This window comes from Anoplolepis gracilipes, chromosome 17 (assembly GCF_047496725.1).
Source record: "Anoplolepis gracilipes chromosome 17, ASM4749672v1, whole genome shotgun sequence".
In the NCBI taxonomy this organism is placed as follows: domain Eukaryota; kingdom Metazoa; phylum Arthropoda; class Insecta; order Hymenoptera; family Formicidae; genus Anoplolepis; species Anoplolepis gracilipes.
In genome coordinates, this window is record NC_132986.1 from 4,433,584 (window position 1) to 4,577,762 (window position 144,179).

The following is a 144,179-nucleotide window of genomic DNA, read 5'->3' on the forward strand; positions in this document are numbered from 1 at the left end:
GGGGGTCCTACCCACGTCCAAAAACAGATGTTTATCTTTGTGATTGATTTATAGCCGGGGGAGGAGGGGTACTTTAGAAGCCATAAAACTGTTTTTTTCTAATTTTTATGACTATTTTATGGTCATTTAATGTTTTTTCTAATTTTTATGACTATTTTATGGTCATTTTATCAGGATTTTAAATGCCGGCGCTTAAAATCCTAATGATAAAATCGCCCATAAAACGGGGGTAAGACATCTTCCTTATTTTTTTTTTAGGGAAGAATTTGCAACTGCGCCAACGTTAAGTGCCGGCGGTTGGCAGCTTTGTACCCTCGCGGAAAATCTTATCTTTGTGATTGATTTATAGCCGAGGGCACTTTAGAAGCCATAAAACTGTTTTTTTTTGTCCTAATTTTTGACTATTTTATGGTTATTTTATCATTAGGATTTTAAGCGCCGGCGTTCGACAGCTTTGTACCCTCGCGAAAAATCGCCCATAAAACGGGGGTGAGACATCTTCCTTACTTCTTCGCCTCGCGCTATCTCTTTCTTTCCTAGCGCTTACTCTCTCGCTCTTCTTTGCCTTGCGCTATCTCTTTCTTTCCTAGCGTTTACTCTCTCGCTCTCCTTCGCTTCGCGCTATCTCTTTTTTTCCTAGCGCTTACTCTCTCGCTCTCCTTCGCCTCGCGCTATCTCTTTCTTTCCTAGCGCTTACTCTCTCGCGGTCCCTAGCTTCGCATTCTCCCTTCCCAGCATGACGTCATCCCCCGCAACGAGCTACGTATGAGAACTGGGACTGTTTACGGGTGGGAGGAAGCACGGATGGGAAATGCGTGCAAATAAATTATATCATGATTTAAATTTAAAAAACTTTATTCTTCTCTTTTACATTTTTTTTATTATTATTACATATTGTGACTAAAAACTAAAGCTGCCAATTCGCAATCAACGAGTTGATGTTTATTGAAGGCGTCGCTGGCGCGTATTACATTTGATATTTCTTTATTATCCGTTACAGTGGACGCGATATTGGAGAATTGTGTAAACTTAGTATCGACTGTCTCGGTGATTCTAACCAATCGATCAAAGGTTACATCAATGCATTGATCGAGATCAAACATACGGTGTAACGTCGATTCAAGCATCATCATGCGTACGTTTAAAGATTCGAGACTTATAAGTTTAGTATCGTTAATCGTATGAACTCGCACTGTTAGCGGTCCAACACTTATAGGTATCTTTAGAGTCCTTTCGCAGTAAATTGTGAATATTGCAACGTTGTTCGTAGAGTCCCTTCCACGTTTCGAGAGATAATATCAGTTCCTTTCCTTGATGATCTCCTATGACAATTTCCACGTAACTCGGTGGACCCACGTTGATACCAATTTCAAGGAATTTGAATTCCGTGGCTGTCAATGCGTATCGTCTACCTAGTATACGAATCGTACGACGCTTCAACGAAATGCTGTAGAAAAATAAAAAAAATAAAATTAGTTTAAAAAACAATTTGTGAAAAAAAAAGAAAGAAGTTAAACAAAAACTTACTTGTTACATTTGTTCTCAAACGATGGAGTTTCATAACGACTCGGTACGTAATTATTCATCCTTCTGTTGGAACCGCCTTCTTTCGACGTAGTACATATTTCCAGATTTCAAAAGTGGACCACTTTTACGAACGGTTAACGCAACACTGATCATATGAAGAATCAAATATACGTGACATCCCTTTTTTAAAGTAGTGGGGGGGGGGGGGAGATTAGTGGTAAATGTGGTGGGAGATTCTAGAATATTTTAGTGCTCTGAAATTTTTAGGAGAAGGGACAGACGATACTCGGATAAAAAAGAATTCTTAAACGACTCGTGAGGGAGGGAGGAAATGAGGAGGGAGAATAAGAGATAAAACATATTAATGTTTAAATATTTTATTTTTCCAAATCTTGCAATTCTTTCTGGCGTTGCAACCACCAGTTAAATATTTTGAATATATTTTGTAATGCGCAATTCTTAACATGTTTTCCACATCGCATAGTATTTTAACATCTGGATTATTTAGAGATTCAATATCGTCGTAATCAGCATCCAAGGTCTCGATGATTAAATTTTCTCTCTCATCGTCGCCGAGCATATTAGCTAGCCATTCTCGTTTCTGGTATCCTTTAACCTATACAATACACTGCATTTCATCATCTTCTTTTTCAACTACAGCTGTTGTAATCAATCGTTTCGCCATGCTGTACGCAACGATTCCATCCTCCCATTGTAGTCCATGATGATTCGCCATCCAACCATGAAGCTTGACACTTTTTGGATTTTGTAACGAGATGCCATGGTATAGGACTCCGAAAAATGTAATATGCGAGAACAGTTCCTCTTCGCACCGACACCTCCTTTGCGATGAATTTATTCGAAATGATAAATCCTTGCAGATCGACAAACGTTGGTACAGACATGACGAGATCTCTCTTCGTTAATTAAGAAGAAGAATGACAACCATCTCATAACACTTGGATTTATATCCTGCGTCCTCTCTAAATTATTGCCGCAAACACTTAGGTAATTTTACGTACAACGTTGGTCAACGGGTTGTACTGGATCACGCGATCGTGTATGATGAGATAGTACGCAGTCGTATTATTAGACACATTCTCCTTACACCCAAATTCCAATCGCACATCCACGGTTGCACTCTTGACCGATTCGTTTTGTCGAGAACAATCGATGATCACAAACGGACCGTAATGTAGAAACAGTGAGACGGTGAGACTCGGTTCGAGGTACTCGTATCCGTAATAGTTTTTGCAAAAACGCACGTACGTGTCGTACAGAATCGACCATCTGTTTTTATCGAAATCCAGATTCATGTCGTCGTACGGATAACATTCCGAGTTCAGATAGAGTTTCACGTTTGTTAATTTACAGTCGTCGAATTTACTCGTATCCTCGGACATAACATTCTTCCGACCTGTCTGCAAAGCAAAGATAACGTATCGAGGTTTCTCCAGCTGAGTCGCGGTCTTAATGGCCCACGAATGCTTGGTTGTACGCTGCAACAGCAGAAACTCGTACAGATCCCACGAGCGAAAACCCATGCTGAGGTAGCGTCCGCTTTCCAGAGCGCGCAGCATAGACAGCTTTTTAATTTCACTCAACAACACATGTGGCATTCGCCATTGTATCTTGAATATGTTGATCATAGGCTCCAGCGTCGAAGCTCCAAACAGACAATTGTTGTCATTGCGCGATCGTATTAAGATCAACTCGTGACGAGCGTTAATTACTATGCGTCTATAATCCTCGCAAAATCCCAATAACATGTAGAGCGGTACGCAAAAATTAAAGTGTCCATCCACAATAGTTGGCTCACTCCAGCCAGCATTTCTCATAATCACGCTTCTATCGGATGATATTGTTACATAGTTTTTAAGCATACTTGTTATTCCCACGTTTCTATTCCGATCAATCTCCACACCATCGAGTTTGTATCGAATCTCAAACATGAATGCAACGCAATTATTTTGCAGTACCACATCGGATCCGGCAGTTGGCTTCTTTATCTTCAATTCTCCCTCGATGTATAAAAAACTCTCATACGGCAATGTATACAGATCCTGTTGTTATATGGGTATTCTTATCTCATCACTGTGTCCGAACGTTGTGTTGGCGAATGGGTTGTAGGAGTGAGTCTCAATCTTGACGATGCGATCGTCAAAGATTAGCTCGTCCGCGATGTTGAGAATGTCAGTCATCGTTCAAATGTTTTGCACCGCGAATCCCAAAGATTGTAAAAACGCAACGTTTGATGCGTTCAATTTCTTTTTCTTAGTGCCGGATGATTGGATATTAGCAAACGTCGATGTTGTCGCTGGCGTCGTAAAGATTGTGTTGTCTCTCACGTCTTTCGATCCGTTCAACACGAGCATCACACGCTAATTTTGCCGCCGCCGTATATGCAATCTAATGGTGATCTCTTCTCCTCGAAAATCGAGTAATCGTCCTTCCTGGTCGACAACGCGTAACGTTAAATCCGTAATGTACTGCACGATGATCGGTAGGTAAATGATGTGCGCCGGTGTTTCCGATATCTTATATCCTGGTGGTACCCTTGGTGAAAATTCGTGTATTATATGAACGAGTTTGCCGTTGTTGTACGCACCCGCAGTCACATTACATTCGACACGGATAATGTTCACGTTGATAATGTTAATCGGCACGTCCGACTCGTACCATTTTCGCGGCTGCAGTATATGGTTCGAGAATCCTAGCAGCGATCCAATGTTGTTAGGCTTGCTAAAATTTATTCTGTAGGCGCATTTGATCTCGCTCCTCATCGTATTGTAATTAGCGCGGAGCACTATAGGCCATTCTCCAGCCTCAAAGTCATCGTCGTCGTCAGTGTGTTTTTTATCACCATCACGAACTGTGTGTTGCAAACGTTTTCGTGAAATTGTATGTTTCAAAAATTCATGTATTGCTTGCAGCTCGTACGATCCCTCGGGAATCGTAATTTCCGCATCGTCTTTGCCAAAGTAAAATTTATTATTCGAGGAATTCACGTTCGATATCGTGTGATAACTCTCGAAATCCGCTAGACCGAGCTCGTATTCACCGTCGCTTAAATCTACGTTGGGAAAGTAGTTTGCCGCGAGAACGCTGCTCTTTCCAGCCAGCGTGAATGTCATAGACATGTTGACCAAACTGTTTAACGAATACTAAGTTAAATAGCGCAATGTATGTCTTTAAATTCGCGTGCATCGACCATTCGGAGAAACTGCAAGCACAATTGTCCGCAGATGCTTTGATTATAAGTTTGATAGGATGTGTGATTATATTCTATTTTTGTCACATTTAAATATCGCACCAATTCATTCGACGGCCGAAGATTGCCAAAACTGTCAAAATATATAGCGCGATTCGCCCTCTTTGCATACGCTACCCAGTGAGTACCCGAGCCTTTAGCGTTATCCAAATTTATGATGCCGCTCTCGTTTCGATATATACTACCGATCGGTAATGAATCACGGATAAAAACACCTCTAAAATACGGAATGTGCATACGTTTTGCTAGTTGCAGCAATTGTATGTTGGTAGTTACGCCCTCTGGCATTTTTAGCGTCTCTTTGACGTTTTTTTTTCTTTCTCATTCAGACTCCTCGTCCGTATTTGTATGGCGCGAGTTACAATCCGCGACCTTCCATGGCGCGATTGTGACGTAGCATCTCTTGAAACTGACGTTGTGTAGCTTTTCCATCGCTCACCATCTTTGCTACACCAGCCGCTCCACCAATCAGAGATCCGAGAACGCCCAACACTGGTAGAATTGGTAATACACCCCCGCGTTTTGCTACCGGAAGTATTCGTTTTTTCACCTTCTTTTTCTTCGTTTTCGTCTTTAAACCCATACCGAACTTCGTCTTGGTTTTCATCGCTGTCCAGACAGCTGTGGCTGCGGCTCTCTCACCGAGAGACGAATCTTTTGCAGTGATGCGAGTTTGCGCTTTCTTGGCGAGTATCCTATCCGCCGCGAGTCTTTCGGCAAGATCATTACTCCGAAAGTACGCTATATCGTGTTCACGACACGCCGCGTCCAATGGGTTGATACCTCGATCACCTCTAGCCAATCGTTTTTCTAGCCGCGTGCTCGGACCGCAAAACTGATATCCAGGAATATGCAATTCGATAGGAAGCGCGTTTATCGCACGATTTAATAGACCTCTGCCTATTTGCGGTGACATTCACGACAAGTTTATCGCACGATTTAATAGACCTCTACCTATTTGCGTTGACATTCGCGACAATCTTTTATCAGCGGCGGTAGACCGTCAATGTGCGTTTGTTGCCACGGTCGATTGTAATGTTCGAAACAGCGACGATAGGTCTGAACCTCCGAATCCGCTTTTATGTATTCCGGAAATTTGTCCCACACGTAGTGGACGTGATTTGCCACACATTCACAATAAAACTGCTTTAGATACAAACTGTAGCTGTTCAGTACTCAAATCGAGAATTTCGTAAGGACTTGATAGCAGGACAAACATTTTTTCATTACTGAGCACTTTGTAGTTCCGCGCAGCTATAAATAGACAGGCGTGCGATCCGAATCGGAAGTGGGAAAATGAAATTCGTGCGACAACCTTTCGCGATACGCGTGACAAATTACGACGCCAGATTACGCTCGATGGGGGACAACGCGGAGATGCGTAGACACGGTACGATGCTGCCGAATACTATACGCGCAATCGTTTGCGGCCCCTCGAATTGCGGTAAAACTAACGTGTTGATTAGTTTAATAGAAAGCCCGCACGGCGTCCGCTTTGAAAATGTGTACGTGTATTCAAAGTCACTGCAACAGCCAAAATATCGATATCTGGAGAATTTGTTAACGTCGATCGATGAAATCGGCTATTTTACATTCTCCAATAACAGTGACGTCATTCCACCAAGCGAAGCACGTCCAAACTCGATTTTCGTTTTCGATGACGTGGCGTGCGACAAAAAAATACGATAAGAGAATATTTTTCAATGGGACGCTCGAACGTCGACTGCTTCTATCTCTGCCAGACATACGCGAGAATATCGAAACATCTTTTACGCGACAACGCGAACCTACTAATCTTGTTTAAACAGGATGGCACCAACTTGAAACACGTGTACAACGATCACGTGAATATCGACATGTCATACGAGGATTTCAGTGAGTTATGTCGTACTTGTTGGCAGCAAAGTATGGATTTCTCGTGATCGACAAGGATAGCTTGCTTACAAACGGGCGATACAGAAACGGATTTAACGTGTTTGCGATACCACAAAACGATTAGTCGTTGCCTACATTCTGTCGTGAGGGATGAAACGCGAGCGTTCAACACTCTCTACCGATATGGCTGGGAGCGATAATATTCGCGAGCGTGAAAAGATGGCGAAGGAGATTGCGAAAACGAGCGAATCGATCCGCAAGAAACATCGCGCTTTGAAGACCGGTAACATCGATGACGATATCGCGGTCAAGACCCATTTTAAACCTATTATCGAGCCGCTGCAAAAGATTGTCGACAACTCGATCGCGGTGAAAAATAAGTCGGAGAGTAGCGCAAAGATTAAAATCTTACCCATCAAGCGATACAAGGAGGATGAGAAGGAAGAAGATAAAGATGAGGAGCTAGAGGAAGAGGAAGAAGAACAGGAAAAGGAAGAGGAAGAGGAAGATGCGACACCGAAAAAAGGAAACAATCGGACATTTTACTGTATGAACCGTCGATAGCCTCTACGCCGTTAGCCGCACCAACAAGCGTAAACAAAGATGATTTCGAAACCTCGGGCAACATGCTCGAATCATCGTTTGTCCCAAACAAGTTACAAACGCCGGAAGGTCAAGAAACGGTGCGGGAGTACTTTGGACCACTTGGGCAAAAGTACATAGGCGCTTTGCTCGGTGGCGACAGAAATCACGAGATTGATCATGTGTATAGAGTCTATTTTGACAGAAAGAATGAAATGCGACTCGGCAACAAACGATTCAACATCAACAAAGATGACTCTATTATCATAGACAACGTGCGGTACATTGGAACGCCAGGATTGTACGAGTTGATCTTCAAGAGAATTCCCGATGACGAACTTTACACGAGGGGGAACGATTTGGAAAAATACAAGAGCATATTATTGGTGACGAATGCGCATAGACGCGATTATGATGCGCAGGGCCATTTGAAGGGTAACAGGGGGTACAAGTACAAACATATAATTGCACCGTTGATGTCACTCGAATCGAAAAATACAAAATCTGGAGGGGGGATATCTATGCCTCGCGCTATGACGCTAACCAACAATATGATTGATTACGTGCACTGGGACAATCCCAACGAGCTAGTGGATCGGCTACAATTGCTCAACGCTTCGCGCCAAGCTGGTTACAACGCTCACGACGAGATCCAGTCGATCATCGAGGAACTTCGCGAAGCAGGAATTATTATAAATTAAATGATGTCTCGACAAAACTAATCAGTCGATCAGCGTTGCGTGACACTTTACGAAGCATCAGAAAAAAATTCCTATCAACAAATTTGGATTATTCGATCCAAGATATGATGCAACCGGCACAAACGGTTCTTGGGATAGGATTGGTAAAAAGTTATGTGCACGAAAACGCTTTGTGTCGCGTCATTACAGACTTCGATGCAAGGTCGCGTAAGATTCGCCGTATAGCGCAACCAGAGGCTGACACTGATGCCGTCAACAAACTGTACGTGGAATCCTGCGTTAAAAGATTAATGAATCGACAGAAAGAATTAGACGGGAAGCTGACTTCGCTTGAGAAGGACGTGCGAGCAATACAGATTGTGCTAAAAGAACTTCAACGCTCGACTAACGCTAACTCAGAAACAGCTATCAACCTGAATGAGCATCAGTAAACGGATTAGGAGCGGCTATCAAACGCTTATCGAACAGCTACGAAGGATTATCGAACGGCTGCGAATAATTATCGAACAACTACGAAGAATTATTGAACTGCTATCTAACTACAATGAGTGGCAGTGGCAGTGAACGATCTAGCAGCTTCGAACGAGGCTATCAGCATCTCAAGCAGGGCTGCGAACGAGGCTACGAACACGTTCTTAACGGCTACACTCAAGGTTACAAACAACTCAAGAACTCCGATGATCGGTCAAAAGACGTCTGTGAACGAGGCTACGAACGGGTCAAAAGCGGCTACAAACGAGTCAAAAACGACTGCGAAAAAGGCTGCGAACGGGTCAAGAACGATTTTCGAATGAGTGAAGGACGACGGTGAACAACGCAAGAAAGGTCAAGAACAGGTCAAGAGCAGGTTAAGAACTGGTCAAGAACAGGTCAAGAACAGGTTAGAACAGCTCAAGAGCAGGCTAGAACAGGTCAAGAACAGGCTAGAACAGGTCAAGAACAAGTTAGAACAGGTTAGAACAGGTCAAGAACAGGGTAGAACAGGTCAAGAACAAGCTGGAGCTCGGTGGTATCTGGCATGGCGAGCGGACGTGTCTGAGGTCGCTCCGCCAAGACGAATAAAAACGGGTGGTTTGAAACGTGTTTTTGAAGTTAAACGGTGATTCGAGTGATTCGCGGCGTCGAATACTCTTGATTCATATACTTTTTGTTAATGTGGACTTTGTTAATTACTGATAATTAACTGGAAAAGCGTTTTAGTCATGGCATGACGTCACGTCCACGCTGGCGACGTTTAAGAGTGAAGTGGGCTTATTTCGACCTTTCAGGCCGTGAAATCAGTTTCGCGATTAACAGAGAATTGTTATAAACCGAGATGGTGCGGTCTAGTGTGCGGAAAATGTCGCCTTTGCGTGTTTTTTACCGTAAGAAGTTTCAGTCGCGTACGTGGAGGGCGGATGACGTGACGGCCACGTCGGCCTCGCACAACAGTAAAGTGTCATTTCGGACGTTAATGATAGTTAAACCTGTGAGCTACTGAAACTAGTGAGAACAGTGTGTATCAAAAGTGGGTGGTGGCGCGTTTTCCGTCATCGAAGCGCTTAATTATTGCCGAAAACAGCATAAATCGGTTGTATACGTGACCCGATGACGTCACGGTGACGTGTCTCCCGCGCTCGGTGTGCCCGGGAAACCGCGCTAACAGAAGCGGAAAGTGACAGTGAATTGTGCAACAAATATAGATGATAATAATTCTTTATTATGACAGGACGTTTAATTTATATTTATTAGTGGTAAAAAACTTGGCCGGTTAACATACTGGTCTAAGTGCAGGTACAGTGAAGTGCAAGTACAATAGGTGTTAACAAAAGTGTGAGGTGTGATATGCCATACACTGGTTAAAACAATGGAGATGATGACAGTTCACTAATAATTCTTAATACTGTCCTTCACTGACAAACCATTGACATACATTTTACAACATAAAATTACAGTGAATGTGGTGCAGTGTAACACATAGTAGTGTAAATCTACACGAACACGTATGGCAACAGAGTATAGAAACAGTTGGTAGGTGTGCACCTGACTCAACTTTTACAAATACAAGTTGGTAATAAGGAAGGAGCACGTGGTGACACAGACGATACATTAAAATGGCGACAACAGACGGAAAATGATAGTATGACAAGTGGACTCCACAGGGATTAAAAAGGAATATACTTGTTGATATTATTTTCGGATGTAGTGTTTTACTAAGATACAATACGAAACGAGGACAATGTTTTTTACAGAGGTGTGTGGGTGCATGAAACAGTGGTTAGAATGCTTATTGTGGAACCGCTGTGCAATGGCCCATGTAAAATCATTTTGGTTAATTTAGCAGGGATTAATAAACTAGACTTAAATATACTTTTATTTTACAAAAAGAGTGTACGTTTCTTAAAAATAGAGGCGCAAGTCTCTTCTTTAATCGGATGATCCCTCTGCTTTGATGATGACAGTAACCTAAATTAATAAAAGGGTTGGGTTATTAAATCTGTCATAATCTGTTGAACTTTTGAGTGTCTCATACCTTTCTGATAATGTTGTCTGGATGCTGACATCCGCATTCTTTCAGTCCGAAGTTAATAGTAACCCTGCAAGAGGAAAAAATTGGATGTTTACAGAGGTTAATTCTAGATCGGCGAAAAACGACCGACCGTGAGGGACGGCACAATCGTAATCATCGGAGGGACCCACCTCTGGATAATCGTACGGGTCCGGTCTCGGCTGTTTTATTCCAGGAAATGGTACGTGGATCCGGTGTGCGTGCGGAGACTTCCTCAACGATTGATGTCCTGGTTCATCGCAATGATCTCTTCCTAAGAACATCCCCTTCTTCTGCTGGCTTCGGGAGTTGTTGTACCTGAAAATAAAAGAAAAAGAAACATTAAATGAATGCGAAACTATAATAGACGCTTATATCTAATTGATAATTAAATTAGTTATAACTTACCTTAGTTTAGTTGAGTGAAATAAGATCAACTTGATTGTTCGATATTCTCTCTGTTATAGGAACAGGCATACAAATCTGCAACAATAACAAGGTGTTAATTAATGAACATTTTATTTTAAAACAGACGCTACGCGGAATGTCTACTTAACTTAGCTTATATCCAGACGAGGAACTTTATATCGCGTTGATGGCCAGGGGTTGTCTGAAAATAATGTTTCTATTTTATAAATAACTTATTAATAGAGATATATAGACGTTTTTGGATAATCTTAAACAGTAAAATAAATAGTGGTAATGCATCATACATACTGCATTGAGAGGTTATAAAATCTGTCAGCCAGCGAAAATGACATGCGGCCCTGGCGGATGACTTTCTGCTGGCATTCGGTGACCACTGAAATAAACAATAGTATTATTACAGTTAGAACAGATATTTTTCTGAATAGTTAATTAGAATATTAATATTAATTTAAAACAGACATTACGGTTAACATTAACTTATCTTGTTTGTTGAAGACTCTCATACTCTGTAGAGTTGACAGTTGTAGGTTCTGAGGAAGGTTTCCTAACACTGGCTATGTTGTACGGAAACCCTTTCCCGTAGAATTCAGTGAGATGTATGATTCATATAATTTAATCTGAAATAGAAAGAGGGGAATTATGCATGGATTGAGTGGTGTACAAACTATCAGTGACTGTTAATTATAGAAATGTATAATACTAGACTCACCCTTGCGTGGTTGAACCTCTGAATATCAATTGTGGTCGTTAATAACGATATCGAGATGTTATTTCCTGATTTGCGGCCTAACAGTATTAAAGATCTGTAAATAGAAGTACAACATTAACCTAGTGTAATAGCTATTAATATAGAAGCTAATTAAAATTGTGATTATTCGGCGTTGTCGATGAGATTATTGTTCTCTCCGTCGCCGGATTGATGTGACAGCGATGGGTTAGAACGGCGCAGTATCCTGTCAACTGGGCGTGTTCTGCATATATTATTGACGATAGCGGTGATGTATGATAGACGCACTGAGTTGTGAACCTGAAAACAGACGAATATTTGTGTTACTTACGTTGTTACATGATGTCTATAAGGATGCAGCTTCTAATAAAATTGAATACCTCTGCAACACGTAGATGTTAAAACTGTTGCTGACAGTACAATGACACTGTCAATGCATCTCCCTCGATGCATTTGAGGCAATCCCAGCGTCTCAACAGTAATAACTATAAGTTATCTGTAAGCGATAATTACACAGTGGACTGATGTAACCGTCAAGAACAACATGATCGAGTAATTAATTATCGATAACACACTATTTGTATACTGCCTCCTCGTTCGTCCCGGAGGACGGGTAGTCGCGTCCGCGATCATTTAAACACATATTTGAAGATTATTTACACCGAAAATCGCTATAAAATATATTCATTAGGACACGTGCGAAACGCGGAGTTGACGCGGCAGCCATTTTAGGTGACTGGTATAGTCGCGCGAGGAAATAAGCTCGCATGTACAGTCGCCTCAGCAAGTTTGCGTAAGCGTTGGATATAGTGGATTTTCATGAGACATAGAATACGAACATAGAGTACGTACAATGTGTTCGAAAATAACTAGGGATAAGAGTTAGTGTTTTCGTGAATATCTTGTGATCTTGGGGTCGGATCGTGAAACTAACGACAGGGTGGTGTTCACCAATGAACGTAGACCTAAAAATAAGGGGGCACTAGTGCAAATTTTGGGCGCTGCGCACTGGCACAGCGAGTGAAATTTTGGATGCGCGTTTGGATTTTTGGGACGTATTATACCCCCCCTTATATCATATCGGGGTCAAAAATCTGTTTTAGATGCGTAGTAATTTTTAGGTTATCGGAGGACGTGCGCGTCGATATATTCGCGTTTTGGTGCTCTCTTAGATAAAAGTGACATATTCAGATCATCATTTTTCGAAAAACAGACTGAAATTATGCGCAGTAGGTACACGTGACGTTGGAAGTTACGCGTTGGTTGCGAGGGGAACTGTGCGGTTCCTTTATCTCTCCACGTGGTGAATAGCGAGTCTCGAATCCCGCTAATGGTAGATTTCTTTGTGCGCATGCGCAATATAAGGGCCGTAACTATACGGCCTAGAATAGTCGTTTATACAAACTTAGAGCTCAATATAGACAATTTACTTACCTGTAAGTATAATGGCGAAGGTAATGCATAAAGAAGTGCTTACCTACTATGCAGAAGATATCGCCTCTAGCGATGAAGAAACTGAGGTGTTATGCGAGAATGAGACCGAAAAAGGTGAGTTGGTCTCAAACTTGACAAAAACAGTAGGAGTCTTAAGACAGTGACATTCGAGAGACTCGGTGATTATCATTATGACGTCCTAACAAACACCGGCAGGAACTGGATAGAAGAGGTTTACGACTTTGTGGTGAGTCGCAAGGATATAGGCTCCAAGACCAAAGGAGGATGTTCGCCAGGTGTTACGGAGCAATCAATATGTTTAGTACACTTGGAAAAATGCACGAAGAAAAAGAAAAAAGCCTTACTATCAGAGAAAAGAAGCGCAGAGCCCAACTCGAGAAGATATCTCAGAAGATAGAGATACTGTGCAAGGAAAACAGGGATCTGAACGAAAAGATACGCAGTTTAGAAGAACTTAAGACAGCCAATGCCGCCGGATGCAATAACGAAGACGTTGTACTGAGCATTAGGAGCGGAGTGGCTGAGCTTACCGGATATATTAAGATCATAATGGAAGAACAGAAGTATGCAAGAACTAAGCATGAGGAAGAGATCAAATCTTTGAAGAATGAGACTGAAGGCCTGAAGGATGTTGTTACGAGTCTCCAACGAGAACCCTCAAAAAGAGCAGCGACTCCTGCTAACGAGGAGGACCCTGAAAAAAGGGAACAGGATCTGGATTCCGGTATTGTACTGAACTCGACCCAACAGCTCCTTGGAAACAAGGAAGATGGAAATGGGATTAATCTAGAGGAAGAAAAGGAAAGGATGGAAGAGAAATGGACTAAGAGGACTATCAAGGTGACACCGAAAAGAGTACTAGAAAGGAAGGAATCTTTAGGAAGAAAGAAAGCTTTAGCTAGCTCTCAAGGAAGCGAACCTCAGAAAAAGATCGATCACGAGAAATTGTCACAACGCAACAGGAAGGTAAGCTTAGCTAGTAAGGCTGCAGTACTTATCAGGGTCGACACGAGTAAGATGTCATACGCCGAGGCAATGCGTAACGCACGCAAGGATCCAAAGATCCAGGAACTTGGACTAGAGAAGACCAACGCCAGGAATACAGCTAGCGGAGCATTTATTATTGAGGTTCTTGGCACAGACAACAAGAACAAGGCGGACTGTCTTAAATAGGAGATAAAGCGCGTTCTTGGAGAGGCTGCGGTGATCACCAGACCACAGATCGGTGCGGAACTGCTGATTTTGGGCCTCGACATAGCCACTAGTGCTGCCGATGTCGCATCAGCATTGGCAGACAGTGGAGAGTGCTCAAAGGAAGACTTAAGAATCAGTGGTGTAAGGCAAGTAAGAGGTGGCAAATTTGTGGCATACGCGAGCTGCCCGTATGATATAGGAGATAGGTTAGTTAGGATAGGCAAAATCAAGATAGGTTGCGAACGTCGAACTCGTCGAGTGGCCTATACAATGTTATAGATGCTGGCAATTCGGCCATATAGGTAGCGGGTGCAGGGCACCGATTGATCGAGCTGGCTGTTGCTACAAATGTGGTGAAGCCAGCCATGTAGCTAGAATGTGCGACAGAGAAATCAGTTGTACACTGTGTAAAGAGAAAGGTCTACCTAGCAAACACAGGATGGCAGGTCTTAATTGCGCCGTAAGACAGTCGTACAAAGAAGCAGCTATCGCGAATAGCTCCGTAAACAGTAGTTAAGTGCAAACAGTAGTTATGCTCTATTAAGAGTAACTTAGAGTAATTAGTGTAACTTAGAAGTAAAATAATAAGTAAGCTAAGCTAGTTTTAAATTTAACTCTAGTTATAGTATAGGATAGAGGATAGACCTTACTAGCTGCAATTCGCTGTAGTAGTTAAGATTCTTCAACAGGAAAAGGCGGGACGAAGAACCTTTTGGATCTATGCCCTGCCTTACAACTAGAGGACTCGATGATCATCCTTATCGCTCATATGAGTCCAAACACGGATGGATCGGATTGAAAAGGACCTCCATGCCAACCCAGGTCCCCTACTCGTCACCCCCGGTCCCCGAGGGAGTGTCTTCCGGTCAGGATACAGAAGAGTACAACTGAGGACCACTAACACCGTGATGGCTGCACAAGCCTAGCTTCCGTCCGGGTCGCAGAAGACAGCTCATGCGTACCCGTGGTCCGGACACATGGAGAAGACAGCACGACTTACCTGCAGTGGGCGGGTCTCAACACCCGCCCACGAGGGGGAGAGTTTAGTTGGTAGGACCGGCCGGGCGCTCGCGCTGACGGGCCGGGTGAGTCCAACACTACCCCCGGGAGGACCCGGGGGTGTGCCTAAATGCATTCTCTCCTCCCACTGCCTGGTAAAAAAAAAAGGTCAAGAACAGGCTAGAATAAGTCCAGAACAGGTCAGAACAGGTTAGAACAGGTTAGAACAAGTCAAGAACGGCTATTAAAGAATAATAAAATGAGTGAAAAAAAGCGAACAACAAACGGTCATCGAGAAAAACCGACAAAGCAAAGAATCAACATAGTTTGGAGAGACGGCAGTTGGTGAACAAACTGCACGCGCCGGCGAGAAAAAATTTTCCCCGAAGACACGTCATAGTGCGGGGATACGATGATCTGTGGCAAGCCGACATCGTTGAGATGCGTCCGTATTCTCGTTTCAACAAAGGTTAGCACTACATACTCACCGTCATCGATGTGGTGAGCAAGTATGCATGGGCTGTACCACTCAAGAGTAAAGGTGGAAGCGAGACGGCTGATGCAATCGCCAAAATAATTCGAGATAGCAAGAGATGCCCGAAAAATATGCAAACTGATAACGGGAAGGAGTTTTACAATACCGATGTGCAACGGCTTATACAGAAACATAACATTAATCACTATTCCACATATTCAGTATTGAAGGCGTCTGTCATCGAGCGATTCAATCGCACGCTGAAGAACGACATGTGAAAGATGTTTACGCTGAACGGAACTTACAAGTAGATCGACGCGCTATCCCGACTCATTGCAGAATATAACACGCGAAAACATCGCACTATTAATATTAGACCTATCGATGTTACTCCTACGATCGCTGATAGACTTTTAAATACGGTATACAACAGTATAAAAATTGCTGCTCCTGCAAAATTTAAAGTAGGTGACCTGGTACGCGTTAGTAAATACAAAAAACTTTTCGAAAAGGGTTACACACCAAATTGGACAACCGAGTTGTTTAAGATTATTAAAGTGCAACATACTAATCTCGTAACATATCTACTCGAGGATTATCGCAAAAAATCTATCGCTGGAGCGTTTTACGAGCACGAGTTGCATCGCGCGAATTATCCAGATGTGTATCTCGTGGAGAAAGTACTGCGCAGGAGGAGTGATGAGGTTTACGTGAAATGGCTGGGATTTGATAGTTCACACAATTCTTGGGTACATAAAGATCATGTAATTTAATTTTATAAGAAAATACAATGTATTCAATATAAAAATATATGAAATATTTGAAATATACAAAATCTTTATTAATACATCCTTTCCAATAGTCATTACAATATATAAAATATGAAATATGTATACAAGAAAAAAAAATCACACACATTATATTTTATAAAGGTATCTTATAATGTCCCCACGGTAACGTATCAGTAGTTGTAGGTATAATATACCGCTTGTCGTCGTACGGACTTAGAGCAATTTTTGTTTCGCGAATGGTATATACCTCGTGCAATTTTGATCTTATACACGATTGACTACGCGTTGGTTTGTAGAAATTGGTTTGTAGAATTTCACCTCGAGTTTACGTAATTCTACAGCGATTAGATTTTCCGAAAAAATGCTTTTACTATGAAAATTTGGTTTTGCAATCAATGTCTCTGCGCCATATCTTCCGTTCCATTTTGTTAAAAGTTTAACATCTACGCGATTGCGCACATTTTCTATCGTTTTGCCAACACGGCATTATTCATTAGTTTGTACAAATTTTTTTCAAAATCATTTTTTGCCAGTGTTCTAAATTTTGTGTTGAGTTCTATATAAGTACGGAGCCACGCAGATTGAGTGAATTGTAATATACGATGAATTTTTGCAACACGAAGACCATGACGTGAACATTGCTACAGGTTGTGATAGTGTATCACGTAACGCTTCTTATCATATAAGGTTGCGAGAAGTTTGTCCTCGCACTTGCCGGGTGGTTTGTCGCGTGTCGGACAAAACGGTAAGCCAGTGTGCGAATCGTGAAGATGCTGCGGATACTCGAGGTCGACTTCGAGAATGTAGTCTGTAGACGAATCGAGCGCGATCGATGATACATCAAAATTGGAAACATTATCGACCCACTGAAAATCGGCATAGGGCAATGGTTGACACATTGCCCATCCGTATAAATTATTAACATCGAAATACATCAAGTACGTTGATGGTTTCGATGAGTCATACGATTGTATGTACTTGTTATTAGCACGCGCGTACCTGTTGGAACATTGACTCAGACCACCGCGTATACCTCGTTCGATAAACATAACCATGTCAATGTCTGTCAGTAATTCAAATATAATTTTCGTATGCTTTAACATGGCGTCCCACGTGTAGCCGGGAAGAGTATAGTAATACGCGGGGTCGAGCTCATAACTCTTGATACAACTCTCGCGGAAATTTTCAAAAATGTCGGCTAATAACAAGACATCGATTTTTAAATACAGATCGCTATATTCACCTAGCGTTTGAATGGAGAATCGCTTCCACACAGTCTCAGCGTGCGCGTAATCGCTCTCGGATACTGTGTTACCAGTCAAGGAGCTGTAAAATGATTCTCGCGATGGTAAACACGCATCTTGCAATTTATCTACGCAGTCAATGTGCTCGTACGGGAAGACACCTTTTCTTGTTAATAAATTGAAATCTTTGGATAAATTTTTATATTCCAATTGTAAAATTTTGAGTTTATCCTTGCTCAGAAAAGACGCCAATTTGTCGAGACTTGTGAGAAATTTATATGAATCTATGAAACGTAATTTAATGTGCTTTCCCGGTTTGTCTTTCGTATCTTTAACATGTTTTGTAAATGAAATATATTTTTCTTTTATTATCGGAAGTAAATCGATTTCCCCTTTGAACGCTGTAGCTATTTCCTCAATTATAAAGTGAGAATCATAACCAGATAAATTGTGAAATACTATTGGAATGCAAAAAGATTCTTTGTAATTTAGATTGCAATTTGAATGTGCGGGATCTCTGTACCGCCCGGTCAAATGACAATGATCACGTACGCGCGTATCATCTTCTACGAATGGTTTCTCACATATATGACACTGAGTAGCACTTCGAAATTCTTTCCACTCATTTTGCGTTAAATTTACCATGGGGACATTGGTTGTTAAAATATTTTCTACACGTTGCGCCAAATTTTTAAGTTCATCGGCGAACCATGCAACGCAATTGGCTTCGCGACGAGAATGATACGCGGATAACGAATTATTGTACGAGCAATGTACATAATAAGCGATACTAAATACTTGGTGATGTTGATAAAAATTTTATTCTTCTTTTTTCACCAAAATGCACTCCAGGTCGGCGTACACGACAAAAGGTAGTCGCTCCTTCCTGTTGTAGTTGGTGAATGCGAGCCATTTGTCCTTATCGCTCGGTAACCGGATAGCGCAATCGTTCATCTTTCCACAGTCTACTGTATGCGACTGTAGTTTCTCGTCCGAATGAAAATAGTGCATGCATCTGTAAAATAAAAGTTACAATTTGTTATCCCTGTTTTAAATATTTTTTAGACGGTTTTATTAAATATACATACCGATCGCAGATATATTTTTTACTCTTGTGTTTGCTGAGTTGCATACTAACAAGTCTGGATAAATTCTTGACCCACGCGAAATATCCGATATCTCGCGCATCTTGCATGTAGAGCAAGTTGACGTGCTTGTCCCTCTTTTGCTCCGTAAGGCGTAACGGGGTAATGTTTTCATTTTCGATGGTATACACATTGATTGAAATGTCATTATAAATTTCAAACTTTTTAATTTGATTAAGAGTGACTGGAAACTCAATATCTTGGAGATTCAGTACTGTTGTATAATGCGGATACGATGATTGTCGGTCTGTGTGTCTTTCAGCTGGATACAGAGCAGCCACTACCGCCCACGCAAAACATACATTGTCTTTAGATTGCACATTAACCACTGCTCGTTTCAATATTATCTTTCGCAATAATTGCACGCAACATCCGGCACGCATAGAATTATATTTATTTACATTTACAGTCAAATTTAGTATACGTGATAATGCCTATCCGCTTTCGCGTTCCTGAAATTCTTCGAGCGATGCAAGGGTGGGCTCGACGACTCGCCGCTCATACCACTCGCGTAAATCGGATGTATGTAAGAGTTCACAGTTTCTTGTATTGATTGATTTATTGGCATGCTTATCGCCCGCCACAAACTCGCCGTTAAACACTGTATTCACTTTCACACTGTTGTGTTTTTACATAACGTCTCGCACGTGCTCGAGCATAATGTCACTCGCATCTTCCAAAAATTGACGAGGTTCGATGTGATTATAATTTATAACCGCACCTGTCAAGATGAGGCTCTCAAACGCCGTATCAATCTCTCACCATATGAGTCTTTTCACGTTATTTTCACTACTATAATCACCACCACTGGGTATAAACTATCTCTACAATCGAGTTTTTGCACTCTCGAGTCGCGCAATTCTTGTCACCAAAGATTGTCTATTTCCGATTGAGAGTCGCGGACGCTTGGCTGCGTTCTTCAAGCTCTTCGATAAACTCCTCGCAATGCTGCAGCCATCCAAAATATTCACCCAATGTGGTGACTTGGTGGGAACGCTCCAACAAGTCACGTTCTTTCTGCTCCACGTTTTTCATTTTTTTTTTATTTTGTTTTTTTTTCTTTATTTTTGTATGCAAACATAACACATATTACGCGACATTATTATATGTAATAAAATTTGACAGTTGCTGCACCATCGCATATCCACCTCATCGGGTGATGTAACTTTATATCTCCGTATTTCGTACATTACTCCGATGTCATCTCGAAAGGTGTCCATACACGAAGCACAGAGAGCTAGAGCACTACCCGTGGAATAATAAAAGTGTATGGCGTAAATCTTACGTTGATTTTGCGCACGGACTTGTTCACTTTCTACTACGTTGTCGCCAAAATCAGTATCACTGCAATCACTAATATAATTACTATCCGACAACGCATGCTCTTCGTCTGACGACTCGTCTATTATCGCTTCGAAATTAATATTTTCCATTTATTCACTATTGTGTCACTAACAATTCAAATAATTGACAGTAACCACTCAACTTTTTTTTCCACAGCTTCCTCTATGCGCTTTCAAATCGTACTATGATTTGACGAGGCTCTCATCCTTCTTATATTTCGCCTAATGCTGTCTTAACACATCCTACCGAATGTCAACGCTTTTGTACCTATAAAAACGACCCGACCTGTTCGTCACAGTGTCAACCAAAAATTTCTATTCTTTTCCTACGACATCCTAATCATAAAATGTTCGAGCAGCCGAACGTTGGCGCAATTGCAAATTCTTCCTTAAAAAAAAAATAAGGAAGATGTCTTACCCCCGTTTTATGGGCGATTTTCCGCGAGGGTACAAAGCTGTCGAACGCCAGCGCTTAAAATTCTAATGATAAAATAACCATAAAATAGTCATAAAAATTAGGAAAAGAAAACAGTTTTATGGCTTTTAAAGTGCCCTCGGCTATAAATCAATCACAAAGATAAGATTTTCCGCGAGGGTACAAAGCTACCAACCGCCGGCACTTAACAGCCAAACGTTGGCGCAGTTGCAAATTCTTCCCTAAAAAAAAATAAGGAAGAAGTCTCACCCCCGTTTTATGGGCAATTTTATCATTAAGATTTTAAGCGCCGGCGTTTAAAATCCTGATAAAATGACCATAAAATAGTCATAAAAATTAGAAAAAACGTAAAATGACCATAAAATAGTCATAAAAATTAGAAAAAACATAAAATGACCATAAAATAGTCATAAAAAAATGAGAAAAAACATAAAATGACCATAAAATAGTCATAAAAATTAGAAAAAAACCAGTTTTATGGCTTCTAAAGTACCCCCTCCCCCCCTATAAATCAATCACAAAGATAAACATCTGTTTTTGGACGTGGGTAGGACCCCCCTCTCCCCAACCCTCCCTGGGTTAGAATCCCCATAGCCCCCCTACTGCATTCAGCTAAAAGATTTATCATTTCTCGATATATACTTTGAAATAACATTTTTAGAAATAATCTCGCTTTACCTCAATCAAATTGTATATGAGATAGTAACAAAACGAAAATTATAATCATTATCCCTGGAATATTTTTTTCAATTATTTATTTTGTAAAAACTTCTTGAGTAATTTTGTTTTTATAAAAAAATTTTAAATATAAACGTTACATATTTATACATTTAAAACTATTGTCGATTTCTTTCACCCACTCCTCTTTCTCATTTTACATATAAGTAGTTCCGTTACTTTTATTGTTGAAAGAGGATATTCCGTAACCTCTTTCAACAATAGGCACACATCGTAATATACGCCACTGATAATACTATTTCTTTCGTTGCATCATACTGTCGCGTTTGACAGAACCTGTACGTTCCTGTTTTATTATCCTTTTTTTTTTCATGATCAGACGTTGACGGCTTCATAGGCATAACGCTATACACGCTCGCTTACTATGTGACGTCATTTGTTTTGACGGGCCATACCTGCCCCACGTACAGAACGCCAAAGCGCTTTTTCGTCCCACCACCGTCACCGTAACTGACATCGCCCCAAGAGCCATACCTCCCCCGCTTGCAGAACGTCAAAGCGCTTTTTCGCCCCCCCCCCCCCACCAGCGCAGTAATCGATATCGGCCCCGTGCGCCATACCTGCCCCACTACGTAACATAAATGCCTTATCTAACCTTTACTCTAGTAAGTTCTTATTTAGCCCAGCACACCAGGACCAGGATCAGCAATACGGAGGACCCAGGTTCAAGTCCTAAAAAAATCAGAAAATTTTTCCAAAAAATAAATTTCTCTTACTTGACCACGAGCCTGACCCTTCCCTCTCCAACTATCACTTTTTTTCTGTTAGACCCGGTGGTGGTGGGGGAAACACCAGACACCCCCCTCTGCGCCCGATAGCACGGTGGTGGGGGGTTTGTTTTGACGGACCATACCTGCCTCATTACTACTCTTATGAAAAATCTGTGTCAGAAATTGTACTTGCAGATGACGTATTCTTCACTGTATCATCCAGGACGTTGTACATTTTATTAGTACTCAACTTAGAATTAAATTTCTACAAATATTATTTAAATTTAATGATTAGTCTAAATTTTATTTGAATTTCATTAGTAAGTGAAAATATAATCTATTTTATTTTACTTACCTGTGCTGATAAATCTGTGTTGTAAATTCTTGTAGATGTTGATGTTCTTTTTATTGTATCATCTGCTTTGTGTATTTTATTCAGAGCCAACATAGAAGTACATTTACCTACAATATTATTTGAATTTATTATAATTATTAAGTCCCAATATTTATTTTATATTCATTATATCTCTATTATTCGTATTAAAAACATTAGTTATTAATTAATATATAAAATGCAGTATATACTCTTATATATACTCTTTTCATTTGCACAAAATTAGATAGATATTCTTCTGGCCCTTGCATATAATTCTCTTTATATAATTCTCCATACTGTGTATTGTGACAGAATCCTCTGTTTGCAATTTATTAATAGGCGTAGACTTTATTTGCTTTACCCTATTAAAATTTCCTCCTTCAGTCATGTCGATTAAGCCAGCGGTTTCTGGATTTATAATTTCTAATAAGTTTTCCTCCAATTCTGTCATTCTTATAACTTTTGGTGGTCCTCCACTAGTACCACCAGCGTAACTTTTTTTTCTGCACACTTCTTTAATACATTTGCCTTCCAATTTCTCCATGTCTGCATTTATGTAAAATATACATATATTATTTCTTAACAATTATAGTAGTGTGATTAAATATTGTTATACTTATCATTTGTTATACTTAATAATTTCTTTTATAAATACCTTTTGCCATTCTTTGGATTGTTTCTGAGGTGCAAATCCCACAGAAGTTAATGATGTAGTAATAGTAGCCCACATATCATCCTGTATAAATAAAATTAATTTTCTTATTATTATCTACATTGTTATATAATTTTTTATTATAAATATAATATTACGATACTGTCAACAATAATTTTAATGTGTATAATTATAGATAATAAATATATACGTACTAATATCTTTTTATTGCCACTATTATAACGTAAGTGGCCTCTTGCAAAGTCTTCATTCTCTTTCATATAATTTAATAAATTTTTCTTTTGTTTTTCTATAATATTCATGTTGTCTATTTTTCTAACAATAAATTTAAATGATAAATTTTTGCACTTTAACCTTATTTTGTTACGGCCTATATGGAATCGTAAGTAGATCTGTGAAAATATTATTACCGAAAATGCCTAGTTTTTTCACATTTTTACTCAACAGTTCCGTAATTGAGTGACTAAAGTCACGTGAAATGATAATGTGAAAAATGAATAAACCACCCAAAAACCATAATAGACCCCCATAATAGAGCATCGATTGTGTATCGCGAAACCTAGTGAAAATAATAAAAGTGAGCTCTCACTTGATTGGATAATTTTCATCATAGTGAAAATGCAATATTTCTCAGGTGAGATTGTTCGATAATAAATTCCATGACAAAAGGTGTCAAAAGTGAACAAGAGTGTGTCGAAATTGATCGAAATACATATTTTACTTAAAGTTTTCGATTTTCAAGCATCAACATAGATTATATTTTCATGTTATTTATAGATGAAAACGATGAAAATGATAATAATAAAATAAGAAAAAAGAATTTAAATTTATTAAGAAGGAGATTAAGAGATACTCAAGACCCGTTTGATATTGCGGATAATAAATTTATGAAATTATATAGGTAATACAAGTATAATAATTTATAAAATCAAATTTGTATATGTTTAATTTGTGCAATATAGATACATATAAATATATATAAATATTTATATTTATATATATTGCACAAATTAAATTTATATATTTATATAAATGGAATTTGTATATTAGGTTACCTAAAATAGCGATTCAACAGCTAATAGAAGAAGCAACAGTTTTTATGCCAATTCCAAAAAAATTAACTGCAATTCCACATTTACAAGTGATGGATTGGGCTTATTAAATTTTTCGATTGTTTAATACGTTAGCTTTTTATTATATCGAGAATCACAGCATGAGCATAAACTAAAAAACGAACTTTATACATAGATATATCGCCGTAGTCGCGTACTGCATAAAGCGCCACTTAAGTACCCGCGAAACAATATGAATTCGAACTATAATAAGTGCTGCTTTCAACACCCCTCCTTGCTTAAAATAGTTTAAATCAACAAATTCTGATCCAACTTATTAATTTCAAAAAACGTTTCTTAGCCAGCAGTTTAGTTAACAGGTCAGCTAACATTTCATCTGAAAGACAGTATCGCATTTCTATTATTCTTTTCTCTCGTAAATCTCGTATGTGATGATAGGAGACATCTATGTGTTTTGTACGAGCTCCATTTTTATCTGATTCGATCAGATGAATGCATCCTTGATTGTCTTTATTGATGATTATTGGGTCTTGTACTGGAAGATTCATATCCTTCAATAGCTGTCGGCACCAAAGCAATTCTTTGCTTGCATGTGATGCCGCAATGTATTCGGCCTCTGACGATGACATGGCCACTGATGTTTGCTTTCTACTTGACCATGTTACAGTTCTGTTTCCCAAACGAAACACATAACCACTTGTAGATTTTCTATCATTTTTATCCTGCCTAGTCTGAGTCCACAAAATATTTTAGTTCCAATTTGTCGGTTGAAAACAGTCGTAATTTCTTGTCTATTGTAGATGCAAGATATCGTATTACTCTTTTGACTGCTTTCCATTCTCGTTCTGTAGACTCTTCCACATAACGGCATAAGTTTCCTACAGCCATAGCGATCTGGTCTAGATACCATGGCAATGTACAACAAAGATCCAATAGCTTGTCTGTATTGAATATTGTTCGGTAGTTTTGGACTACTATCTTTGTCTGCTTTCAAAAAACCTGCTTCCATTGGTGTTGCCACTGGTCTTGGTTCCAGCAAACCATATTCCTTTAAAATTTTAGTGATTTTCATCTTCTGGTTAATTAAAATTGACCTGTCTTCTTCTCGCTCTATTTGCATGCTGAGATAATATTTAACGTTTCCTAAATCTTTAATTTTAAAATATTTTTGAAGATCTTTACCTATTTCTTTTGTTAATTCCGTAGATGTTCCAACTACTAATATATCGTCGACGTAAAGTAAGACATAAGTCGTAATACCATTTTTCTCCTTTCTAGTATATAGACATTGATCAGCACTTCCTTGTGTAAAACCTATCTGTGTAAGTGCTTCGGTAGCTTTCTTATTCCACGCTCGTGCTGATTGCTTGAGACCATAAATACTCTTGTGTAACTTCAACACTTTAGATTCATTTCCGTGTTTCTGGAAACCTGGTGATTGTTCCAAGAAAATTTCCTCTTCAAGCTCACCGTTTAGGTACGCACTTTTTACATTTAAATGGCATACATGTAATCCTCTGTTAGCTGCTATAGCTAATAAAATGCGAATTGTTTCATGTTTTACTACAGGTGCAAAGGTTTCATCATAGTCTTTTCCATGACATTGTGAGAAGCCTCTTGCTACTAGTCGAGCTTTGTAATTTTGAACTCGTCCTTCCTCATCTAGCTTGCATTTAAAAACCCACTTGCAGGTAATAGCTCTTTTGTCAGGTGGAAGATCAATCAGCTCCTATACTTGGTGTTCATTTAAAGACTTTATTTCTTCCTCTGCCGCGGTGATCCATCGTTGTCTTTCTTGTAATGGTAATTCCAGCATTTCTGTCCACGAGGTAGGCTCCTTAATTGTGATTGTCTGTACTTTATATGTTAATCTATTAGGAGGTATGCCCTTATTTTCCCGTTGAGATACACGTCTTGTCGGTCCTTCCGGTGTATTCTGTGGTGGTGTTGCATATTCTTGGTCCGAAGTTTATACATCTAATTCCTCTTCTAATCTTGATGCATCTTCATCAACTGGATCTGATATTTCAACAATGAGAGTCTCTGCTTCCTGTTTATTCGTTTTCCTCGGTAACCTCCAATAAAATGACTGGTTTCACATTCTATTATTCTCACAGAACGGCTAATCCAGACTCGATCTGTATCAGGGTTAAGAATTCGATATCCTTTTGTATGTCTGTCGTATCCGATCAACACTCCTTCTGCCTTGTCATCACATTTCTTTCGTTTCTGTTTAGGAACGAGTGAATAAACCTTTGATCCGAAGATTTTAATATGACTAATGTCCGGCTTCTTTCCAGTAAATAATTCAATTGGAGTCTTATTAACACTGCGACCGATCATCCAATTCTGTAGATACGTTGCAGTTAATATAGCTTCTCCCCAGAAACGGTTATCTAAACCCGCATCTAATAGCATACATTTTGCGGATTCAGTTAAAAATCTGTTTTTTCGTTCTGCTACACCGTTTTGCTGCGGAGTGTATACTACAGTTAGTTGGTGCTGTCCTTCTTTCCGTAGAAAATTTGACATCTCTGATGATATATATTCCTTGCCATTATCTGTACGTAAAATCATGGGTTTCCTGTCGAATCTTATTAACATTGAAGCGATATATTCCTTTATAGCATTAGGAACTTCGTCTTTTGACTTTAATAGACGCACAATTGTAAATCGAGAGTAATCATCATTGGGAGTTAAAAAATATCAATTACCACTCGGAGTAGTCTGCACGGTCCACACAGGTTGGAATGGATTAATCTTATTGGCTCCTTTTCTCTATGCTTACTTTCTAGAAATTTCATTTGTGTTAGTTTACCTTTAATGCAGTGTTCGCAGGCTATCTCATCTGAACAATTAGTTATTTTAATTCTTGTAGCCAATTTTTCTTTTACCAATCGCTTTATTACATCTGGATCTCTATGTCCGAGTCGCCGATGCCAAAGACGAATACATTTGGCTGCAGTCGCTAATCTAGTTGAATCTCCTGTTTCCGCTGTTTTTATCTTGAACAAACTTCCATCTAACTCGGCTTTCCCGACAATCTGTTGTCCTTTGTAAATAATACAGTTATTTTCCTGGAATACTACTCGGCATTTATTTTCAGTTATTTTTTTGTACTGACAACAATCCACCATCAAGCTGTGGAACATAAAGCACATCTTTGAGTTCTATTATTTGAATGTTATTGTCTGCGATTTTACAAACTAAATGACCGTTTCCGATTCCAGCTGCTTTGACTGTAGAACCATCAGCAAGAAATACTGTAGTGACCGTGTCTTGTAATTCTGAGAAAAAGGTTGATTCATTAGTCATGTGACTCGTAGTTCCCGAGTCAATGTACCATTTTCCTGTGCGAATTGCTCTCGCCTCTTCACATACGCTGAATGTGACATAATCATTTTGAACACCAAGTTTTGCTGTCGCTAAAACTTTTCTAGATTCGGTGTTTGTACTTTTCTGCTGTGATTTCTTGTAAAAACGACAATCTACTTTAATATGCCCTAGCTTATTACAAAAGAAACATGTCCGAATCTCTTTAATATCCTTGTTAACATTTCATTTTCCTTTTTCAATTTTAGAGTTAGAATAATTGTTGTTACCTTTCCTTTTTGGAATTACGACTGCTGACTGAAGAGCTACTTCTAGATCTTTCTCGTCTGTCTCCATGTTCTCGGTGCGCCTCTGATATTCGTCCAACATTTTTCCGGTTACATATTCGACTATTAGATCTGTTTCTTGCCTTCCCTCAAGTGCAGTTACAAGGCCTGAGTAGGATTCTGGAAGACTTACTAGCAAAACTGCGACTACTTCCTCATCTTCAAGAGGTATTCCGGATCCTTGTAGCAAACCAACTACTTCCATAATTGCATCAATATGTTTGGACATAGGTCCACTACGATAATGTATGCTATACAAATTCCTGCGTAAGTATAACCTACTACCAAAAGTTGAACGCTCATACCTTCTTGATAGTGTCTGCCACACACTAAAAGCATCGTCTAAATGTGCGAAATGTATCAATTGATTGTCTTCCACACTCAGTGTTATATATGCCATAGCCTTATTATTGCGCTTTGTTTACGCATCGTTAACCACAGGTTTAGGGTTCACTTACAACTTCCCATAAGTCATCACGTATTAATATCGCACGTATCTTGATTTTTCAGAAAACATAATTTCCTCCATTCAACAACAGAATGTTTAATTTGAGGTTATTGTGTGCCATCCTTTATAACGGTTAACTCGACGCTGCTGTTCTTTGATATTGCGTACTCTCTGTGATTGACTTTTTGTCTTCTATACCACAATTGTATATTTAGCAGACTGGACCCATAACCTGATGGATTGAGCTTATTAAATTGCTCGATTGTTTAATACGTTGGCTTTTTATTATATCGAGAATCACAGCATGAGCATAAACTAAAAAACGAACTTTATACATAGATATATTGCCGTAGTCGCGTACTGCATGAAGCGCCACTTAAGTGCCCGCGAAACAATATGAATTCGAACTATAATAAGTGCTGCTTCCAACAACAAGTAAGTATAGTTACAAGTATAGTACAATATTTTCTTATTTTTTTATACTTTAATATGGCTTTTTTATAATTCCAGATATTTGCAACACTTCATTTTCTCGCATCTGGTTCTTATTAGCGAAAAGTAGGACAGGATTTTTTATCATGTATGAGTCAAACATCCATTTTCGTTGCTATTTATGCTACAATAGAGGCATTAAATGTCTTAATAGGACGATGGATTCAATTTCCAATATCGGATATAAAAAAACAACAAATAAAACAAGAGTAAATAGCTTAAAGATTAAGAGAGAGAAAGCACATATACAGCATAAATAAAAAATAAATAATGCATAATAGTAAATATTAATAAATGAGGTTCCCCGATTCTTTTATGTATATATATTTTTATAATCTATATAAAATTTAACATTAGATTTTTTGAAAAACCTGGATTTCCTGGAGTTATTGGTGCTATTGATGGGAGTCACATAGCTATTTTTCCACCCCAAAATGAAAGAAAACATTTATTTATTAATAGAAAATTATATCATTCTTTAAATACAATGATTGTACGTATAAATAAAATAATATTATAATTTATAATAAACATGTAATGATATGTAACATGTACAATTAAAATAACTTTATGATATTAATTTTGTAATTAGAAAGAAAATCAAGCGTTATATTTTTATGTTTCTTCATATAATGGTGAAATATTGACAGTAAATGCACTGTACGGAGGAAGGACACATGATTCTAGAGTTTTTCGTTCTTCAAGTTTTTTTCATCATTTAGAAAGACAACAGGAAGCAGGTGAAAAGAGTTCTTGGCTTATAGGTAGTATTATTTATTTGATATTTCAGCTATTTATTAGTTTTTAATACAGATAATTGATATGGTAATTTTTACTTTTACTTTTGTTTAGTTTTATATACAGTATAGAATATATTTTAACATGTTTTTTAGAAGATTCAGCTTATCCACTTCTGCCATTTTTATTAAAACCAATTATGAATGCACCTGAAGGGTCACCAGAAGCTAAATACACACAACATTTTGTTAAAACACGATCTGCAGTAGAAAGGTGTATTGGAGCTTTAAAAGAATGCTGGCGATGTTTGAGAAAAGAACGAGTATTGCATCATCAGCCATAATTTGCACTAAACTGTTTAGTTCATAGATTTGCTTTGACAAGACGTGTTTCGTCACTAGTTGGTTTGTCTTCTTAGTTTTTTAACCATATAATATATAAAAATACATTCCATGTGTAAAACACATTGTTATTCATCTTTGCCTCATTTTCATGTACGTATTAATTTATTTTCTTCGGTCGATTTGGTCGCGTTTATCTTCTGTGCGTGATTGACATTGTGATTATTTTGTTATTGATTATACAGTGACACTTGAAAAGGACCACAACCAAATGGTCGAAACGTTGTACTAATAAAGAAGTTACTGGCTAGTTTGGTCGTTGAATTATACTATCTACTATTTGGAATCACTAGCGATTTTAATCTACTAATCTTCTTAGTTTTTTAACCATATAATATATAAAAATACATTCCATGTGTAAAACACATTGTTATTCATCTTTGCCTCATTTTCATGTACGTATTAATTTATGTACTAATAAAGAAGTTACTGGCTAGTTTGGTCGTTGAATTATATTATCTACTAAAATAAGATAGTTTACTAAGTCTATTTAGAATTACCTTCAAATTTTAGATATTGTTCAACAAAGTGTTCTCTCCAACATGATAGTTCATTGTTAATATTTTGTAATTGTTGCAGAATTTTCTTATAAATAGTTAATTTTTCTTTTGTTAACTTTAATTTTTTTTCTTTTAGTGTCAATATTTTTTGATTAATGTTCTCAGAGTTGAACGATTTCTTCTCCAATAAATCAATGGCAGTTGCCATAAGTCATGGTCTTTTTATATCTAAATCACACACATTTATAAAAATATCATATTAATGAAAAATATTAAATAGTATAATCTATTTTACATACATAATAATTTACGTATCTTCTGAATTTTGTGCACTTGTGCGTTTCTTTATATTATCTTTAGAAGTAGTTGATGACTCTTTTTCTTCCTATTAATTAAAATCGACAAAATAATATTACAAATCTGTCATGATTATAAAACAGCATTATACATTTAATATGCATATATCTAAAATTTTATACATACAAAAACATTTTTTTTATTTTCAATTATGTGTATATCCTGATTTCTTAATGATGAAGAAAAATATTTATCTTTTCTTATATCTTGATCCGGTTGCCTTTGTTGTTTTATAGATGTTAAAATGGAATCGACTGGATTCTAATATATATATATATATATATATATATATATATATATATGTATAAGTAGAAAAAATATGTATGAAATATATTAATTTATATATTTATAAAATAGAAAAAACATACTATATGTGTATATATATATATATGCAGGGTGTTTCATTTTAATCTCCCTAGGCAACTATTTCGGAAAATAATGAAAATTCGAAAAAATGTTTCAGACAAAAGTTATATCAGATTGTATTCAAATAAAAGTTGTATGATTTCTAGAGGGACATAAGATGGTACCATTAGTTTGACCTTGAAGGTCACGTAAAGCCCATTTTAAATTTCTTAAATGGAACACTCTATATATTTTTGTATATTCTTGTAGCTTATCTCGAGAGCTTTCCAAAACACTATAATAAAATGTTTTTTTATTAAATACTTTTCGAGTTATAAGGCTTCAAAGTTGTAATATTTTGACATAAAATACGATTGATTATCTTACCCTAATACTTTTATGCACAGAATAATAAGACAAATCAATTGGCGTAATTAAAACACGTAATTATCTATCATTATCATCTAAAGAATACCGCCTCGCGATACGTAAAGATAAGCCGCCGCGCGGCACCAACGTTTGAAGCAAATAGAAAACAAAATTCAACGTTCAATTTTTCGATTTATTCGTTACTCCACATTAGTAGTTGCTCAGTCTCCTACGTGTACGCAAGAAATATTGTCGTAAGAAATTATACGAAAATGAGTTATACTGCCGTGGAATATACGGATATGATTATCACATACGGAATGGCCGGGAAAAATGCACGTGCCGCGGCGCGTTTGTACGCGGAGCAATTTCCCGAGCGTGAACGACATCCCAATCACTTAGTGATTTTAAGGTGTATACAACGCGCACGAGAAACGGGAGTTTTGGTAGCAAATCGCCAAACTGTTGGTGCACCAATGCAGTATGGTGTAAATGATGAGGAGAGGGTTCTCGGAGCAGTGGAGGATAATTCTCAGATTAGTGTGCGCTGTTTGGCTAGGATGCTTGGTCTCTCGCGAAACATAGTGCATCGTATCTTGCGCCAAAATGGATTACATTCATTTCATTTTCAACGATTACAGCAACTTTTGCCGAGAAACCAAGAACCACGCATCTATTTTTGTGAAGGTATTTTTATTTATTTATTTAATGTATTTTCCTGTTATTTTTAATAAATATTAATAGTCGGCGAAACATGCACAGGATTTCTTGCACAATGTCGGCGGGATGATTCTTTTCCCGACCGCATTCTATGGACCGATGAGGCCACCTTTACGCCTAACGGTATTTTTAATAGACGTAATTTTTTATTATGGGCGGAAGAAAATCCGCACGCCATTCGAGAACACGCTTTTCAGTATCGTTGGGCAATTAATGTATGGGCAGGAATAACGGCGAACGAAATCGTAAGTAATAAATTTACAGAGTAATCTAAAAAAATTTTTTCTTGCAGCTTCATTAAATTATTTATTTCGGCAATTTTCAAATTGGTCTGGGCCCTACTTTCTACCGCCTTGTTTAAATGGAGAAGCATATACAAATATCCTCCAAAATCAATTGCCTATACTTTTGGAAAATATTCCCTTCCGCGCAAGAGCGCAACTAATTTTCCAGCGCGACGGGGCACCTGCACATTATTCACGACAGGCACGCGAATTTTTAAACGCGCATTATCCGGACAGGTGGATGAGTCAAGGTGGCCCAATCATCTGGTCGCCGCGATCACCAGATCTAAATGTATTAGATTATTTTGTATGGGGATATATCAAAGATTTGGTCGAACACCGGCGTACAGAAGCGGAAATGCGAGAAGCAATTCTCGCAGCTTTTAATACCATCACGCCGGATATGGCGTATCGCGCGACGCGTAATATTATTCGAAGGGCCGAACTCTGTGTACGAGAACGAGGAAGACACTTCGAACAATTTTAGCTTTAAATAATGAGTGGATTAGACCTATTGGGGATACCACTATAAAAAAATGCGCCTTGCTATCTACCGCAAGGTGATGAGGAAACGATAGCACATTTTTTATGTTGCGTGCGTGCGTACGAGAGAGAGAGGGGAAGAGAGAGAGAGAGAGAGAGAGAGAGAGAGAGAGAAAGAGAGAGAAAAAATAATTTATCGATGCAAGACTTCAGCGTTAGACTCTGAGCACAATAGAGAAAACTAGGAATAAATGTTAAATATTATAATTAAGAATTATTTTATAATAATAATTGGAAAGACTCTGATATACAAATACAAATTCGGGTATAAAGGGCTTTCAAACTTTTATTAACAGCCTTTCATATTTCGAATTTGTATTTGTATAACAAAGTCTTTTCGATTTTATTATTTTAAAATAATTTCTATTGCTCTAATATTCATTATTTCATTATTTAATATTTATTATTTATTTATTTCTAACATTTTTACACGCTCGTACATACTGACAACTGAAAAAGTCAGACGCCATTAAACGAAGCGCGTACTATGTGTGTGACTCTTCAGATTGTCAATGCAGAGCGTTCTGCCTCCCGTTTCGCCGGCGCGCCTAGTATCGAGTAACAGTGGAAGACTTCTTCGTGCCCGCTTCGCTGGCACGCTCTTACCGGACGCCGATTGGCTGATCTCTTATAATTAATATCTTATTAACTATTGCGAAAATTGCAAAATGGCATAAAACTTTTCTACTCAGTTTAACCTACTCTACCTGCACGTAACGGGTGGTTCGCGAATTATGGGACACACTGTATATATATATATATATATATATATATATATATATATATATATATATATATATATATATATATGTATATATACAAGGTGTCCCCGAATTGGCGGATCAACTCTCGTGGGTAGATAGAGCGTGTTAAACTGAAGAAAAAAATCTTATATCATTTTGCTAAATTCGCAATAATTAATGAGATATAAATTAATAAAAATCGGCCAATCCGTGCCACTATAAGCGCGCGGCGCAAAGAAACCTCCCAATTGTTACTTGATACTAGGCAAAACATAAACGCAGAGCGATGTACGTGTCTCTTTTAGTACGCTCTTTGTATATCCTTTGTACGTCCTTTGTAGAGCGCTCCGCCTGCTGTCTCGTCGCGAGCCTAGTATCAAGTAACAAGTAAGAGCCTTCTTCGCGCCGCGCGCTTATCCTAGCACGTATTGGCCGATCTTTATTAATTTATATCTCATTAATTATTGCGAATTTAGCAAAATGATATAAAATTTTTCTTTTTAGTTTAACACGCTCAATCTACCCACGAGAGTTAATCCGTCAATTTGGGGACACCCTGTATATGTATATATATATGTATATATATATGTATATATATATCTGTATATACAGGGTGAACCATTTTAATCCATCCAGTCGAATATCTCGAAAACCAAGCTCGTAAAGAAAACACATAATTATGTTTAAGTAAAAATGTGTAATTGTTAGTTGCAAATTCAGATTTTTACTTTAACATAATTATGTGTTTTAATTATACCAATTGATTCGTCTCGTTATTCTGTGCATAAAAGTATTAGAGTAAGATAAAAAATGAATATTTTATGAGATATCTTGTATTTTATGTCAAAATATTGCAACTTTGAAGCCTTATAACTCAAAAAATACTTAATGAAAAATACTTTGCAATAAGTGCTTTGGAAAGCTCTCGAGATGAGCTACAAGAATATACAAAAATATATAGGGTATTCCATTTAAAAAACTTGAAATGACCTTCACGTGACCTTCAAATGACATTTCAAGGTCAAACCAATGGTACCATCTTATGGCCCCCTCGAAACCATACAACTCTTGTTTGAAACATTTTTCTCTCCCGGGCTTGGTTTTCGAGATATTCGACTGGATGGATTAAAATGGTCTACCCTGTATATATATATATATATATATATATATATATATATATATATATATATATACAGGGTGTCCCAGAACCTTCCGTCCGTAAAATGACGTACTCCTGACACAATTCTAAGACAATTTTTCCTTCACTAAAATTTGATTTAAAGCGTAGTTTTTGAGTTATAAGCGAAAATAGTTAGCAAATCACTCGTCGAGTACAGAAGGCAGACAGGTGCGGCGCGGCGCACCGCGAGCGCGGGCGCAGTTGACCGTCCGACGAGTGATTACCGCCGCATGAGTCAAAATCGCTATCTATTTTATCTTATAACACAAAATTATGCTTTAAAAAAATTTTGGTAAAGAAGAAAATGTCGTATAATTACGTCAGGAATAAGTGTTCCTTAAAATAACGTCGGACGCTGCGATCAGCTGATTGCTACACGCTATGTGTCTGTCAGCTGAGCTGGAAAATCAATATATCGATCGGTCTGAAGTCGTCGACGACAATGTCGATGACAATCGAAGCAGCGTCGCCGTCGCAGAGACGGTTATTTCTCTCTCTCTCTCTCTCTCTCTCTCTCTCTCTCTCTCTCTCTCTCTCTCTCTCTCTCTCTCTCTCTCTCTCTCTCTCTCTCTCTCTCTCTCCTCTCTCTCTCTCTCTCTCTCTCTTTCTCTCTCGTTCTCTCTCTCTCTCACTCACTCACTCACTCTGTCCCTTTCTTTTACACACACACTCAGCCATACACACATCGCGTGTAGCAATCAGTTGATCCCAGCGTCCGACGTTATTTTAAAGAACACTTATTCCTGACGTAATTATGAGACATTTTCTTCTTTACCAAAATTTTATTTAAAGCATAATTTTATGTTATAAGATAAAATAGTTTTAGCGACTTATGCGGCGGTAATCAACCTGTCGGACGAGTGATTACCGCCGCATAAGTCGCTAAAAATATTTTAAAAATTATTTTATCTTATAACATAAAATTATGGCTGAGTGTGTGCGTAAAAGAAAAGGACACAGTGAGAGAGTGAGTGTGAGAGAGAGAGAGAGAGAGAGAGAGAGAGAGAGAAAGAAAGAGAGAGAGAGACGTCTCCGCGACGGCGCCGCGACGCTCCTTCGATTGTCATCGACTGCTCCTTCGATTGTCATCCACATTGTTGTCGACGATCTCAGACCGATCGATATATTGATTTTCCGGCTCAAGTGAGAGAGTCAATCAATATTTTTAAAAAACGCGTGCTACATACGTTTTTAAAATTATTGCATTTATGATGCGAGGGAAAAAATTTGGGAAAATTTATTTTTATTTTGCTCACAATAAAATGTTTCAACGTAAAAATATTTAATGGAGAGAGTCATCCGTGCTTTGGAGGATGCTCCCGAAACGAGTATTCGAGTAGTTGCACGAGAACAAGATTTATCTCGTACAACCGTACAACGAATATTGAAAGAAGAAAAGTTGCACGCGTTTCATTATACACGCGTGCAACATTTATGACCAGCAGATTACCCTGCAAGACGAACGTTTTGCGAAAATTTTTTGCGAAACGTTGATCAAGATCCCACATATTCCTCTCGTGTGATATTCAGCGATGAATCGCTATTCACACAAGAAGGAATTTTTAATGTGCATAATATGCACTATTGGAGCAAAGAAAATCCCAGAGTCACGCGACTTCGAAATTTCCAAACTCATTGGAAGATTAATGTGTGGGCTGGAATAATGGGTACTGAAATACTTGGTCCAGTTTTTCTTCCAGATATTTTAACTGGAAGAACCTACGTAGATTTTTTAACAAAAAATCTACCACATTTTTTAGAAGATGTGCCATTATTTGAAAGAAACGATATTGTCTTTCAATAAGACGGTGCTGGGCCACACAACGCCAAGATCGTTATCAATTATTTGAACGAGAATTTTCCCGGAAGCTGGATGGGTCGGTACGGCCCGATACGTTGGCCCGCAAGATCTCCGGATCTCAACCCTCTCGATTTTTTTATGGGGATACTGCAAGGAAGTAATTTATAAAACGCTTCCCGAAGATATAGAAGATCTGGAGACAAAATTACGATTTGCTATTTGGAATATCGACGAAGAAATAATGGAGAACGTCGAAAGAAATTTATTAAAACGCATGCGAGCTTGCGTTAGGATGAACGGCGGGCATTTCGAGCATCTGCTCTAAAAATTTTTTTTAATCAATCCGCTCTTTTCAGAGCGACCAAACATTTTTACGTTGAAACATCTTATTGTGAGCAAAATAAAAATAAATTTTCCCAAATTTTTTTCCTCGCATCATAAATGCAATAGTTTCAAAAACGTATGTAGCACGCGTTTTTTAAAAATATTGATTGACTCTCTCACTTGAGCCAGAAAATCAATATATCGATCGGTCTGAGATCGTCGACCACAATGTGGATGACAATCGAAGGAGCGTCGCGGCGCCGTCGCGGAGACTGTTATCTCTCTCTCTTTCTCTCTCTCTCACTCACTTACTCACTCACTCACTCTGTCCCTTTCTTTTACGCACACACTCAGCCATACACACATTGCGTGTAGCAATCAGCTGATCGCAGCGTCCGACGTTATTTTAAGGAACACTTATTCCTGACGTAATTATACGACATTTTCTTCTTTACCAAAATTTTTTTAAAGCATAATTTTGTGTTATAAGATAAAATAGATAGCGATTTTGACTCATGCGGCGGTAATCACTCGTCGGACGGTCAACTGCGCCCGCGCTCGCGGTGCGCCGCGCCGCACCTGTCTGCCTTCTGTACTCGACGAGTGATTTGCTAACTATTTTCGCTTATAACTCAAAAACTACACTTTAAATCAAATTTTAGTGAAGGAAAAATTGTCTTAGAATTGTGTCAGGAGTACGTCATTTTACGGACGGAAGGTTCTGGGACACCCTGTATATATATATATATATATATATATATATATATATATATATATATACAGGGTAGACCATTTTAATCCATCCAGTCGAATATCTCGAAAACCAAGCCCGGGAGAGAAAAATGTTTCAAACAAGAGTTGTATGGTTTCGAGGGGGCCATAAGATGGTACCATTGGTTTGACCTTGAAATGTTATTTGAAGGTCACGTGAAGGTCACTTCAAGTTTTTTAAATGGAATACCCTATATATTTTTACATATTCTTGTAGCTCATCTCGAGAGCTTTCCAAAACACTTATTGCAAAGTATTTTTCATTAAGTATTTTTTGAGTTATAAGGCTTCAAAGTTGCAGTATTTTGACATAAAATACAAGATATCTCATAAAATATTCATTTTTTTATCTTACTCTAATACTTTTATGCACAGAATAACGAGACGAATCAATTGGTATAATTAAAACACATAATTATGTTAAAGTAAAAATCTGAATTTGCAACTAACAGTTACACATTTTTACTTTAACATAATTATGTGTTTTCTTTACACCAATTAATTCGTCTCATTATTCTGTGCATAAAAGTGTTAGAGTAAGATAATCAAAAAATGAATATTTTACGAGATATCTTGTATTTTATTTAAAAATACCGCAACTTTGAAGTCTTATAACTCAAAAAATACTTAATGAAAAATACTTTATCATAAGTGTTTTGGAAAGCTTTCGAGATGAGCTACAACTATATGTAAAAATATATAGGGTGTTCCATTTAAAAAACTTGAAGTGACCTTCACGTAACCTTTAAATGACTTTTCAAGGTCAAACTAATGGTACCATCTTATGGCCCTCTCGAAACCATACAACTTTTGTCTGAAATATTTTTCTCTCCGGGGCTTGGTTTTCGAGATATTCGACTAGATGTATTAAAATGATCCATCCTGTATATATAGTATATATATAATAATAGTATAGTATACAGGGTGTCCATGACCACCCGTATCAGCTGAATATTTCGAAAACAAAGCGCGATAGACAAAAATGTTTCAGACAAAAGTTGTAGGGTTTCGAGTAATGCAGTACATAGCAATATCAGTATGACCTTGAAGAGCGTTGTCAAGGTCATGTAAAAATAACAATAAAATTTTTAAATGGAAAGTACTATTTTTTATTGCATATTCTTGTAGCTTATCTCGAGAGCTTTCCAAAACACTAAGTCAAATATTTTTTGATTAAGTACTTTTTGAGTTATGAGGCTTGAAAGTCACACCGCGCGGCATTAGTGTCGGCGGCGCGGCATGACATTACAAGGTACACGACACACTGCGTGTGTGTGCGCGCATGTGTGCGTGTGTGCATGTGTGTAGGTGCGGATTGTGTAAGTGTGAGTGTAGTGGATGTACATATGTGTGAATATGGGTGGGTAATAATATCCTCTTACCGACAATATTCGCTCAGAAAGATAAAAACTAATTTTTTTCAAGGGGGTGTTTCAATCCCTTAATGGCCGTATGAGCACGTATAAAAAAATACGTATCTCTTATTTTGACCGAAACTACAAAATATTCAAAGCTCATTAAAATCGGAAATTTACAGTTGGAGAAGTTCCCTTGTTAGTCTCTCGCCAAGATCCGTCGGTCGTAACGGCCGCGATCTTTATACAGATTAAAAAAGGGCGCACCGCGCCTCCGCTTTTGCCCGGCCGGTGTTCGCCGGGTAGCGGACTTCCGACGTGTTGGACGGTCGGGTTTGAGGAGGCTGGAGTAACGGGATTGCCTCGTTATAGTATCTTGAATTTCACCTTAGGTATTCCTGATAAACCACGGGAGTATCCTGTTTGGACACGGAACGATTGGACACCAAACGATTGGACACCGCACGATTGGACACACACTTTGCATGATTGGACACCGCACGATTGGACACGCATTCTGCACGATTGGACACGCATTCTGCACGATTGGACACCTCACTTCGCATGTACATTGCAAGACAAAGCAAAGTTCACATGGGCTTGCAACTTTCCACGCGAAGCGAGGTGGACGGGATGGGTGCAGGAGAGGGAGGGCCGGAGGCCGGGAACCCCTGAAAACCGTGGGAGTGTAAAAACTCCCACGGGCCAGTAGGCGGCTGAAGACCAGTGCCGGGGATGCTCATCCCTCAGCCCGAGTCATATGCCACCTCCCCCGGGGAACTTGGGGCCCGGTCGTTGGGCTGTTGCCGGTCATTCGGGACACCCCGCGGCCAGTGAGGATATACCCTAAGTGGCGGAGCCGCAGCGGGCAGTGGGATCATTTTATTAATGGATCCTAATAATATAATATGAAGACAAGCTCTTAAATTAAAAAAATATAAAAATGATACAAATTAATGGCTAATAAGAGCAAATCGCTGTTCTTGGAACGCAAATATATTTATTATTATAGTTATAAAATTATAAATGAAAGGAAATGAACGTTTCGATCTACTTTAAAACCTTCTTCAGCGCTAATTACATTCATAATAAACGGTTTATGTTGTAATCGAAAATATTTGTTTACATAATTTTATGTTTATTAACATTACGTGTCTGATTCAAATTTCGTAAAAACGTTAGTCAAATTATCGGTCAAATACAAAAAGTCATTACGGTACGGTGTTAAATTTAGCATCATCTTAATAATAAAAAAAACATGATTCGGTTAGCGTTGCGATTGACGTTGATGAGTTTCTCCTTTGGTTGGTAAGCCAAGGGGAGACAAAGGATTCATGGTCAATTTATAACACCGATTGACATCTACGTTAAAATGTACAAAAAACACCGACTGATTATCCACGAAACAAACTCAATATCGATATACGGTTGAGTATTGATAACGATTAAAAATTATGATGATATAACTTACGGGTTTGCTCCTTTACGTCATAGATTTTGTGGACGATGTGATATTACGAAGCTTCTTGTTCAAATACATTTTTAACTCTGTCATGTAGCTTAGAGAGGCCCCTTTTTGACATTAGAGATGTTTATATTTTAGGTAGAGTGTCAATCATGTTTATGTACATAGAATTTAGGCATTCTGTATCCGTTTGCAAATTTAGACTATTTACCTGTCTTTTGATAAAAATCATTTCAGAGATCAAGCGTTTATAGTAAAACCTTTCTTTATCTATAATTTTGACCTCTTCCCAATCAAGTTATGATTGCACTCTACTATGTGGTTAGAAATGACTGAATTATTTTTGTTATTTTTTGTGTTTGATTTGTGTTCCCCTATTCTGGTTTTTAATTTTCTGCCTGTCTGTCCTACATAAGAAACTGTGCAATTATTACAGTTGATTTTATAAACAATATTGGATTGTAGAGATAGTGGTATCGGATTTTTATGCGCCTTTATGAATTTATTTAATTTATTCATGCTAAAGTAAGATAGTGTGACGTCGACATTTTTAATGACCTCATTAAATTGTTCTGCAATTTTAGAGACGTATGGAATCAAAAAGTAGGATGTGCTGTTATTGTCGCCTGTCTTTTTTTATTTTCCCTTAATTTGTCCTTTTTTATTAGTGTTTTGAGTCTATTATTGATGGTGTTAAAAATGAATTCAAGAGGGTAATTGTTATTCAGAAGTATATTGATCGTTTGTGTGATATTGTGGGTGTGAAAGGTAGGATGTGATAAGAAAAAAATCCTGTCAATGAGGCCAATGATCGTTCCTCTCTTCTGGCACAACGGGTGCTGAAAGAAAAAATTCAGATATCTGCCTGAGAATGTAGGCTTACGGTATAGATCAAATAAAATGTGATTCTTTTCTATGGTCAAGGAAACATCTAAGAAATTAATTTTGTTGCTGGTGCTAACTTTAACCGTAAACTGTAACCTCTCATGCACTGAATTAAAGCAATCCAACATTATATCGATCATGGAGAGAGGAATTGCCACTAAAATATCACCAATATATCTGTAGTATAAGTTAGTGGTGAAATTCAAATTTTTTAAGGCCGTTTCTTCTAGCTCCTGCAATACTATGTCCTCTATAAGTGGAGATAACGGTGAGCCCATAGGTGTCCCGAATGTTTGTTTGTAAATGACGTTGTTAAACGTAAAACAAAGTTGAATTCAAAATCAATCTGATCGCAATTAAAAGTTCATCTGTAGGAATATCACAGTTGTCAGTGATATAAGACAGTTTTTTTGCGATACTATTAATTGCAGCTTCTAAGGAGATGTTGGTAAACAACGAAATGACATCAAAAGAGACCAAAGTAAATCCATCAGAAATCTTATAGTTCGATAATTTATCAACCAATTCAAAGCTGTTACTAATGTGACTACGTGCAGGAGGGAAATTTTTGTGCATGATTTCATGTAGAAAGGAAGCTAATCTGTATGTTGGACTGTTTATTGATGACACTATAATTCTAAACGGAACATTGTTTTTGTGCACTTTGGGGAGTCCATATGCTCTAGGAATAATTCCATCACTTATGTATAATGATCTATAATTGGCATAAGAAATGTAATTCTTGTTCTTCCACCTTTTTGAGCAAGTTGTGGACATCGCTCGTCACTTTATTAGTAGGATCTTTTTTAACAACTAAGTACGTTTTTTTGTCATTCAGGGTTTCTTCTACTTTGCACAGGTATTGAGTTTTGTCTAATGCTACTGTTATATTCCCTTTGTCTGCAGGTGTGAGTATAAGGTCGCTGTTGTGTTTTAGGAACTTTTTGGTTTTTTGAAAGAGTGAATTTAATTCAGAATTGATTGGGTTATTTGGAATTTGTAGTTGGAAAGACTGTAACTACTCTTCCGGATCTCTCTCTAATTGCCAATCGTTCGTCAATAGGTATTTTTAGTAAATTTATCTCGATGTTTTTTATATATTCAACTGTCAATTTATCAATATTGGATGTGCATAAACTAAAATTATCTCCTAATTGCAAAAAACTAGTTATATTGTCTGGAATATCTATTGAGGATAAATTAATAAACCATTTGTCTTTAATTTGAGTTAAAGATTGTATGAAGTCACTAAACATAGTGGGTGAGACTTTAATTTCTATAGATTTATTTTTATTTTTATTTGTGTGTGTACTATTTTCATGACCTAGAGAAAATATTGTGTCAATTTGTGTGTTATTATTCGAAGGATGATAATACTGAATTTGTTTTAAATTTCTTAATCTTAAAAGATATTGTTTCCTTTTTAGAAAATTGAATTTTTTATCCAATCTGTTGAATTCTTTTTTGTAAAAGAATTGTAGAGAATTATGTTGTTTATGGAAGAAAGAATTGCAAACGGATACTGGAATCCAATTATATATCTCACGATAGAGAGTAAAAGTTTTTGTTTGTGAGAGCCTTATGGAGTGATAGGCTTCGCTAATTTCAATACAAATAAATTTGACTACGTGTGGGAGCAGGCGACAAGGGTAGAGAGTGAGAGGGCTCTCCCAAGAGAGCTAGAAGGGGTAGCAGACCTAGAGAGGGAGAGCTTGATAAACAAGACTCTTCCGAAGGTCACATGCGTGATGGCTTTGGAACGCCACGATTTTGTGAAGGTGAAGAGGAAGCCATGTCTAGCCTCTAGGAAGAAGAGGTCTCCTGCTATTAAAACCAGCAAGGAAGACCTCCTCTCTTCTCCCTCCAAAGGGAGGAGGTTTGGGTGAGAAGTGGACTCTTGCGGAGCCTCAGCCCTCCACTTCTGGAGGGTGTGCCTGGGGTAAGGAGCTCAAGTGACCAGCGTAGACTTTTGGCCTTTTCTATTAGAACCTTTGGCAAGCCACGGTTTTCCCGTATGGTACCACAGACTAATGTTTTTTTTTTAGTAATATTTCAGCTGTAAAAACGCTGTTATAATAGTTATCTTGGTATATATGATGCCAATAACCAAGACAGTATGGCTCCAACACAGACAATATGGTTTCTTACAGCTTCTTTCTTTCTCCCGAATAGACTTCGAAGTTGCATATGTACCCACTTTCACTTTCACAAAGCATTCTGACTAAAATTCCATATTTTGTTATTTTTGCCGGGTTATACGTCCTGAAGCTGATACGTCCTCTGTATAGTATCATTGCTTCGTCTAGAGCTAATTCCTGTTTGGGTATGTATAGGGATTGAAATTTTGGAATAATATAATCCAAAAGCGGTCTAATTTTGCAAAGCCTGTCTCCAGTAGATGTATTTTGTCTATTATCATTCAGATGGAAAAATGTAAGAATTTGGTTAAATCTCATTCTGGACATAGTTTTAGAAAATATTGGTGCTTCAACCAAAGGGTCCGTTCACCAATAATCTCTCCAATGTAATTTTTTGGTTTGGCCCATCAATATCAGTAATCCAAGAAACTTTTTTATGTTGTTAGTGGTAACTTCCGTCCATGTAACGTTTTAGCAGAATTTTTATGCAATTCTTTCATTTGAAAGTGGTACAAATTGGTTTGCGTAATAAATAAATCAAAAACTACTATCAAAAAGTAAAGCCGTTACCTCACTGATACTCGGCGCACCAAATTCAACAGTTACACCAGGAATATTTAAATAATCCTCCAAGGTTGGTGTTATATCATTTTTGTTCCACTCTTCTTCCAAATCATTGTCACTATCAGATTCTATTATATTTCTTTTTTGCCGTTTTGGTGCTTTAAAAAAAGATTCATAACTGTCTTCTGATAAAGTATCATTTTCCAAATCACTACAATTTATTTCAAAATCACTCGGACAATCAGATAAAACATCCGTGTATAATTCATTAAAGGATTCTTCACCGTTACGTTCCGTCATGGTTGACGTTTTTTTTTATACCAAAAGGGACACAACTTGACAGGTTTTGTTAGCGAAAGACACAGGTTGTGGTATGCTGAACAACAATTACACTCTATGCTCTCCGAGAACGCACTGACCCAACGACGCTGATGCGAAAAAAAAGCGTATCGATCACGAGTTTACTCGTGGCCGGTCAGCAACGTTTGGGCATGAAGACACGAGTTAGGTTAATTCGTGACCGGTCAACAATGTGTTAAGGGAGACTGAGGACGCCATTGACACGATTGTGAAAGTGGCAAAAACCTTAAAAAATCTGAAAGGCACGTACATTACACATCTCCACAAGTCGGCTGCGAAGATTGCTGTGGCCATGAGAGGACTGAGAGCCCTCTCGGCTTCCAAAGAGATCAAAGAGCTCGAAAGAGAAAATAGGCTCTCAGGGACAAAATTGGCATCTTGGAGGAACAACAGGTTGCCAATCAAAGAGAACTGGAGAAGTTGATACGGGAGGTCAGGGCGATAAAGCACCGCTCGCAGTTCGACTCTGCCTCTATCTTTGAACGCGAAACAACAGGCAACTATAGGGGTGGACCCTCCGCCCCCTCCGTAAATGAGGAGAATGAGAGGAGAAGGACCCCGGCTCTCGTGAGATCAAAAAGAGAAGAAAAACCCGCAAGAATAGAAAGGCCGCCCCGAAGACGGAATTGGCTCCTCATTTCACTCCTCTCCCCCCAGATGAGGATGATTTCGAGATGGAGGTAGACCCTGTGACGATACCAAACCCTGAGAACAGCAAGAGAGAACCCCCGACAGCTGGTACTCCGCTGGATGCCTAGAATGCAACAGGGGCGTCGCTGATGGAGAGTTTCATGGCGAGTATGCTCCGACAGGTGGGCGACATGCTGACGGCTAGGTTCGCCGCCATCGAGGGTCGCCTTCTGCCGGAGAAGACATTTAGGCTGCCTCTGAGCTCTGCGCGCCCTCCGTCGAGGCCAAGGCGGTGGAATAGGCCCCGAAGGAGGTCAAAGGGGCTACAAAAAAGAAGGGAAAGGGTGTGGTCACAGCCCAGCCACAAAACCCTCTAAAGGGCCTATAACACTCAAACCCCAAAGGTAGTCGGGGGGAAGAGGAAGAGGTCGGCCGCCCCTGTTCACCAAGTATCTTCTTGTGGGGAGACATGGAGTCAGCTGGTGGGAAAGGGTAGGTAGGAAGGCTAAGAGGGGAAGGAAACAAAACCCTCCTTCCCTGAACCGCAAGGGCAGTGCAAGCTCGGTTGGCGGGTTTAGAGAAGTGCTGGGCGACCTTTGAGGCTCACCTGCAGGACAGGTGGATCGTGTATCGAGGGCGGTACGGCGCTATGGGAAGGAGGGAGACCTGAAGAGGGGTTCCACAGGGGTCGGTCCTAGGACCCCTCTTGTGGAACCTTGGATACAACTGAGTGTTGCGAGGCACCCTCCTCTCGGGCGTGGCCGTGATGTACTACGCTGACGACACCATAGTCATGACCTGGGAGGACGATTGAGGGAGCGCCATCGCGCTTATAGAGGTGGCAGTGGCACATGTGGTCGGCATGATCAGGGCTCTGGTTCTGAAAGTGGCCCTTAACAAAACCGAGACTGTATAGTTTCCTCGGCCTCGGTTAAGGGGCCGAAGGACAGAGCCCTGAATATCGAGGGCGTCAAAGTCGGGATACAGATGAAATATCTGGGTCTCGTTCTCGACAGTCGTTGAGACTTCGGGCCGCATTTCGACCGGCTGGCCCCCCGAATTCAAATGGCATCGGCCTGCCTCGGCAGGTTGATGCCGAACCTCGGGGGCCCAGGGAAGGAACACGTCATCTCTACATGGGGGTAGTCCAATTTATTGCCCTGTACGGTGCCCCCACATGGCACGAACGTATAGGGATTCGCCGCAACCGCAAAATCTTGCGGGATGTGCAGCGGAGGATGTTATCAGGGGGTACCGGACTATTTCCTAAGAGGCGTGCAGTGTCGGGAAGCCTCCCCTGGGAGATGGCGGCGGGCATATACACCGAGATGTATAACATCAAGGTGGCCCGTCGCCAACAAGCCTTAAAGGAGGGGAGATTTGAACCCCTGGCACTATTTAGAAAGATCGAAGCGCGGCAGCGAGTCCTACTCCGGCAGCGCAACATGGTAGAATGGCAGGAGGCCCTTGCGGATGCAAGGAAAGCCTTACGCGCTGTCGGAGCTGTCCGCCCACTGTTTTTGGAGTGGGTGGGTAGACGACATGGCGCCCTTAGTTATAGATTGGTGCAGGTACTCACAAGCCACGGCTGTTTTGGTGAGTACCTGCACCGAATCGGGAGGGAGCCGACCACAATGTGCCACCATTGTAGCGCCCCGTCAGACACGGCGGAGCAAACGCTGGCCGAGTGCCCTGCGTGGTTGGAGAGCCGTCGTGTCCTGCGGGGCGCCATAGGCAGAGAGGTTTTCCTGTCCAACATTATCGAGACAATGTTGAACGGGGAACAATAATGGGAAGCGGTGGTCTCCTTCTGCGAAGACGTTATGTCCCAGAAGGAGGCCGCTGAAAGGGAGAGGGAGGAGGACGCAAGTGCCCCTCCCTCTCGGAGAAGGAGGGTTGGCGTGGCGAGAAAGACGCACGCCCGACTCGACCCTTAGCCACTCTAGGTCGTCCCTTCTCCAGGGTCGTAGGAATGCGAGTACAGGAGACACTCACACCCCATTGCACCGCGGCTCGTGCGATTTTAGCAGCGATGCGTGGTGGTCCCGCATCGCTGCTACATGTACATAAAAAACAGAAGGGAGTTCTCCCTCCCCCCTCCACCCATGCTCGCATAAGAGCTGGGAATGGGGGGACGGGGGACTCTGGTGGGGGCAGGTTCTGGTAGAAAGCGAAGCCAGAGCCTGCCCACTTAACCGCTCTGGAGGATCACCAAGGGGTTTTAGTCGGTGCGAGTCCGACATAACTCCCCTCTTTCCCCGAGGAGGGGGGTATGCATAAGGCATTTCTCCTTGTAAAAAAAAAGTTACGCCGGTGCCCCCTCGTGGTGTACCATCATGACGTGATGAGGGGACTATGGTCTTCGGTCGTCCCGGATAATACCCATGGGTGACACCCGTTTGGACACGGAACGATTGAACACCACACGATTGGACACTGCAAGATTGGACACCGCACAATTGGACACCGTACATGGAAACTTTATCTTGATATATATTTTCAATAGGAAGGGAGGACAGTAGCGATAAATGCTACAGGTGCGGCCTCCCCGGACATAAGACCGCCCAATGTGAGGCGCCCCTCAGCTGTCAGCTGTGTGAAGCCAAGGGCTGAGAAACGGGACACAGGCTTGGTGGCCCGTCATGTCCCTTCTCGCTTGTATTCAAGGGAAGCTTATTCTACTTCTCGCCCAACCGACCTCCGAATTTGAGAGGTTGCTGGGCGACATTTCTAACACTATCCACCCAGAAATGGATCGCCCAGTAATTGTCGCCGGAGACCTCAATGCAAAGTCCAGCACTTGGAGTTCCCCGGTGACTGAAGAGAGAAGTACGACCTTGGTTGAGAGGGCCGATGAATTAGGCCTAGTAGTACTCAACCAGAGTCGTGAATTCACATGCGTGCGGCCCAACGGCGCGTCCGTAATCGATATTACCCTGGGAAGCGCCGCGGCCGCACGCATAGTGAGTGAGTGGAGGGTCGTGGTGGAGGCGGAGACGCTTGCGGATTACCAGTACATCAGATTCAACGTCTCCGACCCCACCACGGCTATATTAGTTAGAGGACGTACCACCAAGGCGAGCAATTCCACTAAACCGCCTCGGTGGTCAAGAAGGAAGTTAAACAGCGACTACCTAATGGCAGCCGCCGTCGCAAAGGCCTAGAGCGGCAAACTGTCCAGGCCTTGGGAAAACGTGGACGTGGGGGCGATGGAGCTCCGGAGGATCGTCACGGAGATTTGTGATGTGGCGATGCCCCAGGGCAAAGTCGTCCGCGCAAAAAGGACGACATATTGGTGGAGCCAAGAGCTAGCCGGGCTGAGAAATCAATGCAACGCAGCCCGGCGACGCTATACCAGGTGTCGCCGAAGAAGAGAGCCCAAGGCGACGGCGGCACCGCTGAGGGAGGAGTACAAGACCTTGAAGACCTCCCTCCAGCTGCCCATTCACAAGGCCACGGCCTGGGACGAGTTAATGGATTGATCAAGATCCGTGAGGGCGTCCCTATAAAATTATCAGAAAGAAATTAACCAGAGGGAGCCCCCCCCCACAATTGAGCGTCTCCAGTCCCAGCTCCTAACCCGGGTGGTCGACAAACTTTCCTAGGGAAAATCCCATTGAGTTGCCGTTTCGACCACCCGTGTTGGCGCCAGCCTCGTGGTCCGACGATTTCGAAGTGACCACGGAGGAACTCGGCGGGAAGATAAAGAGGCTCCGGGCCAAAAACACTGCTCCGGAGCCTGATGGAATCCCCGTCAAGGCCCTGGCCTTGGCCTCGGTAGTCTTGGGGGAAAGCGTCCGGTCCCTATTTAACCAATGCCTGAGGACCGGACGCTTTTCTAAAATTTGGAAGTAAGCAGACTGGTGCTTATCCCCAAGGAGGGTAAACCGGAGGACTCTCCTTCGGCGTGTCGCTCTATATGCCTCCTCGATGAGGTGGGCAAATTATTCGAAAGAATATCAGCTGCCCGCCTCAGGAGGCATCTAGCTCAAGTAAGCCCCGATTTAGCGGAAAGCCAATTCGGATTCTGCGAGGGACGCTCGACGATTGATGCCATCAAGCATGTGAGATCCCTCGGAAGAGGCAGTGTCCCAGGGGAAGGAGGCAGTTGCGGTATCGATTGATATCGGGAACGCCTTTAACTCCCTTCCGTGGGAATGCATAAGAAGGGCTCAGGAGTATCACAGAGTCCCCAATTATATAAAGGAAGTTATTGGGAGCTTGAGCCAAAAATTTATAACATACTCGGAGCGATACGGCGAGGTGAATCGTAAAGAAACCCGCAGCAGGGGAGTTCCACAGGGGTCGGTCCTAGGACCACTCCTGTGGAACCTGGGGTATAATTGGGTCCTCTGTGGTGCCCTCCTCCCGGGCCTCTCACTGTTACGCTGATAACACGCTAGTGGTGGCCCGGGCAAGAGGATGGGATGAGGTGATCCGCCTGGCCGAAGTGGGAACGGCACTGGTTACATCGCGTCCGTGCACTGGGTCTCAGGATAGTCCCTCAAAAAACCGAAGCCATTTGGTTTTCCGGACCTCGGTCGAAGGGTCCACAGGTGGCCCAGATGCACCTGGGGGATACGGTTATCCCGATCGGGTCTCAGATAAAATACCTGGGACTTGTTCTGGACAGCAAGTGGAGCTTCACGCCGCACTTTAAGTTGATGGCCCCCCGGATTCGGGCAATTATGAACAGTCGAGACTTATGCCGAATCTGGGGGGTCTCGGGGATAGCGCGCGCCGCCTCTACATGAAGGTAGCGCGGTTTATAGCCATGTATGGAGCCCTCGCATGGTATGACCGCGTCAGCAACAGTCGCGTGCCTCTAAAAATCTTAGAGGCCACGCAAAGAAGACTGACGCTACGGGTCATGCGGGGATACCGCACCGTCTCTTTTCGGGGCAGTGTGCGCGGTGTCCCGGAGTTTTCCGTGAATCTTCTCCGCGGCCATATTTACTGATTTATATCAATATAGGGTGGTTCTGCGGGGGGACGATCCAGACGATAAAGATGGCCCCCGGACATCAATCCCAGCGGGAAGACTGCGGCGTGTGCTCCACGCCCAGAGGACCCGGCTCCGACAGCAAAAAATCATCGAATGGAAAAAAAGCCTGGCTGAAGTTAGAGACGGGCTCTACACTATCGGGGCACTGCGCCCAGTTTTAAAGGAATGGGGCGCAGACACGGGTCCCTGAGGTATAGACTCGTGCAGATGCTCACCGGGCACGGATGCTTCAGTGAGTATCTGCACCGCATCCAGAAGGAAGAGGATGCGCGGTGTCACCACTGCGATTGTACGACGGACACGCCACATCACACCCTAGTGGCGTGTCCGGCGTGAGACGAGGCCAGGCGGACGCTCAAACACGTTGTCGGGGAAGATGTCTCCCTCCCAGCATTGGTGAAAGCCATGCTGGAGGGGGAGACAGAATGGCAGGCGGCTGTCTCCTTCTGCGAACATGTTATGCTGCGGAAGGAGGCAGCCGAAAGACAGCGGGAAGAGCACGCAAGTGCCCCTGAAAATGTCCGTGGACGCCCAATGTCGCCCGCGCGTTGGGAGTCCTCTCTCCTTCAACCACTCAGCGGGGACGAGTCCCGGTCGAATGGGTGAGTGCCACATACCCTCTGGGAGTCCCCGCTCCTAGGCGGATGCGTAATGCATTTCCCAACGTTAAAAAAAAAGGTCGGTGCCTTCTCAGATTGTAGTCCGGTTGTTGTCTCGGAGCGGGTCCCATACCGAGTGTTCGGGAAGTTCCTGGTTGTCTTCTCCGTTGTAGTGGCTGTGCTTGGTCACCACGTCCTTTATTTCTTTTGCTTTACTTGTGCTGGCGTCCACCGCTGCCACCAATTAATGTTGTGCCCATGCCGTGAGGATAGGGTCTTCTGGGATGTTCGCCCAAAGAGTTAGAACTCAGGCAGCAAATGAACGCACTCCATATTTACAGTAAAAGAATATATTTCGGTCGTACTATTACACTTATCTTACACTATTTTATTTTGCGTGTTTCGGTCGTCTGTTGACGAACCGTGTCGATAGACGGATTACTTCTTGTGGGCGATCGCGAGGGTTCTCGCGATCGATTTATATATCGCTTTAATTTTGAGGAAAGAAGGATGAGGTTTTTCGGACCGGAGCGCGGTACGTGCTCCGTGCTCTGATTTCGTAATGCTTATTCAGCTTGACCGTCACTTGCTTTCCTTTGGTCACGTCTTATTTCTCTTTCTTAATCTTCCTATTTAATTCTTATTTAATTTTCCTTGCTTATTTCTTTTTAATGTTTTTTATTATTTGCTTTGCTTGCTTTATTTTAGTTTTTTATTCTTTTCTTTTTTCAGATAGTATGTCGGGTTACGACAATAAGGAGCAAAAATATAATTCCATTATAATGAATATTACATATATAGATAATATTAAAGATTACCTTAGCCCATTCCTTAGCAGTCTTGCATGGTCCGCATCCTGCAGTATTTAATACTGAAGATAATTTCTCCCAAAGTTCATCCTGAAATATTTATAAACAATCTGCATAATATATATATATATATATATATATATATATACGAAAAATCGTAAGTACATAAATATTGATTATTTCTTCCATATTAATTACATATTCCTTTTTGGGTTCTCTATAAATATTATTTTCTTGCAGAGTAGAAAATAATATTTATAGAGAACCCAAAAAGGAATATGTAATTAACATGGAAGAAATAATCAATATTTATGTACTTACGATTTTTCGTTTATTTTCATTATGATAGCGTAAACGTCCTCTTCCGAAATCAGGATATTTTTGCATGAAAGCAATTTATATTTAATATTTCTTTTTATTTCTCTGTTACGTTTATGTTTGACTAATAAACTTTTATAAAAGTGAAGAAGTTATGTTTCTTTATTTTCACATGCGTAATATTTCACTATTTCACATTTCGTTCCCGTGAGCATAGGAATATCGCATTTTCACTTTGACGATAGCCAATCGCGCGTATTTTTTTCATGTGAGATGAAACTACGAAAGGTGAGGAAAGTCGACAAAGATACACAATCGATGCCCAGGGGGTCGATTCTGTAACTTAAGTGAGATCGCTCACTTATCGCATTTTCATCTCACGTAAAGTTCGCGCGATTCTGTAACGTCGTGGTGAAAATACGAAATCACTAGATTAACTAAGATCACCAAAGGATGGTGAAAAGTATTTTGTGAAGGACTGTACGTGAAATAACGTGAAAAATAATAATTGGTGATTAACCTATAATACTAATATCATATATATGTAATTACATATATGACTATTGTGAGTTTTTGAGTTTTTTTAATAAAAATGAACGTAACTGAGAAACAGAAACAAGTTCTGATAAATTTTATGCGTTCCCATCCGGATTTCGGAAGAGGAAGATTAAGATATTATATAATAGCGAAAATAAAAAAACCTGGTAAGTGATTTTTATAAACGCTAAATAATAAAAATAATAAATTTAAAATAAATGAATATGAATGAATATATTTTAGGACGGGTTATGGGAAGAAATAACAGCAAAATTAAATTCAACGAGCTGTTGACCACAAAAGTTGCCGAAAAAATGAGCAAAAGTAAAAAAATATGAATTTTTATTTAGTGTTGTAAATGATGCAGTTTTACATAATATTATCTTATTTTACATAATTCCATAGTGTTGTCATTATTTTTTTATTACAGACATGGCGTGACTGGAAATCAAATTTGTTAATAAGGGTGGCTATGTACAAAAGTTATGCAGGAAGTACTGGTGGAGGACCACAAAAAATTTTGGATGTAAGCCCCTCCGAAAAAGATTTATTAGAATTTTTTACCTCTGATGCTAGTGGAATGTCTGGCATTCCTGAAGGATGAGCTATTGGTGATTCGCCTTCACAAGATTATTTAATTTTAACGAATTTGCTATCCCGAAAAAATTTTGTCTTCCATTTTTCATCAAATTCTGCTTCAACTTAATCTTCAGCTGCTGAAAAGACTTCAACATTAGAACAGAATTTACAGGTAACTCCCCGCTGGCAAAGAATCAAGAAATTGTCTTTGCAAAGTTTGCAAACCAGCTCCCAGAGAGTGCAAGATTTCTCAAGGGAGATCAATTTTGAGGTTGACATTGCTTTACAAGGGAACGTCCCAGTTGTGCACAATGTAAATTAAACACTGCCAATCAGATTGTTTACTTAGGTAAAACCAGAATAGATTTGACTAATCTGATTGGTGGTGTCCGATTTATACTGTGTGCAACTAGGACCGTCCCGCTTTATATAGAGTTATAATAGAATTTTAAAATTATTAATATTATTAATATAAATTTCAGAAATATTCCCTCGATAGCGAAATAATAACTTCTCCTTCAAGAATGTCAGTTAATTCTGACAGATAGTAGATATTCTACAGCGAAATAATAACTCCTCCTTCAAGAATGTTAGTTAACTCACTGACAGATAGTAGATATTCTAAATCATCTTCGTATGTAATAAATGATAACATGGAGAATTTTTCAATAAATGTAAGTGATGATACATAATGTTTCTTTTTACGATTTATTTCTTGCAAAGTAGTACAAAAAAGAGATTTTGTTCTGTTTCAGATATCCTCCATTGTACTTACATTTTTAGAAAATGTACAAGATACAGAAAATGTACAAGATGTAGAAAATGTACAAAATACATTAAATGGACAAGAAGATACAGAAAATGTACAAAATACAGAAAATGTACATTGCAACTACTCTACACAAAATAAAAGATATTTTGATATCGAAAGTAAAGCCCCTAAAATTAATTACAACTCATCCCTGTGTGATATGAAAATATATATTTTATTGTATTATTTAGATCTTTTAATATCTATTAAATAAACATAAAGAAAGAAACTGATATTATTAATATTACATTTTTCCAGATACAAATTAAAATAAAAAAAAACCAACGTTAAGAATTTATTCGAACAGCACACTTTTGATTATAACAATATTCAAGAGCAAATGCTGCAAATAAAAAAGATAAATTAATTTTAGTCACAGAAAAATTCGAATTTAAAAAAAAAGGTAAACAATAAAAAATCGAGTTCTTGACAGCATTAATAGAGAAGGTGGATAACTTAACATATATTGTGCAATCGATTGCTCCACAATATTTAGAATAATTAAAATAAAGTAAAATAAATTTGTAAAATAAACTGTATTTCTTATGAAAATATAATATATGCCTTTTGAAAAATTATCTTTTCTCACACTATTATTTACACATCAGTATTTAGAAATATCATTAAAAATTATGCATATGAAAAAATATAAATATAAAAAATACAAATTCATGTATATGATATACACATTACATTATTATATGTTAATACATTAAATTTGCAAAAATATAATAAATATAAAAAATAGAAGAAATAGAATAAATATAAAAAAATATAATAACGTCACAATATCGAGGTTAATTACTAAAATACCACTAGATTATTCGATTTCGAATTTGTTCTCCACATTCTTCCATTCAATATTTTCATATGGCATCGGTGATCCAAGATTTAGTTCATCCAGATAAATTTCATTATTAGGAATCCTCCATGTAATTGCCATGTTATGTAGCAAGCGTTGACGATAAGAGCTATATGAGAAAGTAGCAACTTTAAATTTATATTCAAAATAATAATGTTAATTATTATTTTGAATATAAATTTAAAGTTATTATATTATTTTGAATTTAAATTTAAGAATTATAACTTAATTTAAAAAAAAACTTAATTTAAAAAAAAACTTGGAAAAAAATGATAAAAGAAAGTTATGAAGAAAATTAAATAATATAATTATATGAAAGAAATTAAAAAGTGAAATTACCAGCAAATTCTGGACGATAATGTAAAGCTCGTTCTTTCCGTAAGCAACGCCAATGACCTTTTAAAATGCCGAAACATCGCTCTATCGCCACACGAGTCCGGACATGATGGTCTATGTACCTTACATCTGGAGTTCCTTCCTCTTGATTTAATTTTGGCGTCATTAAGAAAGGTAGAAAAGAATATGAATCACCTAAAACATCATTAATTTTTAATTAATATTGTCAACTCCTTTGTTTGATAGATGCAGAATTTTAAAACATTATCACTACTATTACAACAGGGGGCCTATTCTCGAAATTCTATGAAAAATTTTTGTAGGCAAAAGTGACGTTGCGCGATCCTCGATTAGTGTATACTTTTAGATCTAAAAATATGCACCAATCAAAGATCACACTGCGTTACTTTCGCATACGAAAATTTTTTGTATGATTTCGAGAATAGGCCCCCCTATTCATGTACATACCATTTTCTTTACTTTGCTCTAATTTATTTTTTTATAATTTATGCAAAACTATATTGAATTTCAAACTATTAATACACACAAAAATTCATCACCAAATCACGATCACTCTCTACGGTTTCTCTCCACTCTTTTTCTCCTCTTTCTTATCTCTTAGTTTTTCTCTCTCGGATCTCACCATTCGTCACAAATATTTTTATCGGACTAACTCCTATGAGAGAGTTCACTTTTTCACTACGGTGAAAGTTACAGAATCGCGCGTACTGCTCACCTTTAGCATTTTCACCATGTTTCAGTTACAAAATCGACCCTCTGAATCGACTTCCAGAGGGTCAATTATATATTTTGAAATCTAATGAAAATGACAAAAGTGAGCATTTACTTGATTGCATAAAGTTCACTATAGTGAAAATGTGAAATATTTCACGTGAAATTATTCGACAAGAAATTTTATGTCGAACTATCTGTTGTATCACACAATGTCTCTAAATGAAAGGTTAATTTGCTTATTTATAACGGTGTTCGGAAAGTAAGAGAGAGTGTACTTGTCCAACTCTTAAAAATGGAATATCTTATTTTATTAAATAATAATGAAGAAGAAAATGTAGAAAAGAGAAGACGACAAAATTTAAATATTATAAGACGAAATTTACGAGATAGTCAAAACCCATTTGATGTAGAGGAAAATACATTTAAAAAATTATACAGGTAAGTATATATACTTTTTAAGTGTAATATTATATAATTAGTTAATAAATATTTATATATTTAATATAGTTAATGTAATATTCCAATTAGCAAACAATGTTTTAAAAAAACGTTTAAAAGTTTTTTGAAAATTATTTTCAAAAATATTTTAAAGATAATGAGTTAAATAATGGGTTGTCCTTTTCTTATTCATTAAAAAAACGTTTATTTTAATTTGTACGTACGAATAATTTGTTATAGTCTCAAAGGCTATACATTATAAATATAAACAGGGTGTTTCATTTTAAGTGATATGGTCGATTATCTTGCGAATTGATGATTTTATTGAAAAATGTTTTAGACAAAAGTGCATGGGTTGAAGGGGGACACATGATGGAAATGTGGACTTGACCTTGAGTGACCTTGTCAAAATTAAGTCAAGGTCATTAATGTTTTTTTAAATGAAAAGCTCTATTTTTATTACAGATTCTTGTAGCTTATCTTGACAGCTTTCCGAAACACTATAATAAAATATTTTTTCAGTCAATACTTTTCGAGTTATAAAACTTCAAAGTTGCAGTATTTTAATATAAAATACAAGATATCTCGTAAAATATTCATTTTTCGATTATTTTACCCTAATACTTTAATGCACAGAATAATGAGACGAATCAATTGGTGTAAAAAAAAAACACATAGTTATCTTTAAGAAAAAATCTGAATTTGCAACTAGCAGTTATACATTTTTACTTTAACATAATTATGTGTTTTAATTATACCAATTGATTCGTCTCATTATTCTGTGCATAAAAGTATTAGAGTAAGATAATCAAAAAATGAATATTTTATGAGATATCTTGTATTTTATGTCAAAATACTGCAACTTTGAAGCCTTATAACTCAAAAAATGCTTAATGAAAAATACTTTGCCATAAGTGTTTTGGAAAGCTCTTGAGATGAGCTACAAGAATATGTAAAAATATATAGGGTATTCCATTTAAAAAACTTGAAGTGACCTTCACGTGACCTTCAAATGACTTTTCAAGGTCAAACTAATGGTACCATCTTATGGCCCCCTCGAAACCATACAACTCTTGTTTGAAACATTTTTCTCTCCCGGGCTTGGTTTTCGAGATATTCGACTGGATGGATTAAAATGGTCCACCCTGTATATATATATATATATATATATATATATATATATATATATATATATATATATATTGCAAAAAGATCTTAATATTAGTAACGAATAATGTAAGGAACAAGCAGATTTTATTTCAAGTTATTACGACTAACACCGACTAAAAAACCGACTCACAAATAAGAAGAGAAGAAAAATCTGTCCGACAAAAATTGTACTCCGAATATTACATGAAATTATAAGACGCTCTTAAGACGAGCGAGAACGCTTGTCTTATCAACCAACGGCCGAATCGTCTATAAACAAAATTGGAGAGCCGCATACCGGACCATCAGAACAAACGGTATGGCATGAAAGAGAAAGATAGCGACAGCATTTCGTAGGCAAAAATCCCCGCCTCATTAGGCAAAGAAAGGGCAGTCTCCATCCGACCGTCAACTAATTAACACTTACTAATTTCACTGCATTTGTTACATTACTCGAGTATCTCGTATTCGTTAGTTTAGTGCGCACCTTTTTATAGATATACTCCTGTATTTTTATAATCAATACATGGCAATTTGACATACCATAATAAGGGAGGAGATCTTTATTTTACCAAGACACCCGTCTTCTATATATATATATATGTACGACGTATATAATTTCATCTACTAACCCAGAGGACATTGTGGGCTTCGTCGCCAGAGAATTTGAAGATACGAAATAGTTGTATTTTATCAAAAGGTTGGGTGAGTAGTAAATTGTTAAATTCATAAGAATTATCGCGATAGATCACTAACTCCTGGATCTCAGTAAACCCGGTGAACGTAGGGTGACAAAAAACCAGGAAAAGTTATAAATCTATATGTGTTACGCATCAGAAACTCTCTTTGTTTTATCATAGAACCTCTCATAACCGTTATTAATATACGAATTTAGATATAATGATCCAATATAAGTATAAATAATAAAGCATAAATAATATGTATTAGTAGAGTACTAAGAGTATCTAGAATAAGTCTTATTTTGATTTCTCATTTCTCGATTTTTGATTTGTAGAGAATTTTACAGATTTCTGCTTTTAAATTTTATCACCAGACGTAACAGTCGAACTTCGACGGGATAGCGTCTTCATTTAAGGGGATCCTAAACAGACGGTCGAACTCCGATGGAATAGCGCCCTCATTTCGACGGAATTAAAATTGTCGATAATATCGATAATTTTAATTACGCCATTATCGACATATGTATTATTTTTATAGATGTCATAAAGAACAATTTCTCATTGTGTTCAAAAAATATATATGTCAATGTGAACAGTTCAAATTATGTAAAAAAGTCAGACTCATATTTATATTTTACTATCGATGCTTACATACGCTTACGCTTATGTTGAAATCAGACAACATAGTGTATTTTTTACTGATACATCATTTCATACGCATATGTAAACGTATGTAAGTATCGATAATAGTAAAATATAAATATGAGTCTGACTTTTTTACATAATTTGAACTGTTCACATTGACATATATATTTTTATACATTTAGGCGCAAATAACATTTAGTTATTTCTGATGTACATATATGACTAAATTATTTATGCATATATATATATATGTGTGTAATATGCTATGCATATATATATATATGCATAGTATATTACATACACATACGTGCATACATATACGCATATTTTTGTCTCTCTCTGTATATATATATATATATATATATATATATATATATATACAAAGGGAAAGACAAAAATATATATGTATATGTGTATGCACGTATGTGTGTCTAACATACCATGCATATGTATATACATACATGCATAAATAATTTATATATATTTATACAAGGTGTCCAAGAGCACTTGTACCATAAAATGATGTTATTGGTTTGATCTTGAATAGTCGTTTGACTATTCAAGATCAAGTCGGTTACTATCATAAATGGAACTCTCTAATATTCTATTGCAGCTTACCTCAAGCTTTTCAAAACACTATGATACAATATGAATAAATAATAAATATAAATATGAATAAATATGTAATATGATATAATATTTGATTATATTTTTTGTTTAACATTTTTCGGTAAAATGTATTTATATTTGAGGTCGTTATTTCAAATGAGACATCATGAGACTGTATATACAGGGCGCGTTCGGGGAGACACTATTAGCGCTAACAGTGTCATTCTATCTTTGTTACTCATTAAAAGTTGAACAAAGATAGAACGACGCTGTTAGCGTAGCGTCTCCACGAACGCGCCTACAGTGATGTGTGTGTGTTTGTTTATATACGGAATTTTTTTAAAGGGAGAAAGGTGATATAAAATAACAAAATGCCACTTCTACATTTATTAACTGCTTTCATAATTTTACACCTTTTAGTGTAAAGCTTTCTCACCACGACAAGGTACTTGTAAATCGAGAAAGTTTAATTAGAAATATAATCGTAATTACAATTTCTAAATATTATCCAATTTATGTCACGTTTGGTGTCGTTTTAATCGTAAAAATTTCGTTAATTGATTAAAATTATTTTCAAGCTGATAAAATGCGGAATAAGAAATTTTATTTTTTATAATAAGATAATATGTGATGCGAAAAACAATTGATAAAGGAGTCCTCGCGAGCGGAACTTCGTTAGCTATCTCGCTTGCTCCTCGTCCGTCCTTTTATTAAATAAAATGTTAGATTTTTATTTCGCATTTTATCGGCTTGAAAATAATAAACGACCCCAAATAAAATGTTTAAATTAAATACAATATAATTAATATAATTAATATAATATTAATTAATATAATATAATACTAAATAAATATAATATAATAAAATGTTCATATTTGTAGAGACAAGGAAAGATCGCTGATGCCGTAGAGAGAGCGAGGACGGAGGAGCAAGCGAGATAGCTAACGAAGTCCCGCTCGCGAGGACTCCTTTATCAATTGGTTTTCGCATCACATATTACCTTATTATAAAAAATAAAATTTCTTATTCCGCATTTTATCAGCTTGAAAATAATTTTAATCAATTAACAAAATTTTTACGATTAAAACGACACCAAAATAAAGATATTTTGTATTTGCTACAACTCTCAAGCTTTATTACTCAACAAGTTATTAACAAAAATACTTTATCATAGTGTTTTGAAAAACTTTTGAAGTAAGCTGCAATAGAATATTAGAGAGTTTCATTTATTTGATAGTGACCTTCAAACGACTATTCAAGATCAAACTAATGGTATCATTCTGTGGCCTCCTTCGAACCGAATAACTTTTGTTTAAAACATTTTTCTGTAAAATATATTTTTTACTAATATTTGAGGTCAATATTTCAAATGAGACATCCTTTATATGTATATGTATACAGTGATATGTATGTTTATATGTGCGTGCGTGCGTGCGTGCGTGAGTGCGTGCGTGTGTGTGTGTGTTCATATATTTTAAAGATAGAAGCAGAATTTTTTTCAAAGCGAGAAGGGTGACATAAAATGACATAAAATATTACTTCCACATTTATTTAAAACTGCTTTCATAATTTTACACCTTTTAGTATAAAGCTTTCTCACCACAACAAGGTAGATGTAAATCGAGAAAGTTTTTTGGGTTTTATTGTTATCCAGGAAGGAGGCAAGTAATTCCATTGCTGCTCCACCCTGCAAACACCCAATATTTGCGATATTCATGGAATTATACAATATTTGTATATTGAAAATATGGACAACAGAAGGCCTCTTCATCGCGTACATTCCCATAACAACGCAATCACAATATATGTATTTTTTTCGTCTCCGACTAATTGCAAGTGAGTCATTTGCATTGAGACGTCTTTTTCCAAAGATATTCATTAGAATTTTTACCATTTTGGAAAAGCCGACAGTTCATTTTCTATTATAATGTTTAGAAAATGTTGCCTCATATATTCAACCCGATTAAAATATTTCTCATTACAAGGATTTCCTCCTAAAGCTATAGTTGTAGCAAAAGCTGCAGCATAAATTCCACAACATGTACCATCAAGTTGTGTTTAAACCTTTTCAAATATTATATTACTTGCACTTATTTGTGGATAACGACGATGAATGTAATTTTTTTTTTTAGGTACCAATTTATCGTATGTACAACCGGGTAGACTGTCGTACACTCGAAGCTTGGTACCGTCAAAAAATATACATCGCCAGTGATCACTTCGGTTTCCCCCAATAATTTGTAAGTTTTTGTCGCTACCACTTGCTTCAATTAAGTGAAGATATTCCAAATATAACACACTTTGTGTTTCGAAACAAGACTTATTTCTTACGACGTGAAAATCGATCCAATGATTCGTCGTTTATTTTGCTATGTATAGGTAATACATTATCCTTTACTAAATTAAAAGGAGCAATCGCTTTGTCTAGAAATTCTTTTTGTTTTGCCATATCGTCTGCAGTTAGTTCTTCATTTTTCGAATCACTCACAACAATGAAATCGTCATCTTGCTTTTCACTCAGAGTAATAGCAGCAATATCAGTTATTGTTGCTTCCAATGGCAAAACGTTCGGTTTGAATCTTTTGCTCTTTTCTGGGCCATTTTCGTTTTCGATTATATTTCGTCTACTTGTTCGACTAAATTTTTTTTGTGCTGCTGCTTCTTTAGCTTCTATAATATATCTTGGATTTCTAATAGGCATATGCCTTTTATGACGACTGTCCAAGATTTCTGGAAGCATGCATTCATTATAGAAGCGTGTTAGGAAAGGAAGCATTTGATATCTCCAAAAAATATTGTCTACATCAATACGCAATATTTTCATGCTTTTTGGAGTCCAAATGACAAAAATGCAATATTCTCGTCGTGTTATATTCAACTGACCCTGAATTTGATAATAATATTGGTGATTTCGATTCATATTGTGTGGATCTTTTTTATCAAAAATAATTTGTAAAGAAGACAATGTCTCAATGGCTTTTTCTGCTGTTAAATTTTCAGCCAACAGAGGACATTTGATTTCCACTAAACCATTTTCATTGATAAATCCGTCAGGAGAAGCACCCAAAAATGGATTTTCAGTATCGATGAATAATCCTGAAGGTTTCACTTCTTTGTTTAATTTTTTGGCTAGTTCTTTCCTCGCTATTTTTTCATTGTCACGACCATATTTTACAGCTGCATTATCAGTGAACGAAGGATATAAAATGAATTTTACCGTTGATGCGCAAGACGTTGTTGGTCTCATGCGACATACGGTTCCAAAATTGGATGCCGTCAACATTTCTCGTCTTAGTGAACCATAATTCTGATTCATTTTGATTTCTTGTTCCGAATTCGATTTGTTGCCAGTTTTTCGTATTTCCGAACAATTTTTCTAAATGGTTTTGTCGAAGTTGTTCGAATACCTCAGATGGAAGATCTGGTTTTTGCGATTGCGGACCATAATGAAGATCTGCTCCTGGCTCTGTTTTGAATTTTTTTTTGTCTTCCTTGTTCCTTTCGAGATTCTCTGGTTTTTACAACTTTTATTTGTCGTCTTTTTTCAAGATTCTCGACAATAGGTGGAACAACTTTACACATGTTTTCATGCAATTGTGTAAGGACTTGTGTATTATATTGCACAACTGCTCCCGCAACTCTAGCATCATAAGAGCCTCGTTTGCCAAAATTAATACGCTTTCCACCAATTTCTTTGCAGATTATCGAATTGAATGATTTTGCAGGATTATTGGTGAAATGCAACAACAAGCTATCGGAATAATCGCTTATGTGTGATAGCACTTTCTATTTTTTGATATAGACCGTATAATTTCAGAGATGGCACATAATTTTTTTTCGTTTCATCTTCACTCTCTTTACATATACGACCGCGTGCTTCGCATCGCTTATGTTCGCCAAAAACATGGCTAGGAATGCTCAAGATATCTTTTTGCAATTCTATAGCCTTATAATGTTGAGGTATTCGTTCCTCTTTTCTTCGTAGCTTTGCTGCCTTTTTTATCTCTTTTCGGATATTTAAAATGTTATTTTTCACTACATTTCGCGGTTGTACAAAGCCACGCTGTCTTTGCGTTTTTGGCTGAGTCGTCTCTGCCACAGCTTTCAGCTTTTTGCACAAATTGCGAAGCAAATGATTGGTGCATTCTATTTTTTTTACCGTCACCATTTGCTCACGATATGGTCTGTTATCAAGAATGGTCTGATATACGCTACTGTCACCATCGGCAATAACCGTTTTATAAATCAGACCATGCATTTCGAGGCTATATTTAAAACCTTCGGCGATTGCATCACTCTCCATCTTTGTGGAGCTTGTGTTTCGATCAAAATTTTTGTAGCATTTGTGAACTCTAGGTTTTACACTTTTTCGCTCTGCCATATCACATATTGCGCAAAATTTATTGCGAACACCAACGAAGAGAATCTTTTTCGTATGGTAACCAATTATAGCTCCAACACCGGAAAGAGAGTTATAAGCGGTACCATATGATCTCTTCATCCAACTACCATCTGCTACAACAGGTATATACGGAATACGTTTATAGTATCGTTTCTCTCAAGAGCGAGTTGTTTTTCAACTTCGCCAGCCATTTTCATATTATCTAAGGCTGTTTTTTTAAAATCATCAACTAAATTTTCTCTGTATTTAATATAAGATGGTTCGGACATACAAGGAACATTCATGGCTGCACATTGCTCTTGCAGCTGGGCAAAACCAATTCCAACTGTAATAGTTCCTGCTACAGCAGCTGTATTAATGTCCATTGTTTCTGACTTTGTGGGTTCAGACTAGACGCTGTCTTCATAATTGCACATTTGACACTTGAAAAAAAAACTGCGTTTTTAACCTACGGCGACGAGAACTTACGAGTTTCCAATCTTTAAATAGGCACTCTATTCCTCGCGCATGATTGTCAAAAGTTCTGTGGATTTCATTCCACATGAAAGAAAAGTCGACAATGCGACGGCCTTCACGCATATTTTCCTGGATACGATTCATATCCAAAGGGCCATTAACGATAACAAAATCATTACTATCTTCCCAATATTCGACATTTTTACTATATGTACTTTTACTTTTTTCTTTATCTACTTGGCATTCCATTACTCTGATATCAATTTCCGAATCCACATCAGAGAGTGATTCCACTGATTCTCGAATGGATTTGTTATTGATGTTCTGAGTAGCAATGTCTACAATAAGATGGCCTTCAGGCAAGCTTTCTTGGATACAAAAAGCGTTTGGAAGGGCTTTATTATTAATAACAAAAGTATTGTTACGATTTATGTATACCTTATGATCAAAAAGTACCCGGAATTTCTCATTTAAACGAACCGCGCTTGAGATATTGTCAAAATAATTTTTTTTTTAGATTGGTATATCTGTCAGTTATTTACATGTCACTTTTGAAATAAATAAATAAATAAATAAATAAATGAACCGTTTTCATTTTATTGACAAATTCCGGGTACTTTTTGACCATAAGGTATATTTATGCTAATGTATGTATATATAAGTAATGACATATAAAATGATATATAAAAATAATATAACAAAGTATTGGCAATAAAGAAGGATATGCATTTCAAGCAGTTATAGCAACACGCCAGAATTGTTTGATTCCTTTTTCACACTTAGTTTCATTTTCATGAAAAAGGAAGATAAAAGGGATATTGAAATCATGCATACATCTCATAGTAACATGTTTTTTTGCTCGATATGAAAACGATTGTTCCATCTAAAATGAACCCAATGATCCTATCATGCTCTCCAAATTGCTTCAAATGCATACCTTCCTTTACAAATTTTTGAGTAAATACCATTTTTTATAGATATACAGGGTAATCCAAAAAGATATTCTGGTGAAAAAAATTATTTAAAAAAACGCTATTAAATAAAATAAAATATAACTTATTACTCAGGAATTAGACTATAAAAGTTAATAAAAATGTTTAATTATTTTTCAACTATGACTTTGAAATGTTTCAAAAATTGGTCAATAATCATATGTATATGTCAGATGTAATGCTTTTTACTTCTTCAGTTATGTGTTTCTGAAGAATTTCTAAAACTGAAAGTGTGAAGATTCTCCAGGAACACGTGAATATTATTGAAGTATCACGTGTAATGAAACATTTTTTGAAGATTTTTATAAACTCGTTATTTTTTATGAAAAGAAAATATTTTAAAAATTGTAATCCAAAATTTTAGAATAATAATAATAATAATTTATTTGTTATTTAATATATTTTATTAAAAATAATTTTCCATCAATAAATTTTTTTGGTTACCATGTATAAAAATAATAAATGATAATAATAAGAGAAAAATAATAATGAGAGAGAGAGAGAGAGAGAGAGAGAGAGAGAGAGAGAGAGAGAGAGAGAGAGAGAGAGAGAGAGAGAGAGAGAGAGAGAGCAAATAAGCGACCAAATGTCTTTGTAAAAATCATAAAGCAATATATTATCAATTGTATTTATTACTGAGTACTGGGCATAAAGTATCGATGGATTTCTCTTTTTTTCTTATTTACACCATTTATCTCACAATAGTGCAAACGATAAGATATACAGATACTCGCTCACTCATTCTTTTTCTCTCTCATCTTTCTTCCTATAACCATCCCTATCTGTTTATACATACGTGCTATATGAATAAATGATTATATGTCCACTAATCATAATGATATTGGATTTTTAATTTTTTATTCCCAATCTGAGTAAGTATAATTGTTAACTTATTCGAACAGAATTCTAGGATCTAGTTCTTTAAAATTTATATATCAATAGTTAAAATCTTGTATTATTTTAGTATGAAGATATATTATATCTAGGAATCTAAACAATAAAAGGAATAAGAAAATTTCCAACTGCACCAAAAAAGATACAATTACAAATGTGAAGTTATAATAAATGTATGCCTAATTATGATTGAATTATAAATTTGATTATTTTAATGTGACGTCGTTCTAATGATCCCAATTCTATTCGAATAGGATAAATCAATTATGTTTGCTCAGATTGTAAATAAAAAATAAAGAATTCCAATATCTTTATGATTAGTAGATATATAACCATTTATTCATAGCACGTATATAATAAACAGATAGAGATGCACGTATGTAATAAACAAAAAGGGACGGTTATAGAAAAAAAGTTGAAAGGGAAAAAGAATGTTAAATCTATATCCATCGATATTTTATGCCCAGTACTTATTGTCAGTAATAAATACGATCAATAATATACGTTATAATTTTTGCAAAGACATTCTCTCTCTCTCTCTCTCTCTCTCTCTCTCTCTATATATATATATATATATATATATATAGATTGGGCTTACATTCAACATCTTCTCAAGTAAATTTTCCAGATTCCATTCAGCTATCTTATTGGCTGAACAGAATCCTAGAACTAGACTTGAGATGATCCTGAATAAAAGATTCATCTATAATTCCGATTTGTATGTCTGTATCTATTTGTTATGGATGTAGTTACGTAATAGATATACAATCTGTGTATGTGTGTGTGCGTGCGTGCGTGCGTGCGTGCGTGCGTGCGTGCGTGCGTGCGTGCGTGCGTGCGTGCGTGCGTGCGTGCGTGCGTGCGTGCGTGCGTGCGTGCGTGCGTGCGTGCGTGCGTGCGTGCGTGCGTGCGTGCGTGCGTGCGTGCGTGCGAGCGTGCGCGTGTGTGTGTGTGTGTGTGAGTGTGTGTGTGTGTGCGTGTGTGTCTGTTGTCACGTTACATGCACGTTATCACCGCGCAATAGATACATGTATATTTTCACGCGATTCATTTGTTTATACCGCGCGTCTTCAAATAAATCAAACAAATTATTTTTATTTCCAAAAATAAAGCATTTTGTCACTCTTTTCCAAAAATAAAAGATAAATTTAGAAGTTGAATATTGAAAATCAAACTAGTAATTATATGTCAATAAATGTATATACAGAGTGTCCCATTTTAAATAATGCAATCAAATATCTTCGAAACGGTACGTTAATAAAAAAATGTCGAGGTCAAATCATTGCCACCATCTGATGGCCTCCTTCAAGCCATACAACTTTTGTTTGAAAAATTTTTTTATTTCGCACCGTTTCAGAGATATTTGAGTGTATTATTTAAAATGGGAAACCCTGTATATGTATCTTTATTTTCATACATTTATGTATAATTTTTTATTATATCATAATATTTATAATTTTTAAATTATAGCAATATTCATAATTTATTATATAGATATATATAAAGAAATAGTATGTTATTATATAATTATATAATATGCACAACTAAAATTGTCTCAGAATATATAAAATATTATATATATAGGGTGTCTGTCCATAGATGTCGGAGCAAATATTTCATAACTGGTTGAAGTTACAAAAAAGTTTAAATTTGTACGGTTTTGAGTCTGCTACAAAGTGCATGTAAAAAGAACCCCACAAGGTTTCACTACTGGCGTTAGGTTATTGTAATATGGATTTTCGCCTGAGGCCCTATTGTACTACATTTTATTCTTTTATACATATGTAACATAAATTATTCAACGTAATTCTTCTGGAAGGTTTAACTTTGAACGCCGTTGCGACCTCGGGCTTCTTTGTGATCGGTCGGCGGAGTTCGAGGCTTCGGCGAGCATCGAGACCGTGTCGCCGCTCGGGTGTTTACGGTGACGGTCGGACGGTACCCGAGCGGAACTTAGTCTCTCGCTCGCCGTAATCCTCCGGTCGCAACGGCCGCGAGTTAGAGGTCTAAAAAAAGGGCGCACCGCCCTCCGCTTTTGCCCAGTTGATAGTCACCAGGCTTCGGACTTCCGACTAATGGTCGTTCGGGAACGAGGCTGTTGTCAGTAACGGGAGGTGCCTCGTTACACATATAATAATTTTTACATTTCTATATTTATATATTACTTTGCAGGGTGTCTATTTAGACATGATACTTTATATATATATATATATATATATATATATATATACACATATATATATATATATTTGTATATATATAAGTTTATATAATAAATATATATACATTTATTTTATTATATAAATATAATATATATATACATATATATATACATTATATTTAAATATATATTTAAATATAATGTATATATATATATATATTATATATATATATATATTATATATATATATATATATATATATATATATATTTGGTAATCATATATACAGGGTGGATCATTTTAATCCATCCAGTCGAATATCTCGAAAACCAAGCCCGGGAGAGAAAAATGTTTCAAACAAGAGTTGTATGGTTTCGAGGGGGCCATAAGATGGTACCATTAGTTTGACCTTGAAAAGTCATTTGAAGGTCACGTGAAGGTCACTTCAAGTTTTTTAAATGGAATACCCTATATATTTTTACATATTCTTGTAGCTCATCTCAAGAGCTTTCCAAAACACTTATGGCAAAGTATTTTTCATTAAGCATTTTTTGAGTTATAAGGCTTCAAAGTTGCAGTATTTTGACATAAAATACAAGATATCTCGTAAAATATTCATTTTTTGATTATCTTACTCTAATACTTTTATGCACAGAATAATGAGACGAATCAATTGGTGTAAAGAAAACACATAATTATGTTAAAGTAAAAATGTGTAACTGTTAGTTGCAAATTCAGATTTTTACTTTAACGAGATATCTTGTATTTTATGTCAAAATACTGCAACTTTGAAGCCTTATAACTCAAAAAATACTTAATGAAAAATACTTTGCCATAAGTGTTTTGGAAAGCTCTCGAGATGATCTACAAGAATATGTAAAAATATATAGGGTGTTCCATTTAAAAAACTTGAAGTGACCTTCACGTGACCTTCAAATGACTTTTCAAGGTCAAACCAATGGTACCATCTTATGGCCCCCTCGAAAGTATACAACTTTTGTCTGAAACATTTTTCTCTCACGGGCTTGGTTTTCGAGATATTCGACTGGATGGATTAAAATGGTCCACCCTGTATATTGTCCAGTCTTATATTTGTTATCATGATACAGCCTTTTGTATCGTCTCGATAGGCAGCCCGGCGGTGGGCGCGCGCACGAAAGCGCAGCTCCCGATAGGTTGAACGCGCGGTTTTTGATTATACGATATTACAATTCCGAGATTCGCACTCGGGGGATCGGGTACATACAATTTATTATTACAATCGCGAACACATAGCTTATAGAGATACAGCGTTACAGATGAATACATTTATAAAATAGACACATAGTTATTTCTTTTGTATGTGTTTTACTCTCTGCAAAGATAAAAATAAATCAAAATAATTGTATAATCGCATATTTAAAATCAATCGAGTGCATGTTGAAATTGGATTATAAATTATACGAGATAACAAATCTGAAAGTTATACAAGAATGAGAAAGATATTTTTGCAAACATGCATTTGCAATATTGACAAGCCACAAGAATATAAAGATACTTTTTTTAGTTTATTTTATTACAGTTATGATTTTATTGCATTTATATATTACAAAATCTAAATTTATATGTTACATGCAATTTTTGCAAATGTATGTTTGTAATCCTTCTTATTCTCGCCAAGTTATATCCAACTGTCATCTTATACAATTCATAATTTAAAATAAATTATTTTTTTATCGATTGATATTGATTTCATATATGTGATTATACAATCGTAAATTTGATTTGCACTTATCTTTTCAAAGAGCAAAACATATTTGTATGTTATGAATATTGTTATAAAAAAGTTATAAATATGATATGAAGAATATGTATATAAGTATATGAAAATAGAGGTACATATATATATATATATTTTAATAAAGAAGTATTTATAATTATTAAATTATTATTTAATTATTAATTATTATAATTATTATTAATATTATTTAAATACATTTATATTTAGAGACTGTTATACAAATAATATTTACACAAATTTAGAATTATTGGTATATACAAATTAAAAGACACATGGATTATACACATGATATACCTACAACACGTATGTAATAAACAGATAAATAAACAAAAAAGAATAAAAAGAAACAAAAATAAAAAGAGAGAGAAAAAAAGTATGTATGTATTTTTTCATTCGCAAGTGTCACTGAACACTGACAACGAAGAGAGAGAGAGAGAGAGAGAGAGAGAGAGAGAGAGAGAGAAAAGGGAAAATTTGTATAATTTTCTATTAATACACTTTTTCTGCCGAATATTCAGTAATGCTACAAACGAATCAATATATTGTTTTGATGTTTATAATGTGAATAAACTGTATCACTCACTCAATCATTCACTCTCTTTTTTGCTCTTTTTTTATCTATGTTTCTCAAAATTATCTTTCTCTATCTGTTCATTTATTCGTTACGTACATGTTGTATGTGTATAATAAATAGACATACTATCTGTGTTTATATGTGTGTATTTGTGTAGCATATAATAGTAATTTTATATACAAATATACATACGAGCTATTGAAAGATTAGATGAACTTTGAAAGAAAAAACAGGACTTCAAAATAAACATTTTTTGATATACTGGTTTTCTCTGTACGACGTTTTGTTGTAATATTATATAGTATAAAATTAAAGTTTCGTGACTTCAATAATAATACTAGACTAAAATAAAATTTCATAGTCTTTTCAAAGTTTCTCTATCTAATTTTTTAACACTATATATATACTATTATACATTATTTCTATATAAAATGTTTGGAAAAGATATTTTGGCGAAAAATTATTGTTTTACTTTTAAAAAAAAATATTATTTAAAAATCAAATTATAGAAATTAATAATTTCAAAAAATAATTAATAATTTTTATATCGGATGTCAATTAAAATTGTCTTTTTTTTAGTTATGCACTTTTGGAAAATGTCCACATAAATTTTTAAATAGTTTGAAATTTTTCAATAGCACCCCGGGAAAAAAAGATCCATATAAAATTGGCCATATATGGATTTTGTCAATATCAGAGCATATCTTGCCAAATATAATTATGATAATACAATAATTACTATTTACAAGGCTATTTACAATGCGGAGTGTGGTGTGTGAATGTCTTTGTGGTGGCCCTGAAAAGGGCCGTTTGGCTCGGCTATCGGCGCAACGGGCGCCAGGTGATTGGCGGCTGTGTTTGCGTGGTCTTCACGGGCCCCAACGGTCTACGAGGTTGTTGTTCTCGTCTGCTTTGGGCTTCTGCCGCTCCTGGCTTTGTTGTCTCTCTTTTCGGACCCTTCGTGGTCTCGCAGGCTCCGTCTGCGTCCCTCTATCTGTGGTGGTAACCTTTCAATCGCTGCCGCTTTCGTACTGACAAGCCTTGCCGCTAGTCGCTGTGGAGTGTTGTACGGCTTGCTCCTTACTGGCGGCTCGGCACTGCGTTCCTCTACTTATACTCCTCGTGCAGTCGGTCTGCGTGGCCTGCTCCTGGGCGGTAGGCCGCTGCGGTGATGGAGGCAGGGGAGAGAGGCGATCTGGGAGTTCCCACACTTGCGACGGGAGGTGTATCTTCTCACCCGTATGTCCCAGGAATGCAGCAAACTTCTCGGCGGCCGCGTCCGTCTTAGAGGTGGCAGATCTATCGGCGTTAGTTTCCAAGGGACGAGGGCGAAGCTGACCCTCCTTGGTGGCGAGGCTGGCGAATCCTGGGATGCCCGGAGTTCTCGTATAAGCCCTGGTGAACGGGGCGTGAGAAGCGGCCTCGGGATTCGACTCTTTTGTGCTGATATGTCTGCTCAAAATTGCGCGCTTTCTGCGTAGTGTATAGCTTCGCAGAGCGAGACGTGCTGTCGAACGCGTGGGTGTCGGCTCTTATATGCCGCGCGCTGGATTCTGCTTGCGGTTTGCCTCCCGGGTGCTTGCGCCACGTAGTGGCGTTCCGTGTAATGAGTCTTGTGCGCGGGCGTTCGCGCGGGTTTGATTCTCGAGTGCTTGCGTCACGTAGCGGCGCTCCACGCAACGAGTTTTGTGCGCGGGCGTTCGTGCGTAGTGCGGGGAGCGCTTTTGCAGGCGCTTGTGGTGGCCTGTGGCCGCCACAATATATATATATATTATAGTAGTTAGTGCCAGAGGCGATCTATTCATGTGCTGGTTGAAAAATCTTGTATATCAAATGCAGTTTGCATGAGGATTACAGTTTTTTCAAAATGTTGAAAACGCATTTGTTATCAAAATATATAATTATTAATTTTTAATACCAATTAGATAAATATTTGTAAACAAAAGACTGTGCATTTATTTTTCTTAGAATAGTGATAAAATAAATCTTTTCGTATCAACTTTACATAATATTAATTTATTTTTTACAGGCGACAATTATTGAAGCTAATGAAGACCGAAGATGACTCCAAGAGCACTAACATTAGTACGTGTACTATCGACGGATCCATCGATTTTTGTAAATCGACAGAATCACTTCCTGATGTGACAGATTCGAGCGTTAGTACCCAGACAATACAGTGCCTGGAGTCAACCTCACATATAAGTATGTGTAATGAAAATGTCGATCATTGCGAAGATAACTATTTTGTTATCGATAATAGCCCTCTGGATATAAATCATATCCAGGAAAGCAAGCCTGAAGACCGTCGCATTGTCGATATTTCTTTCATGTGGAATGAAATCCACAGAATATTCAATAATCATGCGCGAGGTATAGAGTGCCAATTTAAAGATTGGAAACTCATAAATTCTCGTCGCATTGGGTTCATGACGCAATTGTTTTTCAAGTGCCAAATGTGCAATTATAAAGCCAACATTTGGTCAGAACCCAGAAAATCGGAAACATTGGACATTAATATAGCTGTTGTAGCAGGCACTGTTACAATGGGAATTGGTTATGCCCAGCTTGAAGAGCTGTGTGCAGCCATAAATGTTTCTTGCATGTCCGAAACAACTTACGTCAAATACAGAGAGAATGTGGTTAACGATTTTCAAAAGACAGCCATTGAAAATATCAAAATGGCTGCCGAAATTGAAAAGCAGCTCACTCTGGAAAAAACGAAGTTATAAACGGTATTCCGTATATAACAGTCGTGACGGATGGTAGTTGGATGAAGAGATCGTGAAGGCACCGCCTACGACTCTCTTTCCGGTATTGGAGCCATAATTGGTTACCGCACGGGAAAGATTCTCTTCGTCGTTATCCGCAATAAGTACTGCACATTATGTGATGTAGCACAACGTAAAGGTATTGAGCCAAGAGCTCACAAATGCTACAAAAACTTTGATCGCAACGCAAGCTCCACAAGTATGGAAAACGATGCGATCGTGGAAGGTTCAAATGTAGCTTCGAAATGCATGGACTGATTTACAAAACTGTTGTTGCTGATGGTGACAGTAGTGTATATCAGACATTATTGATAACAGACCATATAGTGAACAATGTGATAGTAAAAAAAATAAAATGTACTAATTACTTGCTTCGCAATTTATGTAAAAAGCTGAAAGCTGTGGCAGAGACAACTCAGCCAAAAAATGAAGAGACGGCATGGTTTTGTAAAATTGCGAAATGTTGTAAAGCACAATATTTTAAATATGCGTAAAGAAATAGAAAAGGCCGCCGAGCTACGGAGAAAAGAGGAACAAACACCTCAACATCATAAGGCTATAGAATTACAAAAAGATATATTAAACATTCCTAGCCATGTTTTTGGTGAACATAAGCGATGCGAAGCACGCGGTCATATATGCAAAGAGAATGGTAATAAAACAATAAATTATGTACCATTTCTAGAAAAATACGGTCTGCATCAAAAAATAGAAGGTGCCATCAAATATCTCAGTGATTATTCCGACAACTTGTTGCTAAATTTAACCAATAATCTTGCAGAATCGTTCAATTTGATAATCTGCAAAGAAATAGGTGGAAAGCGTATTATGTTTGGTAAACGAGGCTCTTACAATGCAAGAGTTGCGAGAGCAGTAGTTCAATACAATACGCAACAAGTCCTTACACAATTGCATCAAAGCATGTGTAAAATTGTTCCGCCTATTATCGAGAATCTGGAAAAACGACGACAAATAAAAGTTGCAAAAACCAGAGAATCTTGACAAACACAAGGAAGGCAGACAAAATTAAAACAAGAGTCAGGAACAAATCGTTATTACGGTCCGCAATCGCAAAAACCGGATCTTCCATCCGATATGTTCGAACAACTTCGACAAAATAATTTAGAAAAGTTGCCCAAAAATGGAAAAAATTGGCAAAAAATTGAACTTGAAACCAGAGACCAAAATAAGTCCGAATTATGGTTGTCATTAAGACGTGAAATGTTAACGGCATCTAATTTTGGAACCGTATGTCGCATGAGACCGACACGTCTTGTGCTGCGACTGTCAAAAATATTTTATATCCTCCATCTATTGATAATGTGGTTATGAAATATTGTCGCGATAAAGAGGAAATAGCAAGGAAAGAATTGGCGATGAAATTAAATAAAGAGATAAAACGTTGCAGATTATTTATCGATATTAATAATCCATTCTTGGGTGCGTCTCCTGACGGACTTATTGAAGAAAATGGTCTTGTGGAAATTAAATGTCCTTTGTCGGCTGAACATTTAACAGCAGAAAAAGCCATAGAGACATTGCTTTCTTTAAAAGCCATTTTTGATAAAAAAGATTCTAATAAAATGAATTGGAATCACCGATATTTTTATCAAGTTCAAGGTCAATTAAATATAACACAGTGAGAATATTGCATTTTTGCTGTTTGGACGCCGAAAAGTATTAAAATAGTGCAGATTAGTACAGACAATACGTTCTGGAAAAATCAAATGCTGCCTTTTTTAACACGCTTTTATCACGAATGTATGCTTCCAGAAATATTGGATAGTCGCCATAATAGGCATATGCCAATCAGAGATCCAAATTATATCACAGAAGCTAAAGTAGAAGCAGCTAAACAATTAATTAATCAAAAATCTGTTCGGCAAAATATTATAGAAAACGAAAATCTCCAAGAAAAAAAAAGATTTAAAACTAATATTTTGCCCACAGAAGCAGCAATTACTGCTACTACTACTGCTGCTGCTGCTGCTACTGGTGCTACTGCTTTGGATACAGATCAAGGTGATGATTGTATCATAGTTAATTATTCAAATCACAAACGTGATATAACTAAAGATGATTTAGCAAGACATGAAAAAATTTTAAATGCGATTGCTCCTCTCTTTGTTATAATGAATAATATCTTGCCTACAGGGATGAAATTAATTAATTACTTTCTCATTAATTACCATGATTAATTAGCAATTAATGTAAACAAATTTAATTAAAGCTTTTTGAATTGACGATTAATTTGAGAAAAATTAATTGTAAATCGTTCAATTGATGATTGATAAAAGCGAGATTAATCGATTAACGATTAATATTATTAGATTAAAGATTATTTGATTAACGATTAATATGAACGAAATTAATTTAAGGTCGCTCGATTGACAATTGAAATAAACAAAATTAATCGAAGGGTATTCGATTAACGATTAATATAAACGAGTTTAATTGAAAGTCTTTTAATTGACGATTTATATGAGCGAATTTAATTAAAAATTATTCCATGAACGATTGAACCAAACAAATTCAATCGAAGACTGTTCAATTAACAATTGATTTGAGCAAATTTAATCGAAAATTATTTGACTGACGATTGAATATAATAAATTTAATGCGAATATTTTCGATTGATAATTAAAATATTTCTAAAAGTATGAATAATAGCGATAAGAATAATACAATAGGACGCTTTTTTTTATTTACAATAATAAATAATTCACATTTTTTTCAAACTATATTTTTATTATATAAGAACGTTTTTAATATATACATTTATTTAAAACAAATATTATAATTTACAATAATAAATAATCTACATTTTTTAAACTATATCTTATTAAGAACATTTTTAATAAAAATATTTAAAACAAATATTAGAAATACATATAAAACAAATGTTAAAATGTGAAATGCTTATTGTACAAATTTATTTATAAATATTTTTTTTTCGCATTTGCAGCGGCAATTACTCTTTTTTCAAAATACTCGTCAGTTAGTCTATTGTATTTAGCGATATTCATCATTGTCGCGTATGAAAATAGTCTTTCAACTGGTGCTGATGAAGGTAAGCACATATTATATTTAATAAATAATTGTTTTATTTGCGGATATTGTTCTAATATATCTAAAGTATTAATTTTGCTATTTAGAAATCGTAAAATTTCTAACGCATTTTTTCCTTGATATGAAAAAATTTTCGATCTTCTATTAGATTGAGTAACACCTTCGCCAAAATCATAAAAATCATATAATTTTATATTAACTTCTGTAACTTCAAAATTTCATCTTCATTAAATGTCGCGATGATCAATTGCTGCAGTTTTTCTTTTTTGTCGTCACTCAAACAATCTAACCTAACCATCGATCTTTAAATTGTGGGTGTGTAATTGCAGCAAGAGCAGCAGCTTCTCCTTGACCATGAATTTCAAAAAAGTCATTAAACCTGTCTAACAAACGTATTTGCATGCCTTCCACTAACTTCTTACAATATATAAGTTGATTGCCTTTAAGCATTGCTGTCCACTTGTTATTTATACTTAATAAAAGTGGCACTAAACAACCATAATAACAGGATGTCTCACTTTGAATTTTGTGAATACCTATAGCCAAAGGTTTCATACATGTTAAATAATCTCTTATATATCGAAAATGACGTTCCCTGATATTAATTTCAAAATTGACACATTGCTGCACATTAATTTCATTTAATTTGTCCTGTAATGAAATTATTTGCTTAAGACAATCGTATAAAGAATTCCACCTTGTTACAACAGGGCGTTTCAAAGCACATTTCAAATATTTTTTCAAAGCTTCACGCTTTTTAGGCGATCTCATTTTCTTCCAGAGCTTTTCACATTCTCCGATCGCCTCTTCGTGCAAGCGCTTCAATCTCCTATCCTCTTTTATTATTTTTATTGCATCACTAGATGCTATGAGATGTAACGTGTGACTTGCACATCTCAGATGTTGAAGGTAAAATTATATTAATTTCATCGAGCATACTTATTTCTTCACCTTCACTACCTACAGAATCAGCATTATCAGTTAAAAGACTATTTTCATTATTATCATCATCATTATCATTATAATCATTAATACTATTATTACTATCAGCATCATCCTCATCCGTTTCATTAATATTTTCGTCGTCACTCGTTTCATATGAGTCATCCATTTGTTTTTCTTCCAATTTTTCTGTATTTGATTGATCAACTTTTAAAATAGTGCTACTACTTAGGCCAAATATTTTGAAAGCCTTGACAAAATTGAATCCATTGTCAGTAACTGTTGCTATTATTTTTTCATTACTCAATCCAAACAATTCATGTATCCTAGCTAGTTCAGTAGCAATGATTTCAGCTGAATAAGTACCTTGTATTCTTCTACAAGCTAGAGCAGCTGATTTCCTCTTCAATGTTTTTTCACAGAGCTGTAAAAATCGATAGCGTTATAAACATAATCTGAATAAACTTTAATTTTGATACAATTTAGAAATATTTATCCAGTGAGCTGTAACACCGAGTATTCTACGATCAGGTGCAGTCCACACATCCGCTGTAGTGCAAACATATTTGACATTTCTCAGGTGATTCTTGATTACTTCTATATACTCGTTGTGAATAACAACGATTTTCTTTTTCACGATATTGCGAGTCATATGTCGTAAAGGTTTTTTTCCATGTTTTATTTTGAAGCCTATAATATAAATGTATTTTTTAAAACTTTCAAATACATTAATCATAAAAAGTATTTATGTAAGTAAGTAAGAAATTACTGTCAAACATTTGTCGAAACGCTGGAAGTTCAACGATGCTAAATGGGAACATACTGTCTAGTATAAAATGAACAATATTCTTTTCGAATAGTTCCTGCGAGAAAGCGCAAGTTGTTCTGCGAATAGCATTACATTTTTCCATGTTTTGCCGCTTAGCATTTTTGTAAGCTTGATACTCGGAAAATAAATCAGGATGTTTTCTCTATAAGAATAAAAATAACAATAAAACTATATAATTCTCTCCCTTACTCTCTCTCTCTCTCTGTCTCTCTCTCTCCCCTTTCCCTCCTCTTTCTCTTTCTCTTTCTCTTAACTCTGTATATTTGTTTAAAAAAAAATTTATTTAAAAATTTGTTTAAAGAAAGTTAAGGAAATAGAAAACTCACTTTCAGATGTGAAATGTAATTTAAAGATATCTTTAAAGTAGTGTTATAGTGGGGATTCTAAGCCATGGGGCGCCGAGGGGTGTGCGGGGGCGGGGGTATCTGGGAGGCGCGAGAGGTCTGGTGTTACAGAAAAGGGGGGGGTGGGGAGGTGAAGGGTCCTACATACGTTCGAAAGTAGATGTTATCTTTGCGGTTGATTTTATAGCCGGGGGCATTTTAGAAGTCATAAAACTGTTTTTTTCTAATTTTATGATCATTTTATGGTCATTATATCATTAGGATTTTAAGCGCCGACGTTCGGCAGTTTTGCACCCTCGCGGAAAATCTCCTATAAAACTGGAGCGAAACATCTTCCATAATTTTTAGGGAAAGAACTGCAACTGCAAGGTGTTTATCTTTGTGGTTGATTTATAGCCGGGAGCATTTTAGAAGCCACAAAACTGTTTTTTTTTCTAATTTTTATGATCATTTTATGACCATTAGAATATTATGGAAAAAGAGATTTTAAGCGCCGGCGTTCGGCAGCTTTGTACCCTCGCGGAAAATCTCCCATAAAACTGGAGCGAACCATCTTCCATAATTTTAAGGAAAGAATGCAACGCATCAGCGCCATTATGGAAAAAAAGATTTTAATCTCCGGCGTTCGGCAGCTTTGCACCCTCGCGGAAAATCTATAAAACTGGAGCGAAACATCTTCCATAATTTTTAAGGAAAGAATGCAACGCATCAGCGCCATTATGGAAAAAAAAGATTTTAATCGCCGGCGTTCGACAGCTTCGCACCCTCGCGGAAAATCTCTCATAAAACTGGAGCGAAACATCTTCCATAATTTTTAAGGAAAGAATGCAACGCATCAGCGCCAACATTCGGCTGCTCGAATTTGAGAATCTGTCTCTGCGTTAAAACGTATTCAACAGTCGTCGAGTGTCTTTCGATTTAATGCTAAAATGAATATAGAAGATGTGATTGTCATCGAAGACAATGAAGACAATGAAGATGTGGTTATCATCGACGACAGCGATGAAGAAGTGAAAATAGTGATTGACTCTGATTATGAGAGTGATCCGGAAAACTATTTAAATGAGCAAGTAGTGCCGTTAGTGCGTGAAGATTTACGAAATATAACCGAACAGTAGGAAATGTGTAATATCATATTTTATTATGAAGTGAAAAAGTACGACGAGGAAAATAGTGAAAAATTTTGTTCTGGGTGTTTCATTGAAGTTCAAGATTCATATACACAAGGTAAAATTGTGTATAAACATGAAACTGGACAATATATTTATTACGGTTGGAACTCATGCAATAACTGTGGACACTCACTGTGCCAAGTAATAGCATGTAGTGTGTGCCGTTTTTGTGCACAGCAATAAACTTTTGTAGACATTCGCTAGGACTAAGTGCTGTGAAAAATGGTGACCGAAAAACTATTGAATGCGGTGGTGGAGTTTCAACGAAATCGCGAACTTGGCATAAAAATTCCTCAACAGTGATCTTCAAACTACAAAGTTATATATAGACGAATGAAAACAACAGACTAAGGGGAAAGCCTTGCGAGAATTGCTGTTTACCAGGCGGAAATCGGCAAGCATGTCCTGAGCAGTTACAAGAAATCCATCGGAAAATCCGTCAACATATCGATAACATGTTATATCTACAACATGTCATCGACAATGATCCAGATTCTGATACTGATTCTGATCAGTAATTATAAGTAATTCTTGATGTGTAAGTATTTTTTTTCAAATTATGAAAATATTAATAAATTTTTTTTCTGTTATGCAGGAGCAGTCCTACCTGGACGCCACCACCACCGCCCGGTCATCCCCTCCAGCGCCTCGCAGCAGCAGTCGCCGTCGTGCCGTACCGCTCGACCATCGTCATGCAATCTTTTATATATTTTTTTATATCTTTTTTTTTTATTTTTAAATTCACACACACACACACACAGATTTTTATAAATAAACACACACACACACACTTTTTAAATAAAAAAATTATGTTAAACACGTATAATTGCTTGCTTGCGCTTCCTTCATCTATCCCATCCTTCTTCCTTCATATACTAGATATAATTAGATATAATAACTTAATATTTAATATAAAAAAATATAAAAAGAAAAAAAAAGAAAAAAATTATAAAAAGAAAAAAATAATAAAAAGAAAAAAAATTATAAAAAGAAAAAAAAAAATTATAAAAAGAAAAAAAAAGAAAAAAAATTTCTGTTTGCATTCTCGCTCTCCTTTGCCTCGCGCTATCTCTTTCTTTCCTAGCACTTACTCTCTCGCTCTCCTTCGCCTCGCGCTATCTCTTTCTTTCCTAGCACTTACTCTCTCGCTCTCCTTCGCCTCGCACTATCTCTTTCTTTCCTAGCACTTACTCTCTCGCTCTCCTTCGCCTCGTGCTATCTCTTTCTTTTCTAGCACTTACTCTCTCGCTCTCCTTCGCCTCGCACTATCTAACTTTTAGATGTTGGCTCTCTCGCTCTCCTTCGCCTCGCGCTATCTCTTTCTTTCTAGCGCTTACTCTCTCGCGGTCCTTAGCTTCGCATTCTCCCTTCCCAGTATGACGTCATTCCCCGCAACGAGCTACGTATGAGAACTGGGACTGTTTACGTGTGGGAGGAAGCACGGATGGGAAATGCGTGCAAATAAATTATATCATGATTTAAATTTAAAAAAACTTTATTCTTCTCTTTTATATTTTTTTTTATTATTACATATGTGACTAAAAACTAAAACTACCAGTTCGCAATCGACGAATTGATGTTTATTGAAGGCGTCGTTGGCGCGTATTACATTTGATACTTCTTTATTATCCGTTATAGTGGACGCGTAATTGGAGAATTGTATAAACTTAGTATCGACTCTCGGTGATTCTAACCAATCAATCAAAGGTTACATCGATGCATTGATCGAGATCAAACATACGGTGTAACGTCGGTTCAATCATCATCATGCATACGTTTAAAGATTCGAGACTTATAAGTTTAGTATCGTTAATCGTATGAACTCGTACTGTTAGTGATCCAACGCTTATAAAATTATAGGTATCTTTAGAGTCCTTTCGCAGTAAATCGTGAATATTGCGACGTTGCTCGTAGAGTCCCTTCCACGTTTCGAGAGATAATATCAGTTCCTTTCCTTGATGATCTCTTGTGACAATTTTCACGTAACTCGGTGTACCCACGTTGATACCAATTTCAAGGAATTTGAATTCCATGGTTGTCAATGCGTATCGTCTACTTAGTATACGAATCGCACGACGCTTCAACAAAATGCTGTAGAAAAATAAAATAAAAAAAAATTAGTTTAAAAACAATTTGTGAAAAAATAGAAAGAAGTTAAACAAAAACTTACTTGTCACATTTGTTCTCAAACGATAGAGTTTCATAACGACTCGGTACGTAATTATTCACGCTTCTGCTAGGGCCGCCACTGCTTCTTTCGACGTAGTACATATTTCCAGATTTCAAAAGTGGACCACTTTCACGAACGGTTAACGCAACACTGACCGTATGAAGACTCGAATATGAAGAATCAAATATACGTGACACCCCGTTTTTTCAAAGTAGTGGGGGGAGATTAGTGATAAATGTGGTGGGAGATTCTAGAATACTTTAGTGCTCTGAAATTTTTAGGAGAAGGGAGAGACAATACTCGGATAAAAATAATTCTTAAATGACTCGTGAGGGAGGGAGGGAATAAGAAATAAAACATATTAGTGTTTAAATATTTTATTTTTCCAAATCTTGCAATTCTTTCTGGCGTTGCGACCACCAGTTAAATATTTTTAATACATTTTGTAATGCGCAATTCTTAACATGTTTTCCACATCGTATAGTATTTTTAACATCTAGATTATTTAGAGATTCGATATCGTCGTAATCAGCATCCAAGATCTCAATGATTAAATTTTCTCTCGCATCGTCGCTGAGCATATTAGCAAGCCATTCTCGTTTTTGGCATCCTTTAACGTATACGATACACTGCATTTTATCATCATCTTCTTCAACTACAGCTGTTGTAATCAATCGTTTCGCCATGCTGTACGCAACGAAATTCCATCTTCCCATTGTAGTCCATGATGATTTGCCATCAACCATGAAGCTTGACACTTTTTGGATTTTATAAGGAGATGCCATGGTATAGGACTCCGAAAAATGTAGTGTGCGAGAACAGTTTCTCTTCTCAGTACCGCCACCTCCTTTGCGATGAATTTATTCGAAACGACAAATCCTTGCAGATCGACAAACGTTGGTACAGACATGATGAGATTCCTTTTCGTCAGTTAAGAAGCATGACAACCATCTCGTAACACTCGGATTTATATCCTGCTTCCCCTCTCTCTAAATTATTGTCGCAAACACTTAGGTAATTTTGCGCACAATGTTGGTCAACGGATTGTACTGGATCACGCGATCGTGTATAATGAGACAGTACGCAGTCGTATTATTAGACACATTCTCCTTAGATTCAAATTCCAATCGCACATCCACGGTTGCACTCTTGACCAATTCGTTTTGTCAAGAACAATCGATAATCACAAACGGACCGTAGAAACAGTGAGACGGTGAGACTCGGTTCGAGGCACTCGTATCTGTAATAGTTTTTGCAGAAACGCGCGTACGTGTCGTACAGAATCGACCATTTGTTTTTATCGAAATCTAGATTCATGTCGTTGTACGGATAACATTCCGAGTTCAGATAGAGTTTCACGTTTGTTAATTTGCAGTCGTCGAATTTGCTCATATCCTCGGGCATAACATTCTTCCGGCCTGTCTGCAGAGCAAAGATAACATATCGTGGTTTCTCCAGCTGAGTCGCGGTCTTAATGGCCCACGAATGCTTGGGTGTACGCTGCAACAGCGGAAACTCGTACAGATCCCACGAGCGAAAACCCATGCTGAGGTAGCGTCCGCTTTCCAGAGCGCGCAGCATAGACAGCTTTTTAATTTCACTCAACAACACATGTGGCATTCGCCATTGTATCTTGAATATGTTGATCACAGGCTCCAGCGTCGAAGCTCCAAGCAGACAATTGTCATTGCGCGATCGTATTAAGATCAACTCGTGACGAGCGTTAATTACTATGCGTCTGTAATCCTCGTAAAATCCCAATAACATGTAGAGCAGTACGCAAAAATTAAAGTGTCCATCCACAATAGTTGGCTCACTCCAGCCAGCATTTCTCATAATCACGCTTCTATCGGATGATATTGTTACATAGTTTTTGAGCATACTTGTTATTCCCACGTTTCTATTCCGATCAATCTTTACACCATCGAGTTCGTATCGAATCTCGTCAAACATGAATGCAACGCAATTATTTTGCAGTACCATATTGGATCCGCCAACTGGCTTCTTTATCTTTAATTCTCCCTCGATGTATAAGAAACTCTCGTACGGTAATGTATACAGATCCTGTTGTTGTATGGGTATTCTTATCTCATCACTGTGTCCGAACGTTGTGTTGACGAATGGGTTATAGGAGTGAGTCTCAATCTTGACGATGCGATCGTCAAAGATTGGCTCGTCCGCGATGTTGAGAATGTCAGTCATCGTTCAAATATTTCGCACCACGAATCCCAAAGATTGTAAAAACGCAACGTTTGATGCGTTCAATTTCTTTTTTTTAGTGCCAGATGATTGGATATTAGCAAATGTCGATGTTGTTGTCGCTGGCGTCGTAAAGATTGTATTGTCTCTCACGTCTTTCGATCCGTTCAACACGAGCATCACACGCTAATTTTGTCGCCGCCGTACACACAATCTAATGGTGATCTCTTCTCCTCGAAAATCGAGTAATCGTCCTTCCTGGTCGACAACGCGTAACGTTAAATCCGTAATGCACCGCACGATGATCGGTAGGTAAATGATGTGCGCCGGTGTTACCGATATCTTATATCCTAGTGGTACCCTCGGTGAACATTCGTGTATCGTATGAACGAGTTTGCCGTTGTTATACGCACCCGCGGTCACATTACATTAGACGCGGATAATGTTCACGTTGGTAATGTTAATCGGCATGTCCGACTCGTACCATTTTCGCGGCTGCAGTATAGGGTTCGAGAATCCTAGCAGCGATCCAATATTGTTAGGCTTGCTAAAATTTAATCTGTAGGCGCATTTGATCTCGCTCCTCATCGTATTGTAATTAGCGCGGAGCACTATAGGCCATTCTCCAGCCTCAAAGTCATCGTCGTCGTCAGTGTGTTTTTTATCACCATCACGAACTGTGTGTTGCGAACGTTTTCGTGAAATTGTATGTTTCAAAGATTCATGTATCGCTTGCAGCTCGTACGATCCCTCGGGAATCGTAATTTCCGCATCGTCCTTGCCAAAGTAAAATTTATTATTCGAGGAATTCACGTTCGATATCGTGTGATAACTTTCAAAATCCGCTAGACCGAGCTCGTATTCACCGTCGCTTAAATCTATGTTGGGAAAGTAGTTTGCCGCAAGAACGTTGCTCTTTCCAGTCAGCGTGAATGTCATAGACATGTTGACCAAACTGTTTAACGAATACTAAGTTAAATAGCGCAATGTATGTCTTTAAATTCGCATGCATCGCCCGTTCGGAGAAACTGCAAACACAATTGTCCGCAGATGCTTTGATTATAAGTTTGATAGGATGTGTGATTATATTCTATTTTTGTCACATTTAAATATCGCACCAATTCATTCGACGGCCGAAGATTGCCAAAACTGTCAAAATATATAGCGCGATTCGCCCTCTTTGCATACGCTACCCAGTGAGTACCCGAGCCTTTAGCGTTATCCAAATTTATGATGCCGCTCTCGTTTCGATATATACCACGGATCGGTAATGAATCACGCATAAAAACACCTCTAAAATACGGAATGTGCATACGTTTTGCTAGTTGCAGCAATTGTATGTTGGTAGTTATGCCCTTTGGCATTTTTAGCGTCTTTTTGACGTTTTTTTTTCTTTCTCATTCAGACTCCTCGTCCGTATTTGTATGGCGCGAGATACAATCCGCGACCTTCTATGGCGCGATTGTGACGTAGCATCTCTTGAAACTGACGTTGTGTAGCTTTTCCATCGTTCACCATCTTTGCTACACCAGCCGCTCCACCAATCAGAGATCCGAGAGCGCCCAACACTGGTAGAATCGGTAATACACCCCCGCATTTCGCTATCGGAAGTATTTGTTTTTTCACCGTCTTTTTCTTCGTTTTTATCTTTAGACCTATACCGAACTTCGTTTTGGTTTTCATCGCTGTCCAGACAGCTGTGGTTGCGGCTCTCTCACCGAGAGACGAATCTTTCGCAGTGATGCGAGTTTGCGCCTTTTTGGCGAGTATCCTATCCGCCGCGTGTCTTTCGGCAAGATCGTTACTCCGAAAGTACGCTATATCGTGTTCACGACACGCTGCGTCCAATGGGTTGATACCTCGATCACCTCTAGTCAATCGTTTTTCTAGCCGCGTGCCCGCACCGCAAAACTGGTATTCAGGAATATGCAATTCGATAGGAAGCGCGTTTATCGCACGATTTAATAGACCTCTGCCTATTTGCGGTGACATTCACGACAAGTTTATCGCACGATTTAATAGACCTCTACTTATTTTCGTTGACATTCACGACAATCTTTTATCATTGGCGCTGGACCGTCAATGTGCGTTTGTTGCCACGGTCGATTGTAATGTTCGAAACAGCGACGATAGGTCTGAACCTCCGAATCCGCCTTTATGTATTCCGGAAGTTTGTCCCACACGTAGTGAACGTGATTGCCACACATTCGCAATAAAACTGCTTTAGATACAAACTGTAGCTGTTCGGCACTCAAATCGAAAATATCGTAAGGACTTGATATCAGGACAAACATTTTTTCGTTACTGAACACTTTGTAGTTCCGCGCAGCTATAAATAGACAGGCGTGCGATCCGAATCGGAAGTGGGAAAATGAAATTTGTGCGACAACCTTTCGCGATACGCGTGACAAATTACGACGCCAGATTACGCTCGATGGGTGACAACGCGGAGATGCGTAGACACGGTACGATGCTGCCGAATACTATCGCGCGGCCCTTCGAATTGCGGTAAAACTAACGTGCTGATTAGTTTGATAGAAAGCCCGCACGGCGTCCGCTTTGAAAATGTGTACGTGTATTCAAAGTCATTGCAACAGCCAAAATATCGATATCTGGAGAATTTGTTAACGTCGATCGATGAAATCGGCTATTTTATATTCTCCAATAACAGTGACATTATTCCACCGAGCGAAGCACGTCCAAACTCGATTTTCGTTTTCGGTGACGTGGCGTGCGACAAACAAAATACGATAAGAGAATATTTCTCAATGGGACGCCACTCGAACGTCGACTGCTTCTATCTCTGCCAGACATACGCGAGAATACCGAAACATCTTTTACGCGACAACGCGAACCTGCTAATCTTGTTTAAACAGGATGGCATCAACTTGAAACACGTGTACAACGATCACGTGAATACCGACATGTCATACGAGGATTTCAGTGAGTTATGTCGTACTTGTTGGCAGCAAAAGTATGGATTTTTCGTGATAGACAAGGATAGCTTGCTTACAAACGGGCGATACAGAAACGGATTTAACGTGTTTGCGATACCACAAAACGATTAATCGTTGCCTACATTCTGTCGTGAGAGGTGAAACGCGAGCGTTCAACACTCTCTATCGATATGGCTGGGAGCGATAATATTCGCGAGCGTGAAAAGATGGCGAAGGAGATTGCGAAAACGAGCGAATCGATCCGCAAGAAACATCGCGCTTTGAAGACCGGTAACATCGATGACGATATCGCGGTCAAGACCCATTTTAAACCTATTATCGAGCCGCTGCAAAAGATTGTCGACAACGCGATCGCGGTGAAAAATAAGTCGGAGAGTAGCGCAAAGATTAAAATCTTACCCATCAAGCGATACAAGGAAGATGAGAAAGAAGAGGATAAAGATGAGGAGGAAGAGGAAAAGGAAGATGCGACACCGAAAAAAAGGAAACGATCGGACGTTTTACTGTATGAACCGTCGATAGCCTCTACGCCATTAGTCGCACTAACAAGCGTAAACGAAGATGTTTTCGAAACCTCGGGTAACATGCTCGAATCATCGTATGTGCGAAACAAGTTACAAATACCGGAAGGTCAAGAAACGTTGCGGGAGTACTTTGGACCACTTGGGTACAAAAGTACATAGGTGCTTTGCTCAGTGGCGACAAAAATCACGAGATTGTATGGAGTTTATTTTGACAGAAAGAATGAAATGCGACTCGGCAATAAACGATTCAACATCAACAAAGATGACTCTATTGTCATAGACGACGTGCGGTACATTGGAACGCCAGGATTGTACGAGTTGATCTTCAAGAAAATTCCCGATGACGAACTTGACACGAGGGGGGACGATTTGGAAAAATACAAGAGCATAGTATTGGTGACGAACGCGTATAGACGCGATTATGATGCGCAGGGCCATTTGAAGGGTAATAGGGGATACAAGTACAAACATATAATTGCACCGTTGATGTCGCTCGAATCGAAAAATACAAAATCTGGAGGGGAGATATCTATGCCTCGCGCTATGACGCTAATCAACAATATGATTGATTACGTACACTGGGACGATCCCAACGAACTAGTAGATCGGCTACGATTGCTCAACGCTTCGCGCCAAGCTGGTCACGACAACGAGATCCAGTCGATCATCGAGGAGCTTCGCGAAGCAGGAATTATTATAAATTAAATGGTGTCTCGACAAAACTAATCAGTCGATCAGCGTCGCGTGACACTTTACGAAGCATCGGAAAAAAAATGCCTATCAACAAATTTGGATTATTTGATCCAAGAAATGATGCAACCGGCACAAACGGTTCTTGGGATAGATTGGTAAAAAGTTATGTGCACGAAAATGCTTTGTGTCGCGTCGTTACAGACTTCGATGCAAGGTCACGTAAGATTCGCCTTGTAGCGCAACCAGAGGCTGACACCGATGCCGTCAGCAAACTGTACGTTGAGTTCTGCGTTAAAAGATTAATGAATCGACAGAAAGAATCAGATGAGAAGCTGATTTCGCTTAAGAAGGACGTGTGAGCAATACAGATTGTGCTAAACGAACTTCAACGTCCGGCTAACGCTAACTCAGAAACAGCTATCAACCTAAATGAGCATCGGTGAACGGGTTAGGTTAGGTTAGGAGCGGCTATCAAACGGTTATCGAACAGCTACGGAGGATTATCGAACGGCTGCGAACAATTATCGAACAGCTACGAAGAATTATCGAACTACTATCTAACTACAATGAGTGGCAGTGGCAGTGAACGACCTAGCAGCAGCAGCTGCAACAGCTTCGAACGAGACTATCAGCATCTCAAGCAAGGCTGCGAACGAGGCTACGAAAACGTTCTTAACGGCTACACTCAAGGTTACAAACAATTCAAAAACACCTACGATCGGTCAAAAGACGTCTGTGAACGAGGCTACGAACGGATTAGAAACAGCTACGAACGAGTCAAAAACGACTGCGAAAAAGGCTGCGAACGGGTCAAGAACGATTTTCGAATGGGTAAAGGACGGTGGTGAACAACGCAAAAACAGGTCAAGAACGGCTACGAACAGGTCAAAAACAGGTCAGAACAGGTCAAGAACAGATCAAGAACGGATTAGAACAGATCAAGAACAGGTTAGAACAGATCAAGAACAGGTCAGAACAGGTCAAGAACGGCTACGAACAGGTCAAAAACGGCTACAAACAGGTCAAGAACAGGTCAGAACAGGTCAGAACAGGTCAAGAACAGATCAAGAACAGGTTAGAACAGGTCAAGAACAGGTTAAGAACAGGTTAGAACAGGTCAAGAACGGCTATTAAAGGCGATAAACGAAAATGAGTGAAAAAAAGCGAACAACAAACGGGCATCGAGAAAAACTGACAAAGCAAAGAATCAACATAGTTTGGAGAGACGATAGTTGGTGAACGAATTGCACGCGCCGGCGAGAAAAAATTTTCCTCGAAGACACATTATAGTGCGAGGATACGATGATCTATGGCAAGTCGACATCTTCGAAATGCGTCCGTATTCTCGTTTCAACAAAGGTTACCACTACATACTCACTGTCATCGATGTGTTGAGCAAGTATGCATGGGCTGTATCACTCAAGAGTAAAAGTGGAAGGGAGACGGCTGATGCAATCGCCAAAATAATTCGAGATAGCAAGAGATGTCCGAAAAACATACAAACTGATAACGGGAAGGAATTTTACAATACCGATGTGCAACGGCTTATACGGAAACATAACATTAATCACTATTCCACATATTCGGTATTGAAGGCGTCTGTCGTCGAGCGATTCAATCGCACGCTGAAGAACGACATGTAGAAGATGTTTACGCTGAACGGAATTTACAAGTGGATCGACGCGCTATCCCGTCTCGTTGCAGAATATAACGCGCGAAAACATCGCACTATCAATATGAGACCTATCGATGTTACTCCCACGATCGCTGATAGACTTTTAAATACGGTATACAACAGTAAAAAAATTGCTGCTACTGCAAAGTTTAAAGTAGGTGACCTGGTACGCGTTAGCAAATACAAGAAACTTTTCGAAAAGGGTTACACAAATTAGACAACCGAGGTGTTTAAGATTGTTGAAGTGCAACATACTAATCCCGTAACATATTTACTCGAGGATTATTGCAAAAAATCTATCGCTGGAGCGTTTTACGAGCACGAGTTGCATCGCGCGAATTATCCAGATGTGTATCTCGTGGAGAAAGTACTGCGCAGGAGGGGTGACGAGGTTTACGTGAAATGGTTGGGATTTGATAGTTCGCACAATTCTTGGGTACATAAGGATCATGTAATTTAATTTTATAAGAAATACAATGTATTCAATATAAAAATATATGAAATATTTGAAATATACAAAATCTTTATTAATACATCCTTTCCAATAGTCATTACAATATATAAAATATGAAATATACATTCAAGAAAAAAATCACACACACGTTATATTTTATAAAGATATCTTATAATGTCCCCACGGTAACGTATCAGTAGTTGTAGATATACGCTTGTCGTGGTACGGACTTAGAGCAATTTTTGTTTCGCGAATGGTGTACCTTGTGTAATTTTGATCTTATACACGATTGACTACGCGTCATTTCAATCTCTTCGTTCAAACACCGCGTGTAATCGTCAAACGTTATCGTTCTCGCGATAACGTTACTCTTGACGCCTTTTACCTTTTTCGTATCCTTCTTACCATCCACGCGCAACGCATACATTTTTGCTCTAAGCCCGACAAATTCGTTCATTATGGTACCGTTGTTTTCATCCTTCATTAGACCCGGTACCTTTTTATTCACGAGCGGTATATCATACGCATTGTCTATCGCATAGTCGCTCGTATCAAATCTGCTGATGTCGCATTTCATATTCTCGTACACATCGTCGCACTCAATGTGATATATAAGACTATCCGTATTAGTGTACATGACTTTGCATCTCTCCCGATACATTGGTACCATATAATCGTGGTGAAATTTGTACAAACATGTCTTGGATATATCGAGAATACACATACCCACATAAATTGGTTTGTAGAATTTCACCTCGAGTTTACGTAATTCTACAGCGATTAGATTTTCCGAAAAAATGCTTCTGCTATGAAAATTTGGTTTTGCAATCAATGTCTCTGCGCCGTACCTTCCGTCCCATTTTGTTAAAAGTTTAACATCTACGCGATTGCGCACATTTTCCATCGTTTTGCCAAACACTGCATTATTCATTAGTTTGTACAAATTTTTTTCAAAATCATTTTTTGCCAGTGTTCTAAATTTTGTGTTTAGTTCTATATAAGTACGGAGCCACGCAGATTGAGTGAATTGTAATATACGATGAATTTTTGTAACACGAAGACCGTGACGTGAACATTGCTGCAGGTTGCGGTAGTGTATCACGTAACGCTTTTTATCATATACGGTTGCGAGAAGCTTGCCCTCGCGCTTGCCAGGTGGTTTGTCGCGTGTCGGACAAAACGGTAGGTCAGTGTGCGAATCGTGAAGATGCTGCGGATACTCGAGATCGACTTCGAGGATGTAGCCTGTAGACGAATCGAGCGCGATCGATGATACATCAAAATTGGAAACATTATCGACCCACTGAAAATCGGCATAGGGCAATGGTTGACACATTGCCCATCCGTATAAATTATTAACATCGAAATACGTTGATGGTTTCGATGAGTCATACGATTGCATGTATTTGTTATTAGCACGCGCGTACCTGTTGGAACATTGACTCAGACCACCGCGTATACCTCGTTCGATAAACATAACCATGTCAATGTCTGTGAGTAATTCAAATATAATTTTCGTATACTTTAACATGGCGTCCCACGTGTAACTGGGAAGAGTATAGTAATACGCGGGGTCGAGCCCATAACTCTTGATACAACTCTCTCGGAAATTTTCAAAAATGTCTGCTAATAACATCGATTTTTAAATACAGATTGCTATATTCGCCTAGCGTTCGAATGGAGAATCGCTTCCACACAGTCTCAGCGTGCGCGTAATCGCTCTCAGATACTGTGTTACCTGTCAAGGAACTGTAAAATGATTCTCGTGATGGTAAACACACATCTTGCAATTTATCTACGCAGTCAATGTACTCGTACGGGAAGACACCTTTTCTTGTTAATAAATTGAAATCTTCGGCGGATAAATTTTTATATTCCGATTGTAAAATTTTGAGTTTATCCTTGCTCAGAAAAGACGCCAATTTGTCGAGACTTGTTGTGAGAAATTTATATGAATCTATGAAACGTAATTTAATGTGATTTCCCGGTTTGTCTTTCGTACCTTTAACATGTTTTGTAAATGAAATATATTTTTCTTTTGTTATCGGAAGTAAATCGATTCCCTCTTCGAACGCTGTGGCTTTTTTCTCGATTATAAAGTGAGAATCATAACCATATAAATTGTGAAATACTATTGGAATGCAAAAAGATTCTTTGTAATTTAGATTGCAATTTGAATGCGCGAGACCTCTGTACCGCCCGGTCAAATGACTGATCGCGTACGCGCGTATCATCTTCTACGAATGGTTTCTTACATATATGACACTGAGTCGCACTTCGAAATTCTTTCCATTCATTTTGCGTTAAATTTACCATGGGGACATTGATTGTTAAAATATTTTCTACACGTTGCGCCAAATTTTTAAGTTCATCGATGAACCATGCAACGCAATTGGCTTCGCGACGAGAATGATACGCGGATAACAAATTATCGTACGAGAAATGTACATAATAAGCCATACTAAATACTTGATGATGTTGATAAAAATTTTATTCTTCTTTTTTCACCAAAACGCACTCCAGGTCGACGTACACGACGAAAGGTAGTCGCTCCTTCCTGTTGTAGTTGGTGAATGCGAGCCACTTATCCTTATCGCTCGGTAACCGGATAGCGCAGTCGTTCATCTTTTCACAGTCTACTGCATGTGATTGCAATTTCTCGACCGAGTGAAAATAGTGCATGCATCTGTAAAGTAAAAGTTAAAATTTTTATATCCTTGTTTTAAATATTTTTAGATAGTTTTATTAAATATACAAACCGATCGCAGATATATTTTTTAGTCTTGTGTTTGCTGAATTGCATACTAACAAGTCTAGATAGATTCTTGATCCATGCAAAATGTCCGATATCTTGCGCATCTTGCACGTAGAGCAAGTTGACGTGCTTGTCTCTCTTTTGCTCCGTAAGGTGAATCGGGACAATGTTTTCATTTTCAAAACTGTACACGTTGATTGAAATGTCATTATAAATTTCAAATTTTTTAATTTGATTAAGAGTGACTGGAAACTCAATATCTTGGAGATTCAGTACTGTTGTATAATACGATGATTGTCGGTGTGCATCTTTCAGCTGGATACAGAGCAGCCACTACTGTCCACGCAAAACATGCATTGTCTTTAGATTGCACGTTAACCACTGCTCGTTTCATTATTATCTTTCGCGATAATTGCACGTAACATCCGGCGCGCATAGGATTATATTTATTTATATTTACAGTCAAATTTAGTATACGCGATAATGCCCATCCACTATCGCGTTCCTGAAATTCTTCGAGCGATGCAAGGATTGGCTCGACGACTCGCCGCTCATACCACTCGCGTAAATCGGATATATGTAAGAGTTCACAGTTTCTCGTATTGATTGATTTATTGGCATGCTTATCGCCCGCCACAAACTCTCCGTTAAACACTGTATTCACTTTCACACTGTTATGTTTTTGCATAACGTCTCGCACGTGCTTGAGCACAATGTCACTCGCATCTTCCAAATATTGACGAAGTTCGATGTGATTATAATTTATAACCGCACCAGTCAAGATGCGGCTCTCAAACGCCGTATCAATCTCTCGCCATATGAGTCTCTCCGCGTTATTTTCACTACTATAATTACCACCACTGGGTATAAACTGTCTCTGCAATTGAGTTTTTGCACCCTCGAGTCGCGCAATTCTTGTCACCAAAGATTGTCTTATCTTATCTCCGATTGAGAGTCGCGGACGCTTGACACGGCTGCGTTCTTCAAGCTCTTCGATAAACTCCTCGCAATGCTGTAGCCATCCAAAATATTCACCCAATGTGGTGACTTGGTGGGAACGCTCCAACAAGTCGTGTTCTTTCTGCTGCACGTTTTTCATTTTTTCTCTCTATTTTTGTGTGCAAACATAACACATATTACGCGACATTATTATATGTAATAAAATTTGACAGCTGCTGCACCATCGCATATCCACCTCATCGGGCGATGTAACTTTATGTCTCCGTATTTCGTATATTAATCCTGTCATCTCAAAAGGTGTCCATACACGAAGCACAGAGAGCTAGAGCACCACCCGTTGAATAATAAAAGTGTATGGCGCAAATCTTACGTTGATTTTGCGCACGGAGTTGTTCATTTTCTACTACGTCGTCAAAATCAGTATTACTGCAATCTATAATCACTAATATAATTACTATCGTCCGACAACGCATGCTCTTTGTCTGACGACTCGTCTATTATCGCTTCGAAATTAATATTTTCCACTTATTCACTATTGTGTCACTAACAATTCTAATACCTGACAGTAACCACTCAAATTTTTTTTTTCCACAGCTTCCTCTATGCCTTCTCAAATCGTACTATGGTTTGACGGGGTTCTCATTCTTCTTATATTTCGCCTAATGCCGTCTTAAAACATCCTACCGAACGTCAACGCTTTTGCATCTATAAAAACGTTCCGACATGTTCGTCGCAGCGTCGGCCAAAAATTTTTATTGTTTTCCTACGACTTTTATGGCTTCTAAAATGTCCCCCGGCTATAAATCAACCACAAAGATAAACACCTTGCAGTTGCAGTTCTTTCCCTAAAAATTATGGAAGATGTTTCGCTCCAGTTTTATGGGAGATTTTCCGCGAGGGTGCAAAGCTGTCGAACGGCGCTTAAAATCCTAATGATATAATGACCATAAAATGATCATAAAATTAGAAAAAAAACAGTTTTATGACTTCTAAAATACCCCCGGCTATAAAATCAACCGCAAAGATAAACATCTACTTTCGAACGTGTGTAGGACTCTTCACCCCCCCCCTTTCCGTAACATCAGACCCCTCGCGACTCCCAGATACCCCCGCCCCCGCACCCCTCTCGGCGCCCCATGGCTTAGAAACTCCACAATAACACTACTCTTTAAACTTCCTTTAATAATTTTAACGATTATTATAATAACATTTGGTAACTAAGGTAACGAGCGTAGGCATATTCATAGTGTGTAATACACTATGAATAAGAAACGTTACGCATAAGAAACTGTTCCAACAGAAGAAAAATGTCAACGCAAAACAATGCAGTAGAAAGGTAAATATTTTAATAAAATGTTTGTAACTTTGTTTTTAATTTTTAGATAATCTAAGAAAACTATGCTTGCAAAAATAACTTTGTAGAACCGCTTATTATTTAAATTCATAATAAAAGCACAAATGAAAATAATTAATCTATATTTTCATATTTAAAATCAGCAATGAACAGACTGATAATCTCGGAATAGCTGCAACAGATAGATTTACGAGCGAAGTGCAATAAAACTCCTTATTTAGATGGGACATTTTTTGAAGTAGATGTTTAAAAGTCATCTCAAAATGGATCCACAGTATATGCCGCATGCACTCATTGCATACCGAGACAAATTATTAAAGGAAGTTTAAAGATATCTTCAAATTACATTTCACATCTGAAAGTGAGTTTTTTATTTTCTTAACTTTCTTTAAACAAATTTTTAAATAAATTTTTTTTTAAACAAATATACAGAGTTAAGAGAAAGAGAAAGAGAAAGAGAAGGGAAAGGGGAGAGAGAGAGACAGAGAGAGAGAGAGTAAGGGAGAGAATTATATAGTTTTATTGTTATTTTTATTCTTATAGAGAAAACATCCTGATTTATTTTCCGAGTATCAAGCTTACAAAAATGCTAAGCGGCAAAACATGGAAAAATGTAATGCTATTCGCAGAACAACTTGCGCTTTCTCGCAGGAACTATTCGAAAAGAATATTGTTCATTTTATACTAGACAGTATGTTCTCATTTAGCATCGTTGAACTTCCAGCGTTTCGACAAATGTTTGACAGTAATTTCTTACTTACTTACATAAATACTTTTTATGATTAATGTATTTGAAAGTTTTAAAAAATACATTTATATTATAGGCTTCAAAATAAAACATGGAAAAAAACCTTTACGACATATGACTCGCAATATCGTGAAAAAGAAAATCGTTGTTATTCACAACGAGTATATAGAAGTAATCAAGAATCACCTGAGAAATGTCAAATATGTTTGCACTACAGGATGTGTGGACTGCACCTGATCGTAGAATACTCGGTGTTACAGCTCACTGGATAAATATTTCTAAATTGTATCAAAATTAAAGTTTATTCAGATTATGTTTATAACGCTATCGATTTTTACAGCTCTGTGAAAAAACATTGAAGAGGAAATCAGCTGCTCTAGCTTGTAGAAGAATACAAGGTACTTATTCAGCTGAAATCATTGCTACTGAACTAGCTAGGATACATGAATTGTTTGGATTGAGTAATGAAAAAATAATAGCAACAGTTACTGACAATGGATTCAATTTTGTCAAGGCTTTCAAAATATTTGGCCTAAGTAGTAGCACTATTTTAAAAGTTGATCAATCAAATACAGAAAAATTGGAAGAAAAACAAATGGATGACTCATATGAAACGAGTGACGACGAAAATATTAATGAAACGGATGAGGATGATGCTGATAGTAATAATAGTATTAATGATTATAATGATAATGATGATGATAATAATGAAAATAGTCTTTTAACTGATAATGCTGATTCTGTAGGTAGTGAAGGTGAAGAAATAAGTATGCTCGATGAAATTAATATAATTTTACCTTCAACATCTGAGATGTGCAAGTCACACGTTACATCTCATAGCATCTAGTGATGCAATAAAAATAATAAAAGAGGATAGGAGATTGAAGCGCTTGCACGAAGAGGCGATCGGAGAATGTGAAAAGCTCTGGAAGAAAATGAGATCGCCTAAAAAGCGTGAAGCTTTGAAAAAATATTTGAAATGTGCTTTGAAACGCCCTGTTGTAACAAGGTGGAATTCTTTATACGATTGTCTTAAGCAAATAATTTCATTACAGGACAAATTAAATGAAATTAATGTGCAGCAATGTGTCAATTTTGAAATTAATATCAGGGAACGTCATTTTCGATATATAAGAGATTATTTAACATGTATGAAACCTTTGGCTATAGGTATTCACAAAATTCAAAGTGAGACATCCTGTTATTATGGTTGTTTAGTGCCACTTTTATTAAGTATAAATAACAAGTGGACAGCAATGCTTAAAGGCAATCAACTTATATATTGTAAGAAGTTAGTGGAAGGCATGCAACTACGTTTGTTAGACAGGTTTAATGACTTTTTTGAAATTCATGGTCAAGGAGAAGCTGCTGCTCTTGCTGCATTTACACACCCACAATTTAAAGATCGATGGTTAGGTTAGATTGTTTGAGTGACGACAAAAAAGAAAAACTGCAGCAATTGATCATCGCGACATTTAATGAAGATGAAATTTTGAAGTTACAGAAGTTAATATGAAATTATATGATTTTTATGATTTTGGCGAAGGTGTTACTCAATCTAATAGAAGATCGAAAATTTTTTCATATCAAGGAAAAAATGCGTTAGAAATTTTACGATTTCTAAATAGCAAAATTAATACTTTAGATATATTAGAACAATATCCGCAAATAAAACAATTATTTATTAAATATAATATGTGCTTACCTTCATCAGCACCAGTTGAAAGACTATTTTCATACGCGACAATGATGAATATCGCTAAATACAATAGACTAACTGACGAGTATTTTGAAAAAAGAGTAATTGCCGCTGCAAATGCGAAAAAAAAATATTTATAAATAAATTTGTACAATAAGCATTTCACATTTTAACATTTGTTTTATATGTATTTCTAATATTTGTTTTAAATATTTTTATTAAAAATGTTCTTAATAAGATATAGTTTAAAAAATGTAGATTATTTATTATTGTAAATTATAATATTTGTTTTAAATAAATGTATATATTAAAAACGTTCTTATATAATAAAAATATAGTTTGAAAAAAATGTGAATTATTTATTATTGTAAATAAAAAAAAGCGTCCTATTGTATTATTCTTATCGCTATTATTCATACTTTTAGAAATATTTTAATTATCAATCGAAAATATTCGCATTAAATTTATTATATTCAATCGTCAGTCAAATAATTTTCGATTAAATTTGCTCAAATCAATTGTTAATTGAACAGTCTTCGATTGAATTTGTTTGGTTCAATCGTTCATGGAATAATTTTTAATTAAATTCGCTCATATAAATCATCAATTAAAAGACTTTCAATTAAACTCGTTTATATTAATCGTTAATCGAATACCCTTTGATTAATTTTGTTTATTTCAATTGTCAATCGAGCGACCTTAAATTAATTTCGTTCATATTAATCATTAATCAAATAATCTTCGATTAATCTCGCTTTTATCAATCGTCAATTGAACGATTTACAATTAATTTTTCTTAAATTAATCGTCAATTCAAAAAGCTTTAATTAAATTTGTTCACATTAATTGCTAATTTTGAAAAATTTAATTGATATTTTCCCAACTCTGCTTGCTTATCAATAGCAAAATAAACGATGAATCATTAGATCGTTTTTTGCATATCGTTAGAGAAACTTCAGATTATGAAACACAAAGTGTGCAATATCTGAAGTTCCCTCATATGATTGTAGCTAGTCAGAGTAAGAAAAGCTTACAAATCATTGGAGGCAATTGTAGTGATCACTGGAGATGTATTTTCTTTGATGGCATCAAACTTCACGTATATGACAGTCTACCTGGCTGTACATACGACAAGTTGGTAGCTAAAGAGAATAACTATATACATCTACGTTATTCTACAATAAATAAAAGTGATATTATTTTTGAAAAGTTAAAACACAACCTGATGGTATAAGTTGTGGAATTTATGCTGCAGCTTTCACCACAACTATAGCCTTAGGAGGCAATCCTTTTGAAGAATGTTACTCGAACAATGTTAAATGTATGAGAGAGCATTTTTTTTAAATTTTAGAAAGCAATAAACTGTTGCCTTTTCCTAAATAATTTATCATTATTTTGCAGAAACTCTGTAGAAAAAGATGCCTCAATCTTGTTCGTGAATTAAAATCGGAGAGACGTAAATATAAATAAAATATTTTGGTTGCGTTCTCACGGGAATGGGCGATGGAGGGGCCCATTCTATATTTTCAATATTCAAAACATTTCACATTTTTGCTGATTTATCGTCTTTTATACGTTTATCTAAATGTATCTAAACGTATACATAACAGTAAAATAGATGTATCTGCTTTATCCGCTTTTATATATTTGAACACAATATTTCTTATATTAATTATTTGCTTTTAAAGAATGAAGTGTGACTATATTAAACACAAAACAACAGTAATATAACATTGTTATAATTTTTCACTCAACAATATAAATGTTATATACAAAGCATGTTATATTGCAATTACATTGTTGAGTGGGAAATTATAACATTGATGTTACATTACTATTGTTTTGTTTTTACTGGGTGTATATGTGTGTATGTGTGTGTATGTATATATATATATATATATATATACACACATATACATATATACATATATAGTTAAACTTCATTCTTCTTAGAAAAGCATATAACTAATATAAGTAATATTGCGAAATTGTGTTGAAATATATAAAGACAGAAAAATGCTATAAAGACAGATATACACCTATTTTTCTATTATCTATTCGCTGAGATATGTTTAAATAAACATGTACGAGACGATAGAGTAAAAATGTTAAATGTTATCTGGTTATTGAAAACAATAGCAGAAATCGCTATTACATGTATAAAGATTTAGTCGATAACGATAGAATTGAAATTATCGGTATTATCGGATACGAGACCGCCAATTAAGTTATTAGGAAAAGTTGATCAGTACTTTTCTCTCTATAACACATATCAAGGTCAAGGTCGTCGGCGAGGTGTCCGTTAAAGTAAATAATTATCGCCATTAGTTGCTAAAGTAATCGCATTTTGAAGTGTAATTGACATATCAGTCACTATTTCTAAAGGAACATGTGCGCCAGATGAAATCCATTCTCGTAACCAAAATTCAACGATTCGCATATCTTGTCGTTCCGACAGAAGTTGACCAGATGGTATTATAAGATTTTCGACGGAAGTAATTATTTGATATAAAAAAAATGTGATTACTAGAATTATTTTCCAAACGTGTTATTTTACGAACAACACTCCCTGTCGCGTCAATGGAAACAATTGAACCAAGTTTTATTACATCATTATAAAAGTCTATTTGTTCCGGTGTCCAATACATTAAAAAAAATTTATCAAAGCCTGTCTGTATAATAACACGACTAAATTCTACGTCGCTTTTGAAATATTCAAGCGATTTCCATACAGTATCTTCAACACCAAATTCTTCATTTTTAGTTTCGAAACTCCATTAATAACTTTGTTATTTGGCACCAAAGGACCAATTTGATCACCATATTTATATTTTCTAATTAATTCACTTCTTAATACATCGGCTTTTTTATGTTTCAAATGTTTTTTAAACGACATTCTTCGAGTACCGGACACGTATCTTTTTTTGGAGTGTAATAAATTTTCAGGATTTAAGGTAACGAATTCGAGCGATACATTGTCATGGTTGATAAACTGAAATAATCCTTGTCTATAAATTTGAGCTTTACAGTTGTAATCACTACAAAATCCATTTATTTTTACAATATAATCTGTATCATTATAATTTGCATGTATTATTTTTTGGTTTTTAAAAGAATACGCACACGGCAATTTTTCTTGCAAAAAAATCAATTCAGACAAAATATATGCCCACCCATTTTTCAAAGAATAATAACTTTCTCTTCTATTATTGACTTTTTCTTCTGACTTTATATTTAACCATCGTTCTTTTGATAAAACTATTTTAAACTGAATTTTTTTATCATTACATGGATGGTGCGTATCCCATTCAAAACTACTGAAATCACTACAATCACTATCATTACAAAAGTCAGAAATAGAAATGTCATCAGTTTTACTTAAAATTAAACTTTCCTTTTTAAAATAACTAAAATTAATGATGTTCTTTTTATATGTTTCTAAAATGTTATGTCGATTTTAAAAAACATAAAAGAATAAATTAAACGGCTTCATTCGATTGTCCCAAGTTGCGCATATTTCTTTCCAAACAGAGTTAGATTTAGATTTCAATTTACCGGTATAATGGTCATAAATTTCAAAATGTTTTAAAGTTATGTCAGAATTAAATACTGCAGCACAAGGACTCATATTATTACAAAATTATGAAGAAAAAGTCTTGCAATGTAATAAGAAATTTATAATGCTAATCCTTTTATTTTTTTACTAGAATTTCAAACAATAAAGAAGCTATACCAAAATAGAGATACTAAAACTTAAGTGATAGAATATGAAATTTGCAGTGACAATGTTTTTGTTTTTTTTACTGGAATTTAAAGATATTGTGGATAGAAAAGTTATATCGAAATGGAAACACTAAACTTTATCAAAATAATTTTGCATTGAAAATCTTATTGTTTTTTTTTAATACAATATCAAGATATCACATGTTGAAAAAACTGTAAATAATTGTAAAGACAAATAAATTAAATTGTCAGAATAATATAGATTTTGATGAGACACAATCCTATTTCTTTTTTAAAAACAATATCAAGAAATCGCAAGTATAGAAAAATTGCATCAAAATGCAATGAGAAATAAACAAAATTTAGCAGTTAAAATAATATAGATTTTGCACTGACAATTCTATTTTTTTTTTAATACAATATCTAGATACCACAAGTAGAGAAAACTGCATCACAATAAAATCAAAACAGTTTAGTGGTTAAAATAATACAGATTTAGCAGTGATAGAGTACTATTGTTTGTTTTACTGCAATTCGAAGATATTGCGGATAAAGATATATGGAAATGAGATAAATAAAACTTAGTTGTCAGAATAATATGGATTATGAAGTGTGACAATCCTATTGCATTATTTTTTAATATAATATCAAAGTATCACGGAAACCGCATCGAAATGAAAAAACTATAATTATCAAACTACACTATTGATTTAATCTCACAACCTGATCGTCACCGTACCGAAAAGATAAATTTTTTATAATACTAAATAAACTTACTTCATTTTTTAAGATCTTGAAGTATTAGAAATCGTCGTTATTATACATTTTTATAGGTGATCAAGACATCGAAAATCTTCAAAAATTAGTGATATCTTAATGTATAATCTTGCTTCACTTCTTCATCATCATTTCACTTTGCAAAGAAATTTCATACTACTGGGGAAGTTACTTAGCACATATAATTACTTAAAAACCTGCACATAAAGTAATTTCAAATTATAAAAAATTATTACACTTCTCATGGACATGATATCGCTATTGCTGTCTTCCGGAGAAGCCTTCAAAGCTGAGTCAATTGATGTCATTAAGTTACTGAATCGCTTTTTTATAGACGAGAAACACCAAACAACCCTTGCTTCAGTCCACAAGAGTTCTCTACTCAGGTGACTCAGCAACTCGTTTACGGAATTGCTACTGAAATTGGATAGTATTTGTCTAATATTATCAGTGCCTAGAACATAAAACAAAACGTTAATAAAAAAAAGATATTTATTATCAATATTTATGATAAATCGTAAACCATACCTCCGCAATGCGTTAGAAACTTGTCCGTTATTACATGGAAATCTCCTGATTTACTGAGAAATTCCGTGCCAAAGAACATCTGTCCCATTTGAAACGCATTCAAACACGAAGTCTGTTTTCGAAGATCTTTCCATAGATCGAACATTCATTATAAATGCCCTAGAAGTTTGAAGATGCAAAGACTTCAGTCTGTCCTTTTGATTTGGATACACTTGTTGACTTTCAAAAACTATCTAAAAGACTTTTTATGAACGTTATTAAAATAAGATATAATATTTTGTAAGCGATAATATAATATTTTAAACGCCCGACCGTTCTACCTCGTGTTTATTTTGATAGCAGAGCTCTTCCTTTATGTTACCTACTCAAGAGTCGAAGTCAAAATGTATCAGAAGTTACCCCCACCAATGCGCAGATGGTAAATCACGAGACTTGATGTACGGATAATTGGCCCGCTTTCTGGGAATGAGGAATCTCTTTTCGCGTTTTGCGGGTATATAAGAGCGGAATACCAGGCAGAGGGGCTCGTTTTCAAAGAAGAACAGGAGAGAGAAGGAAAAATTTCCAAGTTTGTACAATTCGCAATAAACCGTTATATTACATATTAAACCAAAAGAAATAAATATCTTTCCGCCCACGCTAAGAAAAGAATCAACCTTCCTCTTACAATTTTATAATTATATTTTATAGTACACTAATTATACATCCTAACTTACTCTTGGAAGTATATCCTTTATCTTTACATCAAAATATATTAAACGCAAAAAACTCAGCTGCTTGTTTTTTCCCATAAGAGAATGATGAAGCTTCAATGCAAAAGAATTAAACCAAAGGCACGAACAGACGTCAAAATTTATTTGAATAGATGACGTAACCCGACACACTTACCTGAAAAGAGAAAAGAATAAAAAACTAAAATAAAACAGGCAAAGCAAATAATAAAAAACATTAAAAAGAAATAAGTAAAGAAAATTAAATAAGAATTAAATAGAAAGATTAAGAAAGAAAAATAAGACGTGACCAAAAGAAAGCAAGTCACGATCAAGCTGAGTAAACATTACGAAATATGAGCACGGAGCATGTACCACGCTCCGGCCCGGAAAACCTCATTCTTCCTCCCTTAAAAGTAAAGCGATATATAAACCGATCGCGAGAACCATCGCGGTCGTTCACAAGTAATAATTAGTCAATCGATAAGGCTCGTCACCAGACGACCGAACACGCGAAATAACAGTAGTGCAAGACAAATGTAACAATACGACCGAAATATATTCTTTTACTATATGGTAAGTACAGAGTGCATTCATTTGCTGCCTGAGTTCTAACTCTTTGGGCGAATATCCCAGAAGACCCTATCCTTACGGCGCGGCCACAACATTAATTGGTGGCAGCACAAGTGAAGCAAAAGAAATAAAGAACAAAACACATTCACTACAACGGAGAAGACAACCAGGAACTTCCCGAACACCCGGTACGCCGAGACGACAACCGGACTACAACCCAAAGCACCGACCTTTTTTTTATCGTCAGGAAAATGCTTACGCATTCCCCGAGGAGCGGAAACTCCCCGGGGGTATGTGGGACTCCCCCTATAGGCGTAGACCCAAAAACTTGACGGTGGTCCTACCCGGCAGTTGATTGTGGGTGGGCCCTGGGGTCGTGCAAGCATTCTACCAGGACCCACACCCGCCAATCCCCCCAGATGGTAGGGGGGATTTTCTTCCACGATGCACCATTGAAGAACTCAGTGGTGCACCATCGGCGGCGCTGCGGGACCACCTCGCATCGACACCGCCTTCCCTAGGGCCAAGGTGCAATGGGGGGTGAGTGTTCCCGCACTCACTCTCCCTAAATGACCAGATCGTATGGCTGTGAACACGGGCAATCCAAGGACCTCCCGTGTTCACGGCCCCGGTGGGAGTGAGGGCAGCTAACTATCCCCCGTCTCAACACTCCCCCGATCGTGGCGTCAGCTGACGCCACAATGTTTAGCCCTGTTAGGCCCACTTTGTCTCCTTTCTTGGGACGACCCCTCAGCAGGGGATTCACCCCCCGATGTTGTGGGGAGGCCCCCTTCGTGACCCTAGTTTTGCTGGGTCCCACATCCCTCCTTGTCGGAAGCCTCAGAAGAACCCCTGGAAGAGTGGAAGAGCAAAGCTCCCCTCTTCCCAGGGTATGTCCGTCTAGGACACCCAAATCACTACGGAGGAGGCATCTCGGTTTCCCCAGACACCCCTCCCGCATGTGTTTAGGGGCGCCGCATCGGAAGCACCGGTCACTTCTCTGCACCAGACACCTAAGTGCCCGATTTGTAGGTACCGAAAGCACCTAGCATGCCAGGCGCTCCCGGTGCCCACAACCTTCCTCTTATTACCCTTTGACTCCCCCGAGCACTTCACGCTCAGTGAGGGGCCATCAGGCAGTCTTGAAGAGGAGGGCGGTTTTTTCACCCCCCCCCCCCTCTTCTTCCCTCTCTTCTCCCGGACGACCTCAGACCAAGTCTGAGAATCGTCCAGGGGTGAGACTAGGAGGCTTAGCGCCTCTCCATCTCCTTGGGATGGGGGTGAGACTTTTTCCGTCTCGACACCCCCCTTTCCTTCTATTATAGGTAGGGGTGAGGTCTTATTCTCAACCCTCAAATCTCATTGAGTGGAGGTGAGGCCTTAGCCTCAGCCTCCCCCTTTTCATCCATTCTGGAGTGATCTCTCCGTAGTGTTACGTGGAGATCCTCTGTTGCCACTTGCGTGGCCACATTCCTTTTTGCGAGATTCGCTGGGTGATCCACCGGCTGAGAGACGGAGATGCGATTGATGCAATCGTCATACCACTCATCGCTGAGTGCATTCACCTTCTCAGCAAATGTCTTAATTACGCCTCTTATTTTATCAATAAGAGTCTCACCCTTTACTCCTGAGGCTGTGGCTCTGTTGTATGACTCGAGAATCTCGAAACAGGTTTTCAACAACCCAGTCAGGACCATCTCTGTTTTGGCGATTGCCAGTGTCCCCGAGGGTTTCGCCATTGAGCCCTTAAGTAGCCCCTCTCTTGATGACGACGAGAGGGGAACGGGGACAATATCTCCCTCCCTGCCGGCCCGCAGCATCCGAAATTGCAAAAGTTGTTCTGCGTTTTTTTCCCATCCCCTTTTTTGGCACACTCTTAGCACCTCTTCGGATCATCCGGGGGGCGTGAGTCCTAAGACTCGACGACCACACTGGGATCACCTGCGGGGTGAGTTCTCCCACCACGGAAGGTGGTGTGCCATCGGGGGGAGAAGGCACCGACCTCTTTTTTTGCGTTACACATCCCCCGACGAGCGGGAACTCCCCGATATGTGGGGCTCTCTATATAAACGGGGTATACCCGCTAAAACCTGACGGTGGTCACTTCCTAGCGATTGTGGATGGGCCCTGGGGTCGCTCTCGCATTCAACCAGGACTCACCCCCGCCGATCTCTCCAGATGGTGGAGGGGATTCTCTTCCATGGTGCGCCGTTGAGAGAGCTTAATGACGCACCATCGGCGACGCTGCGGTGACCACATCGCAGCGCCGCCACCTTCCCTGGGGCCAAGGTGCAATGGAAGGTGAGTGTTCCCGCATTCACCCCCCTTGGCCCCCAAGAGGGAGATGAGAATATATATTCTCACTCCCTCCTAATGACCAGATCTTAAGGTCACGGTGGGGCGAGGGGGATCCAAGGATCCCCCGTCTTCACAGCTCCGGTGGGGGGAGGGGTGAGGGGGGAGGGGGGAGCTAGGTACCCCCGTCCCACTCCCCAACACTCCCCCGGTCGTGGCGTCAACTGACGCCACGATGTTCAGTCCTAATGGGTTCACTCGTCCCCTATTTTGGGACGACCCCTCATAAGGGGGCTTACTCCCCGATGTTGCGGGGGAAGCCCCCTTAGTGACCCTGCTGTTGTTGGGTCCCTTCCTCCTCCCTGCCGCAGCAGCAGGCCTCAAACGAACCTCTGGAGAAGGGAAAGAGCAAAGCTCTGTCCTCCCCAGGATATGTCCGTCCGGGACACCTAAATCCCTACAGAGGAGGCATCTCGATTTTCCAAGACACTCCCCCCACATGTGTCCAGGGGCGCCGCACCAGAAGCACCGGTTGCCCCTAAACATCCCTCTGCACTAGGCACCTAAGTGCCCGATTTGTAGGCACCGGAAGCACTTAGCATGCCAGGCGCCCCCGGTGCCCACTACCTTCCTCTTATTGCCCTTTAGCTCCCCCAAGCATACTACGCCTGGTGAGGGGACATTGGACAATCTTGAAGAAGAGGGAGATTTTTTTATCTTCCTCCTTTTTTTTCCCTCTCTTCCCCCGGATGACCTCCGACCAAGTCTGACCATGAGGCTATTCGCCTCTTCATCTATTTTGGGTGGGGGTGAGACCTTAGTCTCGACCCCCCTTTCCCTCCACTATAGGTGGAGGTGGCACCTTAGCCTCAACCCCCAAAAAAACTCATATTGGGTGGAGGTGAGGCCTTAACCTCGACTTTCTCCTCCTCTTTCATGTTGGAGTGATCTCCCCGCGGTATTACGGGGAAATCCTCCATGACCACTTGCATAGCCATATTCCTTTTCGAGACACTCGCCGGAGAAGCCTCGGAGCCCAAGAGCTTTATGACTCGCGTACCACTCCTCGAGGAGCGGAGTCACCTTCCCGGCGAGCGTCCCGAAGATACCCCTCAACTTATTTGTGGGAGTCTCACCCTTAGCACCCGAGGCTGCCGCCCTGTTGTAGGAGTCGAGACACTCCACACAAGCATACAACAGCCTCGTGGTGATTCCACCCTTGGCCATCGCCGATGCCTCCGAGGGCTACGCCATTGAGCCTCAGGTAGCCCTTCGCGTGATGGCGACGAGGGGAGAACAGGAACAATATTCCCCCCCCCCCGCCGACCAGCAGCATCCGAAACCGCGGAAATCTTAGATTTCCTGCGTACCATCCATGTTTTGACGCACTCTTGGCACCCTTCAGGATCACCCGGAGATTGTGAGTCCTAAGATCTGACAACCACACCGAGATCACCCTCCGAATGAGCCCCCTCACCACGGCAAGGTGATGCGTCGTCGGGGGGAAAAGGCACCGACTTTTTTTTTTTTTACATGGAGAAATGCTTTATGCATCCCCCCTAGGAGCGGAAACTTCCAGGGGGTATGTGGGACTCACCCTATTTAACGGGCATATTCACTAAAACTCCATGGTGGTGCTAACCGGCGGTTGAATTATGGGTGAGCCCTGGGGTCGCTTTCGCATTCTACTAGCACCCCTCGGCTTCACCCGGGAGTTGTGGGTCCTAGGACCCGACAACCACACCGGGATCCCCCTCAGGATGAGCCCCCCTACCATGTCAAGGTGATGCGTCATCAAGAGGGTACACCTCCGAAAAGAGCCAATAGATGGCTCTTAGTGGTCTGGCCGCGTACACGGTGACGAGTTGTGCCATTTGACCAAACCGGGCCATCCCTTTTGGCCCCTAGCTACGTCCACTTTTGGCATCCCTCGGGTGACACCCCTTGCCCACGTCCCGGCCTCCGGTGTCCACCCTCGAAAGATAGCCATTTTACGTACGTCTTTCAATTTTTATAGTGGGCGAGACGAATTACCACTAGGTGGACTCTTGTATGGGCGGTCTGGCCGCCACCTTCATGGGTCCCCACCTTGACGAGGACCTTTCACGGGGCCTTGGTTTCGCAGAACCCCTCCTAAGTTCTACTACTAACAGGTTCCTGCTTCTAGTCCCCGATCCAGCAGGGCCCTTCCCCTTGGGCGAGTTCCCAGGGAAGAAGTCGAGACACGTACTAGCCCCAACGGTAGTTGGCCCGGAGGGGTCTTCAGTGCAACGACGCTCCAATTCAGTACGTACCGGTTGCCACCGGTCAGGCACCAGCCATTTCACAGAATGTTATCGAATGCCGATAAATATCCTGCTCCGAACGCTTCTGTGTTTTGGTACAGGGAGTAGGCGCACCCCTGCTCGAACCGTGTGTAGTTTCGGGACTTTCGTCCGTCATCGCATATCGAGCTTCCTAACCCATGTCCCCGCCTCCGCGTTTTTATACGAAAGGGAAGGCGGACCCTTGTGCGTACCGTGTATAGCATCGGGACTGCGGCCTTTGAACCTACATCGGGCGTCCTGTTAACTGGTCCATCCTTTCGACATTTCTTTATACAGGGCAAAGGAACTTTGAGGGACCCCTGTGTTGACTTCGGTGATATCTTAGGACTCGAATCCAGTCGAAAATCCCTCAAACACCAGCCATCAGTACCCGAATCAAGGGAGAAACGCTCCCCTGATGCCTCGCCCTGCTGTCAAGCCAACAGGTCGAGGTCTTACCCGAACCCTGCATTGTAGGGTGTGTATCTACCTTACAACGACCACGCAGTGCCGGCGAAACCCGTCGCCCCCCAAAAGCCGGCGGATCCCTCAACACCGGGTGGCCCGGAAGCAACGACTGTCCCAGGAGACTCGTCGGTACCCGTAGGTCCGCCTCCCCCCAAGAAGCCGTGCCCCGATCGTTTGCTTCCCGTCTTGTTGGAATATGTGACACGTAAGCTTCACTTCAAGATCGGGAATCAGCGAGCCTTAAACCATAATTCCCTCACCATTCGATCGGCTCTTCTGAAGAGGACTCCTCCGGAAGAGAGGACGCTCTTCAGGCGGGCACGCTAAGACCTTCGCGTAGTGTCTTCGTTAATCCTTAGTCCCCGTCCAGCCACGCTACAGCTTAAGGGTTTCCGCCCCCGGCGTACTCTATGGCGTTCACCATCATTTCGGCCATCGCGTTCGTAGCGGGGACCGAGTCGTACACGTCCGACACCCAAATATGCATGCCGGTGCTATGCATCCTGCCTGAACCGGGGTCCAAGAGGATATTCGGTGCGCTCTTAGCTATCCCTCCACTCCGGTTTCCCGGAGTTTCCGGGGGCAGAGTCTCCCCACCACGTCAAGGTGGCGCACCATCGAGGGGGAGAAGGTACCGACCTTTTTTTTATTTTTTTTACGATAGAAAATGCTTTACGCATTCCTCTGGGAGCGGGGACTCTCAGAGGATATGTGGGGCTCTCCCGACCAATTATTTATGGCCAGGCATACCCACTAAAACCTGTCGGTGGTCCACGCTGCAGTTATGGACGGGTCCCGGGGTCGCTTTCGCATTCAACCGGGACCCGCCCCCGCCAGGTCCTCCGTTCTTTGGCCCCGTTAAGGCGACCGAAAGAGAGAGAAAGGCGGACCCGAGTGCCCCTTTCTCTCGGAGAAGGAGGGGAGGAGCGAGAATGCTGGCGTACAACGCCCGCATCCTCTAACTCCCCCTACGTGTCCCTTCTCCAGGGTCGCGAGGGCGCAGGTGCGGAGGACACCTTCCGGGACATGACATCCCCGTAGAGGGAGGCGGCCGCACTCCATTGGTCCTTCGGGAATGAGCAACCTCTCGACAGTTAGTTGGCCTTCATACTTGGCAAGAGTTTTTTGAAACAGCTTGGTGTTCTTGTTAGAGCTCCAACTATCGGCAAGCAAAAGGCATTTTTTGATGCCTTTGCTAATTAAATATTGAAACAGCAAGTTCATATAAATCTTCGAATCTTCGTTGGTCATCATCGCGCTGGTTCCCGCATACGCTTTGATAGAATCTGAAATGACAGGCTTAATGATCTCGGGAAACCTATCATTTGCCTCTTGAGATTTTAAATAGAGAAAGTCTATTACGGTGCCCGAAGCGTCGATATTGCCCATCACCATGTAGGAGTGTGTAGTTGCATTTTTTTAACCTATAGTTAAACTTGTTTGGTTCCTTTTGAAGCCAAAGTGCGGTAACTATGTAGTTCTTTATCAAATCTCGATTGATCGAAATTGATCACTTCAAGAGGCTCATAGTTCTTTTCCTTGATGGTCTTCTTGACTAGATTAGTGAATTGGACTGCCTTGGCTTTTAACTCCAATCGGTTCTTCCAGAAGTTTTTGCCAACTTTATAAGTGATACTTCGAGACACAATATTGTATTTGCGTTTGAAGTTTAGCAGCCAACCACTGGATGCCTTGAACTTCATGTTGGGATTGATTTCATTTTTTGCTTGAATGCCCCACTTTCTAAATTTGTAGATCGTTGACAATCCCATGTTTATCTCTCTTTTCGCAGAAAAGCTCGTACACTCGCAGATTGACGCTTCTAGCCGAACCATAGCCACTGTTCTCAATTTTTTCGGCCCATTTGCGAAGACGTTGCAATCTATCGCCGACTCTATTGGGAAATTGGGACTTGACGTTGATTTCGATCCTCTTTTGCTTTCCCAATGTTTTGACGTATTCACGGGAAATAATGATGGGCTTACTAGAATCGTCCTGTCTGGTCCAGTAGCGGTAGGCCTTCTCCCATTTCCATCGAGGAAAGGTCTCTTAGAATATACGAAGTTTCTTTGGCTCGGGATCAAGAATATAGTCGGGATCATTGCTAATATCATCGATATCTTCTACCTCTTCGTTCTCCTTGAATTGTTCTCTTCGAACTCGTTGTCGGTATCAATGAGATCAAATCGTTCGGGAACGTATAGATTGGTGTTTCCATCGAAGTTGATATCCAACGTGTCAATGCTTTTGAGGATCAAATCTTGAGCGATGAGTTGTTTGTTTAGTTGCTCTGCTATCATCACTTCACAATAATCAAAATGATGAGACTCGGAGGATGGGAGTCTATTGACCACGTCGCCAATTGGCCAGTTTAAAATGAGGCTCTCTGATTGGTTAATCGTTGCTGATGACCTAGGCATCGGTCGATATAAGTGGCTGTGGTCAAACGGGACGCTCCCGACTCGGATATGATGATGTTTTCCAATTTTTTCGTCGATATCTTATGTTTATGACAAAGTAGGGCGATGACATTGACAATATCGATGGATCGAGGCAGGTTTTTGCTTCTCGCCTCGATAGTGGGATTATTGGGATCAGATGGTAGTCCTGAAAAGGACTGATTTTCTAGCCCTAAAAAGGACTGTTTATTCGCTGAATTACATGATTCCATATCTTGGGACATGTACAGGAAACACCTGAAGATGCTGGAATGATATGAATAGATACGAATCGAAGAGACAGTTCGATCCAGTAGTGGTAATCTTTCTTCTATTAAGCAAAAAAAGTTTATAGAGACTTGCCACGCGCAGCTATTATTATTTATGTCAACGTCAGTAATTTCCTGCCACATTATGAATCTTTCTTTTCGATTCCAGTATTTTCAGGCGTTTCCTGAATATATCCCAAGGTACGGAACCACGAAGTTCAGCGAATCAATAGCCCTTTTCAGGACTACCATCTTTCAGCGGTCCGAACAAGATAAGAAGCAAAAGCTTGCCTTGATTTATCGACATTGTAAATGTCATCGCTTTGCCGTAAGCATAAGGTTTCAAAAAAAACTGGAAAAAACATGTATGCATAATTTTTTCTTCTCTTAACTAGTAGGTCATTTTCATGTGATTTGACTGCGTATTAGTGTGTATACATTGGTCTCCTAGCGATGGGCTCTGTAAAACTCACGCACGGGTAGCCAATTTAGTCAACTTTGACGGCCCGAGAATCCGATAATAGGCGTTACATTAGCAAATGGCTTTCATATATTACTTTTTGAAGGGTACTTTATTAGATGAGCACAAAATCATCACCTAACTTTTGTATCATTATATGACGGTCCCTTGTGAGAATTGGACGAAATGTACTGAGACTATATCCTTATCAAAAAATCACGTTACAGCCTCGGAGTGAGACGATAGTACAAGTGGCAACGACAATCAACATGATGGAAGTAACCCGAGCAGAGGAAATAATACCAGGCGTTTTTATAGGAAACTGTCTAGTAGATCCCGAAAAATTTTTATGCCCTGCGAGCGTAATAAATACGAATGAAAACGAAATCGAAATTACAATGCCACAGATATCAATTGAGAAAATTGAAGCCGAGGAAACAACGGAGGTAAATGTCGCACACTCGAAAACAGAGGAGAAAAGCCTACGACGCACCGAAAAAATATTACAAGAACTCCGCACCGGACACCTAAATAAGGAAAAGGAAAGGGAAATAAAAGATATCTGCGAGGAATACAGCGACGTATTTCACACAGACGGAGAGCCGCTCACATGTACGAACGCGGTGACACATAAAATTGCAACACGAGCAGATAGCGCACCGGTTAACGTACGACCGTATCGACTGCCCAAAAAGCATAAGACGGAAGTCAACCAACAAATGCAAGAGATGCTGAGCAATTGAATAATTAGGGCAAGCGTGAACCAATGGAACACACCTTTATTAGTCGTTCCGAAGAAATTAGATGCATCCGGAAAACAAAAATTTAGAGTGGTGGTAGATTTTCGAAAATTGAACGACTTAACGATAGGCGACTCATTCCCTCTACCGAATATTATAGACATACTAAATCAATTAAGGAACGCAAAATATTTTACTACTCTTGAGTTGGCTTCAGGGTATCACCAGATCGAGATGGAAGAAAGCGACAAAAGTAAAACAATGTTTTTCACGCCATATAGACACTATGAATTTAACACGATGCCGTTTGGATTAAAAAACGTACCCGCTACATTCCAGCGATTAATGAACACAGTATTAAGCGGACTGCAAGGAATAAAATGTCTAGTTTACTAGACGATATTATAATTTTTGGAGCTAGTTTAAAGAAACATAACAAGAGACTAATCGAAGTATTAAAAAAGTTGCGGGAAAATCGACTAAAATTACAGCCCGACAAATGTGAGTTTCTGAGAAAAGAAGTAACATATCTCAGACACATAATTACGGAGAACGGAATATCACCCGATCCAGCTAAATTAAAAGCTGTCAAAAATTTCTCGACACCAAAAAAGGTCAAGGATGTACAAGCATTTATAGGCTTGGCCGGATATTATCGGAAATTCATCGAAAATTTTTCCAAGATAGCGAAACCACTCACAAAACTAACCAAGAAAGAAAACAAATTCGAGTGGACGCAAGAACAACAAAACGCCTTTGAAATACTAAAAGAAAAGCTGACGACAGCACCAGTACTAAAATATCCAAATTTTACAAAGGAATTTATAGTGACGACAGATGCATCCGACTATGCAATCGGAGCCATATTATCACAAGGACCGACCCGTAGCGTACGCGAGCCGAGTATTATCAAAAGCGGACAGAAGTACAGTACGACAGAGAAAGAGTTACTCGCTATAGTATGGGCCGTTAAACATTTCCGACCATATGTACATGGAACCAAATTCACGATAGTTACGGATCACAAATCGTTAGTGTGGTTATTTAATGTCACTGATCCCGGATCTCGATTGATCCAATGGAGACTTAAAATAGAAAAATACGACTATGTGATAATACATAAAGCCGGAACAGCGAACAGAAACGCTGACGCGTTGAGTCGGCACGTAGCAGATATCAACGCGATTAAAAAAGAAGAGACACGCGACGCAAGAACAATGAAAGATTATACGGAAGATGAGAAGCAAAAAATACTATACGAATACCATGACGCTCCCCTAGGAGGACATCAAGGAATCGAACGCACGATAAATCGAATTCCACTAATGCACAATTGGAAGGGAATAACGAAAGACGTCGAAAATTATATAGTAAAATGCGAACTATGCCAACGAAATAAACTGTCGAGAAAAAATAAAGCATCGTTAATAATCGCGGACACCGCCGATAAGTCATTTGGAAAATGCGCACTAGATATAGTCGGACCACTAACAATTACAAGTAACGGAAACAAATATATCTTAACCTTCCAAGATAATCTAGCGAAATTTAGTAAAGCGATACCGATAGCGAACCAAGAAACCGCAACAATCGCTAGAGAATTCACAACAAAAATAATATTTGAGCACGGTATTCCAGAAAAAATCCTAATCGACCAAGGAACAAATTTCCTGAGCGAAATGTTCAAAAATACTTGCAAATTGTTGAAAATTTGCAAAACAAAATACAAACGACAGCGTATCATCCGGAAAACAACGGAGCGCTGGAAAGATCACATCGTACACTAGCTGAGTATTTACAACATTATATTAACGCAGATCAAACCGACTGGGACGAATGGATCTTATACGCGATGTTCACATACAATACTACGCCGCACACAACGACAGGATTCACACCGTTTGAACTACTTTACGGACACAGAGGAACCCTACCGACAACGCTATCGCACTCGCCAAAACCTACATACACGTACGAAGACTACGCAAGCGAACTGCAAGAAAAATTACGCGCAACGCAACAAATCGCAAAGGAGCACCTACGCAACGAGAAAATAAAAGCGAAGAAAAATTACGACAAAAAAACACGCGAAACTACATTTAAGGTAGGAGAAAAAGTCCTGCTACACGACGAAACAGTTCGCAGAGGACGATCAAAGAAGTTAGATTCCTTATGGCTCGGACCTTATTTAATTACCGAGAAGAATTCAGACATAAATTATACAATAAAAATGGGAAGAAGAACAATACGCGTGCACGTAAACCGATTAAAGGCATTTACTGAAAATTAGAACAGTAGACGGCGACGCGCACGGAGAAAAGAAACAGAAAGTGAAGAGACATAAACAAAATAATCCTTACCTTAGAAGGGAGCACCACGACCGTGACCACGACCTCGACCCACAGGGCGATATAAGCTTCCGTAGAAGCGGGAAGCACCCCGTGCTCAAAGGGCGCGACCGCACCCCGTCCACCAATATTGATAGAGCACCGAAGTAAGACGCGCGGCAGGATTAGGTTTGTACACAACCTCAGGTACTTCAGGTACCTCACGAGCCACAACCGTACGTGCAAAATGATTGGGCACAGGCTCTTCGCGAGCAACCAACTCCCCAGTATCGCGCACAAACTGCTGGATCGCCGAAAAATACTTCACTCGCATTAGGAGCCATGAACAAAAAATTAACCGCAACAAAGAGAAAACCAACGCAAAAAATCGCACAGGATCGCGACTGAAGACTAACTGAGAGCAAGGAAAGAACAGCGAAAGCAACTACATATGCAAAAGCGCAACGCGAATAAAGTACGGGAAATATTCTAAGAAAGCGCAGTGATATAATATGACACCATTTATATTACAGGAGTCTAATTACCTGGAGCGAAAGAAGGACAAAAAAACCTGACACCTATGAAGCCTGGAAGATAGAAAAGTTCTCACAAGACCCAGGCATATATTTCGAGATCAATTGAGGAAGAATCAATCAAGTAGAGTCCACATGAAAAATGGTGATCAAAACGGACATCGCCGCAATAGACCACCGACAAGAGCAGTTAATAAGATACATGGCACAAACGAGATCGTTATACTACGATAAACCTCTAGAAACAAAAATGAGAGGAACTTGCAGCATCTTACTGCAAATAACAGAAAAAGAACACAAAAAATCAGTAACTTTACTAACACTTAAAGACTACATATCAATTAGCAAAGAAAACAAGAAGAGGATTAGTAGATAGACTAGGAACCATAGTCAAAACGCTGTTTGGCACGATAGATGCCGACGATGAAAAATTAATCAATGAACAATTGAAAATGCTAAAAGGAAACCAGCAAACGCTACAGCATGCTCTGAAAAATCAAATCAAGGTGTTAAACGCAACCATTGCACACGTAGAAGAATCAGAAAAAATAATACAAGAAAATGAAGACAAATTTTTGAATGTGACAGAGAAAATGCGACAAAGTTGGATACAAATGAAAACAGGATTCGGATATAGAGAAAAGATGGACGAACATTTCATCGTATTGAACGCGATCATCAGAGGTTTAATAATGGATATTACAGATATCATAACACATTTAAATAGCGCAAAAAGCGGAATGATAAATATAAGGTTACTACCGATCGAAACTATAATAAATAATCTTAAAGAAATCGCGGCACAAATACCGCAAGGAACGCACTTTCCGTTCAACATTGCGCCAAAAAACTGGGGAGAGATCGAAAAATTTATAAAAATAAGCGCATACTACGATAACATAGGAATAATTACGATAATAAAATTTCCATTAATAATGTATCCCACATACGAGATCATAAAAACAACCCCTCTACCCGTCCATAAACAAGACAACACATTTATATGCATAGAAATAAGTCGGCCGATAATAGCGTTAGATACAGATAGTCGAACGTATTTTACAACCGCGGAAAACAAATTAGAAAAACGTATGCGAAACGATAATCAATATGTATGCGAAGAAAGTCATCCGACACACCACATAGACGACCAAGCGTTATGCGAAATACAGACATACGTACGAACAGACACACACATAAACAGCTGCAACACACGACACATACACGCTAACTCAACAATATGGATAACGCTAAATGACGCGAACTCGTGAATATACTCCGCAAGAAAGAGACAGCAGTAGGTGTAAGAGAGGAATTCTAACCCAGGAGCTCGAGGGGAGTGCGGGGGGGGCGGGGGTATCTGGGAGGCGCGAGGGGTCTGGTGTTACGGGAAGGGGGAGGGAGGTGTGAAGGATCCTACTTATGTTCAAAAGCAGATGTTTATCTTTGTGATTGATTTATAGCCGGAGCACTTTAGAAGTCATAAAACTGTTTTTTTTCTAATTTTATGATCATTTTATGACCATTAGGATGTTATGGAAAAAGAGATTTTAAGCGCCGACGTTTGATAGCTTTGCACCCTCGCGAAAAATCTCCCATAAAACTGAAGTGTGACATCTTCTATAATTTTTAAGGAAAGAATGTAACGCATCAGCGCCAACGTTCAACTGCTCAAATTTGAGAATCTGTCTCCGCGTTAAAACGTATTCAGCAGTCATCGAGTGTCGTTCTATTAAGTGCAAAATGAATATACACTCATCTGCAAAAAAACGGGCCACCCAAATTAAGTACAAATTTTTTAACATCTTCCAATAGCAATAACTCGGCCAAAAATCATCGTATCGAAATGGGCCAAAGTGCAAATGAAAGCTTAAACATTCCTCTAAACAACAAAAAAATTCATAATTTTTTTACAATACATATTACAAAATGGGGATCTTAAGGCGAGACCTTAAAAAATAAGAGAAAAACTTTTTTAAACTATTGCGCAGCTAAGTGAAGTCAATTTCCTGGTACAAAACTGTATGAGTTTTGAAGCTTATTCAATTCCTAACAAATCCATATTTTGTCCATTTTTATACGACGATTTTTAATGCCAATTTGTAGATCTCTCGTGAGTGCGTACGTGTACACGCATCGGCATAAATGGTGTCCGTCGGTAAATGTGTATGTACGTACGTGTATGACAACCGAGAGCGTCACATACACATGCAGCGCGTACGTACGTGTCACTTGAAGCGCGGCGGAGTTCATGCAGCGGAGGAGAAAAAAGTGGGAGGCAATCCGATGTTGCATCCTTAGCGCAAGCCGCACGATCGAGAGAGAAAGCATGACAAGACGTGATGCCGATTAGTGGTGTCCTGTAGCACTGCCTCACTCACTCTACGCTTGAATGCAGGAGGAATGAGCGAGAGAGCTATAGGACACCGCGTTGTCTCTATATGCGTCTCGTTCGCTCTCGCGCTTATGTCATGCTTTCTTTTTTATTCTTTCAAGAAACGTGGCTGAACTCTGCGCATCGAATGCCGGCATTCGTAAAATTATAATTATATTATATTAATATTAGAAGTTCGGTTTCACATATATCAAAAAAATATGATTATTCTAATTAAATATTAATTTATTTATGATTGCGTATTTTTTTTTCTATTTATGTAAAAAAATTTGCTAAAAAATATATATATACATGTATCATTATGAGTAATTTTGAGATTCACTAGAACAGTAATTGTAAACTTGCATCCGTTTGTAATTAAATTTATAATTACTTATAAATAAACGTGTAGAAATGATAATTCGTGATATAAAATATTTTTCGTAATTGTATTATTACAAAACTCAAATTTTAAATTCCCGATAAAAAATTTCTTATGTATAGTTATACAGAATTGAATATTATTATACAAGATTCAACACAATTGTGTAAAAATATGTATAATTATTATAGATGACACCGTATAAAACGTTACGTATATTTATATATAAATGGATTGATAGCTACAATTAGAATTATGTATATGTAAGCTTATACATACTTATACACAATGCCTGCAACATTTTATTTATAATTATTAATAATTATATATAATCATATATAAAATGGACAAATTTCGTATATAAATTTGTATAATTAGATACGACTATTTTTACTGATTATATATAAAAATTTTTTACCGGGTTTATAACACAATATCGATATCTGATCGAATTCATGGTTTGTCACAAATGAACCAACGAGCATTTAACTGTAAATTTACAATACTTATATAAAAATGTAACTAATTTAGGGAAGATAACGTTATGCTGCGTAATATTACAAAAATTTAGATATCTTCATAAAAAAGTTTTTTAAATATTAATGATTATACATATATTAATATTAAATATTAATTTAAAGTAAATTAAAAACTCTATTTATTTTCTCTCTTTTTTTATTTATTTTCATAAATACATATATATATATTTTTACATATAATTATATATAAAATATAAAATAAAAAAAAATATATATATATATATATATATATATATATATAGAGAGAGAGAGAGAGAGAGAATTTATATATAAAAAATAATACGAATAAAATAATTACGAATGCCGGCATTCGATGCGCAGAGTTCAGCCACGTTTCTTGAAAGAATAAAAAAGAAAGCATGACATAAGCGCGAGAGCGAACGAGACGCATATAGAGACAACGCGGTGTCCTATAGCTCTCTCGCTCATTCCTCCTGCATTCAAGCGTAGAGTGAGTGAGGCAGTGCTACAGGACACCACTAATCGGCATCACGTCTTGTCATGCTTTCTCTCTCGATCGTGTGGCTTGCGCTAAGGATGCAACATCGGATTGCCTCCCACCTTTTTCTCCTCCGCTGCATGAACTCCGCCGCGCTTCAAGTGACACGTACGTACGCGCTGCATGTGTATGTGACGCTCTCGGTTGTCATACACGTACGTACATACACATTTACCGACGGACACCATTTATGCCGGTGCGTGTACATTATGTATGCATGTGTCCTGCTCTTGGCGTTACCCACGATCAACGGCGTGGACGTATCAGGAATCTGATCCCGTGTGTGTGTGTGTATGTGTGTGCGTGCGTGTGTGTGTGCGTGTGTGAGTGCGTGCGTGCGTGCGTGCGTGCGTGCGTGCGTGCGTGCGTGCGTGCGTGCGTGTGTGTGTGTGTGTGTGCAGGCGCGTGTGTGTTAGTAATGCGTATTGCCTCCTCTTGCACGTAATAATTCTTCTATTCGTTGGGGCATACTGTTAATCAAATTTGCTATGTCTTCTTGTTTTAAATTATCCCATTCCTCTTGTAAAGCATTGCGAAGTGCTATTAACGTTTGAGCATTATGTGCCAATACGCATTACTAAACACACACGCGCGCGCGCACACACACACACACACACACACACACACACACACACACACACACACTCGGGATCAGATTCCTGCTACGTCCACGCCGTTGATCGTGGGTAACGCCAGGAGCAGGACACATGCATACATAATGTACACGTATGCACTCACGAGAGATCTACAAAATCGTCATTATACTACATACGTCATTATAATACATTAAAAAATCGTCGTAGAAAAATGAACAAAATATGGATTTGTTAAGAATTGAATAAGCTTCAAAACTCATACAGTTTTGTACTAGAGAATCGACTCCATTTAGCTGCGCAATAGTTAAAAAAAAAATTTCCCTCATTTTTTAAGGTCTCGCCCTAAGGTCCCCATTTTGTATATTTATTGTAAAAAAATTATGAATTTTTTTGCTGTTTAGAGGAATGTTTAAACATGAAAACTTAAGTTTTCATTTGCACTTTGGCCCATTCCAATATGATGATTTTTGGCCAAGCTATCGCTATTGGAAGATGTTAAAAAATTTGTACTTAATTTGGGTGGCTCGTTTTTTTTGCAGGTGAATGTAGAAGCAGAAGATATGATTGTCATCGAAGACAATGAAGACAATGAAGATGTGATTATCATCGAGGACAATGATGAAGATATGAACGATGAAGAAGTGGAAATAGTAACTGACTCCGATTATGAGAGTGACCCCGAAGACTATTTAAATGAGCAAGTAGTGTCGTTAGTGCGTAAAGACTTGCGAGATATAACCGAACGACAGCAAATGTGCAACATCATATTTTATTATGAAGTGGAAAAGTACGACGAAGGAAATAGTGAGAAATTTTGTTCTGGGTGTTTCATTGAAGTACAAGACTTATATACACATGGTAAAATTGTGTGCAAACACCAAACTGGACAAATATTCATCATGGTTGGAACTCATGCAATAACTGTGGACATTCACTGTGCCAAATAATACATGTAGTGTGTGCCGTTTTTGTGCGCATACATATAAATATATTATAAATATATTATAAATATATTATAAAAGATAAAGCGTATAAAATAATAAAATAATAAAAAAAAACTACTTACATCGTCGAATAAAATGTCCAGTAATGCTCGGAACAAAGCGCGAGCCAAATTCTTCGCCCGACGAAGTGAACGGCGATGATATCGCCTATCAATCCATTCGGGAAGTATCATACGACGGTACCTCGTCTCGAATATAGCATCCAGAAACGACAATATTCGCGACATTTTTAACTTTTTTAATCACTTCACAAATGTACCGGACAGACAGACACTTTATGACTGCCTCAGCGGAGGCTAGGTAACATCTCGAAAAAAAGAGCAGGGGATGTGCAGAACTTCTCTGTTTACCACATGTGTGTATTCATTGAATGAGAGACAAGCCGCTTTCTTCTCTCTTCTAAAAAGTCTATCTTTCTTTCTTTCTTTCTCTTTTCATCAGTAGCAACCTCTCTTTTCGGAGATGCTTCATTTTCACAACAACAGGATCCTCAAATTGTAAATTTTTTTTTAAATTTTAATTATAGGTTTTTTTAAATAATTTTTATATCTTAATATCTTAATACTAAGAGGAGGAAGGAAGGGGGGACATCTTATTCTAAAGTAAATTATACGTTTTATAATTAATAATGTTTTCAAGAAGGTGTGTGTGTTTATTTACAAAAAATCTGTGTGTGTGAATTTAAAAAATAAAAAAAAATATAAAAAATATAAAGACTGCACGACGATGGTCGAGCGGTACGGCACTGCTGCTGCGAGGCGCTGGAGGGAATGACCGGGCGGTGGTGGTGGCATCCAGGTAGGGCTCCTGCATAACAGAAAAAAAAATTTATTAATATTTTCATAATTTGAAAAAGAATACTTACACATCAAAGATTACTTACAATTACCAATCGGAATCAGTATTAGAATCTGTATCATTATCGATGACATGTTGTAGATACAACAGCCATTCGATACGTTCACGGATTTTCCGATGGATTTCTTGCAACTGTTCAGAACATGCTTGCCGATTCCCGCTGATAAACAACAATTCTCGCAAGGCCTTAGTCTATCGTTTTCACTAGTCCATATATAAGATCGTAGATTGGAGATCACGGTTGAAGAATTTTTTATACCAAGTTCACGATTTCGTTGAAACTGCAGCACCACCGTATTCAATAGTTTTTTGCTCACCATTTTCACAGCACTTAGTCCTAGCAATGTCTACAAAAGTTTATTCCTGGATGCTATGTTCGAGACGGGGTACCGTCGTATGATACTTCCCGAATGGATTGATAGGCGATATCATCGCCATTCACTTCGTCGAGCGAAGAATTTGACTCGCGCTCTGTTCCGAGCGTTACTGGACGTTTTATTCGGGAGCGTCCCGTTTGACCACGTCACGATTGACCACAGCCACTTATATCGACCGATGCCTAGGGTCATCAGCAACGATTAACCAATCAGAGAGTTTTATTTTAAACTGGCCAATTGGCGACGTAGTCAATAGACTCCCACCCTTTTATTCGACGATGTAAGTAGTTTTTTTTTATTATTTTATTATTTTATTATTTTATACGCTTTATCTTTTATAATATATTTATAATATATTTATATATATACGTTTTTATCTTTTACAGCATTACGAATATAGTTCCCACTAGCACATCCCCGGGTACATAAATATAGCGCACATGGAGAATGTGCGCTGGGTGCGGGCCTGTCGAAAGGAGGCTGAAGAATGGGCGGATTTATGGTGTGATGGCTCTCGTGTCCGCGAATTAGATGCTGCGCACCCTCACATGCAGGTGGACATATTCGACCTCCGCAGCTTATTCGGAGAGGAGCCCCTCGTATTGTAAGTATCTCTACATAATATGCTCAAATTTTAAATATATTTTAAAATACTAATAAAAATGTTCCTTTTTCTCTTTCAGAGATGCTGCGCCTTCTCCCTACCTCCCCTGATTTTAATTTTATTTTATTTTAATTTTATTTTATGTTTATCCACACCACGCACGCACGCACGCACGCACGCACGCACTCACGCACTTCATATGTATAAATACACACACTTTTTCAATAAAAATTATGTTAAACACATATAATTGCTTGCTTACGATTCCTTTATCTATCCCATCCTTCTTCCTTCATATATTATATATATAATTAGATCTAATAACTTAATATTTAATATAAAAAAAATTCTCTGTTTACATTCTCGCATCATCTTCTTCGCCTTAATGTAGCGCTATCTCTTTCTTTCTTAGCGCTTACTCTCTCGCTCTCCTTCGCCTCGCGCTATCTCTTTCTTTCCTAGCGCTTACTCTCTCGCTCTCTTTCGCCTCGCACTATCTCTTTCTTTCCTAGCGCTTACTCTCTCGCTGTCCTTCGCCTTGCGCTATCTAGCTTTTAGGTGTTGGCTCTCTTTTTCATGGTCCCTAGCTTCGCATTCTCCCTTCCCAGCGTGACGTCATCCCCCGCAACGAGCTACGTATGAAAACTGAGACTGTTTACAAGTAGGAGAAAGCACGGATGGGAAATATGTGCGAATAAATTATATAATGATTTAAATCTAAAAAACTTTATTCTTCTTTTTACATTTTTTTTTTTATTGCATATTGTGACTAAAAATTAAAGCTGCCAGTTCGCAATCGACAAGTTGATGTTTATTGAAGGCGTCGCTGGCGCGTATTACATTTGATACTTCTTTATTATCCGTTATAGTGGACGCAATATTGGAGAATTGTGTAAACTTAGTATTGACTGTCTCGGTGATTCTAACCAATCGATCAAAGGTTACATTGATGCATTGATGGAGATCAAACATACAGTGTAACGTCGATTCAATCATCATCATGCGTACGTTTAAAGATTCGAGACTTATAAATTTGGTATTGTTAATCGTATGAACTCGCACTGTTAACGGCCCAACGCTTATAAAATTATAGGTATCTTTAGAGTTCTTTCGCAATAAATTGTGAATATTGCGACGTTGCTCATAGAATCCCTTCCACGTTTCAAGAGATAATATCAGTTCTTTTCCTTGATGATCTCCTGTAACAATTTCCACGTAACTTGGTAGACCCACGTTGATACCAAATTCAAGGAATTTGAACTTCGTGGTTGTCAATGCGTATCGTCTACTTAGTATACGAATCGCACGACACTTCAATGAAATGCTGTAGAAAAATAAAATAAAAAAAAATTAGTTTAAAAACAATTTGTGAAAAAATAGAAAGAAGTTAAACAAAAACTTACTTGTCACATTTGTTCTCAAACGATGGAGTTTCATAACGACTCAGTACGTAATTATTCACGCTTCTGCTGGGACCGCAGCTGCTTCTTTCGACGTAGTACATATTTCCAGATTTCAAAAGTGGACCACTTTCACGAACGGTTAACGCAATACTGACCGTATGAAGAATCGAATATGAAGAATCAAATATACGTGACACCCCGTTTTTTCAAAGTAGTGGGGGGAGATTAGTGGTAAATGTGGTGGGAGATTCTAGAATACTTTAGTACTCTGAAATTTTTAGGAGAAGGGAGAGACGATACTCGGATAAAAAAGAATTCTTAAACGACTCGTGAGGGAGGGAGGGAATGAAGAAGGGGAATAAGAGATAAAACATATTAATGTTTAAATATTTTATTTTTCCAAATCTTGCAATTCTTTTGGTGTTGCGACCACCAATTAAATATTTTAAATACATTTTGTAATGCGCAATTCTTAACATGTTTTCCACATCGCATAGTATTTTTAACATCTAGATTATTTAGAGATTCGATATCGTCGTAATCAGCATCCAAGGTCTCGATGATTAAATTTTCTTTCGCATCGTCGCCGAGCATATTAGCAAGCCATTCTCGTTTCTGGCATCCTTTAACGTATACGATACACTGCATTTTATCATCTTCTTCTTCAACTACAGCTGTTGTAATCAATCGTTTTGCCATGCTGTACGCAACGATTCCATCCTCCCATTGTAGTCCATGATGATTCGCCATCAACCATGAAGCTTGACACTTTTCGGACTTTGTAAGGAGATGCCATGGTATAGGACTCCGAAAAATGTAGTGTGCGAGAACAGTTCCTTTTCTCAGCACCGCCACCTCCTTTGCGATGAATTTATTCGAAACGACAAATCCTTGCAGATCGACAAACGTTGGTACAGACATGATGAGATTTTTTTTCGTCAGTTAAGAAGAATGACAACCATCTCGTAACACTCGGATTTATATCCTGCTTCCCCTCTCTCTAAATTATTGTCGCAAACACTTAGGTAATTTTGCACAACGTTGGTCAACGGGTTGTACTGGATCACGCGATCGTGTATGATGAGACAGTACGCTCGTATTATTAGACACATTCTCCTTACACTCAAATTCCAATCGCACATCCACGGTTGCACTCTTGACTGATTCGTTTTGTCGAGAACAATCGATGATCACAAACGGACCGTACTGTAGAAACAGTGAGACGGTAAGACTCGGTTCGAGGCACTCGTATCTGTAATAGTTTTTGCAGAAACGCGCGTACGTGTCGTACAGAATCGACCATCTGTTTTTATCGAAATCTAGATTCATGTTGTCGTACGGATAACATTCCGAGTTCAGATAGAGTTTCACGTTTGTTAATTTGCAGTCGTCGAATTTGCTCATATCCTCAGGCATAACATTCTTCCGGCCTGTCTGCAGAACAAAGATAACGTATCGTGGTTTCTCCAGCTGAGTCGCGGTCTTAATGGCCCACGAATGCTTGGGTGTACGCTGCAACAGCGGAAACTCGTACAGATCCCACGTGCGAAAACCCATGCTGAGGTAGCGTCTGCTTTCCAGAGCGCGTAGCATAGACAGCTTTTTAATTTCACTCAACAACACATGTGACATTCGCCATTGTATCTTGAATATGTTGATCACAGGCTCCAGCGTCGAAGCTCCAAGCAGACAATTGTCATTGCGCGATCGTATTAAGATCAACTCGTGACGAGCGTTAATTACTATGCGTCTGTAATCCTCGCAAAATCCCAATAACATGTAGAGCAGTACGCAAAAATTAAAGTGTCCATCCACAATAGTTGGCTCACTCCAGCCAGCATTTCTCATAATCACGCTTCTATCGGATGATATTGTTACATAGTTTTTGAGCATACTTGTTATTCCCACGTTTCTATTCCGATCAATCTTTACACCATCGAGTTCGTATCGAATCTCGTCAAACATGAATGCAACGCAATTATTTTGCAGTACCACATTGGATCCGCCAACTGGCTTCTTTATCTTTAATTCTCCCTCGATGTATAAGAAACTCTCGTACGGTAATGTATACAGATCCTGTTGTTGTATGAGTATTCTTATCTCATCACTGTGTCCGACCGTTGTGTTGGCGAATGGGTTATAGGAGTGAGTCTTAATCTTGACGATGCGATCGTCAAAGATTGGCTCGTCCGCGATGTTGAGAATGTCAGTCATCGTTTAAATGTTTCGCACCGCAAATCCCAAAGATTGTAAAAACGCAACGTTTGATGCATTCCATTTCTTTTTCTTAGTGCCGGATGATTGGATATTAGCAAATGTCGATGTTGTTGTCGCTGGCGTCGTAAAGATTGTGTTGTCTCTCACGTCTTTCGATCTGTTCAACACGAGCATCACAGGCTAATTTTGCCGCCGCCGTCGTACATGCAATCTAATGGTGATCTCTTCTCTTCGAAAATCAAGTAATCATCTTTCCTGGTCGACAACGCGTAATGTTAAATCCGTAATGCATCGCACGATGATCGGTAGGTAAATGATGTGCGCTGGTTTTTCCGATATCTTATATCCTGCTGGTACCCTTGGTGAAAATTCGTGTATCGTATGAACAAGTTTGCCGTTGTTGTACGCACCCGCGGTCACATTACATTCGACGCGGATAATGTTCACGTTGATAATGTTAATCGGTACATCCGACTCGTACCATTGTCGCGGCTATAGGGTTCGAGAATCCTAGCAGCGATCCAATGTTGTTAGGCTTGCTAAAATTTATTCTGTAGGCGCATTTGATTTCGCTCCTCATCGTATTGTAATTAACGCGGAGCACTATAAGCCATTCTCCAGCCTCAAAGTCATCGTCGTCGTCGATGTATGTATGTTTTTTATCACCATTACGAACTGTGTGTTGCGAACGTTTTCATGAAACTGTATGTTTCAAAAATTCATGTATCGCTTGCAGCTCGTATTATATAAATTACGATCCCTCGAGAATCGTAATTTCCACATCGTCTTTGCCAAAGTAAAATTTATTATTCGAGGAATTCATGTTCGATATCGTGTGATAACTCTCAAAATCCGCTAGACCGAGCTCGTATTCACCGTCGCTTAAATCCACGTTGGGAAAGTAGTTTGCCGCGAGAATACTGCTCTTTCCAGTCAGCGTGAATGTCATAGACATGTTGACCAAACTGTTTAACGAATACTAAGTTAAATAGCGCAATATATGTCTTTAAATTCGCGTGCGTCGACCATTTGGAGAAACTGCAAGCACAATTGTCCGCAGATGCTTTGATTATAAGTTTGATAGGATGTGTGATTATATTCTATTTTTGTCACATTTAAATATCGCACCAATTCATTCGGCGGTCAAAGATTGCCAAAACTGTCAAAATATATAGCGCGATTCCCCCTCTTTGCTACGCTACCCAGTGAGTACCCGAGCCTTTAGTGTTATCCAAATTTATGATGCCGCTTTCCTTTCGATATATACCACCGATCGGTAATGAGTTACGCATAAAAACACCTCTAAAATATGGAATGTGCATACGTTTTGCTAGTTGCAGCAATTGTATGTTAGTAGTTACGCCCTCTGGCATTTTTAGCGTCTCTTTGACGTTTTTTTTTCTTCTTTCTCATTGAGACTCCTCGTCCGTAATTGTTGTGCCTCCGTGAGAGAGCACAGGGTTTTTCGGGATTCGTGCAGGGAAGGCCGGGGATACGGCGGGCAGTGGCCTCTCTTTATTTTAATAAAGTTCTTTTTTTATATATGCTTGCTTCTTCCTTTTATTATAATAAATAACAGTTAGACTCAATGGGTTGGTATTTTGTCGCTGCTCCCAGCGAACGTTATGTCACTCGCGTTTAATATCGGTTAAAGTGAGAGAGTGGTATCTCTCGTACGCTCTGTCGCACGGGTAGTCTGATACGCGTCGGTTTATCACAGGCGCGCGTATATCTCTTAGTCATTCGTGTATGACTCTGTTGAATTTGGTCAAGAGCTGCTCGTGGCGATTATTACTCGTTCGGTTCTGATTAACGGTTGTCCGTGACGATTATTCCTCTTTAAGATCTGATCAACGACTGCCCCGCGCTTTATAGCGGCGGGTGCTGTTCTTCCTTCCGAACTGTATGGTTTTTCGGAGGGGATCCCTTAGCAACATGACCAAATATGGTTATGTTGCTGAATTCGCATTTTAGTGCAGGCGAGGAAATTCAAAGTCGAATTTCCTCGCTTGTACTTTTAGCAATTCGGCGACACCTTTCCGGTGCGTCTCCGAGAGCGCTTTCGGGTTTCGCGTTCGCGCTCGGTCTCGGGCGCGCGTGGCTCGCTGCGTCAGCGGCTCGCGCGATTATCGCTTCGCTCGCGATGCATTCCTGCATCAATCTAATTATATATATATATTCATTAATTAATTAAATCTATAGCCTTTTCTGGGGCTATAACACCCCTCCCCCGTTGGAAAAGAAAACGGGAGTACGACGTTTTCTGTTTTAAGTAATTTATCTCTTTTTCTTAAGTTTTAAGTTTCCCAATATATATATATATATATATTTATACTATATATTTTCTTATTTTAGTTTACAGTTTTTTGTTTGCTTTTCGCGTTTACAATATTTAAATATAATCGTTTTTCTTATCTAAAATCGCGTGCTTAGGCTACGTTTTAATATTGGTTTCGGGAGTCGATCGATCGATTCGGATCGCTCCTCGTTGTATATCCTAATTAATGGTCGCTTTTTTTTTTATTTTTGTTTCTTATGACTATATAAAGTACAATTAATACTATTATTATTGTTATTATGATTGTTCCGCTTGTCGCCATTGGATATATGAATTGTTTTTTCGCGAAGAAGTTTTGTTCGTTACTTTTTAAATCGTTGTCTATTTCTTCTAGTTGTAATTTTAATTTTGTCAGTTCCATTCGGTGTTGACCTATGTCTTGTATCGTGTCATTATCGTGTGTTATCGTGTTGCGTTCTCGTACCAGTGTCAAGTTATATTCAGGTAGGTACGTTTCTATATCCGTTTCATAGATTGTCTGCTTCGTCTGTATAGTCATGTCTGGAGTTATTAATTTGCATTTTCCTTTCAGCGTAATTTTCCCAGTGTTTTTAATCACTGTTTTGTATTCTTGTCGTTTGTCATATTGTATTGTTAATTGTTGTTCTGTAGCAGTCGAGTAGAGCCATGTTTGTGGCTAATGCGATCCATGTGGTACGCATTGATATAATGTATTTCGTCTTACAGTTACGTTGACGCTGCTGTGTATAAATTTGTATTTTGCATGGTGCATTTAAATTTACTCTATATGTCGGTGTCGCATGCTCACATGTGTATTGTGAGTTAATGTTAATACAATCTTTTAAATCTTTTTCTGTTACTATAACGTATGTTAGTTTTTCTTTGTTTACCGCAATTATTTTATTGTTAATTTCTGTTACTGCGAATACATTGTTATAACTGAATACAGGTAACGCAATTACATTCATTATGGTATAGCTCGGTTGCGCAATTAATGGGAAGATTAGAATGGTATAAATAATTGCTTTATCGCTGAATGCGCTTATTTTCGCGTATTTTTCTATAGTAAGCCAATCTTCGGTGTGTACTTGAAAAGGGAAGTACAGTCCTTGTGGCAACTGCTGTGTTGCTTCTTTTAAGTGTGCTATTATGCTATCTATCGGTATTAATTTCGGATGCATTGCTCCGTTTTTTATATATGTTAGGTATTCTATAATGTTATCCGCATTGCGTATTAATTCTGCTATTACTGCGGTAATTATGGTAAAGTGTTCGTTTATCTCGCTGCGTTCTATATATTCATTTACTCGTTTCTGTAAGAGGTATTCGTTGTATTGTATTTTCGATTTTATCAATATGCCCGATAGTTGTATTTATTATTTTAATTTGATTTTGTACGGCATGTTATATTGTCTGTTGACCGTTTTCTAATATGCTAAGTTGTTCGTTAATTCGTTTTTCGTCGTTTTGTCCATTGTGCCAAATAAAGACTTTGATAAGGAACCTACTCCGTCTATGAGTCCTCGTCGTTTATTTGTCTGTTTTTTGTATATCGTTTTAATTTGTATTATGACACTTTTTAAATATTTTGCTTCTCTTTTTGTTAGAATGTCTAGGTTCACGCATGTATCTCGAAGATAATGAGTGAAATTTCATAGTTTCGCATAATTTTCGGTCTGTTTTAAATATTCGGTTATTTGCTCGTATCTTTCGTCTAAGTTTGATAAGTCTAATTTTATTACTAGTTTCCAGTTTTCTTTTGCGTAGTGGATTTGTCCGCGACGACTTAGCGACTTTTATATAGAGCGGATCATTAAGATGCTGCGATTCTTGCTTCAATGGAGCCTGCTGATTTGTCGCCAGTGCGATGGATTTCAGGATGGTATTCATCCCGATATCTGCCGCGATTGTTTTCGGGGTCACCTACCAGTTGTGGGTCTACCGCCGCCGGTCGACCCCGTACTGCGGGCGCGGAGTTCTCCGAAGTTCCCAGGTCGCGGGGGGCACATTGTCCCTCCGCGTTACGTTTGCTGAACCCGGTGTGAGGTTTGTGCGGGCAGTGATGCCCACCCTGGATCCCATGCATCCCGTCCGCGTGGAGCTGCGGAAGGTCCACGATCAATTCGATTTCTTTGAATTGAGATGTCGCCGGGGGGAGCAGGAGGAGGACTAGGACATGGATCCTTGAAGAAGGTGAGTACTAGTTTTCTATATATGGCTTAAGCTTGTTTACGTGTAAGAGGGTGCTTTTCCTTCTTTTCTTTACCGTGTAGTTGATATTCGAATGCTTTTCGATTATTATGTACGGTCCGATCCATAGAGATTCGAGTTTTTTCGATCATCCGCGTCGTAGCGTTTCATCGTAAATGAGTACTTTATCGCCGATTTTGAACTTTGTTTCTTTTGCGGTTCGATCGTAGTGTTCCTTCGATTTCAGTTTTTTCTCTGTGAGATTATCTTTTGCAACTTGATTCGTGGCACGTAGTCTTTCTTTTAGCTCTTGCGCGTAATCGTCATAGTTGTATGTCGGTTGCGGTGGTTTCGTTAATGCTGTCGGTATTTCGACTTGGTGTCCGTATACTAACTCGAAGGGCGTGTATCCTGTAGCTGTATGTGGCGTAGTGTTGTAGGTGAACATCGCGAACGGAATCCATTCGTCCCAGTCAGTCTGATCATTATTAATATAATGTCGTAGGTATTCTGTTAATGTTCTGTGCGATCGTTCTAACGTGCCGTTACTTTCAGGATGATACGCGGTCGTCTGAATTTTATTTATTTTTAATAATCTACACGTATTTTTAAATATTTCGCTTAAAAAATTCGTGCCTTGATCGGTTAAAATTTTTTCCGGTATTTTGTATTCTAAAATTATTTTCGTGGTAAATTCTTTACTCACGGTGTTTGCTTCTTGATTTGGTATCGGTATTGCTTTACTAAATTTTGTCAAACTATCTTGAAAAGTTAGTAAGTATTTATTTCCGGTATTAGTTATCGTTAATGGACCGACTATGTCTAATGCACATTTTTCGAACGGTTTACTCGGTGTATCGGTGATAACGAGAGGTGCTTTAAATCGTCGCGATAATTTATTTTTTTGGCAAGTGTTACATTTTTTAATGTACCGTTCGACGTCTTTCGTTAACCCGGTCCAATTGTGCGTGAGGCGAATTCTGTTTATCGTCCTCTCGATACCTTGGTGTCCTCCTGTGGGTGCGTCATGATATTCATATAATATTTGTTTCTTTTCTTCTGCGCTATAGGCACGTGTCGCATCGTTGCTATCTTTCTCGTCCTCTTCTTTATCTCTTTCTTCGCTGTTGATATCGTCCATCTCTTCGTCTTCGGCGGTGAGAATCTTTTCTCTCTTTTGCTCGTCGTCGTCTCGCGTTACGTTGCGGCTTAGCGCATCGGCGTTCGCGTTCGCACGTCCGGCTTTATGTATTATCTCATAGTCGTACTCTTCTAATTTTATTCGCCATCGAATTAATCGTGATCCTGGATCGTTCACGTTAAATTACCATATAGAGGCTTGTGATCCGTAATGATCTTAAATTGTGTTCCGTACACGTAGAGTCTGAAATGCTTTACAGCCCATACAATAGCTAATAGTCCTTTTTCGGTAGTACTATAATTTTGTTCCGCGCGGTTCAGTACTCGGCTGGCGTAAGCTATCGGTCGGTCGCTGCTTATCTTTCCTTGCGATAAGACCGCTCCGATCGCATAGTCGGATGCGTCTGTAGTTATATTAAATTGTTCAGCGAAATCTGGATATTTTAATACGGGTGCCGTTATTAATTTATTTTTAAGTACTTCGAAGGCATTTTGTTGCTCTGCGGTCCACACAAATTTTTCGGTTTTCTTTGTCAATTTCGTTAATGGTTTAGCTATTTTCGAGAAATCTTCTATGAATCTTCGATAGTAACCGGCTAGACCTATAAATAATTGGATATCTTTCATCTTTTTTGGCGTCGGGAAATCTCTTACCGCTGTTAGTTTAGACGGGTCAGGAGATATTCCATGTTCTGATATTATATGGCCCCAAGGTACATTACTTTTTTGCGTAGGAATTCGCATTTATCCGGCTGTAATTTTAAATTATTATTTCGAAGTCGTTGCAGCACTTCCTTGAGTCGCTTGTTATGATCTTCGAGGCTTGCTCCGTAAATGACGATGTCGTCTAGATAGACCAGGCATTTGAGTCCTTGTATTCTTGTCAATACAGAAGTCATTAATCTCTGAAATGTCGCCGGTGCGTTTTTTAATCCAAAGGGCATTCGGTTCAACTCATAATGTCCATACGGGGTTGAAAAAGCAGTTTTAGGCTTGTCCTTTTCGGCCATTGATATTTGATGATATCCAGATGCTAGATCTAATGTTGTGAAGTATTTTGCGTTTCCCAGCTGGTCCAGTATATCCGTAATATTAGGCAGAGGCAAGGAATCGCCGATCGTCAAGTCGTTGAGCTTTCGAAAGTCTATAACTATTCGAAGTTTCGGTTTACCTGATACGTCGGTCTTTTTTGGTACTACTAATAGCGGAGCATTCCATTGACTCGCGCTGGTACGAATTATTCCGTCTTCCAACATTTGTTGCACTTGTTTATTTACTTCCGTCTTATGTTTCTCCGGAAGGCGATACGGTCTTACATTTACCGTTGAGGCGTCTACGTGCGTATTTATCTCGTGCGCTACCGTCGCAGTACACGACAGTGGTTCTCCATTCAGGTGAAATATGTCGCTATATTCATCACATATCCTTGAGAGTGCCTGTCGTTCTTCAGAGTTGAGATGCTGTGTTCGCAACAATTGTCAGATGCGCTTGTTACGTGGGGTATTTTTATCGTCCGTCCCCACGGCTATTGTATAGATATCGTGCGGGTTATCTTTATCGATGTCGTCTATAGTTACAACAGGTGTACGTATCTCAATAGTCTCGTCTGTTGTGTTGATAACGCTGGTTGAGCAGAGAAAGTTTTTCGGTTCTACCAGACATCTTCCTATATATATTCCAGGGGCTGTTTCTTTCGCGCGTACTATTCCCGTTTCGTTGCGATTAGTCGCGGCTTACACGATGGTTTCAAGATAATTTTATTATATAGTCGCATCTTGAGTACATCCGTACCGATTTTTAACTCTTTATTTTTGTAATCATAGGATACCTTTTGCTTCCTTAGGAAATCGATTCCTAGTATCCCGTCGTATTCCATGGGGAAGTCATCTTTTACTACGTAAATTTCATGTTTAATGTCTTGTCCTGTTAGATTAATAGTCGCATGCATTTTTCCTATTCTATATACTTTGTGTCTGGTTATTCCTATTAACGCTAATTTTTTATTGTATATCAATATTTCGCCTTTTAAATGCTTTACTTTTATTAGTGATATGGTCGCACTGGAATCGTATAACATGTTTATGCGCCCTGTCTTCGTTTCGCGTATGGGCATCGTTACGACGTCGAGTCCTTGTTTATCTCGCGTCTGTCGTACGTGTGTCACCTAATATTGCAGCGCGCGCTTTGCCTTGCTATCGCTTCTTTCTTCTTCGTCGTTACTACGCTCGGAGTCGGAACTCTTTCCTCGCGTCTTATAACGCGTTCCTTTTGAATTATTTTGAATATCGCTCGATTTATTCGCGTTATTCGGGTTTTTTCGATCCTGTGGTTTTCCTTGCGGTCGGCCGTTTAAAGACCAACACTCGTCGCGATTATGTCCGCGCTTTTTACAATACTTGCAAAATTTTTCTACCACATTGACGCGTGGTTTATCGGGTTTCGGTAGAGCGTATCTGCTCGTTCGACAATCTCGTCTATAATGTCCTATCTTGCCGCATTTAAAACATGTTGCATTAGTTTCTCGAGGCGGTCGCGAGTAATTCGAGTCGAGTTTATTTTTATTTTGATAACTGTTTGTTCTCGCTCCCATCGGCTTGATAAGTTTTTCTTCCGAGCTCGCGCCGTTTATCGCCTCTTGCAATGTTGAGAAGCGTTGTGACCGTACGAGTACTTTCAAGTCATCACGTAGTCCGATTTGATAATTAATTAACGCTTGGTCTCTGATAGTTTGCTGAATCGTGCGTTTTTGTTCTAGAGTATGCTCTTTTCCTTCGGTCATAGAATCATATAGTTTCATAGCTACTAGATCGACACGCTGTCCAAACACTTAGGCGGTTTCGCTTGTTTTTTGTTTTAATGAATTAAATTCGATTTGCAAGTGTGTCGTGCTTTGTTTCGTTTGATAACAAGCTTCGAGTTGCGTCCGAAATTCATCGAAAGTGCGTATATCGCGCGTTTCAAAATCTTGTCGCGCTCTTCCGCGTAACTTTGTATATAATATCGCCTGCATAAGAGATTCTTCGTCTGCCGGATTTGTATTTTGTATCGCGTATGTGCATGAATTCAAAAAATCTTGCAACTTGTCTCGCGACATTCCGTCAAATTCCGGAATCATTTGTCTCGCTTCTTTTAACGTCAGGAAATTTGGTGCCATACTACGTCGGTTTCTAATGTCGCGATCGGTCCGTCGGTAATATATGCTTTCGGAAAGTTCTTCTCGACGGCTTGTATTTTGATCGCGTTGCTGTAGTTGAGCTACTTGCTCTGTTAAGAATTGTATTGCGTAGCGCATTTCTCTTAACATTGCGGACGTAGAGTCGTTTGTCGATTCTTCTCGCGGTTGTACCGGTTGATTAATTGTTCGTCGCAATCGTGATCTCGTCGTCTACCGCGTCATTAGACACGTTTGCGGAAGTAGACGCGCGGGGATTTTGAGCTTCTGCCATCTCGCGCGTTCGTGCGTAGATTTCTTCGGGATCAAAAATCTCGCTCTCGTAAGATGTCAATGAAAATTCTCGCCGGAGTGATACCTGGCTTGGAGTTCGACTAAGATACGGTCTCGTTTGTCTGGTTGAGTCGTATAAAAATCGTCAGTGGGATCAGTCGGATTATTTTCAATAAGACTCGCGTCAAAACTCGTAAATGGAAATTCGCGTTCTGTTATAACATTGCTCGGTAGCTCTGTGTCGCTATCGCTCAAGTATCGAGTTTCGAGGTTCCGTCAGACACTATCGCGTATGTCGCGGAGCGCTTCTACTGCTACACTTGTGGGACTTAATTCGCAATATTTTATATAGCTCAATTTGCTCGTTCGCTAAGTAACCACGACTATATTTGCTATCGGTTTCGGTACGTTTCTTCCTTCCGACATTCACGCAAATTTAATTAAAATTAATTTGGTTCGGACTTACAGTAGTAGTATCGCTCGCATATTCGCTCGCTGTCTCCGTTTTGCTGACGCTGCGTTCTTCGCTCGGCGGCTGATAAGGCTGGCGGTCGCGTTCTGGCGGCGATGCGTCGTCGATGAAGTTGTCGTAGGTCGGGCGGCTTGGCGGCTCGCGTCCTTGCTCCAATCCTGCGATGCTCTGTTTATCTCGTAGTCCGCGGTCGTCTGCTTTGCATGTGGTTTTTCCTTGGCTTTTTGTTGTCCGTCCGTGTTTGCTAACTTTCTGACGTGCCTGCCTGTTTATGCACTTTTTATTTTATTGCAGGTCTTGCACGACAGTCGAGGTGCCAACTCCTTAAGATCCACCGGGGGTGTTCCCAGGATCCTACCGCTGCCACCAAATTGTTGTGCCTCTGTGAGGGGGCACAGGGTTTTTCGAGATTCGTGCAGGGAAGGCCGGGGATACGGCGGTCAGTGGCCTCTCTTTATTTTAATAAAGTTCTTTTTTTTTATATGTGCTTGCTTCTTCTTTTTATTATAATAAATAACAGTTAGATAGACTCAATGGGTTCGTATTTTGTCGCTGCTCCCAGCGAACGTTATGTCACTCGCGTTTAATATCGGTTGAAGTGAGAGAGCGGTATCTCTCGTACGCTCTGTCGCACGGGTAGTCTGATACGCGTCGGCTTATCTCAGGCGCGCGTATATCTCTTAGTCATTCGTGTATGACTCTGTTGAATCTGGTCAACAGCTGCTTGTGGCGATTATTACTCGTTCGGTTCTGATTAACGGTTGCCCGTGACGATTATTCCTCTTTAGGATCTGATCAACGACTGCCCCGCGCTTCATCGCGGCGGGTGCTGTTCTTCCTTCCGAACTGTATGGTTTTTTGGAGGGGATCCCTTAGCAACATGACCAAATATGGTCATGTTGCTGAATTCGCGTTTTAGTGCAGGCGAGGAAGTTTAAAGTCGAATTTCCTCACTTGTACTTTTAGCAATTCGGCGATACCTTTCCGGTGTGTCTCCGAGAGCGCTTTCCGGTTTCGCGTTCGTGCTCAGCCTCGGGCGCGTGTGGCTCGCTGCGTCAGCGGCTCGCGCGATTATCGCTTCGCTCGCGATGCATTCCTGCATCAATATAATTATATATATATATATATATTCATTAATTAATTAATTCTATAGCCTTTTCTGGGGCTATAACAATTTGTATGGCGCGAGATACAATCCGCGACCTTCCATGGCGCGATTGTGACGTAGCATCTCTTGAAACTGACATTGTGTAGCTTTTCCATCGTTCACCATCTTTGCTACACCAGCCGCTCCACCAATCAGAGATCCGAGAGTGCCCAACACTGGTAGAATCGGTAATACGCCCCCGCGTTTCGCTACAGGAAGTATTCGTTTTTTTTTCGTTTTTGTCTTTAGACCTATACCGAATTTCGTCTTGGTTTTCATCGCTGTCCAGACCGCTGTGGCTGCGGCTCTCTCACTGAGAGACGAATCTTTCGCAATGATGCGAGTTTGCGCCTTCTTGGCGAGTATCCTATCCGCCGCGTATCTTTCGGCAAGATCGTTACTCCGAAAGTACGCTATATCGTGTTCACGGCACGCCGCGTCCAATAGATTGATACCTCGATCGCCTCTAGCCAATCGTTTTTCTAGCCGCGTGCCCGGACCGCAAAACTGATATCCAGGAATATGCAATTCGATAGGAAGCGCATTTATCGCACGATTTAATAGACCTCTACCTATTTGCGTTGACATTCACGACAATCTTTTATCATCGGCGCTGGACCGTCAATGTGCGTTTGTTGCCACGGTCGATTATAATGTTCGAAACAGCGACGATAGGTCTGAACCTCCGCCTTTATGTAATCCGGAAGTTTGTCCCACACGTAGTGGACGTAATTGCCACACATTCGCAATAAAACTGCTTTAGATACAAACTGTAGTTGTTCGACACTCAAATCGAGAATATCGTAAGGACTTGATAGCAGGACAAACATTTTTTGTTACTGAGCACTTTGTAGTTCCGCGCAGCTATAAATAGACAGGCGTGCGATCCGAATCGGAAGTGGGAAAATGAAATTCGTGCGACAACCTTTCGCGATACGCGTGACAAATTACGACGCCAGATTACGCTCGATAGGTGACAACGCGGAGATGCGTAGACACGGTACGATGCTGCCGAATACTATACGTGCAATCGTTTGCGGCCCCTCGAATTGCGGTAAAACTAATGTGCTGATTAGATTGATAGAAAGCCCGCACGGCGTCCGCTTTGAAAATGTGTACGTGTATTCAAAGTCATTGCAACAGCCAAAATATCGATATCTGGAGAATTTTTTAACGTCGATCGATGAAATCGGCTATTTTATATTCTCCAATAACAGTGACGTTATTCCACCGAGCGAAGCACGTCCAAACTCGATTTTCGTTTTCGGTGACGTGCGACAAACAAAATACGATAAGAGAATATTTCTCAATGGGACGTCACTCGAACGACGACTGCTTCTATCTCTGCCAGACATACGCGAGAATACCGAAACATCTTTTACGCGACAACGCGAACCTGCTAATCTTGTTTAAACAGGATGGCATCAACTTGAAACACGTGTACAACGATCACGTGAATACCGACATGTCATACGAGGATTTCAGTGAGTTATGTCGTACTTGTTGGCAGCAAAAGTATGGATTTTTCGTGATAGACAAGGATAGCTTGCTTACAAACGGGCGATACAGAAACGGATTTAACGTGTTTGCGATACCACAAAACGATTAATCGTTGACTACATTCTGTCGTGAGGGGTGAAACGCGAGCGTTCAACACTCTCTATCGATATGGCTGGGAGCGATAATATTCGCGAGCGTGAAAAGATGTCGAAGGAGATTGCGAAAACGAGCGAATCGATCCGCAAGAAACATCGCGCTTTGAAGACCGGTAACATTGATGACGACATCGCGATCAAGACCCATTTTAAACCTATTATCGAGCTGCTGCAAAAGATTGTCGACAACGCGATTGCGGTGAAAAATAAGTCGGAGAGTAGCGCAAAGATTAAAATCTTACCCATCAAGCGATACAAGGAGGATGAGAAGGAAGAGGATAAAGATGAGGAGGAAGAGGAAGAAGAAGATGCGACACCGATAAAAAGGAAACCATCGGACGTTTTACTATATGAACTGTCGATAGCCTCTACACCGTTAGCCGCACCAACAAGCGTAAAAACGAAGATGTTTTCGAAACCTCGGGCAACATGCTCGAAACATCGTTTGTTCGAAACAAGTTACAAACGTCGGAAGGTCAAGAAACGTTGCAGGAGTACTTTGGACCACTTAGGCAAAAGTACATAGGCGCTTTACTCGGTGACGACAGAAATCACGAGATTGTTCATGTATATGGAGTCTATTTTGACAGAAAGAATGAAATGCGACTCGGCAACAAGCGATTCAACGATGACTCTATTATCATGGACGACGTGTGGTACATTGGAACGCCAGGATTGTACGAGTTGATTTTCAAGAGAATTCCCGATGACGAACTTTACACGAGGGGGAACGATTTGAAAAAATACAAGAGCATATTATTAGTGACGAACGCGCATAGACGCGATTATGATGCGCAGGGCCATTTAAAAGGTAACAGGGGGTACAAATAAACATATAATTGCACCATTGATGTCGCTTGAATCAAAAAATACAAAATCTGGAGGGAAGGTATCTATGCCTCGCGCTATGACGCTAACCAACAATATGATTGATTACGTGCACTGGGACGACCCCAACGAGCTAGTGGATCGGCTACGATTGCTCGACGCTTTGCGCCAAGCTGGTCACAACGCTCACGACAACGAGATCCAGTCGATCATCGAGGAACTTCGCGAAGCAGGAATTATTATAAATTAAATAGTGTCTCGACAAAACTAATCAGTCGATCAGCGTCGCGTGACACTTTACGAAGCATCGGAAAAAAAATGCCTATCAACAAATTTGGATTATTCGATCCAAGAAATGATGCAACCGGCACAAACGGTTCTTGGAATAGATTGGTAAAAAGTTATGTGCACGAAAACGCTCTGTGTCGTTACAGACTTCGATGCAAGGTCACGTAAGATTCGCCGTGTAGCGCAACCTGAGGCTGACATCGATGCCGTCAACAAACTGTACGTGGAGTCCTGCGTTTAAAAATTAATGAATCGACAGAAAGAATCAGACGAGAAGCTGACTTCGCTTGAGAAGGACGTGCGAGCAATACAGATTGTGCTAAACGAACTTCAACGCCCGGCTAACGCTAACTCAGAAACAGCTATCAACCTGAATGAGCATCAGTAAACAGGTTAGGAGCGTCTATCAAACGGTTATCGAACAGCTACGAAGGATTATCGAACGTCTGCGAACAATTATCGAACAACTGCGAACAATTATCGAACAGCTATGAAGAATTTCCGAACTACTACCTAAGTACAATGAGTGGCAGTGAACGACCTAGCAGCAGCAGCAACAGCTTCGAACGAGGCTATCAGCATCTCAAGCAGGGCTGCGAACGAGGCTACGAACACGTTCTTAACGGCTACAATCAAGGTTACAAACAACTCAAGAACTCCTACGATCGGTCAAAAGACGTCTATGAACGAGGCTAGGAACGGGTCAGAAGTGGCTACGAACGAGTCAAAAACAACTGCGAAAAAGGCTGCAAACGGGTCAGGAACGATTTTCGAATAGGTGAAGAATGGCGTCAAGAACAGGTCAAGAACAGGTCAGAACAAGTCAAGAACGGGTCAGAATAGGTTAAAAACTGGTCAAGAACAGGTCAAAAACAGGTCAGAACAGGTCAAGAACAGGTCAAGAACGGCTATTAAAGGACGATAAACAAAAATGAGTGATAAAAAAGCGAACAACAAACAGCCCTCAGGAAAAACTGACGAAGCAAAGAATCAACATAGTTTGGAGAGACGGCAGTTGGTGAACAAACTGCACGCGCCGGCGAGAAAAAATTTTCCCCGAAGATACGTCATAGTGCAGGGATACGATGATCTGTGGCAAGCTGACATCGTCGAAATGCGTCCGTATTCTCTTTTCAACAAAGGTTACCACTACATACTCACCGTCATCGATGTGTTGAGCAAGTATGCATGGGCTGTATCACTCAAGAGTAAAGGTGGAAGCGAGACGGCTGATGCAGTCGCCAAAATAATTCGAGATAGCAAGAGATGCCCGAAAAACATGCAAACTGATAACAGGAAGGAATTTTACAATACCAATGTGCAACGGCTTATACGGAAACATAACATTAATCACTCTTCCACATATTCAGTATTGAAGGCGTCTGTCGTCGAGCAATTCAATCGCACGCTGAAAAACGACATATGGAAGATGTTTACGCTGAACGGAACTTACAAGTGGATTGGCGCGTTATTCCGCCTCGTTGCAGAATATAACGCGCGTAAACATCGCACTATCAATATGAGACCTATCGATGTCACTCCCACGATCGCTGATAGACTTTTAAATACGGTATACAACAGTATAAAAATTGCTGCTTTTACAAAGTTCAAAATAGGTGACATGGTACGCATTAGCAAATACAAAAAACTTTGCGAAAAAGGTTACACACCAAATTGAACTACCGAGGTGTTTAACCCTTTCGCGACGGCGCACCAGTACCATACTTTGCCGCCTTTCGCGACGGCGCACCAGTACCATACTTTGCCGCCTTTCGCGACGGCGCAACTGAACCATATTTCGCCACCAATGTATGCTTGCAATATACCATTGCACGCACTGTTCGCTAAATTGTGTATCTCATTTTCTGCGTTGCCTAATGCCTGTACTAACTTTATTTTGAGTTCGCTATTGAAATAAAACAATAATATTGTATAATTATGATTTTAATAGTATTTATTTCATATTATTTTTTAATAATCTTTTGTAGTATGAAAAGTTTTAAAACAGGGATAAATACACAATCCAACATTGCATTCTTCGCACTGATAACGTGATTCACGTCTCCTATTGTTTTTACTGCAAACAACGCATCTTCGTACTTTATTTTTTCCTTCGGATGTATACAAAGTAGGAAAGTGTCTTTCTATGAGTCTTGTAGAATTATAATCAGTAGCGTTAAAAGTTGTATTAAAAGAATGTCGCTATGTTGATTTTTGATATTTTGCAAGTAATTGATCAATTAATTTTAAATGAAATTTCGCCATAGATATAGTTGCACCGGTCTTCAATTTGTATAAACAATAAGCGTTCCATATACACATATCTATCATGTGCATGAAATATTTTTTGTACCATTTTGTACTTTTACGTGTTGAATTAATTGTGCTTAGTATCATGTCGATATTATCAACTGCTCCTATGAAACTATTATAATCATGTATGCAAGCTGGTTTTTGTACTATTTCCTCTTTTCTAGAACGTTTTGGTACACTTACGAACTCATCTGAGTGCATAGTGGATAACATGAAAACCTCCTTTTTATTCATCCATTTCATCGCCAATAAGTTGCGGGAATAGCGACAACACACCTGTCCTTTTTTTAGTTTTTCATTCATTCTTGGCATACCCTTTCTCCTTTTGTTAACAGTACCACACGCATTTGTAGTCTTCATATGCAAAAGTTTAAATAACGTAGGACTCGTGTACCAATTATCCACAAATAATGTGTGTCCTTTGTTTAAATAGGGTTCTAAAAGAGACATTACAGTATTTCCTGATTTTCCAATGTTTGCATATTGCGAGTGTATAGTATTTATTTATTAGACCCGTTGTAGACAATAAAATCTTGTATGTATCCCGTTTTACAATCACAAAGGACAAAAGATTTTATTCCGAGTCTACTCCTTTTTGCAGGAATAAATTGCTTAAAAGATAGCCTGCCTTTACATAAAAGCAGACTTTCATCTATACATAAGTTTTGATAAGGATAGAACGCATTTGCAAATGATTTTCATAATCTATTGATTATTTCACGTATTTTCCATAAACGATCGGAATTACATTCATGATCATCAGCAAAATGCAACGTTCTCAGTAATACTTTGTAGCGATCTCTACTCATTATCTTGCAAAAAATATCGCTTCGCAATAATTCACTTTTGCTCCAATATTCATCAATTGATAATTTCTTATTCCTAGACATTAGTAAGCAAACAGCGATAAAACAATACAGTTCGCCTTTCTCTGTCCTAGCTTCAGGATTACTATTATTTATTTGTCTCCATTGATTATGTTTTTTCAACAATGAAATCTATCAATTCCTCAGATATGAATAATTCGAAAAATTGCAAAATTTTCCAAGAATCAGATATGTCTGTTTGAATTCCCGATTGTTGTCTTGTAAAATCATGAATGGTGAGCCTACAACTTTGAAAGGTCCATTTGATATCTTCCGGATTGATGCTTTGTAAATTAACATCTTCAGTTTCATCAGATTCCGATGTGCTAAGTAAATTTAATCGCTTTTTTTTACGAAGTGGTGCGTTTATGTAAGATTCGTTTTCATCATAGCTATCCGAATCAGACTCGCTCATCTGTTTCCGTTGTTTCCTACTGTTATATTCCATTTTAAAAAGGATAAAACCTAAAATATTTATTAACATTAA

The 144,179-nt window shown here is 38.7% G+C and overlaps 1 protein-coding gene, 1 long non-coding RNA gene and 4 pseudogenes across 3 annotated transcripts; 3 read left to right on the plus strand and 3 right to left on the minus strand.

Moving 5' to 3' along the window:
• Window positions 1-887: 887 nt before the first annotated feature.
• On the minus strand, window positions 888-6,017 carry LOC140675343 (uncharacterized; annotated as a pseudogene).
• A 3,930-nt stretch (window positions 6,018-9,947) lies between these two features.
• Window positions 9,948-12,363, minus strand: LOC140675155 (uncharacterized). 2 transcript variants are annotated; one of them, XR_012048338.1, is made up of 9 exons: window positions 12,215-12,363; window positions 12,020-12,135; window positions 11,622-11,939; window positions 11,201-11,529; window positions 11,041-11,093; window positions 10,892-10,966; window positions 10,636-10,801; window positions 10,469-10,532; window positions 9,948-10,401 (listed from the first exon to the last, which is right to left on the minus strand). It is a non-coding gene; the product is annotated as an uncharacterized lncRNA (long non-coding RNA). The 2 variants fall into 2 exon arrangements; XR_012048337.1 differs by having other exon boundaries at window positions 10,892-11,093.
• An 11,473-nt stretch (window positions 12,364-23,836) lies between these two features.
• Window positions 23,837-29,103, plus strand: LOC140675344 (uncharacterized; annotated as a pseudogene).
• Window positions 29,104-46,667: 17,564 nt separating this feature from the next.
• Window positions 46,668-47,153, plus strand: LOC140675345 (uncharacterized). The gene has a single exon (XM_072909699.1). It carries the CDS (start codon window positions 46,668-46,670, stop codon window positions 47,151-47,153), a length of 486 nt encoding a protein of 161 aa, XP_072765800.1.
• A 14,209-nt stretch (window positions 47,154-61,362) lies between these two features.
• On the minus strand, window positions 61,363-64,582 carry LOC140675346 (uncharacterized; annotated as a pseudogene).
• A 7,393-nt stretch (window positions 64,583-71,975) lies between these two features.
• On the plus strand, window positions 71,976-99,432 carry LOC140675347 (uncharacterized; annotated as a pseudogene).
• Window positions 99,433-144,179: the final 44,747 nt, after the last annotated feature.

Coding starts and splice junctions, on each gene's coding strand:
- LOC140675345 (XM_072909699.1), top strand. CDS start 46,668: ATGGCGGCGGGCATATACACCGAGATGTATAACATCAAGGTGGCCCGT.